At 42.5% G+C, this 127,009-nt stretch overlaps 2 protein-coding genes across 4 annotated transcripts; both read left to right on the forward strand.

The window, feature by feature from the left end:
* Positions 1 to 13,395: 13,395 nt before the first annotated feature.
* LOC115471652 (medium-chain specific acyl-CoA dehydrogenase, mitochondrial-like) lies at positions 13,396 to 69,626 on the forward strand. Its single transcript, XM_030205401.1, has 12 exons — positions 13,396 to 13,552; positions 20,340 to 20,442; positions 22,474 to 22,571; positions 22,670 to 22,739; positions 25,583 to 25,683; positions 25,913 to 25,993; positions 26,389 to 26,519; positions 43,353 to 43,461; positions 49,754 to 49,894; positions 49,981 to 50,076; positions 54,390 to 54,638; positions 69,061 to 69,626. Exons 1-12 carry the CDS (start codon positions 13,529 to 13,531, stop codon positions 69,130 to 69,132), a joined length of 1,275 nt encoding a protein of 424 aa, XP_030061261.1. The 5' UTR covers positions 13,396 to 13,528; the 3' UTR covers positions 69,133 to 69,626.
* Positions 69,627 to 86,799: 17,173 nt separating this feature from the next.
* RABGGTB (Rab geranylgeranyltransferase subunit beta) lies at positions 86,800 to 114,413 on the forward strand. 3 transcript variants are annotated; one of them, XM_030207347.1, is made up of 9 exons: positions 86,810 to 86,877; positions 87,209 to 87,316; positions 101,627 to 101,824; positions 106,814 to 106,919; positions 107,678 to 107,730; positions 108,454 to 108,564; positions 110,945 to 111,070; positions 112,964 to 113,113; positions 113,980 to 114,413. In XM_030207347.1, the coding sequence occupies exons 1-9, from the start codon at positions 86,866 to 86,868 to the stop codon at positions 114,118 to 114,120; spliced, it is 1,005 nt and encodes a 334-aa protein (XP_030063207.1). In that variant the 5' UTR covers positions 86,810 to 86,865; the 3' UTR covers positions 114,121 to 114,413. The 3 variants fall into 3 exon arrangements, with proteins under 3 accessions (XP_030063209.1, XP_030063207.1, XP_030063208.1); XM_030207348.1 differs by having other exon boundaries at positions 86,823 to 86,877; positions 87,181 to 87,316; XM_030207349.1 differs by lacking the exon at positions 87,209 to 87,316 and having other exon boundaries at positions 86,800 to 86,877.
* The last annotated feature ends 12,596 nt before the right edge of the window (positions 114,414 to 127,009 follow it).

Raw genomic sequence — 127,009 nt, forward strand, 5'->3', positions numbered from 1 at the left:
AAACAAATCTGACCTTGGTCTTTTTAGCATCCAGTGGTGACCATCCTTTCACAGCAAGTAAAGAGGACCCTTATTAATTTAAATGTATTATTAGGTACTAAGAAATTATGAATAAATGACAGGCAAAATAACTGCATGTATAAATGTAAAATAATAAACTGTCCAAACTACAAGTGGCATAATTTGAAGGGTTTTGTTTCTTTAAATGAGTGTGCTGTAGCATCACAATGCCAGAAATATATGAGCTTTTTTACCAAGAAGCAGAAGCTAGGATGTAATGTGCAAAAGTTGACAGAGTGCACATTTTTAAAATTACTTTATTATAACAGGAAATGAAATTGTGATAGCTAATTTCTTCAGTTTTGTAATTAGTTAAAACTCATTTAATAGGCAAATTTGTAAGTTATACTTCAGTACAGAACTAGTGCAAGATTATTAGGCTCCCTAGTCAAACCTTTTAGATTTGAACCAAGAGCCCTATGTGGTATACAATTACTTCCAAAAAGAAAGCCTCAAACTGTACCTCCCAATTTCTTCCCTACCTAAAACATACTCCCCAAATATCAGGCTTCATCACAGAAGTACCATGCAAATAATAGCCCGGCTTACCCTCCCCACTCTGTCCTACAACTAAACAAATGAATCCTCATCCTTTCTTAAAACACATCTACCCTATGTAACTCACAGGACAGACCCAAGTTGCACTGTAAAGCAGCAATGCAAACAATGCTGCTCATTTTCAAAGTACATAGACTTACAAACTTACATGGAAGTATATTGTCAGACACTTAGACTTACAAAATTCCGTGGCGGGGCATTTTTGATATGACGTCTAAGTCCAACTTTGGACGTTTTGCTAAAAATGTCCAAAATTCAAGTGGGGAATAAAGCTATTTTCAACACAGAAAAACATCTTTTTTTTTTATTTTTTTCAAAAATGGCTGTTTGTTAGATGTTTTTGTCCTCTGTGTGTTTATCTTTTGGTCCATTTTCGGAAAAACAAATCCAAGTGAAAAACGCACAAAATCAAGCCATTGGGATGGTGGAGGAGCCAGCATTCTTAGTAGACTGGCCACACAGACATCCCTGGAGAGCAATGGGACACCCTAGGGGGCACTGCAGTGGACTTCAAATAAATGCTCCCAGGAACATATCTCATCGTTGGTCTCTTATCTTGCTTGCTGAGCCCCCCAAACCCACTAACTCCAACTATACACCACTACAATAGCCCTGAGGGTGAAGAGGCACCTATATGTGGATACAGTGAGTTTCTGGTGAGTTTTGGAAGGCTCACAGTTTCCACCACAAATGTAACCGTTAGGGGGAGATATGGACCTGAGTCCACCTGTCTGCAGTGCACTGCACCTACAACTAGACTACTCCAGGGACCTGCGTGCTGCTCTAATAGATCTGAGTATAACAGCTGAGGCTGGCATACAGGCTGGTAAGTAATGTTTCTAATCACATTTTTTATAGGAGGGGGTCAGTTACCACTGTAAGGGGAGGTCATCCTTGATTCTCTCCAGTGGTCATCTGGTCATATAGGGCACCGTTTTTTGCCTGATTCATTATAAAAACAAGTATAGCTCAAAACGTCTTAGTTTTAGTCCTGGACAGTTTAGTTTTGTTCCATTATGGCTGAAAAATGGCCAAATGTTAGGACCCTGACATGCCCTCTTGTGATTTGAATGCACTTCTGATGGACTTCATAGAAAAATGTCTAAAAATTGGTTTCTATGTCAAGAAGTTTGGGGACATTTTCAGAGGTTTGAGAAAAAGATGGGATGATCTTTGAAAATGTGTATAAATGTAAGAACACTGAAGTGTTGGTATAGTAGTGCTACATTAACATGATAATTTGGGTGAGATTTTGTGTATATTTTCTTACAAAAATATGTAAAACTGTTCTTTTCCCATTATTTCATATGGGAAAACTTTAAATAAAAATGGAGATTTGGTCAATTTAAAAAAGGTTCCATAAAAAGTAGGAAAAAACTAAAGGTTCTGAGCATGTGACCTGATTCACTGGAACAAGTCAAGTGCCCAACTGAGTCAATGTTTCCTTAGTAACAGTTCTCCTGGCAGAGCAGAGGTAGCCAAAGAGTCAGACTGTTGCAGTGGTGTTCCTTGGTTGGCTGCTACCCGGGGTGGATCGCCGCTGCGCATCCCCCCCCCCCTCCTGGGTGCAGTGGTGATCTGCCCCAGGTGGCAGCATGACCCCCCCGGTCATGTTCCCCTCGGTGCATCACTTCCAAACCTCCTCCCCCTGGGTGCATTCTTCCTACCTGCTGGGGTGCTGGGAGCAGCCATGCGACTGTCGGCTCCCGCTGGTTCCCTATTCCCTCTGCCCCAGAACAGGAAGTAACAGCAGAGAGAGCAGGGAACCAGCAGAACTGACAGCTCCTGCTATGTACACCTGGGGCGGACCACCCCCACTTCCCCACCCTTGGTAAGCCACTGGACTGTTTTGCTGAGCTGATTACCCAAGTGTGAAAGATAACCTAAATTATCTAGTTGAATGTGAGAGAAATTATCTCAGTTTTAGTCAGTGAGAAGATAAGTGTCCTGAGTATGATACTGAGAATTTAGTAAAGTATCTAATTTTATTTGTGGTAGGTGATTTTAGATGAAAGCAATGAAGTGTGTGTTTAAACGGAACATATGTTTCCTTTATAGAAGGGATTGTCTGGATGTTCACTAAACTAGTTATAGGTGTGTGATTGGTATGTACTCAGCAGTACAGGAATAAATAGGTTTAGGGTTTAAATTGACTGTATGAACGTCGTTGTTTGAGTGAATCTGCTATAGAGAATCACCAAGCTCTTCAGTGTGATAGGGAAACTATAATAAGTATAGATCCTGGAAGGTAAGGTATAAAATTATTTTGTTTTATTTATTCTAGAAAGTGTGGCCACAGTATTTGGCAAATAATCCTGCTAAATTTGGTTAGGGAGGAAAGGGTTTTGCTTCCTTTTATTTGGGTTAAGTGAGGTTTATGTGACTGAAGGAGAACACCAGAAACCATCCCTGGAGATCACCTAAGGGCCCCCATGCAAGAGAAACCAAACTGTTCATGGCACAAGAGTTTCTACAGCTACTTACACCTGCACCTTCATGGGGCATCAAAAGGGGACATTTCAGAAGGGAATTGAATAGAAAAAACTTACCTGAGTTAGGTTCAGGGTGGGTTAAAACCATAGGCGTAGACTGGGGGGGCGAGGGGGGGGCAATGCCCCCCCAAACGACGATGAGGCGCCGCCGCGCCATTAGTTAAAAAAAAAAAACACATACACGCACGCGCTCCTCTCCTTCCGCTTGGCTTTTCTGCTCTCTGTCTGCGTCCCGCCTTCCTCTGACGTCAGAGGAAGGCGGGACGCAGACAGAGAGGGCAGGAAAGCCAAGCGGAGTAGCAGACGGAGAGGAGCGTGTCCGTCTACCCCTCTCTCTTCCTTCCTCCCTCCCTCCGCCGCAGGCAGCAGTCTTTTCCAGCGTTCCTGGCAGTGGTAGCATTGTACACGCTGCCTTTGGCTCTGCCCCGAAGCCTTCTCTTCAAGTTCCTGTTCCCGCATAGGTGGGAACAGGAACTTGAAGAGAAGGCTTCCGGGGCAGACCGAAGGCAGCGTGTACATCGCTACCGCTGCCAGGATCGCTGAAAAAGCTGAAGACTGTTGCCTGCGGCAGAGGGAGGGAGGAAGAGAGGGGGTAAACGGAGTCACCATCTTGGACCTCGCGGGGGGGGCAGAGGGAAGATGGATGGGACTGGGAGGGGTGGGAAGCAGAGGGAAGGAGCAAGAGATGGATGGGACTGGGAGGGGTGGGAAGCAGAGGGAAGGAGCAGGAGATGAATGGGACTGGGAGGGGTGGGAAGCAGAGGGAAGGAGCAAGAGATGGATGGGACTGGGAGGGGTGGGAAGCAGAGGGAAGGAGCAGGAGGTGAATGGGACTGGGAGGGGTGGGAAGCAGAGGGAAGGAGCAAGAGATGGATGGGACTGGGAGGGGTGGGAAGCAGAGGGAAGGAGCAGGAGATGAATGGGACTGGGAGGGGTGGGAAGCAGAGGGAAGGAGCAGGAGATGGATGGGACTGGGAGGGGTGGGAAGCAGAGGGAAGGAGCAGGAGATGGATGGGACTGGGAGGGGTGGGAAGCAGAGGGAAGGAGCAGGAGATGAATGGGACTGGGAGGGGTGGGAAGCAGAGGGAAGGAGCAAGAGATGGATGGGACTGGGAGGGGTGGGAAGCAGAGGGAAGGAGCAGGAGATGAATGGGACTGGGAGGGGTGGGAAGCAGAGGGAAGGAGCAGGAGATGAATGGGACTGGGAGGGGTGGGAAGCAGAGGGAAGGAGCAAGAGATGGATGGGACTGGGAGGGGTGGGAAGCAGAGGGAAGGAGCAAGAGATGGACGGGACTGGGAGGGGTGGGAAGCAGAGGGAAGGAGCAGGAGATGGATGGGACTGGGAGGGGTGGGAAGCAGAGGGAAGGAGCAAGAGATGGATGGGACTGGGAGGGGTGGGAAGCAGAGGGAAGGAGCAGGAGATGGATGGGACTGGGAGGGGTGGGAAGCAGAGGGAAGGAGCAAGAGATGGATGGGACTGGGAGGGGTGGGAAGCAGAGGGAAGGAGCAGGAGATGAATGGGACTGGGAGGGGTGGGAAGCAGAGGGAAGGAGCAAGAGATGGATGGGACTGGGAGGGGTGGGAAGCAGAGGGAAGGAGCAGGAGATGAATGGGACTGGGAGGGATGGGAAGCAGAGGGAAGGAGCAGGAGATGAATGGGACTGTGAGGGGTGGGGAGCAGAGGGAAGGAGCAAGAGATGGATGGGACTGCGAGGGGTGGGGAGCAGAGGGAAGGAGCAAGAGATGGATGGGACTGGGAGGGGTGGGAAGCAGAGGGAAGGAGCAGGAGATGAATGGGACTGGGAGGGGTGGGAAGCAGAGGGAAGGAGCAAGAGATGGATGGGACTGCGAGGGGTGGGGAGCAGAGGGAAGCCTACTGGAAAGAAGACACTGAATAAAACAGAAGACACTGGGACCAAAGCGAATAGAAAAACTAAATGATCAGACAACAAAGGTAGATAAAAGTATTTTATTCATAATTTATTAATTGAAATGTGTCAGCTTTTTGAAATGTGCATCTGTGATATTTTGCCTGTAAATTCAATTCCTTCCTCCACATTAGCATATTCATTTGCATATGTATATATGCAAATGATATGCTAATATGCTCCGCCCATTCTTTGCCCCCCCAAATGAAACAGTCAAACTACGCCTATGGTTAAAACATCCCTGAAAAAGAAAAACAACAGCAGAAAGAAGCAATTTCTATGTAAGTAGGAGGTGGTTTACGATACTATAAAGAGCTTGTACTTATAGTTTAAAAAAAAAAAAAAAAAAAACAGAAGATTTGTACTTATCAGATTATTCATGTGACTCTTGTTGAAAAAGTCCTGTATGTTTCAAAGTTTGTAAAAATATCCTGTGGGAAAAGTTGGAAAACAAGTTTAGCTAAACTTACACAATTGAAGAAAATAAATCCCTTCAGCTGATATATTATTGTTTAGTTTTGAAAGGAAAAACATATGAATACAATTTAGTTCCAGTTTACAATAAAGTTCAATTTGCTACCAATTGATTCTGGGTCTCTTTATCTGAGAAATATCCTAAAATTAGTTTTCTTTTCCTCCTTTGAACTCTGAGTTTAAAGGACGAAAGGTTAATCTATTTGTCCTCACCTGTTTTAAAAGCGCAGCTTGAGGTATTAGGCATGACTGATTACATCAGGTACAGTAGAGCTGCATGTATTGTGAAACAGAGTGGGGTAACAGGATATTCCACAAAGTGACATTCTAATTGCACATTAGAAAAAGTCTCTGTTTAAATCATGTTGAAGTCGTTTCAACTGACAACTTGACCAAAGTATTCAGTGCCTATCTGGATTTTTTGCTGTCATTTTGATTTACGTGTTTAATAATTTATATAGTTAGACCACTACCGGATAGCGGATAGTGGCAGGCGAACCACCCACACAAGACAGAGCACTAAGGCAGAAACCAGACTAGCAGAACTGGGGCTGGAGGTTTACAAATTTATTTATTTATTTATTTACAAAATTTATAATCCGCCCATCCAAAAACCTGGGCGGAGTATAATAAAACAAACATAATCAAATCAGATAAAACACCATCAACAAACTCAATAAACATAAACAGAACCTTAATCCTGAAGCCCAAACCACCCACCGTCTATGCTTAAAAAAATGCTCTCTGAAACATCAAGCTGGAGCTGGAGGGAGGCAGGCAGGGCTGAGACTAGAGCTGAAGACAAGCAGGGGCTGGAATTGAAGCCAACTGAAGCTGAAGACAAGCAGGGACTGGAACTGGAGCTGAAGACAAGCAGGGCTGGAACTGGAGCTGAAAACAAGCAGGGCTGGATCTGGAGCTGAGGTCAGGAAAAGCAGATCAAATCCAAATAGGAGAAACACAAGACCAGGTACACACAACCAGGGGCATAGCCACAGGTGGACCCAGGTGGACATGGGCCCACCCAGTTTGGGCTTGGGCCCACCCAGCAGCAGGTGTACCTAGACAGCACCAGCGGAACAGGCTGGACTTCCGCTGTCCTAAGCCGCTGTCTTCTAATGGGGCCCGTGCAGCAACTCTTCTTCATTCTTCCCTTCCCTTCACTCACCTCACCCACCCCACAACTCTCCTTGCTTCAGTGGGTCCACAGCAGCGGCAGCGATTCCTATACACTGCCTTCCGCTAACTCAGAAGCCTCTCCTATGCCGCACCTTCCTGTTTCTCTGTCTGAGCGATATGCGACAGCAGAGAGGCTTCTCTCCATTGACAGAAATGACCATTTAACCCTACCCTATGTTTTCTGTCCAATAACCAATTCCTAATCCACAACAGAACATTGCCTCCTATATCCCATGGTGAATATGACATAGAATGAAAGGAGACTCCCCACCACCACTCTCTAAATGTTAGCCCTCAACTGTAATCTAGAATCCACCCAAATCCCAAAATCCCAGCGGGATCCCTTAAAAGCAAATCCGATTTATATCACCAATCTGGGGAGAGGCTCCCTCATCTTATCAGATATCCACAACTCATTCTTAGCAACATTCAATTTCAGTTGCATGACATGGAATAATTAACATAACAAACCCATTTTCGCCTGTAAAACTTGGTCCACCTGATGCCTCATCCTGGGGCACCAGGATCAACACTTGCACATCATCAGCATAAACAAAGAAATGTAACTCCAACCAAGGCCATAGCCATACTCTTCCAAGCACTAACCTGATCCACCCTCCTCAGCTTCTGCCAACCTCTCTATTGCCCACTCTAGGGTGCAAACCTTTGCCTAGTCCCTGGCAACATTATACGCTTAATTGTAACCAAAGCCCCATATTTATGGGCATTCCTTCATTCATCAGGACCTATTGTTTTGCTTTGACTGCAGCTGCTATTTGCCACCATAAGCTGCTGCCCCAAGTGACTGCCAACTCTGTCTACGGTTAAGTTGGTCCTGTTGCTTTATTTCATTTTTGCCAAGGGTTACAGACTGTTACATCTTGTCAGGGTTTTTCCTGTATCCTGCAGAACTCTGCTAAATCTGATTGTATTTTCACTGTTCATTAACCTTGGAGATTGGTTGTAGGGTTTAAAAGCTGTGAACTTGTCAAGATGTTTGCTTGTTTAACCAGTTCTGAGAAATAACTATATGGGCACTGTAAAATTCTGAATTTTTATCTGAGACCAGAGTTTGGCAAATTACATTTGTGACTCCTGGGATTTTCTTGCCTTCGGTGTTCCTATGTAAACAGGAAGTGCATCAGAGAGGGCCGGATGGACGTGGCAAAGGGGAGCGGAGCTGCCTGTGTGAATGGCAGCACTGCCGGTGACGGGCAAAAAAAAGAATGCTGCAGGGACCGAGGTAGCGGCAGGGAGGAGAAGAATTTCAGGCAAGCAGGCAACGCTGAATGCTCCCGGGCGGCCGTACCCGGAGCCGCGGGAGAAAAGGCAGTGACAGCGAGGGATGTTGGGTTGGGGCACGATCAGGAAGGCAGAACTAAGTGCTGGACTTGTGGGGGGAGGACGGGGGGTGGAGGGAAGGGATAGTGCTGCCGGACTTGTGGGACAAGGGGATTGGAGGGAAGGGAGAGAGCTTCTGGATGTGGGAGGAAGAGGAAGAGGGGATCTGAATGAAAGGGAGAGAGTTGCTAGAGGTGGGAGGAAAAGGAGGAGGGAATTTGGATGGAAGGGAGAGAGCTGCTGGACAAGGGAGAAAGAGGAAGAAGGGACTGGAGGGAAGGGAGAGAGCTGCTGGACATGGGAGGAAGAGGAGGAGGAGACTGGATAGAAGGGAGAGAGCTGCTGGAGGAAGAGGGGGAGGGGATCTGGATGGAAGGGAGAGAGCTGCTGGATGTGGGAGCAAGAGGGGAGGAGAACTGGAGGGAAAGGAGAGAACTGCTGGTACAGCACAAGGAGGGAGGGAAGGGAAACAGAGATACCAGACCAAGGAGATGAAGGAAAAGGGAACAAATACTAAACCTACAGCGTGAGGAAGGGAGGGCGGGGTGGGTGGGCAGGCAGGAAATCAAGCAACCAAACCAGATGCTGGAAAGGGGAGGGAGTGAGAGGGAGAGAAGCTGGATGATATAGGGTCAGAGAGGGTAGAGATATATTGGCACTGGGGACGAAGAGAGGGGAGAAGCTGGACAGAGAAATATAGGGACACAGAGAAAGGGAGATACTAAACATGGAGGAAGATAGAGGTACAGAGATGGAAGAAGATGAATAGTGGACATGGAGAGAGAGTAGAAATATCAAATGGACATGAGACCTTGGTGAGTGAGTTGAGAGAAGACAGAAGGATGTAGAAACCAGAGCCTGGGACCAACATGACTTGAAAATTAAATGAGCAGACAACAAAAGGTAGAAAAAAGAATTTTATTTTTCTATTTTGTGACTAGAATATGTCAGATTTGAAATGTACATCCTGCTAGATATGGCTGGGGCCCAAGGCAGAAATTTGGGAGGGGACATAAAGCTTACTAACAGGCTGCATCTTCTTCAGCTTCCAGCTGGCCTGGGGTTCTCTTTGGCTAACACAGTTGCCCTAGTTGTACCTCCCTTAACACTGTCTCTTGCATGTGCTATCATATTTTGCACAATATAAGAGAAAATGCATCTCTTTGTATTTCTCAGTGCTGTGCTAAATGCAAGGTCTGGCCTCTTGGGATTTTGATTTAATTTGTTTATGGTTTGTGGTCACTTATTCTTTATTTGGCATTTGTGTTCTCTGTGTGTGTGTGTGTGTGTGTGTGTGTGTGTGTGTGTGTGGCCAAAGTATTCTGTTAGCATCAATTTTCTATGTAGTATTCTATAGTACTTTGGCTTGTTTATTTATTTATTGCATTTGTATCCCACATTTTCCCACCTATTTGCAGGCTCAATGTGGCTTACAGAGTTTGTTATGACATAGTCATTCCATGATAACAGATACACTTAGTATTGTATAGAGATTAAGTAAGGGAAGAGAGAAGGAAGGTGTTAGGCAGGATAGTATGGAAGGTGGACTTTAATAATTGGAAGGATTGGTGAGGTAGTTTTGTGAGGCTATGGGTTCTCTTTGTAGGCCTTGTTGAAGAGATGTGTCTTCAAAGATTTGCATAAGTTGGTTATTTCGTCAATAGCTTTCAGGGCTGTAGGTAATGCATTCCACAGCTGCGTGATCCAGGGGCAGTGACGTAAGAGAAGGGAGGAGCCTGCAGAGCCAGCAGCCAATGCCTCAAGGCTGCCTGCGGACCTGGTGCCGCGCTTTTTTTTTTTAAACATTTTTCTCGTTAGCGTTGGCGCTCAGCTCAATCAGCTGAGCGCTTCTTCTTTTTGTAGCGCCGGCCCTGCTGCTCAACTGGAAAAGCAGCAGTGGCCGGCAATGGGAGCTGGGGCTGGCGGGCCTGAATCAGGAGAGGGGAAAACAGATAGAAGGACGGGGAGAGAGAGGGAAAACGGATGGAAGGATGGGGAGAGAGAGGGAAAACGGATGGAAGGATGGGGAGAGAGAGGGAAAACAGATGGAAGGATGGGGAGAGAGAGGGAAAATGGATGGAAGGATGGGGAGAGAAAGAGGGAAACGGATGGAAGGATGGGGAGAGAAAGAGGGAAACGGATGGAAGGATGGGGAGAGAAAGAGAGAAAACAGATGGAATGATGGCAGAGAAAGAGGGAAAACAGATGGAAGAATGGGGAGAAAGAGGGGAGATGGATGAAAGGATGCAGAGAGAAAGGGGAGAGACTGGAAGGATGTGGAGAGAGAAGGGATACTGAACAGAAAAGGGTAGAGAGATAGAGAGACACTGGTTAGAAGGAGGGAGAGAGAGACATTAGATGGAAGGATCAGGAGAGAGGGTAGATGGGTGGAAGGATGGAGAGAGAAAGAGGGAAGACGCTGGATGGAAGGGTAGGGAGAAAGAGGTGACAATGGATGGAAGGATGCAGAAAGAAAGAGGGGAGACTATTGGAAGGATGGGGAGAGAGAGGGGAGACACTGGAAGGATGGGGAGAGAAAGAGGAGAGCTGCTGCATGGAAAGGGGGAGTAGTGAAAGATTGGAGAATAAGAGGAAGGGGCATGGGGAGAACAAGGGTGATAAAAGATGAAAAGCCATAAGTAGATGAAGGAAATTAAAGAATGGATAGTAAGAATGAATTAAATCAGGACAGAGAGAGAGAGAGAGGCAGAAAAATATTGAAGAAAGCTAAGAAAAAGGAGAGAAAAATGAGAAATGGCCAGGAAACCGTGGTAGAAGAGTTAAGCGAAAACGAAGGAAAGCAGAATCTAGAGACTGGGAGCAACACAATGAGAAAAAGTAAATGGCCATACAACAAAGGTAAAGAAAATAATTTTATTTTTAATTTAGGATAAAGTAATATGGTACCTGTGTTAATAAAGTTTCAGAGACCAATACTTCCTTCCTTAGGTCAGGAGAGGATACCATAACAGCATTATACTGACCTGAGGCAGGAGGTTTTGGCCTCTGAAAGCTCACTGAAAATGTGACTAAATTTTGCTGGGGGAGGGGGGTAGAGAGAAAATTTTGTGCCCACCCACTTTGGGTTCAGGCCCACCCAAAATCAGCAGTCTGGCTACACCACTGGTGTGCTCATGTAAGAGAAGGTGGTAGCATGTATCAGCTTGTATTTTAGTCCTTTACAGCTGGGGAAGTGCAGATTGATGTAGATTGGGGCGTCTGCGTGAATGATTTTGTGTACAATCGTGCAGATCTTGAACGCAATGCGTTCCTTGAGTGGGAGCCAGTGAAGTTTCTCTCTTAAGGGTTTTGCACTTTCGTATTTGGTTTTTCCAAATATGAGTCTGGCGGCGGTATTCTGGGCTGTTTGGAGTTTTTTGATAGTCTGTTCTTTGCAGCCAGCGTACAGTGCGTTGCAGTAGTCCAGATGACTTATTACCATTGACTGTACTAGGGTACGGAATATGTATCTCGGGAAGAAAGGTTTTACTCTTTTGAGTTTCCACATGGATTGGAACATCTTTTTCGTAGTGTTCTTCACGTGAGCATCGAGTGTGAGGTTTCGGTCAATGGTAACTCCAAGAATTTTCAGATTTTGTGCAACGGGGAGAGAGCAGTATGGTGTGGTTATGGTGGAGTAGTTGTTTTTGTTGTGTTGTGAGGTGAGTACAAGACATTGTGTTTTTTCTGCATTGAGTTTTAGCTGGAATGCATCCGCCCAGGAGTGCCTCATTTGGAGGCTTTGGTTGATCTTGTTGGTGATTTCATTTAGATCGTGTTTGAACGGGATATAAATCGTGACATCGTCTGCTTATATGTAGGGATTAAGATTTTGATTGGCTAGAAGTTTGGCTAAAGGTATCATCATTAGGTTGAAGAGAGTTGGTGATAGGGGGGACCCTTGGGGAACTCCACATTCAGGTATCCATGGGGGTGATATGTCTGTGTTCGTTGTTACTTGGTATGATCTTGTAATCAGGAATCCTTTGAACCATTTGAGAACTGTACCTCCTACTCCAAAGTATTCTAGTATATGTAATAGTATTCCATGATTAACCATGTCGAAGGCGCTGGAGATGTCGAATTGTAGGAGGAGTATGTTGCTACCAGTTGCAATTGCTTGTTTGAATGAGTTCATTGCGGATACTAGTACAGTTTCGGTGCTGTGATTTGACCGAAATCCTGATTGAGATTCATGTAGAATTGAGTGTTTATTTAGGTATTCAGAGAGTTGTTTCGTCACTATGCCCTCCATGAGTTTGGTTATGAGCGGAATAGATGCTCCTGGGCAATAATTGGTTAGGTCCATTGTGCTTTTCTTAGCATCTTTTGGCAGCGGAGTAAGATGTTTCCTTTCTCCGTGGGAAAGAGACAATTTTGAAGCCTGTGGTTTACATGATTCATGAGGTCTTTTTTTAATTGTTTGGGGGCGGATCTTGTTAGGCTATTGGGGCAAATATCTAATTTGCATTGTGACTTGGTGTATTTTCCAAGCCATTGTGAGATTTCATCTGGCGATATCGTGTCAAATTTGGTCCATGATCGATCTGCTGGGCCTTCCTCAGGTTTTGGATCTAGACATTCAAGGATGCTTGTGTACTCAGTTGTGTTGGTGGGTATCATGAGTCGGAGCTTTATAATTTTTTCATTGAAGTAGATTGCAAGATTGGTTGCGGATCAGTTTTCTTGATAGATGTATTGATATTTTAGGGCCCCACTGTAATATTTAGGGCATATCTGGGGGATGCATATGTGTGTTGGAGGACCGCAGCTCTCAATGTGGCTTGCAGCCACTGAGGCCAGCATTGCTACTCCCACTGAAGTTATTGGGAGTGGGGTAGGTGTGCAGTAGGAGTAGGGGCGTGGGCAGAGCATATCAGGTGGCAGGTGTTTCTGTAGTGCCCATCCAACCTGTTGGCCCACCCAAAAATTGCCTTCTGGCTTCACCAGTGCTGTACCTATGAAAAGTTATCCCGTTTTTATGCTTCCTCTTTATACATCCATATGCTGCACAAGCTGGCATATTTGAAAATATAAGTGAGATTAAATAAAAATGCTACCAAAAATAAAGAACGACAAGGTAGATGCAGCAGCTCATAGGTTTGCTTGCTTTGGTTTGAGTATACGGTGATGACGGCTGCGCGTGGAAGGGAACACTCAGACTGACCTAATTGGTTTCAGCGTTTTGACGTCACTTCATCTCCTGTCTAAACCTCCTTGGCTGACCTGCTTTTTTTTTTTACCGTCTTCTCTCATTGGCTGGCTGCCTTCCTACGGTCATCCACTAGAGTTTGTGCGAGACGTGTGCTAATTTGTTTTTTTTTTTTTGTTTTGTTCTGGAGTGACGTCAGTGGCTGGACCAACTGCTGCCTTCGCTTGTCCTGACTGACGGCTACTGCCCTGGGGCGGTACTGAGAGACTGGTCTGGCAGCTGCAGTAGTGGCGGCGGAGGATTAGCGTGAGCTATCGGCCTGCGGTGTGCTGCGTAGATATCATATGATGGCCCTTAGAGCGAGACGGGTGAGAGGTTCTACTACGAGTACAGTAATGAGCTTGACCGGTAGTTTTTGTCCACTTCTTCTGGGGGTGTGGGGAGCGGGCTCTAGGCCCGATAATTCCGCTGCCCATTTCTGGTAGGTCTGGTCAGGGTTGAGTTTTAGGAGTTTGAGGAGGACGAGGTACATTACGGCGGGTATTATTCTTGGTCTTGGAGGGTTTACTTTGTACTTCGCATTTTGTTCTTCGTTTTCCATATGTTTAATTATGTAGGTTTTTTTTTTTCATCGCATGTCCGTGTTAGAAACTTTACTAGGTGGAAGGTGAGTGGAGGACGTCGGCAGGGTCCAAAGTTGAGCGTTTTGTTTCATTGGTCACCCTGGGCTCTTTCCGGCAGATGTCCGACAGTACGTTGAATTGTATGGTAAGGGAGCGGTGGCACAGAGTCCTTCATCGACACCTTTACCGGGAGACACTATACAGACATATAGATCGCCTTTCCTCGGAAGGTTACGGATAAGTCCACAAGAAAGGAAATAAGAGACCTGGTATGGCTTAGCCTTCGTAATGTTTCATACGGTTCACTTTCATTTCGATTTACCGCTTATCATAAAATACAACTAAATGTTTCGAGTAGCCTAGTGGTTAGTGGCGGCGGACCTTGATCCTGTGGAACGGGGTTCGATTCCCACTGTTGCTCCTTGTTACCCTGGGCAAAAGTCACTTAACCCTCCATTGCCACAGGTAAAAATAAGTACCTGTATATAATATGTAACCCGCTTTGAATGTAGTTGCAAGGCCCATTCCCATAAAAATAGGAATTTAGTGAAGTGAGGGATAGACAAAAGGATACTATACGCTTGCGTCAAAGTTCACATAGGAGAATTTATGGAATGCAAGGGAACTGGCGCTGCAGTTAGTATTGAGATAAGAGTATGGGGAGAGGTAAGATAATATACGACATTCATTTTTACTTGGTATCTCTAACAGACAGACGATCAAAACCTCGCGCTGTTCGGAACAGCGCGGGGCATTATTAGACCTATGATCTGAGATAATTGCATGCAAATTTAAGCACTCAATTATCTCTGACCATGGGGTAAAGTGTGGGGAGAGTTGTGCCTGAGCATGCGCTCAGCACAGTCGTCCTGCACTTGTTTGACAAGGTTCCACGTTAGGAGTTACGGATCAAGAAAGGGATCTGGGTGTCGTCGTCGATGATACGCTGAAACCTTCTGCTCAGTGTGCTGCTGCGGCTAGGAAAGCGAATAGAATGTTGGGTGTTATTAGGAAGGGTATGGAGTCCAGGTGTGCGGATGTTATAATGCCATGGTGCGACCGCACCTGGAGTATTGTGTTCAGTACTGGTCTCCGTATCTCAAAAAAGATATAGTAGAATTGGAAAAGGTACAGCGAAGGGCGACGAAAATGATAGTGGGGATGGGACGACTTTCCTATGAAGAGAGGCTGAGAAGGCTAGGGCTTTTCAGCTTGGAGAAGAGACGGCTGAGGGGAGATATGATAGAAGTGTATAAAATAATGAGTGGAATGGATCGGGTGGATGTGAAGCGACTGTTCACGCTATCCAAAAATACTAGGACTAGAGGGCATGAGTTGAAGCTACAGTGTGGTAAATTTAAAACGAATCGGAGAAAATTTTTCTTCACCCAACGTGTAATTAGACTCTGGAATTCGTTGCCGGAGAACGTGGTACGGGCGGTTAGCTTGACGGAGTTTAAAAAGGGGTTAGATAGATTCCTAAAGGACAAGTCCATAGACCGCTATTAAATGGACTTGGAAAAATTCCGCATTTTTAGGTATAACTTGTCTGGAATGTTTTTACGTTTAGGGAGCGTGCCAGGTGCCCTTGACCTGGATTGGCCACTGTCGGTGACAGGATGCTGGGCTAGATGGACCTTTGGTCTTTCCCAGTATGGCACTACTTATGTACTTATGTACTTATGTACTTATGTCTGGGTTGTCAAAAGTCCAAACCTGTCAAACACAGGGGTTAGAGGTCCATGGGACCACCAGGCCCCAACTACCCCTGCCCTGAGCAATGGGGGCTGGAGGTCCGGTGGACCTCCAGTCTCCCCGACGATTCCCCCCCCCCCCCCCAGGTTCAGGGAGGACTGGAGATCTGGTGGGTCTCCAGCCCCCCTAACTCCCCCAGCAAAGGGTCCCTAGTGGGCGACCAACCAACCCCCCTCCCCCAGCGACAGGGGGGCTGGAGGTCCGCTGGATCTCCGGTCCCCCCACCCCCGATGATCGCCCCCCCCCCCATGTTCAGGGAGGGCTGGAGATGTGGTGGGTCTCCAGTCCCCCAGCAAGGGGTCCACCAGTCCCCCCACCTTGTGTGTTGGAGGAGGGAGGGTAGCCTGCCTCCCTCCTCTTCCTGCGATGCCGCAAGATGGCGGCGCCCAGCCCTGCCCAGTGTATCCTGGGATGCGCTGGGCGGGGCTATACACCATATAAAGGAGTTTCCCCCCCCCCGCATCCCAGGATACACTGGGCAGGGCTGGGCGCCGCCATTTTGCGGAGTCGCAGGAAGAGGAGGGAGGGAGGCTACCCTCCTTCCTCCAATACACAAGGTAGGGGGGTAGGGGGGACTGGTGGACCCCTTGCTGGGCAACTGGGGGGGGGGGGCTGGAGACCCACCGCACCTCCAGCCCTCCCTGAACCTGGGGGGGGGGGGGGGTTGGTTGGTCGCCCACTAGGCCAGCAGGGACCCTTTGCTGGGGGAGTTGGGGGTGCTGGAGACCCACCGGATCTCCAGTCCCCTGTCGCTGGGGGGGGGGGGGGTTGATTGGTTGGCCACTAGGGACCTTTTGCTGGGGGAGTTAGGGGAGCTGGAGACCCACCGGATCTCCAGCCCTCCCTGAACCTGGGGGGGAGGGGACCTCCAGCCCCCTGTCGCTGGCAGGTTTGCTGTTGGGGGGAATGGGGGCCTGCCAGCATGCAAATGCATGCTGGACAGGGCTCACCATTCCTCCCCAATGATCTGCAAACCCTAATGCCAGCTCGGAGCTGGCGTAGGGTTTACCGTGGCCAGTGACCCAATCTTTGGCGCACTGGCCGCTGATCATTGGGGATGAATATATTTAGCCCTGTTTAGCATGCATTTGCATTCAGAGCCCTCGAGCGCGTTGTTTCACATGCGTGAGGGCTCTGATCATGGGGCGGTAGCAGACACCGGCGCTAGTATGGCGCTAACAGCCTCTAGCACTGGCGTTTGCTTCTGATCATCCCCCTATAAGGATTTGAAAGACCGAAGGATCACCCAAAGAATAAAAGCAATTACATTCCATAATAACAATATTATTGAGCTGGCCAAATTGTAGAAGACCATTCTAAAAAGCAAACCATCAAAACAAAACAAGGTGGATGTGGCTTAAGGAGGCAGAGGGAAATCTTACCTATCAATTTGTTGAATATACGTATGTACGTGTGTGTGTGTGTGTGTGTGTGTAAGTGTGTATATATATATATATATATATATATATATATATATAGTGCACTCCATTTAAGTGCATGTCGGCTAAGCGCATGCTCTGTTTAACTGCATGCCGTACTTCGGTCCCGTTTTTGGCGCCATCAATTTCTATGGGGACAAACTTTGGTTTAGCACACCACTGATAAGTGCAAGATTCACTTATATGCATGGTTTAAGACCACTCCTCTGTAGGAAAGACTCCGTATAAGCACACGCACGGAATATGGAAGCCGATTGGCACGTGACAAAGGGGCAGTAAATTTGAAATCTCAGTTAACTGCCACAGGCAGAATAAGCGAAAGAATGTTGTTAGAGTGTACACTGGAGTAGTCGCACAACTGTAAGACACTGGCTGAACGAATAGAAGTTCTTAAAAAATTAGAAAACAAACAGTCAAGCATCTATTGCTAAAGAATGTGATGTCAATCCCAGTCAGATTTCACGTACCTTGAAGCAGAAAGATCAGCTTCTGGAAGACTAGCAAAACAATACGAATCCAAATACGAAACGAAAGTGGGCGGGAAAAGCTGAGGATGTAGAAGATGCTCTTCTTCGGTGGTTTTCTCAAGTCGGGGAGCAGACAGTTTCCTGTTGGTGATCCACTGCTTATGGAGAAAGCTAATCAGCTAGCTGAAAGTCTTGGACTAACTGATTTCAAAGCCACTGTTGGATGGTTGGAAAGATGGAAGGAGAGGAACAACATAAAATTCAAGAAACAGCATGGTGAAAAACAAGACGCTGATGACTTTGGTGCTGAAAATTGGGTTGTTTCAGTTCTTAGTTTGCACCTCGTGATATTTTCAATGCTGACGAAAACGGTCTCTACTGGTGAGCGATTCCTGATGGAACACTTGCATTCAAACAAGCCGAAGTTACAGGAAGTAAAACGTCAAAGGACCGACTGATGATCCTCCTTTGCTGCAATATGGATGAGAGTGAGAAGTTGGAACCACTCGTCATTGGAAAGAGCAAACAGCCCCGTTGCTTCAAGAATGTTAAGCGACTTCCTGTGTCATACGAGGCTAACGCAAATTCATGGATGACTGGGGAAATTTGGAAGCAGTGGCTAAAGAAGTTAGACACTAGAATGCGGGCACAAAAGCGTCAAGATTTTTTTGCTTAGTGATAATTGTGCTGCATACAGTGATGATGTCAGGCTGTCTAACGTCAAGGTGGTCTTCCTGCCACCAAACACTACCTCTCTGATCCAACCTATGGACCAGGGCATAATAGCCAATTTCAAACGTTATCGGGCTCTTGTGCTACGTCGTCTGATGAGCGTTATGGATGACCAGACTGGCAAGGGTAAACGTGCTGTTGAACTGGCTCGTAATCTACCACTGTTGGATTCCCTACATATGCAGAAAGAAGCCTGGAATCATGTTACACAGGCAACCATTGTGAACTGCTACAAGTGGGCAAGCTTTGTTAAGGATGTGGAGAGGGATGAAACAGATGTAGCTGTTGCAAACACGTCAGATGAACAGGCTATTGACATCCCAGCCGGTGTTACTGAAGAGGAGTTTCATCACTACGTAGCTGTTGATTACGATCTACAAACAGCTGACGACAGCACTGATGTCGAGATATGCGCCTACACGCAGGCAACGGCTGATGATGAAACAGATGATGAAATGAGCAGCGAGGCACATGCTGACGAAATTCAACAACCTCCTGTCACTTTTGCAAGAGAACTGGAGAGTCTCAACACCGTGCGGGCCTATCTGGAGGCCACTGGATGTCAGTGCTATGACAGTTTTTACAATCTGGCAGACGTAGTCTATGGAACTCACAGACACACGAGTGTATAGAGAACTATGACTGATTACTTCAAGTAAGCCTAACGTCAGTTAATGGAGACTGTATACTGTACATATAATAAACAGTACTGTACATATGTTTATCAGATGTCAAGCTTCTTTGGGTCACAACGGTTAAGTTCACGCTCCGGTTAACTGCATGTATTTCTTTGGTCCCAGACCCGTGCACTTAAGCGGATTTCACTGTGTGTGTGTATATTTATTTATTTGTTGCATTTGTATCCCACATTTTCCCACCTATTTGCAGGCTCAATGTAGTTTACATTATGCCGTAGTGGTGATCGCCATTATCAAAATGAGAAATACAGAGTGGTATAAATATATATATATATATATTTTTTGGATTATATACTCTTATCAAAGTGATTATCTGGATTTTCAGAAAGCATTTAGTAGTCCTTCCTGAGATACAACTATAAAAATTGTGGAATAAGAGCTATTATGGATTGGAGACTGGCTAAAAGATGTTAAATAGTGGAGTGCCTCAAGGAACTGTTTTCTTCTGAAGTATTTATAAATGTGGAAAGAATAAATTAGTAATGTAATGTGATTAAACTTTTATGATTTAATTTTAAACAACGTTCAAAATTAAATCATAAGTAGGTTTTAGAATTGTCACCTCTTATTCCAGGGAGTGAGCAACGGGGAAGGGGGTCTTCCATGTACTCAACACATGGAGGCTTCAAATACCCTTCACCCATCGCAATCAGGTTTTCGGGCGGGCCACTTCATAGAGACTACAGTTGTGCCTTTTCTAAATAATGCTCACTCAGCCATTGACTAGGGTGATACACTGTTGATTATATGAATAGCAAACCGTGAGTGGGACTATAAGTCCCAGTGATTCTACCAAGTCTCCTATCAAAAAATGTTCTCTAGGAGGAGCAAGCAATGACATAGTTTGATACAACAATCAAATTCTGCTAAATCTAATTTTTCTCCTTTAAATCCAAATATTCCCAATAAATGTAGCTGTTTCTTCAATGTGACTTAAAATTAAACCAGCTGTAAGACCTAAAGCTACTTTCTTACCTAGGACTAGCAATGCAAAATCAACTTTGCAGAGCTTGTCCACAATTCAGTAGCCAAAGTTAGGATACTACAGCAAGAGTTAGCAATGCGAAAGACAAACAATAGTTTGAAAAGCCTATCAGAGGGCAAAGGGAGAGAGAGCTTTTTGGGGGGAAGGGGGAGTGGGAGGGGACTAGGATAGAAGACAGAGCAGTACACCACAATATAGATACAGTCTGCACAATTTAACTAAGCAATAAGTCTCAGCACAATTTAACTAAGCAATATGTCTAGAGAATAGATATATCAGATAATCTCAACTATCTGGCTATAGGTTTAGCTAACTTCAATACGTTATTACCTACAACTTGTCCTTAACTCCACTTGGATATAACAATTGACATGGCAACCGTGCTTAATTTTATTCTGGCAAAAATGTTTGTGTAGAATCCTAAAAGCCTCTCTTTGGAAATGTTATTTTGGTTAGGTTCTGCAAGGCATTGCACAGTTTGGTTGGCGATCATATTCTGTGTCAGCTCATGCTCCAGCAACTTCACAGAAAGCACAATCTGGACTTGGTTTTAATTTTGGTGAGTATGGGATATATGAACAATTTGAAACTTTTACAGTTAAATACAAACTTACCATGTTCTGCATCTTATCTATTCATAATAGATACTTAAAAAAAAATCTCTCCCTCTCAGGATAGTAGAAGTAAATTTATTTTCTTTACATGGATTAGCGATATGTTGACAATCACTTTAAAGGTTGCAGATTTCCAGATATCAGTCACTCTTTATTTAGACTGCTTAAAATTCAGTGCAGTATTTCCTGCTTGCGCTTGTTAAGGCTGCAAGAGAAAGCATCCCGAACTAGTAACATTGGTCATATCAGTATTTCATCATGAGTGGTAGTATTTCCATGACATTGTTTAAAAATTGTTACCATATTTCCTTTTTTTAATGTTGTCTGCTTAAAAATGTCTTGGCAGGCTACTAATTAAAAGCTCTTAAACCTCTAACATATGAATTCCATTAGAGATATGAAGGAGGACACTTACTTGGCTTGCTCTTTATTTTGACACTCATACACTCTTCCTGTTGTTTGCTTTCATTTTTGCATCTTTTGTTTTAAGGTATTTAAAAAATTTGACTGGGTACACAGATTTATCTCAATCCATGTCTCTTGTGAAACTTTTTTAAAAATGTAGAATATTGAGAAGCATAAATGAAATTGCCAGTCAGCTCTTATTCCACATGAAGCAAAATTATGTACTTCTGAACTTGTCTGCTCTCTACTACTACTACTATTTAGCATTTTTATAGCGCTACAAGGCGTACGCAGCGCTGCACAAACATAGAAGAAAGACAGTCCCTGCTCAAAGAACTTACAATCTCTGGGTTCAAGGTTTAGAAATAAGTTTTCATGGTTATATTGTTAGCTGTGTATATTTTCAAAATTGTGCAGAATGCAGAGTATAGCTTTTTAATGTTTGCATAGTAGTAGTCAAATTTTTGGCCTAATTTTTTGGGGGGATTCCTTCTAATGTCAAGCGCTATGTTACTTTGCTCTATACTTTTTTAATATATTAGTGATGGTGCCATTGTTCTCGTAATCACTAAGGGTCCCTTTTACTAAGGTGTGCCGAAAAATGGGCTGCGCTAGTGTAGGTGCGTACAGATCCATTTTTCAACGCACCTGTAAAAAAGCCATTTTTAAAATTTTTGCTGAAAATGGACGTGCAGCAAAATAAAAATTGTCACGCATCCATTTTGGCTCTGAGACCTTACCGCTAGCCATTGACTTAGCAGTAAGGTCTCACACATGTGGAATGATGATTACCGCCTGGTTTTTCCCACACGCCAGAAAATAAAAATTATTTTCTGACGCATATAGTGGACACACGTCAAAAATGAAATTACCATAAAGGCCACACAGTAGCCAGGCGGTAACTCAAAATTGACATGCGTTGGATGCACATAGGTGCCTACGTGGCTTAGTAAAAGGGCCTGTAATTTTTCAATCTTTTTTTTTTTTTGTGGGGAGAGTGTAGAAAGATTCCTCGTTTTCAGTATGGAGAGTCAGGGGGAAGATGTGATAGGACTTTTGCTATATTTTAACTTTTTTAACTATTAATCCCAATCAACGGACTCTACTTAATGCTTTCTGGGATCCTTTTACTAAGCTGTGGTAAAAAGGGCCCTGCTGTAGCTGCGGCCCTTTTTATCGCAGCGGGTAATGGCTGAAAATGGCTATGGCCATGCAGTAAGATTGCTCTTAGTGCATGGCCATGCAAGGGGGAGCACTTACCGCCACCCATTGAGGTGGCAGTAAGGGCTCCCGCGCTAACCCAGTGGTAACCAGATAGCATGCAGTGCTGCCCAGTTACCACTGTGCCAAAATGTGAGTCTTATTTTCCCCAGCACGGGAAATGGCACGCCGGGCTGAAACTACCGCTGGTGTCCACGTTTGGCCAGCAGTAGCTCCAAATTGGCATGCAGTAAGCCCGTGTTGGGCTTACCGCAGCTTTGTAAAAGGGCCCGCTTTGTTTGCTACAGAATATCTGTTTTTGTAAGCAGTATAAGCGTTTTGAATATTCTTGTCACACATCTTATTTTTAGAGTTAACTGATCAACAAAAAGAGTTTCAAGCAACTGCACGTAAATTTGCCAGAGAAGAAATTATTCCTGTTGCTGCACAATATGACAAAACTGGCGAGGTAATTTATGAACATTGTATATTACTGTATATTTATTACACAGTTGTTGCTTCCAACTAGTTAATAAAATTGATGATTTTCATCTTCCCTTGTTTTAGTATCCTGTTCCTCTCATAAAAAGGGCCTGGGAACTTGGAATGATGAATGGGCACATACCAGAAAATTGTGGTAATATTTCTGTACCTCTCTCTTGCATACAGAGAAAATGAATGAGAAAAGATATAGAATCTAGGTAGTTAAGAGGATTTGGGTCATACATTTCTGTTGACAGATTCCTAGTGCTCTGTGAAAGATGTTATATCCATTATTTCCTTATATTTGATAATGATAGACAAATCACTGTATGCAGTTCTGAACAAATAGGTTGAAGCAGTGTGTATTTATTAGGATTTTATTTACTGCATTTTCGAAGGAATTCACTCAAGGCGATTTCACTCAAGGCGATGTACAGCAAGAATAAGTCGAACATAAGCAATAGACAATCACAGTAGTAAAAATATTCAAACAATACAAAGTATGGCATAGTATGCTGCATTACAATAAAACAGTTACTATTCCTGTGTCCTAGAGCTATCAACTTTTGAATTATTTAGAGTCGTATTAAAGCAGTTGCATAGCCACTGGGGGGGAGGGGGGGGCTGGGCCTGGGCCTCCTCCACAACTCGAGTATCCTTTGACTGGTTGGTGGGGATGCCCAATCCCTGCCAGCCGATGAGATCCGTTGCTGGAACTGTCCCAGTGCTGCCTGATTTTTCTGATATGTGGTTCTTGTATGAATAAAATATTCATGTTGAGCCTCTTTACTTAAGTTGTCCCTTCACTCATATAGTGAGACTCTTTACATTAACAGCCGTGATATTCATCAACCTCTCCATATCAACTCCAGAGATTTAATGCCTTGCTTTTCCTTCTTCATCCCCTCACCCCCAGCACCTCTATCCTCACTTCCTCCTCCTGCCTCTCTACTGGAAAGAGTAACCCCATCCTCTCTCAACTTGCACCTTCTGCCTAGAATGCGTTCTTACAGTCACACCTCTTGTCAGCACCATACACATACCTATTCAGTCACCCACCCAAACACCCTCCCCCCACCCCCCCTAAAAGGAGGAAAACATGGAGGACCTTGAGCATACCAATAGGAACTTCTGGACAAGGTAGTACCTTGATAATGGGTCCCCCCCACCATTATCTGCTCCACCAAATCCCCAGTAATCCTCTCTCTAGACATGAGATTATTTAGCAGGGCAATTTTCCTTTATTCCTTTCTTCTTTCCCTTCTTCAACAACGGGATTCTGTTGGTCATCTCTTGCTTGTTCTGGCAGGCTCTGTAATCTACAGCCATTCTTAGACACCCTCCTTCACCTTGCTGACTGAGGTAGTTGTGCTTCTTCCATTGTTGCAATTTCAGTTTCTCCAAATCCTGTCTCCTTCAAAGTTTGTGCTGCTCCCCCTAAAGACTTGAGTTTGATGGGTTTTATCTTCAAACGAAAAAGGAGTCCTAGATGGAAAGAACCATTTGTGTTTAATCTTCTCTCTCAAATGTTGAGTAATAGGCTTAAACTCTCTAAGAGTAATGTGAACAAGGTCTGCATATACTGAGATGCAGTTCACTTCCCATTCAAGGGTTGAGAGTACCCTCATTTTATTAGCACTCTGTTCCTTTATTTGGAAATTGGGTATACAAGTTATCCTGCAGAACATTAATCTTTAGTGCAGACTGTATCCAAACCAGCCATACCCACGCTTCACTTGCTGATTACTATCAAGGACCAGTATACCTTCACAGATATTCTGTGCTGTAAGCATTCAGTTGTTTAGCCTTTCGTTCTGGAACCCATCATATAGATAATTTATGGGGGGGAGGACCCATTATCAAGGTACTCTACCTTGTCCAGAAGTTCCTGTTGGTACACTCAAGGTCCTTCATATTTTTCTGAACATCGCAGAGCTCATCGACCTATTCATCAGCGATCTTTCATCTTCAAAGCGGTGTCCTAGCTTTAAGTTCTCTTGGTTCACCAGATTAAATTCTGCTTTTTCATTTCTTGAATCCAACTATGAGATTGCTAGCACAACCCCCACCTTTATGTCCTGTGGTGTCAATGCTTTTCCTTTTCTCTCTTGAATCTTTTTCTCCTCATGAATCCCCAGCTTCCCTGGAGTAAGAAAATGTATGCTGATCTATTGATTGCCTTTTTAGAGGAAATGAATTCAGCTTTACCATTTCACCACACTAACCAGAGAGAAATTACTATGTTACACTGAAAGAGTTCAGATTATGGCTTTTTCCCTGGTCTGTGACATTTCCTCCTATTTCATACTTCCTTAGTATCAATATATATAAATGGCGAGTGTCGTACTCACTCGCAAATGCGCAGTAGAGACCCTCTCTGCCCCGCCCCGCGTCAATACGTGATGACGAGGGTGGAACAGAGGGTCTCTACTGCGCATTTGCGAGGGACACCACCATCGCTAACGCTCCCCCGACCCGGTGTCGCCGCTGACAGCCACCCACCTTCCACCCGGTCGGGCCCTCGCTCCGCTATTGAAACAGCGAGGGCACGCAGCTCACAGCTCTACTGCTGAGCTGCCGTCGGCCTTCCTTCTTCTCTGCCTGTGTCCCGCCCTCGACGACGTTACGTCACACGAGGGCGGGACACAGGCAGAGAAGAAGGAAGGCCACGGCAGCTCAGCAGTAGAGCTGTGTGCTGCGTGCCCTCGCTGTTTCAATAGCGGAGCGAGAGCCCGACCGGGTGGAAGGTGGGTGGCGACGGCTCTGGGGGGGGGGGGGGACGAACACGGAGGGGGAGCAGCAGCGGCGGACTCGAAGGCAGGGTGGGGGGCCTTTCAACCCCCTCCCCTCCTATACTAGCCCATTTTTACGAGCTGAACGGCTAGTACTTTAATAAAAGTGTTTCTTGTGGAATTGTGTTTGTTTTATAGAGTTTTCTATCATTGTTAGTGCTGCATATTTCTGTTAACACTGATTTTGTTTCTTCTGATATTTTAGGTGGTATTGGACTTGGAATATTTGATACCTGCCTTATTACAGAAGAAATAGCATATGGATGCACAGGGGTGCAAACTGCTATTGAAGCAAATTCTCTTGGTGTAAGTGTGTTGTAGGCCTCACTAAAGTATTAATAAGTTAATGCAAATAAGTGTTAAATAACACAAGCCCCATTATTCTTAGTGGAATCTCTTTATTAAGTACTAGCTATATGCTTAGATTGAATTAATGCGTGTTAAAACATCTGCTAAATTAGTACCTGTGTGGTAATATTTAGGTATTGAAAATATAGACCAACTTTTATTTAGATATTGAAAAATCTTTTCATAGCAAATGCCAGTTATTATTGCGGGAAATGAGCAACAACAGAAGAAGTACCTGGGAAGAATGACTGAGGAACCATTGATGTGTGTAAGTATTGCTTTTATCAGAACATGTAAGTATTGGGCTATAATATTTTCTGGCTTTCAAGAAGTAATATTGAGAGCATTCTGCAATTGTAGAGGTGAGGTTTGTCTGACCAGCATTGATTTAAAAAAAAAGAATAAAAATGCACCTTATGCCTTCCTACCCAAGAATTGAAGCGTGTTAGTTTTAACATCAAAAAATCACTGGTAATTAGCCAGCAAGAGGCACTAAAAGCATGCAAGAACCATCTTCCACCAGGCATTATTTGCTTTTACAGTGAGACTTGAACATAAACTTATGAGAAAAATGGCTTGTGTTTCCATAATCAGCTTCAAACATCAGTTAAAAATTAATTTCCTATTAAGCTGATTTGTGAATTTCTACTTTTCTCCTTTCAGGCTTATTGTGTAACAGAACCTGGAGCAGGATCTGATGTGGCTGGTTTACAGACCAGAGCTGAGAAGAAAGGCAATGAGTATATCATTAATGGACAAAAAATGTGGATCACCAATGGAGGCAAAGCTAACTGGTATTTTCATTATTTAATAGCTGCCTGAGTTGTATTTCATCTTATTAGTCCGTTCTGTGAGGATAATGAAAACACTCCATCTCATAGGCTAACCTGTTGTAGGTGTGGATATTGGACTGTGGTCAGTGGTGGTGTGATTAATGTGTAGTTTTGTTGTTCATTATATTTATGATAACTTTGTAAAAGTATAATAATGGAACAATACAATTTATCTATGAATAATTGTGATCATAGAAAACAGAAGGTATAAACTAACAAAAGTTACAAATCACTGCAAATAGCAGACGATGATTTGCTTTGAAGGTCCAATTGTTGACAGGTAAATATAACTTAACATTTTAAAGATTTTGGCAAAAGGAGTCCAAATTTTGGAGATACAGGATGAGGTGCTATGCAACTTCCTCATACTTACAAATAAGGCAGTGTTGGCCCCACCATTCAAACATAGTAGGATTCATGTTATCTTTCAATGTGATTCAATTAAATGAACAACTAAGACCATCATAGTGTTGAAAAGCCTATCTGAGGACTCATTAGATCAGGTGTTGTGGCGCATAGGATTATGTTTTTATAAAAGGGCTTAACTTGTATAGGTATAATGCAGAATACTTTGTCCCATTCTGAGTTGCAGAAGGATTGAAGATTAGAGGAATAGAAAATCATGTGGGATAATGAACCAACGTTTATTGGTTGTATTACTTGGTAACTTATTTTTTCTGGTGTTCAGTAGGCCTCGTGTAGGATGAAGTATGATTGTTGTGTAGTTTTGAACCCATTTCCTGTAAATTATTCTAAAGGGATGTACAGAAATGCTTTTAGGTGTGGTTTTTTCCCCTTAAAGGAGCTGTTCAGTGGTGAGACTATTGGTCTGTGAAATTATTTCGATTTTTACTTTGTCTTTTTCATTTGTAGTTCAAAGTGAGTTATGTTCAGGTATTGTAGATACTTTCCTTCCCCAGAGGGTTTAAAATGTATACCTGCGGTAATGGAGAGTGAAGTGACTTGCCCAAGGTCCCAAGGAGCCTTGGTGGGATTTGGACCCTGGCTTCCATGGCTCTAACAAGGTTCTACTCAGCTTGTTTACATATCTGTACAGCATTGTGTGTGTGTCTAGTATTACTACATAGTAATTAGTGGTAGTAGCAGGTGAATATGTTTATTGAATTGCAAATTGTGTCTGCTTTTCGTATGCCATATATCTTGTTACCATTCCATAAAAACGGAATAGAAACTTTGGAATCCTTTCTTCTTGGAGCAGGTGACTGGATACTCTTAGTTGATAAAGAGCTTGGGAATGCAGTTGGGTTTGACCTTATCAACAAAATTGCATGGGACCTAATCAGCTAGCTGGGCAAGTGTTCGTCAAGCTACAGGTTATTTGACAATCCAAATGAATAAATTCAATCATGTTTTGGTTGGGAGTCTGTAAAAATATGGATGTGATATCGTATGTTATTTGGACTGTGGGAATACCCTTTATATGTGTACCTCAAATTATTGTGTTGAGAAACATAGACCGCACCTTCAGAAAGTTATAAACAGTATGGAGTTGGTCCAGAGGACGGCTTCTAAAGTGGTCAGTGATCTTGGTCATAAAGCATATGGGGACAGACTTTAAAGATCTCAATATGGATTCTATTAAAAGAAAAGCAGGCGATAAGATAAAGATGTTTAACCCTTTAGTGTCCAATTTTCCCATCAATCTGTTCCCATATGGCTTATGGGAACATTGGACACTGTTAAACACTTCCGTGGTGTAAATGCACGGAGGTGAGTCTGCCTTTCAGTTAAAAAGAAGCTCTGGAATGAGAGAGTCATAGGATGAAGGCGAAAGGGGTTAGACTCAGGAGTAACCTGAGGAAATACTTTTTTACAGAAAAGGTGGTGAATTCGTAGAACTGCTCCTGGTGGAGACGAAGACTATCTGAATTCAAGTAAACTTGGGGACAAGTACATAGGAGAATCTTTAAGGAAGAGGAAGGTGATAGTAGGTTTCATGGATGTGCAAACTGAGTAGGCCATATGGTCTTTATCTGCTTTCATTTTTCTGTGTTTCAGTTCTGTTATAATGTGGCCACTAGACTTATTCTGGGGAGATAAAGAGCATTCACCTCCCTTGTTAATGAGAGCTACATCAGGTTCTTATGGCAGCTAGAATTAAGTCAAGTTCTTAACACTAGAATTAGGTCTGTGGTGTTGAGAACTAAAGAAGAGGAGATTCAAGACGTTTTACTAGGTTGTGTGCCCACAACGCTCTCAATTTCCACACTGATTTTCTTCTTATTCTTTTTCTTGGAAGGAGCATGCCAAAAGGAAGGGTAAACTGAAGGGAATTTTTCCTCTGCAGACTTGCTTCTCAGCCGGACCAGTTGCTTCCATGTTGCTCGGGGCTAGGAAGGGCCCCGAGCCAGAGAGTGAAACTTCACTCAGCGCACAAAGTCCTGTGAATCCTCTGAATTTGCAGGTAAAACCTGGAACTGTATAGACTCCATAATCTGGTAATCCTGAAGTAAAGCCTGCGATGGAGAGGCAGCTCCTGAATACTCCTGCGAGGGAAGAGATTCTGGCACTGGGACTCATTCAACTGCTAGCACCAGAGACAATCGAGCCTGCCCATATTGGAGTAGAAGCGCCTTTACCTCAGTCCGCAGAGGTGATTTCAGAGGAAGAAATTTTATGTGGTTCTGCTTTACAAACTTTAACTCATCGGAGGTAACTGGATTCTGTTTGAACAGCCCTGTAGGCCCTCCATGAGATTTGTGCTTCCTTTTACTAAGTTGATTTCTCCGAAGGAAATGTTTTTAGATTATTGAAAAAAGTCTTCAAATATCCAGAAAATGGTTCGCCACCGACATCCTAACGGCTTGATTTTGTATGTTTTGCACTTTGAATTATTTTTTTTGAAAATGGACCAAAAAGATAAACGCATAGAGCACAAAATTGTCTAGCCTGTGGCCATTTTTGAAAAAAAAAAACAAACGATAGATGTTTTGCTGTTTCAAAAGTGGCTATAATTTCCTATTTGGATTTGGGACCTTTAGTACAAAACGTCCAAAGTCCGACTTAGATGTCATATCAAAAATGCCCCTCCACGAAGTCTGTGCTTTGAAAATGAGTCCCTATATTTTTAATCTTGTCAAGCTAAATTTCTGATAGGATTCAAATTTTTCCTGATGTTTCAAAAACTACACAGGAAAGGAGGAAGAAGTTCTTGGAAATGCATGCAGAAATTTTGTTTCTGGGCATTCATTTTCAATTGTGCTTTCCCTGCAAGTGTGTTGCCTTTTTTAAGGGCAAAATGTATCATTTCTTTGAACCATTTTAATTGCACAGTTTTCTAAACTCTTGGGGAGCTCTGGAACCTATTCCAGTATAGATCATAGGTTAAGAATTAGTTTATAAAAATCAGGGGAAGATGAATACTAAGTCTTAGAACTGTGGACTTGGTGTCTAAAATGTATTTATTTGTTTTATTATATGTTGTGTATTGGCTAGATGTGTGTGTTGTTTTTATTTTATTTTTTAATTATTTATTTTTGTACAAAGGTGTTCTCTGTTGTATTTCTAAAACATATATAAAAAATTAAATATCTATAAGAAGTAATAGACCTCTTTATATGAAAATCAACTAAACTGGTATCGCCCAGTAAGGGAACTCAGATCAAGCCAAAAAGCCTTCCTTATCCCCACCAGACCAGTCCAGAACCAATAGTTTGTAACTTTGTTCTCTCCTTTTGCTAAGCATTACTGGCTAGATATTTTTCCAGGATGGAGATAGCCTTTGGTGCCAGCATGCTTAGACCAGGGGTGTCAGAATCCTGCCCACTTAAAGGGATGCCCATTGGTTTCTGGACTAGTCTGGTAGGCATAATAATGAAGAAAAATTAGCGGGTAGGATCAGACTTTTCCTTAGTGACTAGTTCTTCTTTGATGTACTTCTGAAGTTTTGCATGGGCAGCAGAGTTATTTCATAAAGAAGTAAAGACCTTGTAGTATTTAGATGTTAAGGCAGTATGGTGTCTGAATTGGAGAAACAGCATATGAGCCATTTTTATCCAAATATGGATATTGAAGATGAGTGTGCTTCAGACAAAGCAGCGGTAGATCTCAACAGTCAAAAGCCTAGTATGGACTGTATTATTTTGAATTGTTTTGTATGTTAACATTTGTCCTCAGGGACCCATGAATATTAGATCAAAATAGTTTTGGGCATTGCTCTTTGTACTTTTGAGTTGTTTTTTTTAATTGAAAATTTTCATCCCAAATCTTCAAAATAAAGTAGCAGTAGGTAAACAAAGATGACAGCCCTATCCATGGAAAGAATATTCATAATAAAAGAACAATAACCAAATGTAGAGCCCACTTTAAGAAGAATTACCAGTGTAAACATCAAAAATATAAAGAAACGTCAGAGTAAAACTTCACCCAGTTCTGAAGGTCACTAAACACAGAGGAAACAGAGATTTAAAAAAACAAAACAAAACCCTAATGTTACAACCCTGGGCTTAGCTGCAAAAAGGCACACCTGTGTAAGTTCATCCAAGCAACATCTGGTGAAATCTGGATTTTTTTTTTTCCACAAAGTGTCTCCTTTTAAAGAATGTTTTTTCAAAATACGCATAAATAAGCATTTTATCAAATTCAGAAAAAAATGAAACAAGGAGGGTAGAGTGGTTAGTGAAGTCATCCCAGAAGGTCTTGAGAAACCTCAGATGAGGAGAGGATGAACCAGCTGGTGTCTCCAATCTTGAGAGGAAATAGGAATTTCCAAATATTATATCCCTAAAAATGTTATTTCATTGCAATTGGAGAGATCTAGAATTGTTTTGTGTTTTTGACTAGATGGACTAATGATGATGATGAAGCTATGACTAGTTGGATTGAGCTTAAAGTATGATGGTCTATACAGTGATGTGAATAAATTCCCTCCACCTTCCTGGTTTTTCCCCTAGTATTCCATATATATCTCACTGAATGGTTTCTGATCATTAAACAAAATGTAATATTGGCTAAAGGGAACTTGAATAAACACATAACACATGTGGGAGTGTCGGTTGCTGATGACCTTAAAGTGCTGCGTGATCTTATGAAGCAAAACCTCGCCTCCACCGTCGAAATCAAGGCGGAGCTTACTGAAATCAACACCCGGCTTACACAGTTTAGTGCCTGCCTCGATTTTCTGGAGGACAGGATGTCTGCCCATGACGATTTTCAACAGGAGACATCCCGAAAGTTGAATAAGATCTGATGCAGTGGAAGCTCGAGGATCTTTCAAATCGCTTGCGGCGGAACAATATTCGAATTTTGGGAATTCCTGAGCAGTCTGAGGGTAAAGATATTATCCCCTTTTTAACAACACTTTTTAAGAGCTTTAAGGCACTTCCTCCTAACTTTGTTGCTGACATAGATCAGATATATCGTGTTTCAATGCGCCTTGTGCCCGGGAAAAATTATCCTCGCCCAGTAGTTGTCAAATTTGTGCGCCATGATCAAATGATGGCGGTTTTGGGCACTGCAAGGGCCACCTCTCCTGTGTTATACAGCACAGCAAAACTCTTGCTAGTCCCCGACCTTTCTAAAGCTACTGCTAAGAGGAGAAATCTATTCCTGCAACTGCGCCCTAAGTTGAAGGTTTTGGGTGCTCAGTATGATCTGCTGTACCCGGCTGTCATGCGTGTAACCATACAGAACAACACTAAGCACTACACTGACCCTGCAGACCTGCAAAGAGTGCTTGACAGTAAAGCCTGTGCTACAATTTGATATTGTTCAGTAGAGATTTACTTTTCTGGCTGCTATGTGATTAATTTTGTAGCCCACAGTTGTTGTTTGCTGGCATAGGACCTCCTTGCAACCCGTGCAGGACTCTTGTGCCCCTTTATGGATTCTTCCTCTCTTCCATTCTCTCTCCAATGGAACCTATTTGGTTTTTTGTTTATGTTCTGTTTTTGGGAACCTCAAACTTTTCCTTTTTTGTTTTGTTCTGCCTTTTTGAGGAGTTTCACCCTAATTTGTCGTTTTTGTTCTTGTTTCAATGCATGCCTGTTTTGGATCAGCACAGCCTCGTTTGTAATACCCGCCAATAGCCTTCACGATGCTTCTGCAAGTACTCTCCCTTAATATCAAAGGGCTCTCAAGTCCCATTAAAGGGAAAAACTTATACTATACCTCAGGAAAAAGAAGGCGGACATTTGTTTCCTACAAGAAACCCATCTGGATGCATAAGAAAGTTATAAGTTTATGGGTAAATGGTTTGATCAGTGTTATCCCAGCCCAGCAAATGGCAGGAAAAATGGTGTACTTATTCTTTTGCGTAAATTCATGCCCTTCCAGCTAGTCTCTCACACTCATGACGGTGAAGGAAGATGGTCCCGGCTAGAAGGAACCCTTGAAGGCAACCCCATTACCTTGCACAACGTATACGCCCCTAACTCTGATGATCCTGCTTTTTTCCACAAAGTCAATCTGTCTGGCTCGCAGGCTCTCATCTGTAATACCATCATTGGAGGTGATTTCAACTTCCCTATTGATCCCTACCTGGACAGATCTTCAAACTGTCGGCCTGTTAAGATCAAAGTTAGAGCTGTGCTTCATGACCTCATGCGCTCCAACGGTTGGACTGATCTTTGGAGGCTGCTTCACCCAACATCCAGAGTTTATTCTTTCGTCTCACCCCTCATTGCACATACTCCAGATTAGACTATCTTTTGGGAACCAAGGATTTGATCCCCCTGTTGTCCTCTGCTCAGATTCATGAAATATCAATATCTGATCATGCGGCTGTATCCTGCGATCTTCACTGGTCCCCTGCCCGGTCTAAAGCAGCCCATTGGAGACTTAATACCACTCTACTTTCGGATGCTTCATTCCTCCAGCGCATTTCTCAAAAATCCACTGAATTTTTTGATGCTAATAAAGACTCTGTGTCCTCCTTTGCAACGGTCTGGGAAGCGTATAAATCCTGGCTGCGAGGTGAAATCATCAGCTGCTCGTCGCATCTACGCAAGACTATTAGTGCTAGCATCTTGAAGCTAAAGCAGGAAATTCGGCAGTTGGAAATTACTTTATACACATCCTCATCCTCACCTACACTCCACAAACTCAGGGCGCTGAAAATGCAACATAACTCGCTGCTGTCCAGCATCTGTGAGGCAGTTACCTTTAGGCAGACTGTTATATATTATTCGCAAGCTAACAAAGCTGGTAAACTGCTTGCATCATTCCTTAAAGGTAGAAGGACAAAGCAGTGTATAGCGGCTATCCAGTTGCCTTCTGGCTCTACACTTACCTCTTCTCCCCTAATATTGGAGGCTTTTGAATCCTTCTATCAATCATTATACTCTTCAGAGGTTGCGCCTCAGGACGAAGTGATCTCCTCTTTCCTGGCTTCGTTGCATCTGCCTCGCCTCTCAGAGCTCCACATTAGCCAGCTGCATAAACCCATCTCTCATGATGAGATAGTTTCAGCAATCAAAACTACCCTCTGCTAAGGCACCAGGTCCCGATGGTTTACCTGCAGAGTTTTACAAATCTTTTGCATCCTGTCCATATCCACTCAACTGCTATCCTATTATCAGGTTCTCCTTGAGATACACTCTCCAGGCTGATTTCTGGACGCTAATATTGCAGTGTTACCTAAGCCTGGTAGGGACTGCACTCTTGTTGAGAACTACAGACCAATCTCGCTTCTGAACACAGACTATAAAATTTATGCTAAACTTCTATGTTGTAGGCTTGAAAAGGTCATGCATTCGCTTGTACACAGAGACCAGGCTGGTTTCATCAAATGTAGATATGGGGCTGACAACTCTAGGTTACTGTGCCATATTATCCATTTTGCCCGGTCCCAGGGTTACCCTATACTTTCTGTCTCTCTGGACGCTGAGAAAGCCTTTGACCGGGTAGAGTGGAAGTACTTATTTTTGGTCCTTCGTTATTTTGGTTTCCCGGAAACTTTCATCCGTATGTTGCAGTTACTGTATTCATCGCCTTCAGCTCGTATTGTTGCTAATGGTGAATTTTCAGGCCTGTTTACTTTGCGTAGGGGCACCCAGCAAGGTTGCCCTGTCTCTCCATTGTTGTTCAACCTGGCCCTAGAGCCTCTGCTAGCAGCTATCTGCCAATCTGAAGATATTACTGGTATTGTTCTTTGTAAGGAAGCGTTTAAGCTTTCAGCTTATGCTGATGATGGTTTGCTATGTCTCACCAATCCATACTCATCACTGAAGGCTCTTATTAGTCTAATCTCCCGGTTCTCAAGTATTTCTGGCTATAAAGTAAATTGGGACAAAACAGAATTGATGCCCTTGAATGATATTTGTGTTCCCTTTTCAATTCAAGGTATTCCTCTCAAATGGTTGGCTACCTTTCTTAAATACCTTGGTGTTTATTTTGACAGGGACCTTTCCATCACCATTAAGCTTAATTCTGACAAAATATTTGAAAAAATTGATTCTGCTACGTCGCAGTGGTCTCCCTTAAACCTTAGCTGGTGGGGGCGGCTGGACACTATTAAAATGATGCTAGTGCCCAAGATTACTTATGTCCTGAGCATGATCCCTCTCCTCTTTCCTTCCTCCTTTTATAGGAGGCTTGAAAGGTTACTATCCAATTTTCTCTGGAACTCTAAAGTGCCCAGAATTGCCTTATGTAAATTGAAGATGTCCAAATTGCAAGGTGGCGTTAAATTTCCTGACCTTTTGCTGTATCACAAAGCTTTCATCCTGTGCCAGGGTTTAGAGTGGATTGCTCCCTTGAATGCGGCCTCTTTTCCCAGATGGCTTATCTTTGAGCGCTCTACTCTAGACCCCTTATCGCACGTTTATCTTCATTGGAGGTGATTTCAACTTCCCTATTGATCCCTACCTGGACAGATCTTCAAACTGTCGGCCTGTTAAGATCAAAGTTAGAGCTGTGCTTCATGACCTCATGCGCTCCAACGGTTGGACTGATCTTTGGAGGCTGCTTCACCCAACATCCAGAGTTTATTCTTTCGTCTCACCCCTCATTGCACATACTCCAGATTAGACTATCTTTTGGGAACCAAGGATTTGATCCCCCTGTTGTCCTCTGCTCAGATTCATGAAATATCAATATCTGATCATGCGGCTGTATCCTGCGATCTTCACTGGTCCCCTGCCCGGTCTAAAGCAGCCCATTGGAGACTTAATACCACTCTACTTTCGGATGCTTCATTCCTCCAGCGCATTTCTCAAAAATCCACTGAATTTTTTGATGCTAATAAAGACTCTGTGTCCTCCTTTGCAACGGTCTGGGAAGCGTATAAATCCTGGCTGCGAGGTGAAATCATCAGCTGCTCGTCGCATCTACGCAAGACTATTAGTGCTAGCATCTTGAAGCTAAAGCAGGAAATTCGGCAGTTGGAAATTACTTTATACACATCCTCATCCTCACCTACACTCCACAAACTCAGGGCGCTGAAAATGCAACATAACTCGCTGCTGTCCAGCATCTGTGAGGCAGTTACCTTTAGGCAGACTGTTATATATTATTCGCAAGCTAACAAAGCTGGTAAACTGCTTGCATCATTCCTTAAAGGTAGAAGGACAAAGCAGTGTATAGCGGCTATCCAGTTGCCTTCTGGCTCTACACTTACCTCTTCTCCCCTAATATTGGAGGCTTTTGAATCCTTCTATCAATCATTATACTCTTCAGAGGTTGCGCCTCAGGACGAAGTGATCTCCTCTTTCCTGGCTTCGTTGCATCTGCCTCGCCTCTCAGAGCTCCACATTAGCCAGCTGCATAAACCCATCTCTCATGATGAGATAGTTTCAGCAATCAAAACTACCCTCTGCTAAGGCACCAGGTCCCGATGGTTTACCTGCAGAGTTTTACAAATCTTTTGCATCCTGTCCATATCCACTCAACTGCTATCCTATTATCAGGTTCTCCTTGAGATACACTCTCCAGGCTGATTTCTGGACGCTAATATTGCAGTGTTACCTAAGCCTGGTAGGGACTGCACTCTTGTTGAGAACTACAGACCAATCTCGCTTCTGAACACAGACTATAAAATTTATGCTAAACTTCTATGTTGTAGGCTTGAAAAGGTCATGCATTCGCTTGTACACAGAGACCAGGCTGGTTTCATCAAATGTAGATATGGGGCTGACAACTCTAGGTTACTGTGCCATATTATCCATTTTGCCCGGTCCCAGGGTTACCCTATACTTTCTGTCTCTCTGGACGCTGAGAAAGCCTTTGACCGGGTAGAGTGGAAGTACTTATTTTTGGTCCTTCGTTATTTTGGTTTCCCGGAAACTTTCATCCGTATGTTGCAGTTACTGTATTCATCGCCTTCAGCTCGTATTGTTGCTAATGGTGAATTTTCAGGCCTGTTTACTTTGCGTAGGGGCACCCAGCAAGGTTGCCCTGTCTCTCCATTGTTGTTCAACCTGGCCCTAGAGCCTCTGCTAGCAGCTATCTGCCAATCTGAAGATATTACTGGTATTGTTCTTTGTAAGGAAGCGTTTAAGCTTTCAGCTTATGCTGATGATGGTTTGCTATGTCTCACCAATCCATACTCATCACTGAAGGCTCTTATTAGTCTAATCTCCCGGTTCTCAAGTATTTCTGGCTATAAAGTAAATTGGGACAAAACAGAATTGATGCCCTTGAATGATATTTGTGTTCCCTTTTCAATTCAAGGTATTCCTCTCAAATGGTTGGCTACCTTTCTTAAATACCTTGGTGTTTATTTTGACAGGGACCTTTCCATCACCATTAAGCTTAATTCTGACAAAATATTTGAAAAAATTGATTCTGCTACGTCGCAGTGGTCTCCCTTAAACCTTAGCTGGTGGGGGCGGCTGGACACTATTAAAATGATGCTAGTGCCCAAGATTACTTATGTCCTGAGCATGATCCCTCTCCTCTTTCCTTCCTCCTTTTATAGGAGGCTTGAAAGGTTACTATCCAATTTTCTCTGGAACTCTAAAGTGCCCAGAATTGCCTTATGTAAATTGAAGATGTCCAAATTGCAAGGTGGCGTTAAATTTCCTGACCTTTTGCTGTATCACAAAGCTTTCATCCTGTGCCAGGGTTTAGAGTGGATTGCTCCCTTGAATGCGGCCTCTTTTCCCAGATGGCTTATCTTTGAGCGCTCTACTCTAGACCCCTTATCGCACGTTTATCTTCTTGGTATGCGTCTCCCTAATGCTGTTACCTCCAACCCCATTATTAGAACTACTCATTGGCTGCTGTCCTCCTTTGACGGCTCTTTGGATACTCCGTGGGCCGAAACGTCACTTATGACCATCTGGAATAATCCTAGACTTAAAATCGCTAATAAGTAGGTTTCTTGGGCCCACTGGCAACATATAGGCATATGGGTCCTTAAAGATTTTATTGATGTTAGCAGCCAAATGTGGAAATCTTTTTCAGATATGTGTGTGGAGTTTCCATTAACAAGCTCTCAGTTCTATCAATAGTTGCAGCTTAGTTCTATGCTTAGAAAGAGTAAACTCCGCATTCAGCGCATGCCGCACACTCCCGACATTGTCACCATTGCTCATCGGGTTCGTCATACCGGACATGTCGCTTCTCATATCTACACACTGATGCTAGGGCGCTTCCCCTCTAGATGCGCAGGATTGTGTAAATGCTGGGAAGATGATATTCAAGAGCCTATCTCAGATATTATGTGGGAGCGGACTTGGAGATCCTTGTTTAAATACTCCAAATCATCTTCAATGTGCAGTCTATGTATTTCTTCTTGTATAGGGCACTGTGGACGCCTCTTAAACTCCATATACTCGACTCCTCAAAGTCTAGTCTTTGTTGGACTTGTCGGTCTCAGCAAGGCACTCTTAAACACTTCATATTTGATTGTTCTTCCATTCAAGGTTTCTGGGCAGATATTTGGTCACTGATGGTGGAAGTTTTCCACCTTCCGGGTTTACTACAATATAAATATGTGATACTTAAAGACCGTTGCTTTCAGAGCAGCTTATCGCCTACTGAGTGTGCAATTGTTAATACCATGTTTTCATTAGCTCTGAAGGTCATTTTCATACATTGGAAATCCCTGAACCTGGTCACATATCAGGAATGGTGGAATTTGCTGTTTCAGGCTTATAACTATGAAACTTACCTTGCAAAAAAATCATTTACATTTGCCTTCCATGAGGAGAAATGGTCTCCACTTGTGTCTTACTTTCAAACTGTACCACGCCGTGCCTGATGTCAGTAGCTGCTTCTCTTTAGTTACCGTATTTTTCGGACTATAAGACGCACTTTTTTCCCCCAAAATTTGGGAGGAAAATGGGGGGTGCGTCTTATAGTCCGAAGGTAGCGTTTTTGGACCTCCGTCCCGTACTTACACGATTCCATGTGCCCTGGTGGTCTAGTGACGTCGGGGCAGGAAAGAGCCCCTTCTTTCCTGCCCATCGCGCTGCTCTCCGTGCTCCTCAATGCTTCTCGGCGGCCATTTTGAATCTCGCCGAGACCGTCAGAAAGCATTGAGGAGCACGGAGAGCAGCGCGATGGGCAGGAAAGAAGGAGCTCTTTCCTGCCCCGACGTCACTAGACCACCAGGGCACATGGAATCGTGTAAGTACGGGACGGAGGTCCAAAACTCGGACAAGACGCACCGGAGCACCTAGGTTTTAGAGGAGGGAAAAAGGAAAATTTTTTTTTTCCTATTTCCCTCCTCTAAAACCTAGGTGCGTCTTATGGTCCGGTGCGTCTTATAGTCCGAAAAATACGGTATAAATGGTCTTTGCATGCATTTTTTTTCTCTTTCCTTCTCTTTCTCACCTTCTTACTAAGTAACCTTGTACATTGTTTATAACTCCTGATGTATCGTTGTTTTGAAAGTCAATAAAAATATTTTTAAAAAATGAAGTAAAAAAACTTATCTTACAACTATGTCTCTCATGTGAAAAGGTTTTTGCCCCCTAAACTTAACTGGTTACACCACCTTTAGCAGTAAAAGTGCAACCAAATGCTTCCTATAATTTTGAAATGTCTTTCACATTGCTGTTAAAGAATACTAGCCCCTTGTTCTTGGCAGAACTGCTTGAATTCGGACACATTTGTAGATTTTCAGGCATGAACTGCTCGTTTCAGGTCCTGCCACAGCATCTCTAGTTGGGTTCAAGTTAGAACTTTGACAAGGCCAACCATTCAGATGTAAACTTTTTTTTTTTCTTTTCTTTTTTGGATCATTTTCTTGCTGCATAATTCAATTAGGCTTCTGCTCATGGGCGAATGACTGGACATGCTCTTCAAGAATTTTCTACTTATTATAGCTGAAGTAGATCTAGAAGCAGGGTATATCAACAAGCATTATATCCCAATGCTATATGAATATCTAAAGCAACCACATTGAACCATCGGTGGCAACTGGTTTCACACAAAACTTCAACTTGTGGTTTGTCTAAATTGTCACTGGTTCAAGTAACTGTGGTGCAAACGAATTTAAACTTTAATACATTCCTCCCCGGGAACTCCGTTCACTGGGTAAATCTCTCTTATCTGCACCCTTCTCCTCCTCCACCACTAACTCCAGACTCTGTTCCTTTTATCTTGCTGCACCATATGCCTGGAATAGACTTCCTGAGCTGGTACGTCAAACTCCATCTCTGGTCGTCTTCAAATCTAAGCTAAAAGCCCACCTTTTGATGCTGCTTTTAACTCCTAACCCTTATTCACTTGTTCGGAACCCTTATTTTATCATCCTCACTTTAATATTCCCTTATCTCTTGTTTGTCCTGTTTGTCTGTCCTAATTAGATTGTAAGCTCTGTCGAGCAGGGACTATCTCTTCATGTTCAAGTGTACAGCGCTGCGTATGTCTAGTAGTGCTTTAGAAATGATAAGTAGTAGTAATATAGTAGCTTTGTAATTCAAATATTAAAATCTTGAACACTTCTCTGTAAACATTGGACTGACCGACATGGGCCATGTTTCGAACCTGCGTCAAGGAGGTCCTAAAAATATCATAATATGAAGTGGCCTAGTGGTTAGAGTACAGGTCGTCACATCCAGAGGTGCCCGGTTCAAAATCCCACTGCTACTCCTTGTGATCTTGGGCAAGTCTCCATTACCTCAGGTACAAACTTTAGGGGCCCTTTTTCTAAGGTGCCTAGGCACCTACACGCATCCAACACACGTCAAATTGGCAGTACCGCCTGGCTACCATGTGACCTGGGTGGTAATTCCATTTTTGGCACGTGCCCAAAACATATGGTAGAAAATATATTCTACCGCAGGGCCCTTACCCAGTGGTAATCAACAGTTGGTGCGCTGCATGCTTACTGCCCGGTTAGCGCACGAGACCTTACTGCTAAGTCAGTGGATGGCATTAAGGTCTCGTGCTGAAAATGGATGCGCGCTGGTTTTCATTTTGCCACTCGTCCATTTCCCGGCACATTAAAAAAATCACCTTTTTTCCTGGCATGCTCGGTAAATGAACCAGCGCGCATCCAAAACACGCGCCTACACTAGCACAGGCCATTTGTGGCCGTGCCTTAGTAAAAGGGCCCCTTAGATTGTGAGCCCTCCAGGGACAGCAAAATACCCCGTATATTTGAATGCAACTCAACCTTGAGCTACTATTGAAAAAGGTGTGAGCAAAATCCAAATAAATGTGTGAAACAAGTTGTCACTGCTGGTTCAGTGTGGTTGATTTAGATATTCAAATAGCGTTGGGATATAATGCTTGCTTTAAGAATTTGCTGTGACAGTGCAAAATTCATGGTTCGTTCAATAATGGCAAATTTTCTAGGTCTTGAGGCAGCAAAGCATCCCCACACCAACACATTACTACCCCTGTGTTTGACAGTTGGTATGATGTTCTTACTGTATTTGCTTTACGCCAGACAAAATGAGAAATGTGTTCATAGAACATCTCTAAAGGCTTGGGGATCATCCAGGTGTGTTTTTGAAAATGTGAGTTGAGCATTAATGATCTTGGATAGCAGCTGTTTCCACCTTGCTGCTCTCCCATGAATCCCATTTTGGCCCAGTCTTTCCTATTGTGAAGTTAATATGAACGTTGACCTTAGCTGATGCCTGCAGTTCCTTGGATGTTCTTCTAGGAAGTTTTATGACCACCTGGATCAGTTGTCTTTACACCCTTGGAGTAATTTTAGCAGGCTGGCCACTCTTGGGACGATTTACCACTGTTCCAAGTCTTCTCCGTTTGGAGATGATCACTCTCACCGTGGTTTGGTGAAATCCCAGAACTTTACAAATGGCTTTATAACCCATTCCAGACTATGTATCTAACTGTATATGTATGTATGGATTATTACAATATATATTGCCTGGTTGCATTCAGTCAACTAAATCAGTTTGGGTCAGTTGGTTGATTAGCTAAAGGAGCAGTTACTTTTTTACACTGCTGATGTGTTGGACAACTTTGTTCCTTAAAGTAATTTAAAAATTATGATATGTGTTTACTCAGGTTCCCTTTGTCACTGTTACATTTTGTTTAAAGATAAAGAACTATTCAGTGTGACATACGCAATAATAGGGGAAAGGGAGGAGGGGCGTTTCACATCACTGTGGAGTCCTTTTACAAAGGCATGCTAGTGTTTTTAGCGTGCGCTAAACGCTAGAGATGCCCATATAGTCCCATGGACATCTCTAGTGTTTAGCACATGCTAAAAACGCTACCGCACAGATCCACTGTATGTCCTAAAATGTTTTCTCATAAGTGTGGCTTTTATGCAAAAAAAAAAAAAAGTGTGAGGGATATACTGGTGGTGCTGTAGTGTGTGACCTCATTCTCTGAATACTTTTTACATATTGATTTAAAATGCCTTTTAAGCAAAATCGTAGGAGATAGCAATGTAAGACATAGAAAATGTTAAGAAATACAGATTTTTAGCCCTGAATGATTGCTTCATTGTTTCCAACCTATGATACAAGTGAGACTATCCTTGAATAGCAGAGTCCTGTTGCTTGTAGAGTCTGTACCTTAGTCTCTCGCAAGACTGAACATGGGTTTCAGAAGATTTTGACCTATTTATTGTCAACTTCTTCACAGTTTCTTTTGAAAAGTGACAAAGTTGCTCTGATTCCTTGAGGACTGTCTCAGTCCTGACTACCATTTTCCATATATCCAATAAAGAAACAGATTCAGTAACAGCAGGAAAATTCTGGAAATAAAAAGGGAGATAGGCTTTGGCAAAGCCACAAATGGAACTTCCCCACCCAAGAAACCTCAATGCTAACTATTGGTCTCTATTGAAGATGTCTCCAGATTGAGACCTCGCAAGGAAGGTTATCATCAAGGGTGAGGGGCCTGGGGCATTCTCTATTGAAAGACTGCTCCCACTTTAAGCATGACATAGCTGCTCTATTGGACCCACTGTTGGTGGAACTTGCATACTGACTTAGTTTTATGCGCCCATATTCAACCAACAGAATTTCTGGCTTCAAATGGCTCACAAAGAGCATGCCTCCTTCAGCTGCATGCCTGTGGCTACTGCCATAGTACAGCTCTTCAGATAACTCTTCCTTTGGCACCTCTTGATGTTGTCAGCAGTCGGGCCTACCCTCAAGAGTCCAGGGTCAAAATTAGGCAGTAGTCCAAGCGGTAAGGGAGATAGCCAATTCACACCAGTAGGCAGATGGCCCACAAATGCTCAGAAACCCTTCACATACATTTAGATCTGTTATCTTTTGTATAAATGTTATTTTTAAAAAGCAAAAATCATGCTTTCAGGGTTTTCTGCACTGACTTACACTATGAATATTATACAGTAGGCCCTAACTTGTATTTGAGGACATGGTTAACTTTTTTGTTTTGTTTCTAGGATGTACTGCAAAATGTTAATCTTAATTGTGTTATTTCTTTTATAAGGTATTTTCTGTTGGCTCGTACTGATCCTAATCCCAAATGTCCTACTGGAAAAGCCTTTACTGGTTTTATAATTGAAGCAGATTCCCCTGGTATCCAGATTGGAAGAAAGGTGTATATATATATATATTTTTTTTTTAATTATAAAATTGCATCATTACCCTTCTACCTAGTAAATGTCAATATTACTTATTAAACAAGTTTTTATTAAGTCTCACATACATTTGATAGCTTAAAAAAATATACGGTAAGCTGAAGATGGGTAGCGAGTTATGATTTCCCTGGTTCTGTCTGGTATGGACTATTGTAAAGCTATGTTAATGGTGCTTCTAGAGGGTGTCTCTAGAGCGCAGCTTTTCAAAATGCTGCAGGAAGAAGAAGAATAGCAAAGCCAAGTAATGAATGGGCTTCCTTTAAGTTGCAGGAGCTAACACTGGCTATCAATTTTAGTGCTGACCTTTCAGGCACCAGGAATATTCAGCCTGGGTATTTAGTGAATAAATTAAGATAGCCTAGGCCTGGTGATCAGTTAAGGTCAAGTCAAGAATACCTGTCGGTTAGAGGTTAAGGGGGAAGGATGTGATGCAGGATATTCTCCATGATGTCCCTGGTGGAATGGATTGCCTAGGAATTTATGGGTAGAATTGGATAAAACTACTTAAATCTTGGCTATTCGAGGTTTAAGGCATGGGGTTGCAGAAATTAGTGTTGATTTAGACAGGTCTACTGCAATCATCAATTTAATGTGATGGTGAGGTATATGTCAGCACATATAAAACATCAAGGATTAATTGATGTTTTATGTCAGCTGTTAACTTTTGCACATTATGGCCAATTTAGAATCCACAGTAAAACGTTATTTCTTCAATGGCTTTAAGACTAATCTCTCGTAATGTCAGATTGTAAAGATCAAGAATGGAACAACTGAGACCGGTGATAAAATATTCACTATTCCTGGAGCTTTGTCTGCTGTTGTGTTCCATTCTCCACAGACAAGGACAAAGATGCTCCACTTAGCTGATCAAATGATCCTCCAGGAGAAACACTAGAAACTACCTGGTAGGGTTACACAGTAGCTGCTCTTCATACATGTCTCAAAGCTGGCCCTTAAGCCTGCCCGGATGTCCCCTTCAGTAGCCCATCTCTTCTACGGAAGGTTCCTTCTGTGTGTCCAGCCATGTTTATGTAGCCACCATTGTTGAAACGCAGAGAAGCTATCTCCAAAATGAGAAGTGGCCAGGAGGAAAACCTTGGGAAAGCGTGCTCATCCAGTCTAGACAAATGGTTATGTCCCCCCTACCAGAACAACTTGTATCAAAGTTCAAAGCCCTGGTATAACAAAGTGAATCCAAACTGAATAACCAATATTTTCTGCATCCAGCAGGTGGAGAACATGTTGAAAACTGCTGCAACAAGATTAGAAGGCAGTCCTAGGACAGCAGCTGTTTAGTTTTATTCCCCTTTGGGAATTAGGCAGTAGCAAAGATGCTTCAAGAGTGGATTTTAGTGGCACTAAGCTGCAGGGTGAGTCAACCATGTCTGTATGGGAACCAGAGGCCATGCCCCTCCTGGGCTACCCGCCCCTTCTCCCAGTCCCTTGCAATGGAAAGAGATTCTCACGGCAGTGGTCCATTGCTGAAGCAGAAACTGCAGTTGGAGAGTACAATTAAATAAAAAAAGGGGGTGGGGGCGGCAACAAAAGCAGAGCACTTGATGCAATAGCTTAGAAGGAACTGTTCATGGTTAAGAGACTTGGTACAACCTGATGTCAGCCTGCTGGAGGAGTCGGGGAGAATGTAGGGGCTAACACACCATTAGTGCAACTAACTTGTTTGCTCATGGTGTAAGAGGAGTGTGCAGCAATAGGTGCAAGTGGGCAGAGATGTAATCAGCCTCACTGCTATTTTAAGTGCTCAAGCTACAGCACAAGTAATCCAGGGAGCCATAGGAGGTACTGTGCCGTGTGAGCAGTCTGTTTATCCCTGGAGTAGAAGAGGAGACGACAAGGCTGTCTGCGTCTTTGGGAGAAGAGAAAGACCATACACTCCTCTTAAGATTTACAGGGGAGGCATTGGGCCTCCCTAGTCGTGTATATACCCTGGGGCCTTATGTCACTAACAGGGACCCACTGCTGGGTTTCTTTTATAGGAGAAGGTGGCAGGAAAAAAAAAGGCCCAGGTAAGGGGATAGGTTTTGATATACTGCCTTTCTGTGTTTACAATCAAAGAGGTTTACATATTATATACAGGTTCTTATTTTATACTTGGGGCAATGGAGGTTAAGTGACTTGCAGAAAATCACAAGGAGCTGGAGTGGGAATCAAATCCGGTTCTCCTGATTTGCAGGCCACTGCACTAACCACTAGGCTACTTCTCCACTGTGGCAATCTAACTCAGTTGGGGATCCAGTATCCCCAGGACTTCCAAAGCAAAAGAAGATACAGAGGATCCCTGTAGAGTAGGAACCCATGGAAGAGGGTACCTCTGGAACAGCTAGCCTACCCTCTCCCATGGGTTCCTACTCTATAGAGATCCTCTGTAAGTTGGTTTGCTGGTCAGCAAGTGACCCCAGAAGTAGATATTGGCTCACCAAATGAGTAGGTACACTGACAAGCAGGAAGGGTACTCTATTCTGGTGTACATGTGAAAGCCCTTCAAGGCTTTCACCCTCACAAAGCCATCCAGTACCTGATTATGTTGGAATGGGAGGGGCCCAACAGGTTGGTCAAGGTTTGGAAAATTGGCTAGGCTTAACCCTCCCCATGGAAGACAGGGGGGCACTTCTTGCCAGGCCTAAGGATGGATGTTCTGTCTCTGCAGGCCTCAGATACATGGCTTTCCCTAAAGAAAGGGCTATGACCAGGTTTCCTAGGTCAAGAATATGGAGGTTCAGTTACAGCAGTCTTCAGTGCAGCAGCCCTGGATCTTGAAGTATCGGTGGATATGTTGCAAGGGCAGGCCTGCGTGGGATACAGCAGCTCCCAGTGATTGTGCATGGACTGTCTCTTCATGTTCAAGTGTACAGCGCTGCATACGTCTAGTAGCGCTTTAGAAATAAGTAGTAGTAGTAGTAGAGCAGTGTTTTTTCTGAACTTTGTCCATCATAATTGGCAGAAGGTGTTTCTGTCTCCAGTATGGAGGGGGAGAGGGCTGTACAATTCTACCCCCTGCCCCCTCCAAAGTTCAGCTCAGTGGGCTTCAGTTTTAAGAGTAGACTCCTATTTGGAGAGGATTGAGAAGCTGATTAAAGAGCTGAAGGAGGCTGGATCAGGGAATCTGTCTGAGGATCAGTACAGTTGAGCGGGCAGACCAGAATCCAAGGATTAGAGGAGGTTCAGGTCATCCAGGCAGTCTCCCCATTTGTCTCTCAGGCATCAGAATCTTGTAGAAAGATTGCAAGTCTATGCTCATAAGCGATTATTACATTCATGAGAGGCATTTTCTTTTGCCTTCTGCTAGGTCTTTCCATCTTGAGTGTGCTTGTTCTCGAGCATACTCATATGCTATGACCTTGCTGTGGAATAAGGTTCCTCTCTCTGAGATCCATTAATGATCTCTTGGGATTTCTTAAGGCTGTTAAAACTTGTTTTGTATTTTGATGAGTTGTAATGGAATATATTGGGCTTGAATTATTATTTCGTTTTATAGTAATTGTTTTGTTTTTCCATAGCGTCCCTCTAGACCGACACAGATGGGTTATGCACTCCTACCAACAGATGGAGACTGAGAAAAAAATCTGAACTTCAAATACGCCTATAAGTGGGCTGTGCAGTTCCAAGGAAGGCAGTCTACGCCTAGCAATGCAGCTGACCCCCATCCCCCCCAATAAAAACAATGAAAAGACAATGCTCACTCCCCCAAAGAAAAAAAAAATCTCTTCAACCACTTCCTCCACCTTAATCCCCTGACCAAGGATGCCTGAACTGCTGATGCCTACCAACAGGAATATATCATGCTAGCCCCGACCACCTTCAAGAATGCTGGTACAGAAACTAGAACCACGAAGGAGGTGTAATTTCACATCCCGATATGGGGCCCCCACCAGCAGTTCCTGCGCTTTGCGGTCCTGGACAGGCATTTTCAGTTGTGGGCCTTGCTGTTTTTGCCTTGCCACAGCTCCCAGGACCTTCACTGTCATGGTGGTCATGGCAGTGTTTCTTCGCCGGCAGGGCATCAGGGTGTATCTCTACCTTGAAAGTTGGTTGATCTAGGTTTCGTTGCAGCAGGACAGCTTGGATACAGCCTCAAAGATGGTGTCACTTCTTTAGTCCTTGGACTGGGTGATCAGTTTTTCCAAGAGTCATTTGGTCCCCTCACAGTCCCTTGAATACTTGAGAGTACATTTCAACACGCGGGGAAGGTTCTGCTTCAGGGTCAGGTTCGGTGGCTGCTGTACCTTCTCTCCCCTTGAACGTGGGATTACATGCAGGTACTAGGCTCCATGGCAGCTGTGTTGGACTGGTTCCTTGGGCCAGGGTTCATATGTGGCTGCTTCAGGCTTCGCTTCTCAGTCGTTGGTCCCGCGCTCCATTAGGATCTTTTGGTCCATGTCCACTGAGCTCAGCAGGCCAGGAGGAGCATGTCATGGTGGTTGACTGTAGGCAGTGTGTTGAAAGTCAAGCCTCTGGTGCAGGGTGAGTGGTCAACATTGGAGGCAACATGGCCGATCAACTGGCTGGAGCTCAGGGCAATTTGGAGGACCCTGGTGGCTTTTGCTCCATTTCTCCATCTGTGAGCTGTCTGGGTGCTGTTGGATAGTGTGACGGCAGTGTCTATGTCAGCATCAACAGATGGGGCACTTGGAGGCTCATCTTCTCTTTGCCTGGGCAGAGAAGTATCTTGAGATCTCGGCAGCGCATATTGCAGGTGGATTTTCTCAGCCCTCATCACCTTCCAGATAGGGTGTTGTCCCTCTGGACCTCATGGCCAGGAAGTGCAATGCCAAGGTTCCCATGGTTCTACAGGTGTTGGTGGGAGTCGGGGACGCTGGGGGGTGGATGCTTTACTCCAGCAGTGGCCAGCTGACTCTCTTTTCTGTGTTGACCTCCATCCCCTTCTGGCGGTTCTCCATCTGGGCAGGGTGGCCCCAAATATGCCCAGGCAGCCATTGTCTTCCCACCAAACTCCCTAATGCTCAACACTATGAGTGCACCTATATTTGCATCTCAGCATTAAGGAGTTGTTCTGCACTGATCCAGCGGTATTTCTCCGGCCATGTTAAACATGCAAAGTGTCATGCAGGGCTGTACTGTGGGGATGTTGGCTGCAATGAAGGGTACTTTGCAGTAGGAAAATCCAGGCAGCAGGGTGAAATTCTGGATGCCATGGCAATCTGTAACCAGGGATTTGTCAAGCCTTGTATTAGAGGTATTTTACAGTTATTGCATGTTTGCTTAGTCTTCAATTCGTAGCTGAATTTAGTTCCTCTGTCATCTCTGTTTTTTCATGGGGGAAGGAGAAGAGGGTGGAGGCTGATAATTTCCTTCTCATCTTCCTCTTTTGGACTTCCAACTTGTTTAGAATAAGTGTCATAAACTTGCATTCATAACAATTGTCAAGGAGGGTGGTTTTTCAAATTTCCCTCTCCCATCTTCACACAACTATCTCAGCAGCAGTCTTCGGCCAGGGACAACAAACCACAGCCTCTTCTAGAATCAAGCTAATGCTGACCCCCTACTTGTTGCTGTTGAACAATGGCTGAAATTTCTTCCATAAGAACTTAAGAAAAGCCATGCCAAATCAGACCAGGATCCATTGAGCCCAGCCTCCGGTCTCCAAAAATGGCTTGTCTGGGTCATAAGTACACAAAAGGTCCCCAAAATAGATCTGTTCCCCATAGTTGATTTCTAGGGTTGCATGAAGCTCTCAAATCTACCTGGCATAATAATTTTTCATACACTTCCTCCAGGATCTTGGCCACATCTTCCAGCAACAGATTCCAAACTTTAATTATGCGCTATGTACAAAAAGGAAAAAAAAACACTTTCTATAATTTTTCAATCTAGTGGTCATTAGGAGTTCCTTCTAGTTTTTTATGGTGTTTGAGAAGTTAAACAACTGTTCCCCTTTTAAACATAGTAACATACATAGTAACATAGTAGATGACAGCAGAAAAAAAGACCTGCATGGTCCATCCAGTCTGCCCAACAATTCCACTTACAATTTTATAAATTTCTGTCATAACCCCTCTCCAAAGTAGTCCTATGTTTAGTCTGGAGAGCAGAAGTCTGATCCAGGAATCAAACCTAGGTCTTGTGTAATACTAGTGTGCAGCAGTACCATCAAATCACTGAGCCTAGCCCCAGGTTATTTTCAAGAAATGCTGGTTGTGTGTGTTCTGTAGCATTTTTTTTTTGTTTCATTTTAAAAGCACGTTTGTTAACATATCTTTGTGTTCTTTTTCAGGAGATGAACATGGGTCAGCGGTGCTCAGATACTAGAGGAATAGTCTTTGAAGATGTGCGGGTACCTGCAGAGAATGTCCTAATTGCTGAGGGAGCTGGGTTTAAAGTTGCTATGGGAGCATTTGATAAAACCAGGCCTCCAGTAAGTACCGCAGGCTACCACTGTTTTAAGTGTCTTTTAAAGAATGAAACTTGTATCTTCACAAAAATATATATCTAAAATTACAGGTGGCAGCTGGTGCTGTTGGACTCGCCCAGAGAGCTCTAGATGAGGCTACCAAGTATGCTTTAGAAAGAAAAACTTTTGGAAAATTACTTGCAGAGGTAAGAAAATTATAAATTCTATATTAAGGTATAAAATACAGGAGACTAAAATGTGTGATTTCTCTGATTTGTAAATGCATATAAAAATCCTCTAATACATGATTTCAGGCTTCATCTCATTGAAAGGCAGTCAGTTTTGAAGATGGTCATTTGCCACTTTACAGTTTTCTCGTTCCTAACAAGTCAATTTCCTTTGACAAGCAAGACAGAGGCACACAAATAGATGACCCTTAATGGATGGTGCCAGAATGGAACAAATTTTTACACTGTCAGTTGTCATGTAAGGAATCTCAAAGATAGCATTGCTATGAGCCAGTACAAGACTTAAAAGATATTTCACATGAAAGGAGAAATTTAGGTCTTAATTTTCTTTCAGTTCTAACAGACCAGCCCAGAATCTGTAGGTTATACCCATTGACAAGCAGACGGAGACAGAGACTAGACTTGTGAGCTCTGCCATATAAGAGCACCATGAAGCTTTTTTTTTTTATTATTATTATTTTTATTAACATTTTGAAGTCAAACAAGAGTCATATCTCATACGTTTATAGCACCAGCTAGTAATCAACAATTACAATAACATCCCAACCCCCTCCCCCCTCCCTCCCTTTATTCCGCCAATGATCTCTATAACTTGTAAATCGGGCAAGCTAACAAATCCCATATCTCAATCTAGAACAACGGTGAAATTATCAGTCTAGGGACATCCAAGTCCACCCCTTTCTCTAGTCTCCAGGTAACGTATTTGTCCCATTGTTTGTAAAAAGGTATTATTTGTCCATTCCTTATTGCAGTCATTTTAGACATTTGGTATAGATAGTCCATTTTGTGTATCACCTTGACCAATGGGGGTGTGAGAGGATTCTTCCATGCCGATGCTAGCACAATTTTTCCTGCCACCAACCACACCGAGGCCAATCGGTGTATTAACGGCTGCACCCCCACCGGTCGAAAATGCAATAAACAGTTCTCTGCTTTCAGGGGGTAGCGCACCCCGGTGATACTTAGCAAGGCATTCAATAGCTCCGACCAATAGGCCTGCGCCCTGGGGCAGGTCCACCAAATGTGAAACATGTCTCCTTTCTCTATACACCCCCTCTAACAATGCCCCCTCCCCTCATGACCGTACATTTTTTCTATCTTATCCGGTGTAAGGTACCAACGATATAGCATTTTGTACCCATTTTCCACCATAGCACTTGATATAGAAACCTTTAACATATAATTTATAGCTCTTTCCCATTGTTTGTTCTCGAAACTTCTCTGTAGATCTTTTTCCCATCTCAAGGTATATCGTTCTATAGGTGTATGTTTGGATAGTAATGCAGCGTAGAGCCGAGATACACATCCCCGATGGCAACCTCCCCCCCCCCCCCCACAGCCTTTTCTATGTCTGTTTCTTCTAGAAGCAATTCCTCCTTGGCTCTCCGATTTGTATAGTCACGGACTCTGTTATAGTGAAACATGTGGGAAGAAGGAAGGCCAAACTCTTCTACCAGTTAGCACCATGAAGCTTTAAGTGTTCAGAATTTCAAATGACAAAGCAGTGGAAATTAGGGGTTTCCCTTTCATCTGGATTGTAGAATTAATTATATTTTTATCTCTTAACCTTTTCATAAAATAAGGAAAGAAATAAAATGCAGAACTATGACTGTGAAAACACAAGAAGAATCCTTGGCAAGAATAAACAGGACATAGGCAATACATAGAAGTGAACTTTTCTTTAGTTTTTCACCAGCCAAGCTTAACTGATAGACATTATATTTTCTGTCATGTCTGTTAGTGTTACCAAGGACTGTAAGCATTTTCCTCTGGCAACTTTAGGAAAGGAAACTTCATCCCCATATCAAAGCATGTCCTGTGTTTATGACTAATTGCATCAACTATGCAAATTTATATAAAAACCAACTGGATTTGGAGGTCTTTGCTTCATATGAAGTAACGCTTTTTTTTTTTTTTTTTAACATTCCAGAGGTATCCGGTGAACACTAAGAGTAAAATCAGGTGTGGTGGGCTTCCAGGCCTTAGACAATATTGTCAGGCAGGAAATGAAGTGAGATTCCCTGCAAGGCCTTTGCTTCAGCACAACTGTTGCCTCATCTTTCACTCTTAACATTTAAAACCAAATTAAAGTCACTGACATTTTTTTCAATGAGAGTAATGACGACAACTTTCTTTGTTTTCTCTTTATAGCAAAAGTCATTCCCCTCGATATTCAAAAGCATTTAACTGGCCAGGATCAACATTTGGCCGGTTAAATGCCCCATAACCAGCTATCTGGCTAGCCGCTGAATATCACCAGTTATCTGCCGACATAACCGGCTATCCGCTAATTTTCAGCCCCACTTTAGCAGCTATATTTGGCCGCGTGAATTGGGTTATCTTTGGCTGGTTAGAAAATAACTATGTCGATATTCAGACTTAGTCGGTTATTTTCTAAGTGGCCAAAAATAAACAGGATATTCAGTGCTAGTCACCGGAAACAGCCCGGCATTGAATATCCAGGTTTAGTGATGACCAAGGGAGTTAGCTGAGCTAACTCCCTTGGTCTGAATATTGGCCCCATAATTCCTATTTTATTATGGTGTACTCTATTTAATTAGTATTTAAATCAGTTAACATTATAATACAGCCTTAGTAAGCTGAATGCAGTAGCTTACTATGGGCTCACTTCGGTCACTTGTATGCTTCAAAAATTATAATAAATACAAGCAAAATCGCCCCTTTTGGAACAAATGAAACGGGCCCTAGGAAGGCTGTTGTCTAAGCGTTTTCTCATCTCTCTCCCCTCCATGTCGAGCTATTCTCCCCTCCTCTGCCCTCCCATCCCAGTATTTAACCCTCATGTTGTAGAAATTTTTCAGTTTAATATAAAAGACCAAGAAGGGGCTATGGGGTCCTTTTACTAAGGTGCGCCGAAAAATGGGCTGCGCTAGTGTAGGCATGTGTTTTGGGCGCGCACAGATCCATTTTTCAGTGCACCTGTAAAAAAAAGGCCTTTTTAAAATTTTTGCTGAAAATGGACATGCAGCAGAATAAAAATTGGCGCGCATCCATTTTGGGCCTGAGACCTTACCGCCACCCATTGACTTAGTGGTAAGGTCTCGCGTGGTAACCGTGTGGTAATCATCTATGCACGTAGAACGACAATTACTGTCTGGTTTCTGCCCTGCGCGGGGAAAATAAAAATTATTTTCTGGTGTGCGTAGCGAACATGCGTAAAAAACGGAATTACCGCCTGGGGCCACGTGGTAGCCAGGCAGTAACTTCAAATAGACGCACGTAAGACACATGTACTCGCTTACACAGCTTAGTAAAAGGGCCCCTACATCCTTAGGTGAAGGTTCAGAACTACATAAGGATTAATGTGCTAAGCCAATTTAACACATTTAACAACTGATGAATTAGAAGTCCCAATGCTTTTGGTGTATCAAGGTTAAGTGCAGGTTTATATATTTTAGCTAACACATCTGATTATTGGTGGCACTAGTTAATGCCACCGATGATGCAAAAAAACATATTTTCCCCTTTCACCCCCTCTTTCATCCAATCAACAAAACACCTTATGCCAGACTCCCTGGAGGATGAAACCCTTCTCATAGCAGATTCTCCCCTCCCCCCCTCCCCCCAGGGTTCGGGCCCCAAACTAGCAGAGGCCTTGATATTTAACTGAATATTGGTAGTTGCACAGCTTCCATTTTGCTCTTATAGCTATGTTCAGAATCTGCACTTTGGTCCACAAAATTATCTACAGCGTAGTCTCAGGATACATGACAGACCTAATAGATCTACCAACCAGAAACAGAATCAGATATCACGATCATACCTAAACCTACATTATCCAAACTGTAAAGGACTAAGATACAAAACAACTTACACATCCAGCTTCTCCTACATAAGCACACAACTATGGAACGGACTCCCAAATGCTGTGAGAACAATCCGTGACCACTTAAACTTCAGGAAATCACTCAGAACTCACCTCTTCAAAAAGGCCTATCCCACCGATCCAACATAAATCCCCACACCCAGCAACACAGCATAACTAATGATCAAACTGGGCAATATATAATCTTCACTTCCTTCGACCCCCATGATGCCTGATCTTACACCTACCTCATCTGACCACAATATAACCTTGTATCTGCTATCAACCGAATTGGCAAATGCCTCTACGGTACAATGATAGCCACATTGAGCCTGAAAATTGGTGGGAAAATGTGGAGTACAAATGTAACAAATAAATGTATAAGGAAAGCATTACCTCAATATCTTAATACCAGATTTCTCTGATTTTGTTTTTTAATACTTAGCATCAAGCAGTGTCCTTCATGCTGGCAGAAATGGCCATAAAAGTGGAACTGGCAAGAATGAGCTATCAAAGAGCAGCATGGGAAGTTGATGCTGGGCGAAGAAATACATATTATGCATCTGTTGCCAAAGCATTTGCTGGTGATATTGCAAACCAGGTGGCTGCTGATGCTGTCCAGATATTTGGAGGGAATGGATTCAACAGTGAATATCCAGTTGAAAAGTTAATGAGAGATGCCAAGATCTATCAGGTGAGTAGGTTGGACTATTAAACTACTGGGAAAATCAGATAAATTTTTTCTAAGAGTTGGTTATTTCAAGATGCATTTTTTACTTAATTGACTAGTTTAAATGCTATCTGTAGATATATAGGGGTCTATTCAAAAGATCTGCCTGGTAGCTTCAGGAGTTACGTGGATAATACTTTTTTTTTAATTACTTTTCACATTCAGTATTTAAATTTAACATTTATCTAGTATTTCAAAGCAGAGTTAGATGTGGGTGTGGGTTGACTTACCAAAATAGGGCTAGATTCTATATATGGCACCTGAAAAACCATGCGGAATAAATTTCCAACTAAGCGTATTCTTTAATTGGCGCCTAGATTTAGGCGTGGTATATAGAATACGCTTAGTTGATATCGCAGCACCTAGAACTATTCACATGCATTTACACCAAGGAAAATGTGGCGTAAATACTGGTTTATACATTTAGGAGCAAAAGGCCATGTTGTATAACCGTGTGCATAAATTTTGGAATGCCCATGAAATGTGTCGACGCCCCTTTTTGGCTCTGCGCATTAGAATTTAGACACCATGCTTTACAGAATACGCTTAGCGAGTTCATGTAAATTCTAATTATTGCCAATCAGTGCTCATTATTGCTAACTAGGAAAAAAGGCCCATTTCTTAAACCAATGAAACGGGCGCTAGCAAGGTTTTCCTCGGAGTGTGTATGTTTGAGAGTATGTTTGAGAGAGTATGTGTGAGAGTGACTGTGTGAGAGAGAGAGAGATTGAATGTGCGAGTGTGTGTGTGTGACAGAGAGAGAGAGTGAGACTGGGTACGAGTATGTCTGTGAGAGAGAGAGAGTGTGTTTGTGAGAATGAGAGTGTGTGCCATGGGCCCCCCGCCCTCCCTCCGAGCTTCAGGGTCACCCCCTCCCTCCCTCCGAGTTCCAGGGTCATCCTCCCTCCCTCCGAGTTCCAGGGTCGTCGCCTCCCTCCCTCTGAGTTTCAGGTTCCCCCCTCTCTCCCTCCTTCCGTCCGAGTTTCAGGTTCCCCTCCCTCAGAACGCGACGTCACAAGCATGAGGGTGTCGTCGTCCCTCCCTCCCTCCCTTCCACTTCCAGGCCCCCTACCTCCAAATTTTAAAAGTTATCTTCACTTATGAAGTCGGGTTTACGGCGGCCGGCAGCAGCAGGAAAAGGTGTGCAGGCTCGGCCCTTCTCTCTCTCTTAGCTCTGGTCCTGCCTGCACGCCTATTACTGCTGCTGCTGTCAGCCGCCGTAAACCCGACTTCGTAAGTGAAGTTGATTTTTAAAATTTGGAGGTGGGGGCCTGGAACTGGAAGGGAGGGAGGAAGGGAGGGAGGGACGATGACACCCTAATGCATGTGACGTCGCGTTCCGTTGCCTGACAACTCTGCAGCGTTCCCTTCCAGTGATTGGTCTTTACTTACACGGAAGTACATGACGTCATTTCAGGAGTTGGATACAGCAGGAGAACGAATGCTTCAAGGCTTCACTTTCTTAGCTTCAGAACGTTGGAGGTGCTTTTTATTATACAGGAAGTGCTGTTAAAAAAACGTGGATTGGCTTAAGCCAATTAAGTTACGCATGTTGTTCTAGAATACACTTGGATTTTGGTGCCAAACACTAGGTGTGATATATAGAATCCAGCGGATAGCACTGACTTTCAGCATTGTCTTGTTAAACTTAATAGAGTAAGCCTGGATAAGTTTAATTAGTGATATTCTGAGGTAGGGCTTGCCCATTTTAAGTTTGCTGAATGGTTAGTTATCCAAATACTTTTAACCAGAGTCTTGCTGAAAATTTACCCTAAAATGTATAAAATACAGTGTACATTCTTTGTCCTTCCTCCAGTCATATTTCTTTCTGCCAGCAAGCACACTTCAGTATATTTGAGGTGGCAGCTACATTCCATATCACATAGGGAGCTATCCTCGATAAGGGGAAAGGGAAATGGGACTTGATATACCGCCTTTCTGAGGTTTTTGCAACTATATTCAAAGCGGTTTACATATATTCAGGAACTTATTTTGTACCAGGGGCAATGGAGGGTTAAGTGACTTGCCCAGAGTCACAAGGAGCTGGTGTGAATCAAACTTAGTTCCCCAGGATCAAAGTCCACTGCACTAACCACTAGGCTACTCCTCCACTCTTTTTCCACACTCAGAGGTCTCTGATTTGATAACTTTATCTCCTTTTTATTTTGCTGGCTGTTGATCTGCATCCTGGGTACAGAGACAGTTCAGATCCTTCTGCTTGCAGGAATCTGCTCAGGTGCTGTGATGCCCATTCTAGTGTCAAAATTTTAGACTTAACTGTCACATCTCTTCATGGCTGATAACAGGTGTGGTGGTACCTCTGTTGTAGGTTACTGTGTGACTTCAGGTTGTTGTGACTATACAGAGAGTATCTAGTGCCATGTGAGAAAATAACTTGTTTTATGCTATCCTCTGCATGCTACAGCACAAAGCTGCTCTCTACACCCCTATGAGGTGCAGCTTGCTGATGTGGCTTTGTACTGGTGCTGGGAGATACAGATTTTCTCACATTCCAAGCACTAAAATAGGGCAAACAGATTAGAAATTATCTGCCCGCGTAGGTCTGGGGTGGTATATCTTAGTTGTACAGTGGTGGAAATAAGTATTTGATCCCTTGCTGATTTTGTAAGTGTGCCCACTGACAAAGACATGAGCAGCCCATAATTGAAGGGTAGGTTATTGGTAACAGTGAGAGATAGCACATCACAAATTAAATCCGGAAAATCACATTGTGGAAAGTATATGAATTTATTTGCATTCTGCAGAGGGAAATAAGTATTTAATCCCTCTGGCAAACAAGACCTAATACTTGGTGGCAAAACCCTTGTTGGCAAGCACAGCGGTCAGACGTCTTCTGTAGTTGATGATGAGGTTTGCACACATGTCAGGAGGAATTTTGGTCCACTCCTCTTTGCAGATCATCTCTAAATCATTAAGAGTTCTGGGCTGTCGCTTGGCAACTCGCAGCTTCAGCTCCCTCCATAAGTTTTCAATGGGATTAAGGTCTGGTGACTGGCTAGGCCACTCCATGACCCTAATGTGCTTCTTCCTGAGCCACTCCTTTGTTGCCTTGGCTGTATGTTTTGGGTCATTGTCGTGCTGGAAGACCCAGCCACGACCCATTTTTAAGGCCCTGGCGGAGGGATGGAGGTTGTCACTCAGAATTGTACGGTACATGGCCCCATCCATTCTCCCATTGATGCGGTGAAGTAGTCCTGTGCCCTTAGCAGAGAAACACCCCCAAAACATAACATTTCCACCTCCATGCTTGACAGTGGGGACGGTGTTCTTTGGGTCATAGGCAGCATTTCTCTTCCTCCAAACACGGCGAGTTGAGTTCATGCCAAAGAGCTCAATTTTTGTCTCATCTGACCACAGCACCTTCTCCCAATCACTCTCGGCATCATCCAGGTGTTCACTGGCAAACTTCAGACGGGCCGTCACATGTGCCTTCCGGAGCAGGGGGACCTTGCGGGCACTGCAGGATTGCAATCCGTTATGTCGTAATGTGTTACCAATGGTTTTCGTGGTGACAGTGGTCCCAGCTGCCTTGAGATCATTGACAAGTTCCCCCCTTGTAGTTGTAGGCTGATTTCTAACCTTCCTCATGATCAAGGATACCCCACGAGGTGAGATTTTGCGTGGAGCCCCAGATCTTTGTCGATTGACAGTCATTTTGTACTTCTTCCATTTTCTTACTATGGCACCAACAGTTGTCTCCTTCTCGCCCAGCGTCTTACTGATGGTTTTGTAGCCCATTCCAGCCTTGTGCAGGTGTATGATCTTGTCCCTGACATCCTTAGACAGCTCCTTGCTCTTGGCCATTTTGTAGAGGTTAGAGTCTGACTGATTCACTGAGTCTGTGGACAGGTGTCTTTCATACAGGTGACCATTGCCGACAGCTGTCTGTCATGCAGGTAACGAGTTGATTTGGAGCATCTACCTGGTCTGTAGGGGCCAGATCTCTTACTGGTTGGTGGGGGATCAAATACTTATTTCCCTCTGCAGAATGCAAATAAATTCATATACTTTCCACAATGTGATTTTCCGGATTTAATTTGTGATGTGCTATCTCTCACTGTTACCAATAACCTACCCTTCAATTATGGGCTGCTCATGTCTTTGTCAGTGGGCAAACTTACAAAATCAGCAAGGGATCAAATACTTATTTCCACCACTGTATATATCCAAAGATATCATTTTCATATAGCCTTAGGCTTGATTCAGTTAGGATGAAAAGCAAGAAAGCATTTTAATCAATTAGACCAATCCAGACCAAAGGGTTATATCACCCTATCAGTAGCAGGGAAGTTAAACTCTTCCAGTGGGTCAGCCTGGAACTAGTAAGTCTGCCTCCAGCAGATGGTGTTGGTTGGATTGTTGCAGCAAGATTGTCCTTCAGGTCAGTCTACAGCTTGCACTCCTAGTGGTAGAGTTCTTTGGTCAGTGTGGTCATTTTCTTGCTAGACTGCCAAAATTCCATGCATTCAGATTTCAAATACCCCAATATTTACCGGATTCATGTAATATCAAGGCATGCTAGGGAGGTAAAGTTGTGTTTTTTTAGATGAAACAAGGACTGCTCTGTGGAGTAGCTGGTTCAGGAATCAAGAGGGAGCAATTCTAGATCTAGTCCTTGGTGGACCGCATGATCTGGTGCAAGCGGTAACGGTACTAGGACCACTTGACAAGTGTTCATAACATGATCGGATTTGCTTTAATAACTAGAGAAGTACACATAGGAAATACAATACATTAGTATTTAACTTTCAAAAAGGAGACTGATTTAAAAAAAAAAAAAAAAGTGGATGTTGTTTAAAAATACCATCCTAGAAGCCCAGACCAGATACATTCCACATATTAAAAAAAAAAAAAGGTGGAAGGAAGGCCAAATGATAGCTTGATTTAATAATTGGAAAAGAACACATAGGAAATCCAATATGTTAGCATTTCACTTTCAAAAAGGAGACTATGATAAAAAAAAAAAAAAGAAAACCAACGTGGATGTTGTTCAAAATACTATCCTGGAAGCCCAGACCAGATGCATTCCACATATTTAAAAAAAAAAAAAAAAAAAAGTGGAAGGAAGGCCAAATGGCAACTGTCATGGTTAAAGTGAGGTGAAGGAGGCTATTAAAGCTAAAAGAACATCCTTTAGAAAATGGAAGAAGGATCCAGCTGAAGAAACAGTATAAGGAATGGCAAATCGAATATGAAGCACTGATGAAGACTAAGAGACTTGGAAAAGAAGCTTGCCTTAGAGGCAAAATAGAGCCCGACAGAATCCAGGACCTTCAGTTTGGCAGCCGAAACTGGGCACTCTGTTTCATCAGTGTGTTTGGGGGGGGGGGGGGGGGGGGGTCAATTTTGTTTATGGCTTTGGTTTCAATAGAAGCCTAAGCCAAACTAGAAAACTAGCTAGGCCCCCCCCACACACACACACACTACCAGTGCACACAGCCAGCCAGCCTCCTCCACTACACCCACCCCCACCCCCACCCCGAGCCTACCTCATGTACTCTTGATAGTTGATTAAACTGCTTCTCAACCCAGCCCTTTGAGGCACACCTCAGGTTTTCAGGATATCCACAATGAATTTACATGAGGTTTGCATGCACTGCCTCCTTGGTATGCAAATCTATCTCATGCATATTCATTGTGGATATCCTGAAAACCTGATGGGACTAGGTGTGCCTCTAGGACTGGGTTGAGAAGCACTGGTTTAGTGGCCTAACTAAGGGCAAGAGCGATTCACAGTTGCTTTTACCCCGTCCATCTCTGATGCTAAAATGGCTGTTGAGACCTTCAGCAGCAGACTTGCGAGACTGCCACTAAAGCCATCTTGGCAGCAGAGATGAGGCGAGAGTGACTGAATTATTCTTGCCCTGGTTAGGCCACTAGATCACCAGGCACCTGAGGTAGGCCGGGGGGGCAGCTGGCTGACGGTTGGGGAAGGAAGGGGGGTGAGTAAGTGCAAGGGGAGGATGTGTGCAGCAGTGGGGGTGGAGGAGTTTTGGTTTCAGCTGAAAATGCCCTGGCATTTTCAGCCAAAAGTTGAACCTGGATTTTGGGCCGGTTTTGGTGCCAAAACCAAAATTTGTTGGCCTCTAAGGCAAAAACATATATAACAATTTTTTTAGTACATTTGAAGCAAAGAGGCTAGTAAAAGAATCAGTTGGACCCACTAGATGTTCAAGGGGTAAAAGGGGCACTCAGGGAGGACAAGGCCATAATGGATAGATTAATAAACTCTTTGCTTTGGTCTTCACTGAGGAAGATGTAGGGAGATGTTCATGCCAGAAAAGTCAGAGGAACCAAAACAAATCTCTGTAAACCTGGATGATGTGATGGGGCAATTTGACAAACTAAAGAGTACCAATCACCTGAACCAGATGGTATACTCATAGGCGGTCGGTGACTCAGCTGTTTGGGGAGGCTAAAGTGGGTGGGGCTAGATTAAGTTGTAGAGCGGGGCCAAGATCAGGGTATGGGACAGATGGAACAGAACAGAGTACGTTAAAATTCTTGCAGTGGGGGGGGAACAGCTATGTCAGCAGTAAAAGGATAGTGTAGAACTTTTGAACACTGCTAAGAATGAATCCTTCACTGTGTAGATCTGGTGCAGCTCTATCAGCTGTCTCCCCAGTACCTCTGTAATATGCACACTGAATACATTCCAGGAATTATGTGCCAAAAAAATTAATATTGTGAACCAAAATAATACAACATATTAAACAGGACAATATTTGCAGTATTCTGGAAATATATACAATTATTTAGCACTGATTTGTAAGTCCTCCAGAGATAGGAAAATACCTACTGTATCTTAATATAACTCTCACTGAGCTACAATTGAAAAAGGCATGAACTAAATCCAAATCCAAAATCCAGTACCAGGCATACTGTGAAGTAATACAAAACCCAACAAAAATCACTTAGGACCTATAAAGCAATTCTACCATAACACTAACCTTCAGGAGTCACCATAAATTACAGTGGGCAGAATATCATCAATATACCTATTGGAAAACTAAGCAAGCTGGATTAGTACAGATCAGTCCTAAACAGACACTCAATGCTAGCAGAATACCGAGCCTTTTTCATACATGAACACAAGTAGACCCTCATCAAGTATAGAATAAGTAACCACAAACTAAAAATAGAAATATGTAGACAAAAATTAAACTGAACCCCAAGAAGCCATGCTCTGCATACAATGCAAATCCAAGAAAAAAAATAGCGACACATCCCTTTGTACCGTGGAAAATCTAGAGAGCAGATGTAAATTTCAAAAAACTAACATATTTCAATTGCTACATGAAAAATTAGCAAATAAAACAAAACCGAGGGGGGTCACGTGATGGTCTGAGAGAGGAAGTCGCATCTGTCTTCTCTCCGGGGCTTCCCCTTCTACATTCCCCGTAAAACGAGCAAAAAACCGAATGAAAAACTGCAAAACTTAAGCTTACCTAGCGCACATACATGGATCTCTTTGTAACAAAAGAAACTCGGGCTTCAACGGCGAAATCGGCGAAAAAAAACAGCCGAGAAACATCGAGGGACGGAAGAATCCAAGATGGCGCCTAGCCCGATCCCTGAGCGCCCTCCACAATTTCACCCGCTACAGCTCCAACAGATTACAGAAGCGGTGAGAGAGGCTTTGAAACCGGAGCTGGCAAAGTTATTCGACCAGATAGCGGGAATAGAATCGCTACTGGGGGACACAACGAGGAGGACGGGGGAGCTTGAATTACGGGTGTCAGAGCTGGAGGATTCAAGCACGGGCAGAGGAACACAGCTGCAGGACTTACAAAACTTGCTGCGAGCCCAGGCAAAGCATTTAGATGACTTAGAAAACAGGTCTCGCAGGTCTAACCTGCGCCTGATTGGAATCCCCGAATCAATATCAGATCGAGCTCTGCCCATGCAATTGGAGAGTTGGCTTAAATCTGAGTTTGCCCTGTCTGATAGCAATGGGCTGTGTTTGGAGAGAGCACACCGTTTGGGCAGGAGAATTGAAGGGGGAAACAGACCGAGAGTAGTCATCATAAAAGTCCATAATTTTCTACACAAAGAAGAAATCCTGAGAGGTGCTAGATCCAAATGGGACTCACTTACATTTGATGGATCAGCAGTAAAAATCTTCCAGGATTACTCAGCCGCCCTACAGGAGCGCAGGAAAGCATTTGGACCTCTGTGCCGCCACTTGGCAGCGAAAAACCAAAGATTCATGCTATTGTACCCAGCTCAGCTTAAAGTATTGGAACAGGGGGGCTGGAAGATGTATCACTCTCCAGAAGAGGCCCAGACCCTCCTACGGGACAATTCTACATCCTCCCCGGGCCATAATGGCTGAAAGGGGCATGTATGAACAGGTAGCAGGTTGTGCTGGTATCAAGATGCAGGTGCGCTGCAACTGCAACGCAGCTAGAGCAAATCTTGCACAAAGTTATAACATGGTTAAATGTTATGGAGTTAATTTGGATCTGTATGTTTGCAGATGTGTTGATTTGAAATATATTAATGTAATTCTAACTCAGCTAGGCTGAAAAGATTGTAAAGAGGAAAGGGGATGGGGGAGGGGGGCCCCTACCATTAACTGACCGGAGCTCTCCTAGTAGATGTTGCGAAAGGAGAGGTCAAAGGTGGAAAGGGGGGGAGGAATAAAGGGTAGGGAGGAAGTTTGGGAGGAGGGAGGGTGGAGGAGAAAGGGGAAGGGGAAGTTATAGAAAGAAGGGGATTGGATGCACGGGGAAAGTCCTTGAGATATTTGGGGTTAGAGCGGGGAGGCTCGGGTGGAGCTGGGCACTGGAGTCTCCCAATCTTTCAATGCAGTTTGATAACACTAGAAATAACTCTACTCAAGAAAGGGGGGTGCCCGGACTAGATTTATAACATGGAATGTAGGGGGCATTACATCTCCAGTTAAGAGGGCAAAGATTTTACAAGCCTTAAAGAGACACCACGCAGACGTGGCTTGTATTCAGGAGACAAGACTATCTCAAGAGGAGTTACAAAAGTTGAAGAGAACCTGGGTAGGTGAAGTACACGGTGCTGCGGCTGAGGGAAGGAAAGGAGGGGTTGCAATCTTAATCCGAAAGGGGGTAGTGGCGAGAACTCATTTAGTGGGTAGTGACCCAGGGGGGAGATATGTGGTGGTGCGTCTTTGGTTACAACATGTGGAGTATTTAGTAGTGGCGCTATATGGTCCAAATTTGCATGACAGATCCTTTTATGATCATTTAATTCAAGTATGCCTACCGCATGGGTCTCTGCCACTGCTTGTGATGGGAGATTTCAATTTAGTGGCTGACCCTAGTCTAGATTGCAAATAAAACAAAACCAAAACATAAGGTGATATCTTCTTATTCAACTAACATAACATTTTTGGCTAGTTTTCAGAGGCCAAAAACTCCTTTAAGTGAGAACGAGCATACTGTCCTTACCTGGAGAATTAGGTTTTGGTCTCCGAAAGCTAGTCACAACAATGTATTTAATCCAATATAAAGGTGTCACTTTATTTATTTTATAACTATTTATTAACTTTTAAAGTGGACTAACATGGCTGCCACATTATTTCATCCTAAATTAAAAATAAAATTCTTTTTCCTACCTTTGCTGTCTGCCCATTTAATTTTTCTAATTGTGTTGGTCCTGGTCTCTGGTTACTGCTTCCCTGTTTTCTTTTAACTCTCTTTCCATGGGTCTCCTGTCAAAGTGCCATTTTTTCTCCTCTTCTGTCTTCTTCACCTCTTCCATAACAACTAACATCAACACTAATCTGTTCCTTTCAGCTTTCTTCCATTTTTTGTTACCTAGCCATTCAGATTTCATTCATATTATCCTGTCTTCCATCTCCCTCTTTTTACTGCACCTACCTACAGCTGTTCATCTCTTTTCCTCACTCTGGCTCTCCCATTCTCCTTTCACTTATTCCTCTGTCTTTCACTAGCTTTTTCCTCTCTACCTCGGCCATCCAGCATCTCCTCCTTTTCTGTTTCTATCACCTGCCATCTAGCATCTTCTTTGTCTCTCTCTCTCCCACCACCATCCAGCATTGCATCTCCCCTCTCTACCCCTGCCATCCAGCATCTCCTCCATTTCTGTTTCTATCACCTGCAATCCAGTATCTTCTATATCCCACCACCATCCAGCATTACCTCTCATCTTTCTCTCCCACCTGCCATCCTGCATCCCCTTTCGTCTCTCTCTTTCTCACTCCCCCCCCCCCACCAGCTAGCATCCCTTCTTGTCTCTCTGCCCCTACCACCATAAAGTATCTCGTCTGTCTCTTTTTCTTACCCCTACCATCCAGCATTGCCCCTTCTCTCCCCCCATGCAGTATTGCTTCTGCCTCTCTCACCTCCTGTTTCTCCCTGCAGCCAATATCTCCTCTGTTTCTCCACATACTCCATACCCCTATCATCCAGCAGTGCCTGTCTGTCTCTCTCCCCCAGCATGCAGCAATGCCCATTGTCTCTCTCTCTCCTCTCCACACTAGTCATCATTGTCCCTGCCTATCTCTCTTCCCATCATCCAGCATTGCCCCTATTTCTATCTCACTCCCTCCTATGCAGAATTTCCTCTATCCACTGTCTGATACTCTCCAGCCCATAGACTCTTTCTCCCCCTCCCCCACTTTTATCCTGTATTGCACCACACTTTCTCTATCTCCCCCACCCTCACCCATCCAGTCATGCTTCTTTTCTTTTTCCCTCCCTACCTATTCACTGCCACCCTGCAGCACAGTTTCATTCTTCCTTCTTCTTGTACCTCTGCCACCGGTCCCGCGCTAATAAGCAATGATAGAAGAGCGCAGTACCCGACTCTACAGCATCGCTAGTGCTTCCTGTGACGGTTCTGCCTCTTCTGATGTAAACTTCCTGGACCGGCATAAGAAGCGCTAGCAGCACTTCAGAGAGCCGGATCCTGCGCTATTCTATCATTGTTTATGAGCGCAGGTCCAATAGCAGCAGTGCAACGGGAGGGAGGCAAACTGTTGAAGAACCAGGGGTGCATGGGAGGAGAGAGGACGTGGGTCTGGCAGGCAGGGAAGGTCATGGTTCAGGTTAAGCTTCTTATACGGGGCGCCTATGGGTATACTTCTCAGAATACTGATAGAACTAAAAAATGAAATTGCAGATTTATTTTTATGTTTAGAAATAATATATGAAATTGCAGATTTGTTATTAGTAATTTGTAATTTATGTTTGAAGGATGGCCAATGTAACCCCAATTTTTAAAGGGGTTCCAGAGATGACCCGGAAAATTATATACCTGTGAGCCTGATGTTTGTGCTGGGCAAAATGATAGAGGCAAAAGAGGCTATTATGGAGGGGAAAATTTACCAAAATTATACATAGGTGTAGATAGATTAATGGGACAAAGCCAACATGGATTTAGTCAAGGGAAATCTTGCCTCACCAATCGCATTTCTTTGAAGGGGTGAATAAACATGTGGGTAAAGGTGAGCCAGTTGATATTGTGTATCTGGATTTTCAGAAGGCATTTGGCAAAGTACCACATAAACAACTGCTGAGGAAATTAGAGAGCAGAGATAATGTCCTGTTGTGGATTAAGAACGGATTAAAAGAAAATAGTTGTAGGGAGGAAATGATGCACGCTTCATATGTCTGGGTTATTGTCTGCCTGCTATGTTGCAGCATGATCGTTCTCTTTTGTTGAATAGTATTGTTGCACAACCTGTAGATTCTACCAAACTATTGAATATAGGGGATTCAAATTTACCTTTGGGGCTGACTAATGTATATGATCATGTTCTGTAAGGCAGGCTACCCATTCTGCTGGGCATATTTTAGACTTATATCACATTGGTTGTCAAATGTCCAACTGAAGGTGGAACCTGTTCTTTGGATTAACCATTGTTTTCTCCAGTTGGCTTTGCAGTTTCTCTTTGTTGTGATGCAGGCTTCTGATAGGAAAGTGTTAAGGCTAGTTCGGCCTCTGTTTGAACTGCATGTTCTGAATTGCAAGAACTATCAGTTCAGCATTAGAATTCTGCACTGCATGATATATTAACTGCCCCAGCCAGATTGGTCCTTCTAGGGCATAGTACTTCTGTAAAGACATGGTTTTCATCTGGCTTTCAGCAGTTCGTCAGTGACACAACAGTAGGGACGATGAATTGAGGGATTCTTACATAAATTAGAGGAGTATAAAGTGGTGATTTTGAAGGAAAGGGGGATAGTTTACCAAAAAGTTAAGATTCAAGCTGCAGTGAATAAACCTAACAACTTTTATAGACTGTAAGGTCTTTGACTCAGAAGCATAGTCTTCTTGAACTGCTCACACCATAATCAGCAGACAACTTTTGTTGTTGTTTTTTGTTTGTTTGGGTTTTTTTTAGGCCAGTATTGAACAAATTGGTTGGTACATTTCAGGCTACACCTTTTTGTTGCAGGTCAGCTGCTGGTTTATCAGCCAGTGTGAACAGGGTTTGAGTCAGTGGGAGAGGGATGTCTGTTCTGTCTTGAAGTCTTTTAGATCAGCAGGTTCCTCTTTAGATAGCTATTTACCTAAACTTCTTGACTTAATTTCTGATGTAGCACCTCCTCCTTCAGCCATCATAAATTAGTTAAGCTATTCCATACCTTAACCGATTGGTGGGTAAAAGTTAACACAGTATTCAAGGTGCAGTCACACCATGGAGCGATACAAAAGCATTATAATAGTCTCATTTTTGTTTTCCAATCTTTCCTAATAATTCCTAACATTCCATTTGCTTTCTTAGCCACTGCTGCACACTGAGCAGAAGGTTTCAACATATCATTAACAGTGACACCTGAATCCTTTTCCTGAGCAGTGACTCCTGATGTGGACTCCTCTTTCCCGCATGCATCACTTTGCACTTGCTCACATTAAATGTCATCTGCCACTTAGATGCCCAATCTTGTAAGGTCCTCTTGCAAGTTTTAGGAATTTTTCACAATCCTCTTGCGATTTAACAACTTTGAATAACTGGCAGCTCCTTCATGACCTGTGCTAACAGACTTTCCCAACGTGCTGGGCAAGATCCCATTGATTATTGACCCCATATGCTTGTGGCTATTTGCTCAGCACAGCAGTTCTGAGTTGTGCACCCTTTCTTTTAGGGATCCTTACTTTATCCTTTGCTTCCAGCTCTCTACTTGCGTAATACCTAACATGGATTCTCCCTTCCACATAGAAATTGCTAGCTTTTTTTGAAGTATGGCCAGCACTGCACATCAGCTTATGGAGTGCTGAGTGCTCGAACACTTATCTGGAGGTGATGAACTTCTTTCAGACATATGAACAGCTCTGTCATTTTTATTGGATCATGTAAGAGAGATGTGACCGCCCCCTCTTTTTTAGCATGCTGGATTAAGGCAGTGATTAGAAGCAGTATATATACTAAATAGGAAGCCAGTACCTGAAGGGCTCCAGGTTCATTCAACAAGCAATCTCTTGACTGGAGGCCCGGGTGGTGGCTCCAGAGGATGTTTGCACTCCGTACACAGTAAATGAATGAAATGAGGACAGGAAAAGACCCACACAGTCCATCCAGTCTGCCAACTCCTTTGTGAAACACTACTAGTATCTGGGCCAAGAGTGATAGGGCCTTTGGTAGAGAAGTGTTGCAAGAGTCTTGGCTTACTCCTTAAGGGTAGAGCTTTTTGTGTATCCCATTGGTCTGGAATAATCTTAACAAGATGAAAAAGAAGGTTCTTTATAACTTTTTGTTTCTTTAATTCCTGCTAGACTAATCCAGGGCCCACCCAGGAAGACTGCAGTATTTGGGGAGTTGCTTGAAGTATTTGCCTACTTTCTTTTCTCTTACTGCTTTGACTATCGCTTGTTCATAATTACTAAATTTACAGAGATTTCCCTTGGAGGGTTCTTTTATCATTTTTTTAGTTTTTGTTTGTTAAATAGTTGCTTTGGCATTAGCTTACTAGTTTGGTCTGTACTACTCCTTATGCTGGTGATGTCACTGAAAGCATTCAGGTTCTCTGTCTCCATCTGTTGGTAAGGCAACATACATAACCCATTGGTCTGGACTGGTCTAGCAGAAATCAAGGAAGTAAATTTACCAGGTAAGACCAAATTTCACCTTAAAACACTTTGTAAAATATGTGAATTAACTTGGAGCTGTATTTACTTATGGACTTCTGTATTAACTGACTTCAGAGCCCTGTTCATTTAATGTAAAGTGGAAATCTATCCTGTAAGCAAAAATGCCAAGATACTCTATATAGACTGTGTGGAAAACTGAACTAAAGCTGCAGTTAAGTAGAAAAACACAGATATGTACTTTGAAGGAGAAATTATAGTTTCTAAAACATTTCACACTTCTTTCCAGCAATCAGTTTTTGGTTTCTGAGTGTTTTTTATTCTTCTTTTTCAGATCTATGAAGGTACTGCCCAGATTCAAAGGATGATCGTAGCTCGTGAACACCTTTCCAGGTTTAAAGATTAGGGGCTTTTAAATCCTTATTTTTGCATTTATCAGAGTATAATTAAATATTGTAAGCCACCCTGCATGAGTGAGCAATGTTTTTTTCTAATAAAATCTTATACAGTAGTGGGGTTTGTTTTTTTAATTTTGATATATGCAGTGCGGTATTTCTTAAAGCACCATTTTGATAAGTAGGTTATATCTACTTTGCTGCTATTAAACTTTGATACAGTTATGTTCCAGGGTTTTTTTTAATGTCTAATATCAATGAAATCTAAGATGAGGTCTGTAGGAGGATTAGGTAGTTATTTGAATCTTCCTGAGGTTTCTGAATGTTGAAATGTCAACAATAAACTGACCTTGGCCTTAGTGTCTTGAGGCAGTCACCCTCTTACAGCAAGTAGAGAAGATCCTATCAATATAAATGTAGTATTAGGCAACAGAAAAATTATGAATGAGGTAAATTGTATTTTTGTAAATATAAAATAATAAACTGTCTAAACCCCTGAAGGGTTTTTTCGTTGTTGATTTTTTTGTAAACGTACCATAAGAATAACATAAATTCCAAAAACCTGTATAACAGAACCCCTGTTTCCAAAAGCCCTCAATTCCCCCTCAACAAACCCCAGTTTGCAAGGGTATACTGCGCTGCTTCATCATACCCTCTATAGCCTATTATCCCCCCTCACTTCTTAACACTTTTGGCCACAGATAGGCACATCTTTCTTAAGCACTTTTGCCACTTTAATCCCCTTTTATTTCCCAAACCCAATAAACAGTACTTGGGATCGCTCAAGAAAGAGACCCCCCCCCCCCCCCCAATCTGACTGACAGTTATTATGTAACATCAGTTCAAATTCTCAAATAAGACTACAAAATGCAGTAAAAAGTACCTCTTTCAATAACATACCTCTAACATATATCAGAAGCAGTCACAAAATGCCTAGCACCCATCACTGCTCAGACCCACTTGCACCTGGCCACGTGCAAATAAATAAATGTGTAGTAGGGCTCCAATGAACTCAATTGCTGAACCAGGACCAGATGGGACTTGGGAGTAGTTTAAAACAAACCCTAGTAGCTCTAGTGCCTGCAGTTCTCTGCGTGGACTTTTGAGCACCGCCCATTGACATGCTCTCTTAAACAGCCAATTGTCCAGGTACAGAAACACATTGACTCTCAATCTGCGTAGCGACCCTGCAACTATCGCTAGACACTTGGAGGCAGATGCACTAAAGCTTAATGAGCCTTTAATGACCCTCCAAGGAGGAAATTTTGATCCGTTGCATGCATCAAAGGGCTTTTACCGAGGAAGCTAGCAGCTAACGAAAACGGAATGGAGATGAGCAATTAGTGTAAAAACCCCATTGAAACGAGATGCACTAACTTTTTCCGATTGCCTTTACGCAGGAAAAAGGCAGGAAATCTAACAAGAGGTCTGTACCTCTCGTTAGGGCTATCAGCTACAAGTTTAAAAGTGAAATGCATTTAAAAAAATAACTAGGGGGGCAAAAAAGCGCGTCAGGGGCGTCCTTTATTGACGCCCCAGGTCGCTGCTGCTTTCCTCTCCCTCAGCACCAAAAGAAAAAAAAAAAATCAGGAGGGGGCAAAGGTGCTCGTGAGGAGCGTCCTGTATGGCCGTCCTTGTCCCCCCCGCACGAGAAAACTCAAATTTTAGCAGCCCCGGGCCGGCCCTCCTCCCTTCCTGTGTCTTCTCCCACACTAGCTCTGCCTCCCGCCATGCTCCAGTCCCGTGCCCTGCCCCGCTGCCCCCCCCCCCTTTGGTCGTGGCTGCCGCTCCCCCCCTCCATTTCAATACCGATCCGAGCATGTGTGACTTGTTGTTTTGGTGCATTCTTCGTTTTTTAAAAATCGTTAGGGACTTTAACGATTTAGATTTTTTAACGTTTGCTTGATGCATCTGCCTCTTGGTGAAAAACCTGGTAGCTGATGTGAGACCAAATGGCAACATGTGGAAGTGATGTGTTCCTACCTGAAATGCGAGATACTTCCTATGGCCTGGAAATATCAGGATGTGAGTGTAGGCATCCTTTTTAAGTCTAGAGAATATAGCTAATCTTTTTCCTGAATCATTGGGAGAAGGGTGCCCAAGGAAACCATCCTGAACTTTTCCTTGACCAGGAATTTGTTCAGGGCCCTCAGGTCTAGGATGGGATGCATTGCCCCTGTTTTATAACAAGGAAGTACCTGGAATAGAATCACTCCCTTCTTCCCTTGGTAACAATCTCAGCCGCGTGGGCCCTTAGAAGGGTGGACAGTTCCTTTGCAAGTACCTCCTTATGCTGAGGACTGAAACAAGATGCTCTTGGAGGGCAGTCCTCAGCTGATGACAGCTGCTTTCTGCCTGGGTTGGGGAGCTCACTTGGATGGGCTTCACACTCAGGGTGCTTGGTCAGCTCGGGAGTAGAGAATGACATGGAGATAAAATCTATCCTCATCCTGTCCCCGTGGGTTCTGTCTCCTCCCCACAGGCCCTGTCTCTGTCCCCACTCCATCCCTGTGGACTCTGTTCTCATCTGCAGAAGCCTTGAACACTTATGAATTTATATTTAAATCTTTTTATTAAAGTACAAAAAGGAACAATATGCTATGCAACTGTTGTGTATAAATTACAAGTAGAAAACAACAATGAACAGCTATAATAAACCCTCCCACCACCACCACCTGCTACCCTTCCAACCCGAACAATAGCTGACTTCTACTACCCCAAGGAATCCTAATCCACCTTGTTAAAATATCCAGGGGTGCAAAATACAACCCATTCTGTATACCCTAGAGGGGAGAAATATGCCCTATGAAGCACTGTTATGATTTTTTTTAATCTGTAGATGAATAAGGAGTCATCAACAATCTTAGGATTCAGTCTAGCTCTCCTGTCTTCCACAGTCCCTCCTGCAATAGAAGATGTCTTAGAAGATGTGCTGGTAGCAAGATGTACAGGATCCTACATGCAAATTTTACTAGCTGTGGCCAGCATGTTTGCTTGTTTTTCCAAAAAAAATAAATCAATCAAACAAACATAAATAACACTCCAGTTCATTAAAAGGCTTCAAAGTAGAAAGTGACACTGGGACAAAGTTTGTCCCCATCCCGTGTCCACAGGCTCTGTCCCCATCCCCATGTCATTCTTTATGCAGGAGACTCGTCTTCAGATCAACCTTCTGGAGCTGTGAGCAATCTGGAATGCTGTAAAGGCTTTCAGAGATTGTTCAACCAAATTGTACTCATTCAAATAGACAATCAGGTTGCACTGTATTACACCAACAGGCAGGAAAACAAAAAAAGCAGATCGTGTAAAAGTAAAATGTAATTTATTTAAACAGTATATCAATACTCATGTAAATACAAACAGCCCGACACAGGCCGTGTTTCGCCCAACTGGGCTGCTTCAGGGGCTATGAAAAGATAAAATATATATATAGTCTGTTATAATATTACACATGTAGATAACATATATACTATATATATATATATACATATACATGTATATACACACACAACAATTATATCGTACATATATAAATTAGAAATGAATTAAAAATAATACATCATCTAAAATTATATTAAATGTTAATCAATCAGAGATCAAAAAGAATAAAAGGAACAGCTGACGCTTAAAATTAAAAATTGTGAATTAAAATATCTCATATACATATATAATGATGATGGACAAACATAGACTAAGACACCCACCTATACAAGGGTCCTTTATTGCCAAATACTAGGCAGACGGAGCAAGTCCTGTCAATAGCTATAAAAATAAAGAAGTTCCTATGAATTAAAAGAGCTTATCCACTACTGAAATAAGGCAAACTGAAATCAAAAAATTGATCTGAACTCACATATATGAAGAATTGGTTTGGAAAAAAACAGCTCGATCAGAGATTCCAATGTATAATAATCCGCTGACCTAATAGAAAAAGGAATGATAGTGTGATATATAATGGGTACTGCTTATTGGAGAATCAATGGTGGCATCTTATCGTGCTTATCATCAAGAAAATGCTAGAGCGGAAGTGCCAATATCACGGTTATATTTCTTTTACTTGGTTCTGCTCGCCATTGAAGAAAGACTGCTTTCAAAAAGCCAGTACTATGTTTGTGTATCGTGTTTGCCGTTGAAAAACGCGCGAAAATAAAAATGCTACTTGTATACAGAAAACTAGAACAGAAGTGCAGCTTATATAAAGCCAGTGCTGTCGTCACGTTTCTGAAGAAAGACTGCTTCCAAAAAGCCAGTACTATGTTTATATATCGTGTTTGTCATTGAAAAACGCGCGAAAATAAAAATGTTACTTGTATACAAATAACTAGAACAGAAGTGCAGTTTATATAAAGCCAGTGCTGTCGTCACGTTTCTCTAAATTTATATCTGTCATGCTAGCCATTAAAAAGGGTGAGAACAAAATACTGTTTGTATTAAGCCAGAACTACGGACACTTTCCTTTAAACTTGTATTCGTCAAGCGTCCTATATATTTTTTGCTCACCATTGAAACCGCTAGAGTAAAAAAGTGTTTACTTACATAGAGCCAGTATCACAGTCACGTATCTCTGTCTTTAAATGTGAGTTCAGATCAATTTTTTGATTTCAGTTTGCCTTATTTCAGTAGTGGATAAGCTCTTTTAATTCATAGGAACTTCTTTATTTTTATAGCTATTGACAGGACTTGCTCCGTCTGCCTAGTATTTGGCAATAAAGGACCCTTGTATAGGTGGGTGTCTTAGTCTATGTTTGTCCATCATCATTATATATGTATATGAGATATTTTAATTCACAATTTTTAATTTTAAGCGTCAGCTGTTCCTTTTATTCTTTTTGATCTCTGATTGATTAACATTTAATATAATTTTAGATGATGTATTATTTTTAATTCATTTCTAATTTATATATGTACGATATAATTGTTGTGTGTGTATATACATGTATATGTATATGTATATATATATATATATATATATAGTATATAGTATATATGTTATCTACATGTGTAATATTATAACAGACTATATATATTTTATCTTTTCATAGCCCCTGAAGCAGCCCAGTTGGGCGAAACACGGCCTGTGTCGGGCTGTTTGTATTTACATGAGTATTGATATACTGTTTAAATAAATTACATTTTACTTTTACACGATCTGCTTTATTTGTTTTCCATCTTGGAGTTTGCAGACCGTCTGCCTTTGTGCTTTCTTACACCAACAGGCAGGGAAGTACCAGATCATACCCTATGTGACAGGAGATCATCCATTGTCCAGAACAGGATGGTTCTCAGGGCCATATACCTGGTGGGGAAAATCCAACACCCTGGTTGACGAACTAAGCAGGGTCATGCAACCACACAAGTGGTTACTCAGCATGGGTGTTACCCTGAGATGATCTGAGTTAAGTTCCAAGGGGTTAACTTAAGGGGTTTAAGTTCCAAAGTGTGGATGGGGATGGGAGATAAAGAAAAGAGAACTGGTTTAAAACAAGAGTTGGAGATTTATGTCTGAGAATTTGATGTGAGGACAGGTCTGATGGACTGTATCCATTTCAAGAGAGGCTGGTGGCTGGGACGTTACCCCTCTGATATTTATTGGGAATTTTCGAGTGTGTGTAGTCTGTGATTTAATTTGTCACAATGGTCAGATTGATTTCTTGGAATGTGGAGGGCATATCCTCCCCAGTAGAGCACTCAAAAAATGTTACAAACTTTACAAAGGCATTGGGCAGATGTATCTTTACTATAGGAGACACCTAAATACTGTGGAACATAAGAAGTTGCAGACATGGTGAATGTGGGATTGTATTGCTACTAAAGCCAGAGCAAAAAAAGATGTGTTGCCATACTGTTGGGTAAGGATCAGGTAACTCAGATAGATAGAAAAGATCCAGGAAAATACAAAGGGCCATTTTGTTATGTGACAAATTATTCTTGAGAGGCAGTTGCTGGTATTGTGTAAGGTTTATGCCCCCAATCAATATAACAACAAAATGTTATCATGCTTGAGTAACAGCTTGTTGCACTTTGGGAATACACCTATTATTCTGGGTGGATACTTTAATGGAGTATGGGACCCTACTATTGATAAATCCCATAATCCCTGCCAAGACAAATTGAATCTCAATAGGGGGCTTCCTCAGATATGTCATCTCCTGGATCTTCTAGATATTTGGAGGATTTTGCATCCATCTGACAAGGATTATACCCATCTTTCCGGGGCCCTTGCATAATCACATACAGACTACCTACTGCTTTCTAATAGTTTAATGATCCCTTTCCAGAGAGCAGAGATCGACTCCTGCAAGATATAAGAGCATGAACGTTTTCATGCCTATATCATAAAAACGTTAGCAGAATTATAGCACCACTAACTCGGACCATAAAAATTACCCCGTTCTTTTTTTGGGAAACAGCAAAAACAGTCCTATGAGGGGATATTTTAAGCTATTCTTGTTTAAAAAAAAATCTAGAGACAAAAGAAATTATACTATTAGAAAAACAGATATGCTAGGCATGCCAAACTTAAGGATCTAATGCCACTGAACTTAACAAACTGTATGGACTTTACAGACCACATTAACAAACTGCTACACCAGTGAGCCAAGAAGTCCCTTTCTTCTTATAAATAACAAACTCTATAAACATGGCAACAAAGGGGGCAAGTTGCTGTCTAAGTTGATCCGATCCCATAAAGGCCCTAGGAGAATCGTAGGACTCGAGAATACAGCGAGAAGGAATACTATGCAGATATATGTCTAGCCTATAGAAGATGGACTTCATGGTGCCATGTACTTGGATGATTTAGAGCTTCCTCTATTGACCCCAGCAGATAAGACATTTTTTAACTCTCCAGTGAAAGGGAAATGGGACTTGATATACCACTTTTCTGTGGTATTTTGCAACTACATTCAAAGCTGTTTACATATATACAGGTACATATTTTGTACCTGGGGCAATGGAGGGTTAAGTGACTTGCCCGCAGTCACAAGGAGCTGCAGTGGGAATCAAACCCAATTCTCCAGGATCAAAGGATCAAAGTCTACTGCACTAACCACTAGGCTACTCCAGGAAGAGGTAGCTTGGGTGATTAAAGCAGAGTCCCCTTCTGAAGGCCCCAGGTTCTGATGGTTCAGAGCCGAATTCTATAAATTATCGGGGGACACAACAGTCTTCTGTTTCTGACTGCTATGAAAAATGATTGATTGTATCTCAGGGGTTACTGGACGATTTAAACCTTGCTCAGATACTAGTCTTGCCCAAACCAGGAAAAGATCCCGTACTCCCAGCGTCCAATCGACTAATCTCATTGATTTTTGAAACTAAATTACTGACAAAAGTACTGACTAATAGACTAGCTCAAGTTCTCCCTTCTTTGGTCCATGAGGCTCAAGTCATAAGTACATAAGTATTGCCATTCTGGGACAGACCGAAGGTCCATCAAGTCCAGCATCCTGTTTCCAACAGTGGCCAATCCAGGTCACAAGTACCTGGCAAGATCCCCAAAGTGTACAATTTTTTTTAACTTTAAATTTTTATTGACAAGAATTTAAAGTGATAACAAATCGCATCAAGAGGGAGACATATCACCACATTGCATCATATTATCAAAACAATAACTACCTCCTGATATCAAGGTGAACTTTCCACATCTCATGCCAATGTTGGATTAATTTTAAGGTTTGTTGCCATGCCAGTGTTTTATACTGTGTATGTGTTTTGCATTATTTACGGACTCCTGAGGCAGGCTGAAACACGACTCGTGTCGAGTCCAGGTTTTAGCAATAAACTTTTGATGTGAACTCTTTGAGTCCATTAGAGTTGTTTTGTCATCATCCTCTTTGTCTCCTTTGCTGTACCTTTTTGCTTTCCTTGACCTTTGCAGAGATTGTGAAGTTAGCCACCCTGATCCACTATAATAGGGGACATGGATCTGAGAAGGGGTAATGCAAAAAACACTGAAATGGTAATGCTTTTGATGTCCCCTGCTGTAGAGGTTTTAATGTGAGTTTTTGGTGGCTGTTGGATTGTAAACAAGGGGTTCCTCCTTCCCTCATCATAGGTGGGGAGTTTGGGACAACACGTGGGGTTTGCAAACACACTCGAGGGAGGGTAGTTGCAACCTCAGGCTTTGAGCTAGGACAGAGATGTTATAAGGGTGCTGGATCATGCTGGATCATGTCTGGGTTCTCACACCGGATGCGCCAGTACCAGTGCCTGAGAGATTCTGTCTCCTGCATTATGCCAAAATACCTACAAAATACAAGTTTGGACACCAGGGGTCAGGGAATTGCCCTTCTTGCCTTCATAGACATGATTCCTTTGGAAGCCAAATTGTGCAGTGGTGGTGGTGGTGGTGGTGGTGGTGGTGGGGGCATTACATAAGCATAGGTAGTAGGTGAGGTGGACATGGGGACCGAGAGTGCACTTTCTGTGTAGCATGTGCACAGGGATGTGGGAATGGGCAGTGAGTGACAGCCGGTGTTCATTTACATGTCCTTTAGGGAGGTGTGAGCAGGTCAGGATGTATGTGCAGTTCGTCATGGCTACTGTACATCGGTGGTTCAAGGGTTGGTACCTATATTTTCTGGGACATTGATTATATTTATGGGTGTGGACACACACACACACACACACACTTTACACTTGAATGAAGGAATTCAATAAGAGCTGGGATTGGTGAGGGAGCTCTTACATGTGCTGCAACAGGAGGGGGACCCCAGTGCTCATGTCCAGTGCTGGTAGGGAGGCTGCCATTGCTGAACACTTACCTTTCCAGGGTGTCTCTTACAAGGGTCCAGGTCTTTATGCATACACTCCTGGGGGGCAGGTGGTGCAGCACTTTGAAGAAGCATCTTTTATGCCTTAGGCAGAGGCGGACTAGCAGTTCACTGTCAGCCAAGTTATAATTTGGCTCCCTCCTAACAGCCATTTCGCTCTGGGAATGAATGTTCTTCCACGTGCAGAGCCTTACATGGACACCTTAACACGTGGAGAAGACTTTCTGCTGTGACTGTGTACATCTTAGAATGCATGTGGGACCACAGTCTTTGTTTACTGTTAAATTATTTTTCTCTATTTTCTGTCCTGTTTATCATCCTATTATTGACTTGATATAGGCTAATGAGGTATTTCTTTTTCTTATATGTAATTTCATTGATAGTAGTTTGTATCCTTATTTTTCTGTACAAGCATATATTGTAATATGTAAATTACATAAATTTAAAATGTAAAAAAAAAAAAACTGCCCATCTCTGACTGTTTTTTTGTTTTTTTTTTTGCCTCTCTGGCAGGTATTCATACCTATTTATCTCTTCTACAAGTTTCTCTGCCAACTTTTCCTGGCATATTTGCTGCTCTTGCTTATCAGCCAAATTCACATTGACCTTGACTGCATCCCTTGGATGGTGTGGACCATCATTTGAGAAAAGCCAATATGATTTATTTTTTGGTAAAATTTCAGGGACATCTGCCCTGAACCTTCCACACTCAACGGGGCATCCTAGAAAAAGACAGGAGAATTAATATTAAATTCAGACAGCACAAATACCATACAAATATGTCCTAGTTGGATTCTGCATAAATAACTATTAAATACTCAATTCATCTTTCTTCTATATATGTTTGGCTTAGGAATTTAAGCCAGTCATTTATAGCTTTTCTATATGAAAGCTGAAAAGCACTTTTGTTACATTTTTATTCTATTTTGATAAATATTTAAAACAATATGTTGCATGGGAAGACTTCACCTGTAAATTAAGTACTTCAATGGCCCTTTCCAATTTCTATGAGTTTACTTTTTGTTTTGGGTTTACTTCATGAGCATGTTTGCAGATGAAGTGTTATAGTGGGTTCACACAACCTGTTTGCACAGATGGGGAAATTCTATTTACCTCAAAATCTCCCCAGACCTCCTTTAAAGTGCTGTCAAGTTCAGCAGATGACACTCTCACATAAGTAAACTCAAGTCACAATCCAGCTCTTGTGTTTGTACTGTTCCAACTGGGTAAGTCCCTTCCTCCTTGTAATGGAATTTTCCAGTGCTCCAGTGGAAGAGGATTGGGGTGAACCAAAGTCAGCATTGTTTCTTCAGTCTGGTGACACTCCACCAACACCTCCAGCACTTCTCACTGTCAGTTCATCTTGATATTAGGTACAGTAGGAAACCACTCACACTCGGGGAATTAAAAATTGAATTGTTGGGGTTTTTTTACGACCTATGATTGAAGCCAGCACTGTGACGTAATCGCTGTACCACAAAGTATACAGCGTAATGAGAGGCACAGGCATCTGAGGTCTTTCCCCCCCCCCCCCCCCCCCCCAATTTTTACACAATTGACACAAGTGCATTTGTAGCTATAGTTAACACTTTTCCTCACTTTTAGGAATTCTTATGTTTTTAAGAGCTAAACCATGCTGTTGAAAGGCCAAAATAACAGGCATGGCACCTTCCACAGTATAAAGCATGTCTCTCAGAGCACCAGCTCTCAGTCTCCAAATGTGTATGTAACCTATAGAGGTGAAGTGTCTCAGGGACTGTAATAAAGTCTCAACAACCAATGATGAGCAACCTTTTTTCTTCACTCGATGCCTCTCAAGGACCAAGCTATAACTGAGAAAGGAGCTAGAACCCAGTCAGAGGATCTCTGAGGTCCTTGGTAAAGCAAGAAGGGGGCCATAGGCATCACAACCAATCCAGTGCCACTAAAATCCCCAGCATGGGATGCCTTGCCAAGGGGGAGCACAATAAATGTGCTGGTGGAAGTGACCCCCACAGGGAGCCCCTCAATTCCCACAAGTACTTCATCCCTTCTGTGGTTGAAAAACAACTCACATTTCTCTTTCCATCCCAATACCATCAGATCACAACAAGAAACCCCCCAACAATCCACAATGAGACTGAACCCTTCCGCAGCCAGCTCCCATTCCTCTGGATCTGGCCTGCACATTCTCTGAACCATGTGTACTGCTGAGTGAGCTAACAACTTGTTTGACACCCAATGACACAGCGACACACCCCCTAGTCACCATTGTACTCCTTGTCCCCTCCTGCTTTTTGATATAAGCTACTGTGATGGCATAGTCCAACATCACCCGGAAAGTGTTCCTCACCAGGCTTGTGAAGAAAAACCTGAGAGTCGTGGATGGCTCAGGTCTCTAGATGACTGATAGGCCAAAGTGCCTTGTTCAAAGACCAATTGCCCTACACTATCTTGCCCTTGCAGCGCACACTCAAGCCCACCAGGCTGGCATCTGTTGTGAAGGGGTCCAACTGAACCCCTCCCCCCAGCCATCTATGCAGAATTTTTCCACTAGGGCGACACCTCCAGTAAGGTTGGAGAGAGTGGCAAGGGGACTCTGAAATCCTGGGATGAGAGCCCACTTGGAGACCAAGGCTTTTTGCAATAGTCTCATGTGCTCCCTTGCCCTAGCCACCACTTATATGATCCCTGCCATCGACCCTGGAAGCTGCAGGTGATACTATATTATTCTATAAAGGATTTGTATTCCACCTATATCATCATGGATTCAAGGCAGATTAACAGCTAACGGAAACCCCAAACAGAAAAAGGGGATCTGCCAAATAATATTATTGTACACATTTATAATACCTTTTTTTTTTATTTATACTTTATTATAATTTCAAATATATACAACTTACCCAAGAAGTATGCAAAAACAATAAACAGCAAAACCCAAATCATTATTTTGAGACAAATAAAAAAAACTTTGTCTCACTTAAGGTAATAAATCATACATTTTCGACCCCCATATGGGAAATACATAAATGGAACCAAGATATATATTTAACATAGTTACCAATTAAAGTAATTAACAATCAGAACATTACAAACTCGAGTGATATTCTCAGCCTATCTTACAGCGACCGTGTGAGCACCTAAACTTTCACAATTACATTCTGAACTTCCTTGGAACAGACAAATTCCTCAAATTGTTTTGAATCAAAGAACTGGTAGTTATTCTGTTGGTAAACAAACCGATATACACAAGGAAATTTAAGAGTAAAAGTTACCCCAATATTTAAAGCTCTTTACCGCAATGCCAAAAAGGCCTTGCGTCTACTTTGGGTCTCTCTTGCGAGATCCGGAAAAAATTCTAACTTTAGATCCAAAAAACAATGAGTCTAAATGTTTGAAAAATAATTTTAAGACCACTTCTCTGTCCATCTCAAGTGCAAATGTTACCACTGCTGTTGTCCTTTGGGTAACCACCTCTAAGGAAGACTCTAAAAAGGACGTCAAGTTCATTCCTTCATCCACAACAGCCTGATTACTTCCAGATTTAGGTGTTAACGTCTGAAGGTAAATTACCCTTGTTATGGGTGGCAGAGACTCACCCGGCATCCCTAGGACTTCCATCAAATACTTTTTAACCATATCAATAGCCGAAATAATAGGAGATCTGGGGAAGTTGATAAGCCGCAAATTAAGCCGTCGCTGTTGATTCTCTAGATATTCCATTTTCCGTTTAGTAAAATTACTATCCTTAATTTTAGCTTTATTCAGTTTCTCCAGTCTCTGAAATTTTTCTTCAAATTCTTGAGTCATAGACAACTGGTGGGCATTAATCTGCTCTTGGACTGATAGAGCTTCAGCTAATAGCTTAATTTCTCCTACATTTTTAACCAAAACAGCTTGTAGTGAAGAATGCATTGAAAAAGTTAGGTCCCATAGTGACTCCATTGTCACAACGGCTGGTTTTGCAACTACTACACTCAAATCAGGAAGGGGGGCATTGGTTATCTGTTTCAGGCCATCGCTCAACGCAGAAGAAAAATTTTTAAGTCTCTGTCCTACCAGATAACCCTTGCTTCCATCGCGTTCGGTTGGGCTCCCTTCCTTGTGGGTCCTCTACACTTCGGGCATGGGAACCGCCAAGGCACAACCCTCTCGCTCACTTCCTGGTTGAGGAGGTGCCGTACGTACGTTGGGGCTGAGAGAAGCTCCGTCTGCGCTGCTGACCGAGTCGATTGAAGCCGGTCTGATAGCAGGAGATGAAGTCATTCGAGGTCCCAGCGTTACTCCGAAATTTTCCAGCTTCGTCTGCCTCGAGAGGGGGATTTCGGCGGGGGTAACAGGAGCCTCCCTCACCTTTCCTCTCCGCTTCCCCATATCTTGGGTATTCGGACACCTCTCGGGATTCTCTGCTGGAGCGTTTCCTGGTAAGTCTGGGGTAACGTCTCACGTCAGCGCCATCTTGGTTCGAGAATCATTTATAATACCTTTAACTACAATCCAAAACTCTTCAGTCCAAATATCAGTCTAGCAGCTGTGTTCTGCAATAACTGCAATTTTCTTTATAATTTAACTGAAATTGCAGTAATCCACCTGTGGTAATAGTGTTAATTGAGCTATGCTTCTACAACTATCTGAACTCAGATTAGACCTGATTGATCTTTGTCATGACTTGAAAAAGAATGCTCTGGTAGCCAGTTGTGCACAGAAATTCATGTTGTGGGCCTGAAGCTTGCAGATCCTCTTTGGGAAGAAGATCATGCCTTTGTATGTCTCAATGTGAATCCACAAGTATTCTATGACCTGGGAAGGGTTTAACTGGCTCCTGGAATAATTCACTACCCATCTGAGATGTTCTAGCAGTGCAATGACCAAAGTTGTCGTCTACTTGGACTCCTGAACTTGCTCGGCTGAGCCAGTTGTCCAGACAAGGTGGGACTTGATCCCACTGTGCAAAGAAAGGTCGCTGTCACCACCGTGACCCTGTAAAAGGTCTGAAGCACTATAGCCAACCCAAAGGGCATTGCTCTGAATTGAAAAGTGGTTGCCCAACATGCACAACTAGAGGAAACGCTTGTGCGATTTCAGAATGGGAATATGCAGACAAGTCTCTGCAAGGTCTAAGGTGAGAAGTTTGTCTTGCTTAACCGCAGTAATGTCAGACTGCTGGGTTTCTATATGAAAAGGGACCTGTGGGGCCATGTTGACACCCTTTAGATCTAAAATGAAGAAGGAGTAACCCTGAGACCATAAAATAAATGAAGTTTAAGCCCATTCCCTTTTCCAGGAGGGGAACCGGCTCCTCAGCTCCTAGGTCCAACAAGCATGAGAGTGTGACCTGGATCCACAAGGGGAAACCATGAAGGCATCGGGAAGTCTTGCAAATTCCAAGACATAACTCTGACTTAACATCTCTAGAATCCACTGATAAGGGCCACTCATGCTGGGGTTGGGCAGGCTGCACTTCTTCCCAGCAGTGTTCAGGCCATCCCCTCAATGGTGGAACTCCTGGAGGGTGTGGCCCCAGGGGGACTTCTCATACCTTCTACCCTGACAAAATCTCCCCCAGTCTTGAGGTCATGATAAGCCAACTACTTTGGCTGGTGCTCTGGCAGATGCTGAGGCTTCACCTTGCCTAGATCCTTCACCAGCTTCTCCCAGTCGTCCTCAAAGAGAAGGCATCCCGAAAGAGAAATTTGCTGAGCTACACCTCAGAGGCCGCATCCCCTGCCCAGTTACAGAGCCATAGCTACCTCTGGGTTACTAGCACTAATGTGACGGGCCTGATGGATCCCTCTCCCACACTGGCTGAGGTATTGCATGAACCCTTGCCAGCTAGCCTAGCGAGCTAGAACTTATAGGGGGCAGGAGACCGAGCAGTACTCCTGGCTCCATTGAGGTAAGGACTTTGATCTGAATCCCCAGGAGCAAAAGACCCACAGACCATCCACAGAGACACAGGCCGTGGTGTGGACTTCCTCCTAGGGGATCAGGCCTACCTCACAATCTACAGCACCAATCCAACTTTACCATCTGCTGGAGGTACAGAAAAAGTAAAGGATTCCAACAAGCACCAGTCCTCCTACTGGCAATGTCAGTGGAAAAGATCAGATTCTCTACCTCCGTCTGCTGATCAGGAAGGGACATGATCCATTGTTAGAGACTGGTCTAATGGGATAAGGAATACAGGGGCCCTTTTACAAAGGTGCGGTGAAAAATGGCCTACGGTAGTGTAGACGTATGTTTTGGGCGGGCGCAAAATCATTTTTCAGCGCACCTGTAAAAAACGCCTTTTTTAATTTTTTGCTGAAAATGGGCGTGCAGTAAAATGAAAATTGCCTTACGTCCATTTTGGGTCTGAGACCTTACCACCAGCTATTGATCTAGTGGTAAAGTCTCACGCGGTAAATGGGCGGTAATGACCTGCGCGCATCAAATGCTACCTGGCGCGCATTCAATAAGCGCATACGAAAATACAAATTATTTTTTGGATGCGCATATCAGGTGTGTGCCAAAAATGAAATTAACACAAGAGCCACCCAGTAGCCGGACGGTAACTCCATTTTGGAGCGCGTAGACGCTTACATAGCTTAGTAAAAGGGCCCCACACTTCTCTTTTACAAAATTTATTTCTGTGTTCAATTATTTAAGGCTCAGAGACATTTCATCTAGTTTTATTAAATAAATGTACAACTTCTTCATTTCAGGGACTTTGCCTAGTTCACCACAGCACATTACCCACTAGACTGGGGCAGCAGTTAATATGTGTATGGAGTTCCTCTCTCATCTAGAAGGGAGAAACATCCTTTGCAGATACCAATAGCTTATATTGGCCTAATGTGTGTGTTGCCAAATTAATATACTTGGGAAGTAATTTTACAACAGAGGGCTAATTAAAAAAAAATCAACCCATGCTTCTGTTTTATAAAGACAAGATATGCGTTTAGATGCTTTTATATAAGAGGCTCCTATAATAATCCCCAGCAATACACAAATACTCTCACACTAAGTTACACCTGATTCAAGGAAAAGTGCAATTATGGACCCTGTTTACAAAGGCACGCTAGCATTTTTAGCACGCGCTAACCATGTAGATGCCCATAATATTCTTTTAGGCATCTACACAGTTAGCGCATACTAGTTTTAGCATGCACTAAAAATGCTAGTACGCCTTTGTAAACAGGGCCCTATGTGCATAAACTCTAATGAGGGTAATATGCCTATCTTATAAAATAAAATACACAAGTATACAATAATTCCACCCAAATGCAGACCTTAGGAACACCTATCGGGCAAGGTTGGGGGTGGGGTGGGGAATGTATAATAGTTTATTTGCTTATGACCTAAAGCTCTGATCACTTGCTGTTTAACATTTACAGTGGGTTCTGTGGGGGATCTAGCTTTTATCTTTTCTCCTTACAGTAGTGTATGTTATTTGAATACTCAAAAATAATTTATACATAAAAGTACAGATGTTCCTATTGGCTTGTTTACATATGCATATACATCCACACATTTTTATAAAATCTATTTCCACACGCAGAACATGACTCACATTCAGAAAATGCTTTAGGAAACTATATTCAAGGTGGTTAAACCTTATCAATAGAAATCAAACAAAATAAAACATGGAAAAGAAAATAAGATGATACCTTTTTTATTGGACATAACTTAATACATTTCTTGATTAGCTTTCGAAGGTTGCCCTTCTTCATCAGATCAGAAATAAGCAAATGTGGTAGCAGATAGTATATATAAGTGAAACATCCAAGCATTACTTTGACAGTCTGACAGGGTGGGAGGGTGGGGGTGGGTAGGAGGTATGCATGGGGACATCAAAGCATTTCATTGATATTCTAACAGGATGGGTGTGGGTAGGTGGGAGGAGGGTGATAAACAGAGAAATACAATTTTATAGTTTATAAATGTTTAAATAAACATAACTAAATGGGCTATAAGCCCCCAATGCAGTCCACTGTTTCTCTTACATTTTGTCCTAGTGATGACTTATACTGTGCCAAAACTGGAAATATAGTGAGACAGAATAATAGAATTCAGTAACATCCAAAACTTTAACATTATAATTGTGTTCACATTTGGGTAATAACTGAGGAAATGTTATTGAAAAATGACTTGAAGAAGAAATATATATATTTATTTCATCACTGAACTGGGAAATGTTGGTATCTTTAGACTGACTCTGGACTTCTGCATGAAGGGAGCTCTGTCCTCATTACTCAATATCTCTCTTCTAAATAGTAGTAATAAACATTATTAAGTTCATTTTTATAATATACCATTGCATTCCACAAAACAAAAGGAGCAAGCTCTCACAAACCATCTTTTTTTTTATCATGACACAGGAAAGGTTTCAACCTAATTCATGTTTAATGTGCGGTATAAATGTAATAAATAAGTACAGAGAAATAAATAGATAAAAACTCTGAATGTTGAGCATCGAATTCTCATAAGATGATGTCTGTTTCAGACAGTGGCCCTTTACCAGGATAAAAAAAAAATTTCTGCATGAATATAGCAGTACTAGGGTGTCTCTATAACCAGCCCTTCCAAATGACACACTGATTATGTTTTCTAACAAATTATTACTGTACCTATGAAAAGTTATTCCGTTATTATACTTCCTCTGTGTACATCCGTATGCTGCACAAGCTGGCATATCTGAAAATATAAGTGAAATTAAATAAAAATGCTATCAACAACAATAAAGAACGACAACGTACATGCAGTAATGCAGTAGCTCATAGGTTTGTTTTGAGTGTACACAGAACGACGGCTGCGCGAGGAAGGGGAAATCAGTGATTAAACGAAGTGGCTTCAACGTTTTGACGTCATGCCGCCCCTTGTTCTCCGTCTAACCTTCTTGATCTAACTTCCTTGTTGCTTCCCTCCCGGAAGTAGGAAGGTGCGTCAGGGGGGCGGGACGCTGGCATTGACGGGGCTCAGGCTGGCCGCGGTCTGCGGACGACTTCAGGCATGAGTTTGAAGGTAAGAGTGGGGGAGGGTTGCGGTGTTTGAGTTTGAGAGAGAGGTACAGGACTGCTAAATTGAAGAGAGGGAAAGATTGCAGACCGTTGGGGAGAGAAGGGATTCCTGATGGAGTGTGACGGTAGTAAAATACGTGTGACTCGGCACTTCTAGACATTCACTCACTCCATCGGGAACAGTTTAGCAGTTTGATTTAATAATCTTATATAGTCCCAAATACATTTAAAAAATAATGTTGGATGAAACAGTGTGAAACCTGTGTTTGTAATAATGCTTTACTTTCAAAGTGTTATGTCTGCACAGTGCTGAGTATTCTATCATGTTTTTGAAGGGGACACCCCAGAAGGATGTTGTAATAAAATCCGATGCCCCCAGCACACTATTCCTGGAAAAACATGCTGACTACATTGCATCCTATGGCGCAAAGAAGGATGATTATGTATGTATCAGTTTTTTTGATCTGACTTTGGTACACAACACTTAGACTTACTACTACTTCTATAATGCTACTAGATGTATGCGGTGCTGTGCACTTGACATGAAGAGACTGTTCCTGCTCGACAGAGCTTAGAATCAAATTAGGATAGACAAACAGGATAAATAAGGGATAAAGGAATTACTAAGGTGGGAACAGTGCCGTAGCGAGGGCAGCTGACACCCGGGGTGGGTCGCCGCTGCGCCCCCCCCCCCCCCCGGGTGCAGCACGGCGCACACCCCCGGAGCGCGTACTTACATCGCAAAGCGACGAGGGACGGGTGGTAGGGCCGATCCGCCCCGACTGCACGTTGCTGGGAGCTGCATCGGCTCCGCTGGTTCCCTGCTCTCTGTGCCCCGGAACAGGAAGTAACCTGTTCCGGGGCAAAGCAAGCAGGGAACCAGCTGAGCCGACACCACCCCAGCAGCATGCACCCGGGGCAGACCGCCCCACCGGCCCCCCTCCTATGCCACTGGGTGGGAATGATAAAACATGGGTATGGAATAAGTGAGTAAGGGTTAGGAGTTAAAAGCAGCATCAAAAAGGTGAGCTTTTAACCTAGATGTTAGGACGGCCAGAGCAGAGAGGGAGCTTGACATACTGACTCAGGAAGTCTATTCCCAGCATATGGTGCAGCAAGATAAAAGGAACAGAGTCTGGAGTTAACAGTGGAGGAGAAAGGTTCAGATAAGAGAGATTTACCCAGTGAACTGAGTTCCCGGGGTTGGAGTGTAGGGAGAGATAAGAGTGGAGAGGGACTGAGGAGCTGCAGAGTGAATGAACTTGTAAGTCAATAAGAGGAGTTCGAACTGTATGTGGAAACGGATAGGGAGCCAATGAAGCGACTTGAGGAGAGGGCTAATGTGAGCATAGCAACACTGGTAGAATATTTATGTATTTATTTATTTATTTTGGTACATTTCTACCCGACATTTTCCCACAAGTGCAGGTGCAATGTGGCTTACATGAATTAAAGAGGAAACAATACGATGCAAAGATGACACAGTTACAGATGGTGATAGGCAGGGAATGGAACAGGGGGGAAAGTTAGGGGCAAAGCAACCGGCAGATAACCATGCACAGTCAGCAAGAGAGGGAGGTTAAACATAGGAGATCTAGAAAACAAGGAAATTTTATTGGGACCCTACACGAAGCAAAAAGGGTCTTGTATTTTACATTCCTACAGTTGGGATAATGTAGATTGAGGTAGGTCCTTGCAGTTATTAGCGCATTTCTTGAAGGTAGATCGATGAGATTGAGCTTATAGTCAGGGGCCTCTCCATAAATGATCTTGTGCATTAGGGAGCAGATTTTAAATGTAATTCGATCTTTAACAGGCAGCCAGTGTAGTTTAAAACGCAGTGGCTGAGCATGATGAAAACACGATTTGCCCAATATTAGCCTTGCTGCCGTGTTCTGAGCAGTCTGTAGCCTTTTCAGAATGTAGTCCCAACAACCAGCATAAATTCCACTACAGTAGTCTATATGGGAGAGGACCAGCCAATGAACAAGGGTGCGGAATAGTTCTCTTGTAATGAAATGCCTGATGCGCTTCAGCCTCCACATTGCGAGGAACATTCTTTTAGTGATGATTTTCACCTGGTTGTCCAGGTGTAAGTGGCTATCCAATTCTACTCCCAGGATTCTCAGGCTGTTTGAAATCGAAAGCTTGCAGCCCTTAATGTCGAGTGAGCTCTGAACTACTTTATTGTGTTGGGTCGAAAGGATTAGACATTGGGTTTTGTCCTGATTAATCTTGAACAGAAACGCCTTTGCCCAGGAATCCATGATGGAAAAACTGGCGTCTATTTTATCGGAGATTTCGGTCAGAATAGACTTGAAAGGGATGTAAATGGTCACATCATCCACATAAATGAATGGGTTTAGACCAAGCTCAGATAAGGCTTTTGATAGTGGAATCAGCATAATATTGAAAAGGGTCGGAGAAAGAGGTGAGTCTTGAGGTACCCCACAGTAGGCTTTCCACAGTGCAGAAATGCATGAATTAGTTTTGACTTGGTATGTACGATAGGCTAGGAAACCCTGGATCCAGTGTAGCACAGCTCCTCTGATTCCGAAGGTGTCTAGGAGGTAGATTAAAATCTCATGATCCACCATGTTGAACGTGCTGGACATGTCAAATTGGAGTAATAATATTTTATTCCCAGTGGATATTTCTTTTTTAAAATTTGACAGTAAGGTAACCAGTACTGTATCGGTGCTGTACTGTGGATGGAAACCCAATTGAGAGCAATGAAGAATATCTAAATTATTCAAGTAGTCAGCTAGCTGAGCATGGACCATACTTTCCATAGTTTTAACAAATAATGGGATGGATGCTACTGGTCGATAATTAGAAATGACATCAGCTTTCAGTTTTGGGTTCTTTGGAATTGGGGTGAGAAGAATGCTCCCATGCTCATGTGGAAAGAGACCTGTGTCGAGCATGTAGTTCAAGTAGTTTGTAAAATCAATGATGAAGCATTCTGGAGCTGATTTCAACAGATGACTTGGACATACGTCAAGACCACAATGTTTCTTAGAGAACTTGGATAGTGATCTTGCCATATTATCTGAAGTTAAACTGCTGAACGTGGACCAGCTTCGGTCAGCTGGGCACTGATTTGGAGATGAGTCCAGTGTTTTGAGGAAGTCCTCGACAACTGTAATGCTGCTGAAGAGTGGTTTCCTTAACAATTGGATTTTCTCTTTAAAATATGTAGCAAGTTTGTCAGCAGAGGGACTGTCAGCTTGCGTGGACGCTGCCTTACTTGTGTCAAGAAAAGAATTTAGGAGTTGCTGGAGTTTTTTTGCGTCAGTGCCAATAAACGCTAGTTTAGTTGTAAAGTATGATTGCTTTGCTTTTTTAATAGCATAGTTGTACTTACGACGACTTCCACTCAGTTAGGGCACATTCAGATTTTAATTTACGCCATGCTCTTTCAAGTTTTCTAGTTTGCATCTTCAGTGTTTTCAGCTCCTTAGTAAATCAAAGTGTGGAGTGATGATTGTATGAGGTTTTACGTTTTAAGGGCGCTATATCATCTAGGACACACCTGCATCTTTTCTCCCAGGCAGTGAAATAGTGAATTGAGGCTGATTGTGCTATCCAATTATCACTATATAAAGACTTCCAAAATAACTGCGGTTCGATTATTCCTCTAGAGAAATATGCGGTGGGTTCGCTTGGCTGAGATATACCCGATTTTAACCAGTGCAAGGTGAACTGCAGCTTGAGATGATCAGACCACGTTGTTGCAAGCCACCTGATGCCGTTGAGCTGGAAATCCGCATCGGCGAGGAATTTGTAGGAGATGAGATCTAGCGAGTGACCCTTTGAGTGCGATGGACAAATGCTGGGACAATTGAGGTCCCAAAGACGAAGGAAATCCAGGAAATGGTTGGCATCCCGCTATTGTGGGTTATCCAGGTGGAGATTTAGATCACTTAAAATTAGGATATTTGAATGAGCAATGCATGAGTTGGAGATTAAATCCATAAGCTCTGTCTGGCAATAATTCCAGTTAGTAGGTGGCCTGTAAAACAGGACGCAAGCTAAATGGTCACGAAGAGTAGAATGATGAATTTTGATTGCAGCAATTTCAAGGTAAGGGGATATATGATCTGCGCAAGTTACTACTTTGAGGTAGGATCGATGAATTAAAGCTATACCTCCACCTCTCTTACCTATTCTGTCTCAATGCACCAACTTGTAGCCTGGCGGGCAAAGGTCTAACACTTCCGGGTCTTTTGGCGCCTGGATCCATGTTTCTAAAATAAAGAGGAGATCAAGGTCCTTGGATAAGATCCAGTCCGATATAAGTTCAGGCTTGTTCACTACGGACCTGGCATTTATGTATCCCACTTGAAATTGATGGAAATGATCAGCCATCTTCATGTCACACAGGATAGGTATAAGGCACCTAGATCTTGCTGGAAAGGGATCAGGCGAATTATGAAAGCGTATTTGCTCCAAATGACTGGCAGCGGGAGTGCGACAGCGGGTCAATGGTCTTCTGCTGTTCACAATAGTAGGAATGATGCTAAACTTTGGTTCTGACGCGGTGAGCGTGGTGCGGATTAGGATAGATGAGTAGAGAATTAGGAGGAGGCCGGAGGAAAACATAGTAGCCGAACACTTGGGACGAATGAGCTAGTCTCGAACTAAGTTGAGCTTAGATAGGCTTAATTTGTTTTTCTAATAAGTTATTATCTGCAGACTGGTGCTGGACCACTCTATGAGTGTGCCGCTGAATTTGGCTCCACTTGTCTTCTTGTAACTCCACCTGCCAGAGGACCAAACTTCTCAACAGGCTCCGCCTCTGCTCCAGCTGCTGTACCTGTGGTAGAGTCGTCCTCACTTCAGAAAGCGATATGCACCAGACCTATTCTGCTCTCCTGCTATTAGAGTCATGCATATAAGTCATGCAGCAGAATTTTGAACAGATTGAACAGGAGAGAGATGGCATAGTGGGAGACCTGTGAGAAGCAAGTTGCAATAGTTGATGCAAGAGGTGATAAGAGTGTGGCTAAGGGTTTTGCTAGTGTTCTCAGAAAGGAAAAGACAAATTTTGGTGATATTATAGAGAAAGAAACGACAGGTTTTAGAGGTAGATCTGGGAGTCATCAGCGTAAAGATGATACTGAAAACCATGGGATGAGATCAGAGTACCAAGAGAAGAAGTATAGATGGAGAAAAGAAGAGGTCCCAGGACAGATCCCTGAGGTACACCAACAGATAGTAAGATAGAAGTGGAGGAGGATCTACCAGAGTACACTAAAAGTACAATGGGAGAGATAAGAAAACCAGGAAAGAATAGAGGCCTGAAATTCAAGTGAGGACAGCGTATCAAGGAGTAGATGGTGATAAACAGTGTCAAAAGCAGCAGATAGATCGAGAAGGATGAGGATAGAATAGAGACCTTTGGATCTGGCCAGGACGACAGGTCATTGTAGACTTTAGCAAGGGCTGTTTCAGTTGAATGAAGAAGGCGAAAGCCAGATTGAAGTGGATCAAGACTAGCTTGAGATGAAAGAAAGTGAAGACAATGGCGGTGAACAGCATGTTCAAGTATCTTGGATAGGAAAGGGAGGGTGGAGATGGGGTTACTATGTAACTTTGTAAGTCTAAGTGCTTTGAAAATATGGGACTCATTTTCAAAGCACCTAGGGCACAGCAGTTGAGGTCTGTTCTGAAATGACTACCACGTCTTCTGCCACCCACCAAGTCCAACTCTTGCTGCAAGTCTCAGCCATGCATAGTTGACTTGCAGCAAGAGCTGGTGGCCCAACATGAACTTCTGGCCCAGATTGTGGCCGAGATGAGGTTGCTCCATGAGGAGTGGCGGCATCCTCAATGAGGCCAGTGGACAATTACTAGTGTGTATACAGTTTTGAGTGTTTAATGTTAGAATTACAGTGTTTACAGTTTTTGGCATACAAAGGTCATCTACTTTGTAAAAATCTGTTGATTTCTTGTTATACAAGGCTGGCAGGTGCTGTGGTGCCAACATTACTAGGCAAGCCCTGGGAAAGGGAGACTGCAGAAACAATGGGGGAGAAGGTGACAGATAGGGAGAGACGTGTCCAAAGAGCTCACGGTGTCCACAATCAGAGCAGCTCCCCTTGAATGTCAAGTGCTCGACCGGAGGACTGTGGTAATAGAGAGGAATGTAATGGGTCCTGCAGCAGAAGGCCCTGTGGGACTCGAACCTGCTCCCCCCCCCCCCCCCCCCCCCCCGCCAGGATACCAGGCCACACTCTAAACCATCATGAGTTAACTTTGTTCTGTTATTTTTTAGGTTGATATATTACATCAGTTAAGGCAGTATAGTAAGTATGAATAAAGCATATTCCAGCTAATCTTAGCAGTGATGTTGAGTGCTCCATTGCATAGGAGCCGACTCTGGGTGCTGTGGGTGCTTGAGCACCCCCAATATTGAGAAAATTGCTTGTATGTGTCCAGGGAGGGGTTATTTCCATTGGGCTTAGCACCCCCAATAATTTTGAAAAGTTGGCTCCTATGCTGTGTTGTATTGTTGTTTTTCTTTGGTGGTGGTATGTATGCACTATTGTGCTCTGCCCTGGATAAGGGCGAATTATAAATCATAAACTACAATGTACCTCCAGTAGCAAAAATTAGGTGGTGGCAAATATCTTAGAGTCTGCCAGCCAGCGATAAAGGTGTAACTAAGGTTGTCCACCACGGCATTTGACACAGGTGTAAGGTGTATGGAGCTGCTATCTAGTTCCCTGAGGAGATGGAGCACACAGGACTGTAGTCTCCCTTTCCACTCCTTTCTCCCAGATAATGGCTGTAGGGCTTTTGGGAGTGGGGCCGTCCCCAAGCTGACTCAAGAGGCCAGATATTGCCCTACCAGATACTGAGGCCAGGCTGGCCCCTCAGTTAGTGAGGAGATGGCCAAGCAAATGTCTGAGAGACATGTGCAGGGAATGTGGCCGGTGCAAGCATGTCTGTCTGACAGATTCCTGGGCCAGCGCCTCACCAGCCCTACGAGGTCCTGCTTAGCCTCTGAATTCAGGCCCCACTTTGAGATGCCCTACAGCCATGAGCTCTGCCACTGTCCTTCCGGGGATTAGGGGAAGGTTTTGAAGATGAAATGAACAAAGAAGATTATTCCCTAATTTAGCTGCAGTTACCTTGACATGAGAATATAAAGCAGGACACAAACAGCATTGACCGTTTAACCTACTTCACAGCTCACAGTCTGGTGTTCATAGATGTTATAGCACAAGCAGTACTCAGTGTGTTAATAGCTGAGGGAAGAATGATATTAGGTAAAGGTCATAAAGCTGTTATCCTATAATTTGATCGTTTGAGTGATTTTGACCTAGTGGATCATCACCTAATAATGAATATTTTTGATAATGTTGATATAAGTGGCAATGTACTTTCCTGGTTGGAGTGTTTCCTCACCTCTAGGATGTATGGAGTGAAATTCAGTGGGTCCTTTCTGAGCCATGGTCTTCTAGTTGTGGGGTTCTCCAGGGCTCCCCTTTATCACATACAGTATTTAATATACTGATGTCTTCTTTAGGCCAGGTATTAAGTACCGCTGGATTTAATGTCATTAGTTATGCTGGTGACATAACAATTTTACTTCCTATTGCTCAATAAGAACAAAGCTAAGTTTCTTTACTTAGGACAAAGAGACGATATTTGGAATGATGATATATTGAAACCTAGTGGCCAATATTTTCACTTAGAAGATACTGTTAAGGTCTTGGCTGTCATATTGTCTGGTTCCCTTACACTTGAAGCACAGGTGAATGCCCTTGTTAAATCTTTTATGCTTTTACCTTAGGGGAATCCACAATTTGCGTTAGCCTCATATGACAGAGGAAGTCACTTAACATTCTTGAAGCAACGGGACTGTTTGCTCTTTCCAATGGTTCCAACTTCTCATTCCCATCCATATTGCAGCAAAGGAGGATCGTCAGTCGGTCCTTCGACGTTTTACCTCCTGTAGTTTCGGCTTGTTTGAATGCAAGTGTTCCATCAGGAATCGCTCGCCAGTAGAGACCGTTTTTGTCAGCATTGAAAATGTCACGAGGTGCAAACTCATTCAAGATGGTAGGAAGAACTGAAACAACCCAATTTTCAGCACCAAAGTCATCAGCGTCTTGTTTTTCACCATGCTGTTTCTTGAATTTTATGTTCCTCTCCTTCCATCTTTCCAAAGATCCAACAGTGGCTTTGAATTCTGTTAGTCCAAGACTTTCCGCTAGCTGATTAGCTTTCTCCATAAACAGTGGACCACTGACAGGAAACTGCTCCTGATTTGAGAAAACCACCGAAGAAGAGCATCTTCTACATCCTCAGCTTTTCCTGCCCGTTTTCATTTCCTACGTGGATTTGTATTGTTTTGCCAGTCTTCCAGAAGCTGATCTTTCTGTTTCAAGATACGTGAAATTTGACTGGGTTTGACACCATATTCTTTAGCAATAGATGCTTGACTTTGTTTGTTTTCTAATTTTTTAAGAGCTTCTATTCGTTCAGCCAGTGTTAAAGTCTTACAGTTGTGCGACGATGATGACGACTCCAGTGTACACTCTAACAACATTCTTTCGCTTATTCTGCCTGTGGCAGTTAAACCAATGAGATTTCAAATTTACCGTCCCTTTGTCACGTGCCAATCGACTTCCATATTCCGTGCGTGTGCTTATTCGGAGTCTTTTCTATAGAGGAGCGGTTTTAAACCATGCATATAAGTGAATCTTGCACTTATCAGTGGTGCGCTAAACCGAAGTTTGTCCCCATAGAAATTGATGGCGCCAAAAACGGGACCGAAGGTTTGGCATGCAGTTAAACAGAGCATGCGCTTATCCGACATGCACTTAAATGGAGTGCACTGTGTGTGACTCTGTGTGTGTGTGTGTGTGTATATATATATATATATATATATAAAATACATTTTTTTCTTGACTCCTGATGCAGGCTTAGTAGCTGGATATCAGTAAAAGATTTTAATCCATAGAGCATCATCCTGTGCCTTTTTTTGTTTCCTTCGCTATGTCTTCTGTGCTGCAGGGTCCGTGACACAAACATTGGTGCCACCCTACATGCTGGTCTCCCAATCCAGCTCCATGCTAGAACCAAATTCCCATCACGGTTATCTGTTGTCAAAGATTCCAGGTAGACATTTGCTGACTCCAGCTAGGGAGCCACATGTACTGATGTTGGCCACAATTCCCTTTATCTGAGCATTTTCCTGTCTGATTCTGACAGCTTGCAGCAGGAGACCAGCCCCATAACTCCCTTTCATTCTACAGTACCACACCTTTTTCGCAGACTGCAAAGAGCTCCTCAAAGTAAAGGTGTGTTGTCTTGCACTAAGCACCCATCTGGTACTAACCAGCAGGTATGCATAGGCAGTGTCTAGACTATACTTTACTCTCTGTTCTGCATGCTTCCTTGCTCCCAGCCAGCATTTCTACTGACTTCATTTCTACATATTAACAGCCGCGGTAGATATTGGAGGGGAGGGAAGAGAAGCAAACTAGATAAAAGTATGGAGGGATATATACATGAGGAGAGAAAGAAACTGTCTGTTCTCTCACACTAGCAACTGGTGAGGTAGTAAGCAACAGGTATCCTTGGCCATTGCAGAAACTAGTTTACTCTGTTCAGCAGGCCAGAAGGCAGGGGAATAGTGTAGGCACCAGCCAGAATTCGCCTTCAGGGAGGAAGAGAAGGAACGTTACTGGAGGAACCCACATCCCTCCCCGCCCCGGTAGATTTTGCAGATGGCCTTGTAGAGGATGAGAGTCTCCACCTTAGGGCCTCCTGAACATGAGGTGTGGGGCAGGACAGGGATAACGTTAAGATGCTGGAATTCTGATGCTTGTGGGGTGAGTTAACCTTTTTTTTTAGGGAATTACAATACATAAATAAAATGGTCTACCTTAACCCTGGGAATGGGTGGGCACATGAGCAAAGTTGATTGGGGTTTACCACACAAATGGAGATGTGGAGGACTGGTACTAAAGAATAGGAGCCAGCTGAAGAGAGACATGAAGTTCAAGGCTGGAGAGAAGCCACCAGATGTAGACCTTGTGTACCTCAGGCCTGTGGATAATATGGTACATAGACTCATTCCTAGGAGTTTGTATCACAGTCCACTGCTGTCTCTTATATTTCTGCTGACCAGTGCCTATTCTTTATCTTGTCCATCAGCCAAGTCCTGCAAAAAGCAAGGAGTCCTTTGTTAGCAGAGACATAAGGCAGACCAGGTCTCAGGTCAGCTCCCTAGCAGATGGGGAAGGGTAGGATGGATCAGAGGTATTTGCTTACCTGAAGACACTGGCAAATGAATCCAGCTGGCTCATGGCTTCCAGGGTTCAGCTGCCTGATGCTGCAGAGACAGAGTGGAGAGCAAATGAGTTAGTTTCCCAAGTATGGAAGATTCCAGGCAGATGAGAAGCCACCTCCCCCTTAGGAAAGATAAGGCAACGTTGAGGGTTGAAAATGGCATCTAAATCACAGGATTTAGATGCTATTCTCCCCAAAACATTTTCATGTGTGTGTCATAATTGAACCCCCCCCCCCCAAAAAAAAAAAAAAAGATCCATTTCCCAAATGCCTAAGTGCCTGCAGCTGAAACGCCTTCAGTGCCCTATAAAAACGTGCAACTCAGTATTTTTAACCCTCTACATCCCACAATTGTTATGGCACCCAAAAAGAAGGACATGAGCAGGAAGTGCAATTTCAGAGATGGCAAGATTGAGCTCCTTGTCAAGGAGATCATGGCATGCCATGACAATCTCTTTACTCCCAAGGGGCAAACTGTATGCACCTGTACCAATGGCAAAGAATGGTTTTACATGGTTTGTTAAGGATATTATTTAATTTTTTACACGTCTATTTTATTTTTGATAAAGTATTGCAGGGTATTAGCACTTTTGTTAGGAGTGTATATGAATCACACTCCTTCCAGTGGTATGTATTCAATTACATGTGGTTACTTGTTTATAAAAGTCTTTTGATCACACTCACTCTTTCATAATGATTAAGCCACTCGCAATGTGTCATGACTTGGAGTGAGCCCTTGGGCTGCAGCGGAGTATACGCTACCTAGCCAACTCAAGTGCTGGCTAGGCCCCAACTGGCAGCAGGCGAGACACCTGGACAAGGCTGGACTAAAGACAGGGTTGGAGCTTGAGGTCGGGGCTGGAACTGGCAGACAAGGCAGGAAGAAGGGCAAGAACAAGGCGGGAACACAGAGCAAGAACAGGAGCCGGACTAGAACAAGACACGGGCAGGAACAGGGAACAAACTGGACCAAGGCAGCAACACACGCTAGAACACTCTAGAAGACTTGTTGCAAAGGCACTGGCTGGGAGTCAAGTACTTCCTTATATACTTCCAGACAGGGAGTGATGACATCAGCCACTGCCCTCTTGCAGGGCTATAAAGGAAGTGCTGGGTTTCCAAGAAGTAAACGGGTCCTTCTCTGTGATCTCTAGCAGCATTCTCTCTTGTTTGTTCTGGTCTTATAGGGGCCCTTTTACTAAGCCACGGTAGGCTGTATGCACACCCCTTGGCAGTAATTCAGATTTGGCGCACGCCCATAATGCCTGGATGAATTATTTATTTCCTCCTATGTGTGCCTTTTGTGGCGGTAATCGGCAGATAGTGTGCACTGACCGGCTGCATGTGTAGCGCTTGAGCCCTTACCACTAGATCAGTGGGTGGCGTTAAGGGCTCAGGCCAGTTTTAGACGCGTGCTGGTTTCAGTTTTTCCCGCATGCCCTTTTCCCGTCACATTAAAAAAAACCCCAACCTTTTTTTGTACATGCAGTAAAAACTGGCCCGGTGTGCGCCTAATACATGTGTCTTACCTGCTGCAGGCCACTTCTTACTTTTACTATTTATTTGCAATTTCACAACAGTTTTGTATCACAACTCCTTAGCATTTTAAGTTGTACTGCTTGAATGCACCAGATCAACTATATGGTATTATATGAATTTTTGTTTGTTCTTGTGCACATACGATATTTATAGGGTTCCTTGTTTATGATGTTTGTTATATTTAACCTGTGTTTTATGTTGATTCCAAGCATATTACCCCTCATGCGGCCCATGTCAGGTATTTAAGGACTTTGGATTTTTAATAGAGTTGTAATAAAGAGTACTCAACAAATAGAGTGCTTGCTACCCTGAACTATGTTGGATTTGACTGGTAAATTTGTGAAATAAAAATACAATTTTAAAACAAAGGGGTCCTTTTACTAAGCTGCAGCAAAAAGTGGTCTTAGTGTACCTTTACATGGGTTTTTCCTGTGCACTAAGGCCATTTTTACTATAGCCATAAAATGGCTTTTGTGTGTGTGTTTTTTTTTGTAAGACTGAATTTCAATTCAAATTTTTAATCACAATTGAAAAATTTAATTTTGTGATTAATGCTGGGGCATAGCCAGCAGGCCATGGGTGGGGGGCATAGGGATAGACTTGGCGGCGCACACATTTCCTCTCCCTCCCCACCCCTTCCACATTAGATATCATAACTTTGCTGGTGACTACAATCAACAAACCTGGATATTATAAAATTCCACTATGGTTACTACTAATTAACTATTATCCAATCAGTAACCATGAGTTCTTAAATATAACATAAAATCAACTTTATTGATATCGTTATAAAATTTTCAATGAAATCATCAATAATATATTACCATACCATTTACTCCATAGTACTTTCATCCACACCCATACCAAAACTCGCACCATACACGTTCATGAACCCTACTGCACACTTTCATGTACTAAATATACAATTTTAATAATACTAATTGAGTGAATATTGTAACTAGAGAACTCCTACATATCAGTTCCAATGTTGATAATATAGGTTATCACTCTATTAAATCCATTGATGTAAAACTGCAACGACAGACATTGCAAACTGCAGCTTTAAATATTTCAAAGGCTCCACATTATCTTGTCTTTACCTGTGTTAGATGAATTAGTTGTCTCATGGAACAAGTCCCCTTGTATATATTTAGATCCTATGGCGCTCTTGCTCTTCAGTTCCACATAGATCTAAATTCTCTCTTGGCTGTCAAAATATTGGCCCTGCAGTAGATTTTCTGGAGCCCCTTAATCTTCTGGGGAGGTTGCGGGACGTTTTACAGAGTCTGCTATTGTTGTGCATGAGAAGCCAGGCAAAGACCCTAATTATGTACAGAACTATAGATGCATTTCCCTAATAAATGTTGATGCCAGAATATATGCAAAGGTTCTTGCAAATAGGCAGTGCATCGGAGTGACTTGAAGTAGACCTTGTCTATAGGAGGCCTTCATCCATTCACTCTCTTTCTCTCTCTCATATGTGCCCCCCCCCGTGCCTTCATACATTCTCTCTCTTATATGTGGCCCCTTCCCCCGTGCCTTCACCCATTCTCTCTCTCTCAAATGTGCCTCCCCTCCCCTTCTGTGATTCTCCCTCCTAGCCCTGTCTGCACACTCAGTTGATCCAGCATTTCTTCCTCCCCTCCTTTACAGGAAGTTTCGTCAGAAAGGGGTGGGATGAGTCGGAGGGAAAGGCCCGGTGCAGGCAGAGGCAGCATTTCAGTACGGCTGTTGCTGCAGGGTGAAGGCTTACTGAAAATAAAAAGGTAAAGTGGAAGGAGAGGGAAGGTTGAGGGAGAAATGCTGGACCGACCATGCATGCGGGCAGGGGAGGGAGAGCGGTTAATTTTTAATCAATAATGCGTTAACATTGGTGTTAATTGCAATTAACGTACAGCCCTGATTTTTTATATTAATGGCCATGTGCTAATGTTGCCATTAAGCAAAATTTTACCGCGTGAGCACTTAATGCCACCCATTTAGTAGGCGGTAAGGGCTCGTGAAGTATTCCTGTGCTGACCAGTCAGTATTGGTGTAGGAATGTCCACTCTCCGCCCCTTGTCGTTCCCCTCAAAAAAAAAACAAAAAAAAATTAGTACATGATTAGTGCGCACTAACTTGGCAGTTACTGCAGGATGCCTGAGCGTGTCCCGCTTGTTAGTCTCACACACACAAGGAGTGACACGGGTTACACATACTGCAGCAGGACATGTTTTTCCACTCCTATGCTAGCTGAGATAATAAACCATCTCTGACCTCATGTGCAACTTTCTTTAAATTAGTCACCTTACTTTCTAACTCCTCTTACTCTTTTACCTATCTATATGTTCCATCTTTGCTTAACCCCTACATTGTCAGTTAAAATGTTCTATTGTTTATTGTGTTGACATTGTAAGTAGTTTACTATGCCATACTTTGTATTGTTATTTGAATATTCTTACTGCTGTAATTGCCTATTACTCATGTTTGATTTATTCTTACTGTACACCGCCTTGAGTGAATTCCTTCAACAAGGTGGTAAATAAATCCAAATAAATAAATAAATTTTAAGTTAGGCATGCGTTAACACCTAACATGTAAAAGGGCCTCATAGAAAATACTTTCTTTTAAGACATTTTAGAGCGAGGGAGCGGGTATGCAGAAATTGTAGGTAGCAGACCTCTAAGTCTAGCTCAGGCACATAGAGGAAATACGATGCTTATGTTTCCCTTTGAGAAGGTGATACCTTCCCTTAATATTCTCAATAACCGATTTCTTCCAGTGCTTAACAGTTGAACATGAGCCAGTTATGTGTTTCAAGAAGAGTTCACTTTAAATTCTGGATATTTCTAATTCTATGAAGATGACAATAAAAAATGAATTACTGAATGAGATGTAAAGATAATAATACCCTGTATTTGTAGGATTACTGCATGTCTGAGTATCTGAGGATGAGTGGTGTCTACTGGGGCCTGACCGTAATGGATCTGATGGGGCAACTGCATCGTATGAACAAGGAAGAAATACTAGCATTTATCAAGCCATGTCAGCATGAGTGTGGTGGACTGAGTGCCAGTATAGGTCATGATCCCCACCTTTTATATACTCTTAGTGCTGTTCAGGTAAATATATTCTTGACTTAATTATGTTGTCGCATGCTGTGAGTGAGGGTGCTGTGCAGCTCAGGGGGAGGGGAAGACATCTTGACTATAAATTGAATACTGTAATACTTGGGGATCAAATGTGGGTTTAACCAAGACTACTACATGTTTGGCTGCCTATATAGTTGGCATGGTAAAGACTGGACAACCAGGGTTTAAGTATCAGTGACCGGGGGCCGCACAGAGTGGTGGGTGCGGCTCTAACCACCTTGTTGAGCAGACTTGATGGACCATGCGAGTCTTTATCTGCTGTGATTTAAACTGCATAACTTAGTGAAAAGATTGCCTGTCTTGATTTGTTGAACAGGTTTAGCCAAGCCAATCACTATCTACAGCGTAATCCTGAATTTTAGTTGGAGCAACTTGTATATTTTGTAGATTTTGTTTAGGACACTGAAGCAGTGATCCACACATGAGCGTGCACTGGGAAAAAGCAGCAGACTACCTCCCTCAGACACGTGACTGAAGTATTATGGCTATGCAGGAAGAAAACTTAAGTGACCACAATCGGTGATGCCCACTGATTTGTTTTTCTTGCATTAGCATGTTTCCAAAATTTGAAAAGCAAATAAAACATTATCATCTGTCTCTCACAGGCACTGTCCAGACCATATAATGCACTTCAAGAAATCCCCTAGATTTATTGGTCATTCTCATTTTTCTAGATTTGTAAACATTTTAGAGTAAAAACTGCCAGCTTACAAAGGCGGCCATTTTACTAAAGCTTAGTTTGTGTTACTAGGAATTAGCATGCGCTGTGTGGCCCATAGGTATAAATTGAACACGCAGCATTTAGTGCACGCTAAGCTTTGTAAAAAGGCCCCCGAGTTCTTCCAGAGTAATTACAGAACATCAACCATAAGTGCGATAAGAGTGAATTTCAAGGTTTTTCTTAAGTAGAGAGGTGTGGTAGCCATGTTAGTCCACTCTTAAAGGTTATCAATAGAAATCAAACAAAATAAAACATGGAAAAGAAAATAAGATGATACCTTTTTTATTGGACATAACTTAATACATTTCTTGATTAGCTTTGATGTTTCTCTTATATATACTATCTACTATCACATTTGCTTATTTCCGATCTGACGAAGAAGGGCAACCTTCGAAAGCTAATCAAGAAATATATTAAGTTATGTCCAATAAAAAAGGTATCATCTTATTTTCTTTTCCATGTTTTATTTTGTTTGATTTCTATTGATAAGGTTTTTCATTAAACTGTGGATTTCATAGAATATACTGTTTTTCACCTTTTGATACTTGTTTATAATATGAAGGCTTAGTGTGTGGCGGTGGCCAAAAAAGCAAACAGGTTGCTAGGAATTATTAGGAAAGGGATGGTGAATAAGACTGAAAATACTATAATGCCTCTGTATCACTCCATGGTGCGACCGCACCTTGAGTATTGTGTTCATTTCTGGTCACCGTATCTCAAAAAAGATATAGCGGAATTAAAAAAGGTTCAAAGAAGAGCAGCCAAAATGATAAAGGGGATGGAACTCCTCTCGTATGAGGAAATGGTAAATACGTTAGGACTATTCAGCTTGGAAAAGAGATGGATGAGGGGAGATATGATTGAAGTCTAAAAAATCCTGAGTGGTGTAGAATGAGTAGAAGTAAATCGATTTTGTACTAAAAGTACAAAGACTAGAGGACACTCGAGGAACTTACATGGAAATACTTTAAAAACAAATAGGAAATATTTTTCACTCAACAAATAATTAAGCTCTGGAACTCTCTGCCAGAGGATGTGGTAACTGCAGTTAGCATATCTGGGTTTAAAAAAGGTTTGGACAAGTTCCTGGAGTCCATAGTCTGCTATTGAGAAAGACATGGGAAGCAACTGCTTGCCTTAGGATTTGTAGTATGGAAAGTTGCCATGATTTGGGTTTCTGCCAGGCACTTGTGACCTGGCTTGGCCACTGGTGGAAACAGGATACTGGGCTAGATGGACCATTGGTCTCACCCAGTATGGCTACTCTTATGTTCTTGTGTGTGCTATTTTAGTGATGCGGATCCTACACGTTAACAGAAGATGGCCGTGCTTTGCTGCCATATGGAATTCCTGGTTTGATTCCTGAATCCAGCTTCTGCTGTTTAGGTGAAATTGAAGACAACTTTCACACCCCTTTGGGGTTTAAAAAAGGTTTGGACGACTTCCTAAAGGAAAAGTCCATAGACTATTATTAAAATGACTTGGGGAAATTCCACTGCTTTTTTCTGGGCTAAGCAGCATTAAATGTATTGAACTTTTATGGGATCTTGCCAGGTATTTGTGACCTGGATTGGCCACTGTTGGAAACAGGACATTGGGCTTGATGGACCTTTGGTCTGTCTCAGTGTGGCAATACTTATGTACTTAAGTCCAGCCATCACACAACAGCAGTGCCAAGTGGCTGGCTAATGTGTGTACTTGTGTTTAGCGCTGGGCAGCACTGTAATTTCTGCTTCTCAATAGGAAGATTATTTTTGTGATGGCCAGGATAGATGGAAGGGATGTGTAAAACATGGGGGGGGGGGGGGGGGGGGGCAGCTGTAGTTTATCTTGTTGGGCAGACTGGATGGACCGTACAGGTCTTTTTCTGCCATCAACTACTATGTTACTATGTAAATCTGGAAATGCAGATGAACTTGAGGGAGCTGCTGGGTCAAATGATATAATAAACAATGTATAACTCACTGTTTAACTCAGTGTTCAAAATGTTTTGCAAACTGAAACCTAGAACCTCCACTTGACTCCCGAGTCTTTTTTTTTTTTTAATGTTGAATCTTTGCTCTCCACTGCTAGTGCAGCATGCATACACTCAAGTTTGCTGACCTCAGTCATTCTGGAAGAATGTGGCTTCCCCTTTTCCCGTTATGCGTACTTGTTTGCTTTGCCTTCATTGGTGGTGGAAGAGCTGCTGTCTCCTTTAAGGATGGACTGGCAGAACGCCCTTTTCAATGCAAATATTGTTCCTCTTTGCTCTTATGGTGGCAGCCAGTAAAGAGACCGTTGCAAACTCACTGATTTTTAGGTTTGCCTAATCACTTTTAAAGGCAATTTTGTAAACCGGGTGCCCACATTTACGCGTGCAAACGTTTAGTATTTTAGCACGTACGCACCTATGTGCACACATACCTTGCGTAAGTACTAGCAGCTATGCTACCATTACCTGCTTAACTTATTTGCAAGGGGTGGGTGGAGCACGGGCAGGACATAGGCTGGGGCTTACAAATACTGCAAGTTATGCATATCTCTGTCCTGGGTGTGCCAGCAAAGGGTTACACTAGTACTCTATAATGGAATCAATGTGCCTAGGTTCCATTGTAGAATAGGCCCCTACCAGGCACTCCCAGGGTGCCTAAATGGAGATGCCCACTTAGGTGTCCTTTCAGCCCACAAAGTCATGTGACATGTAGATCTTGTTTTATAAAATAGACTTTTTTTAATGATTATTTTTAGGTGCTTTGACCATACGAATTAGGATCGAAACTGTGATCTTTTCAAATCTAACGTTATCATTTGTATTCACCAACTCCCAATAAGGTCAAAAGCAGATTACATACATCTTTTAAAAAAAAACCCCAAAAACCCAGAAACAAATGTCACAGAAACTTCAAAGAGAAAACATTAAGGGTCCTTTTACTAAGCCGTGGTAAAATGTGGACTGCGGCAGTGCGAGCGTGTCTTGTGGGCGCTCACCGGGCTATTTTTTACCATGTCTAAAAAAAAGGACCTTTTTTTAAAAGAGGCCGGAAAATGGATGTGCGCCACAATTTGAAACCAGCGCGCGTCCATTTTCAGCCTGAGACCTTACTGCCACCCATTGACCTAGTGGTAAGGTCTCCCGCGGCCTGGCTCATGTGCAAGCCAGCTGGTAGTGCCTTTTTGGTGCACGCTGTACATGCATAGGCCCTCCTACGCCTTTGTACAAGGGCCCCTAAATTAGGAACTTTTTGAACAAGTATATAAAGGATTTCTGAAAGGAGGAGTAAAGAATTCATGGTTCTCGACTCCGTAGGTAAAGAACACCAAGCCTATACTGCCCAATAAAAAAATCGACCTATCCACTGAAGGAAAGGAAATCGGACATGAATCTCTAGCTCTTGACCTAGTATTTGGAAGCGAAAAAATCTAGTTAAATAGTGCTCTTATAAATCATACAGGCTATTTTAAAAAACACACGGGTCTGCATAGGCAATCAATGCAGATGAGTCAAAGATGGAGTAACTCTATCAAACTTCTTCAAAAGAAAAATCATTCTGGCAGCAATATTTGTTCTAAGCTCCAGGTGCTTCAAAACTTTTACAGAAATAATAGAACACAAACTATTACAATAATCCAAGGGAGATAAAACAAGTGCCTGAACCAATAATGAAATATATTGTTCTGAAAATGAGTTTATAGCATGAAGCTAGTTAAAAAAAAACCCAGATTGTACAATATGATTAAGTACTGAAAGTAATGTATGGGATATAGAAAATATTTCCTGCTACAGAAACATTCCCAAAATAAAGCAACATTCTGCATTTTAACAATATTTGTAGCTCGTGCAAAGAAGTTTGTGCTAATGAGCTGTGTTAACCAATGTCTCTTGCAATGGCTGCTGGAATGATAGGTAAACAAGTGTCTCAGTTCAGAGAAAGGCAGAGCCACCTATACACACACAAATTCACATTTATGGAACAAATCTGAATTAAGTAAAATAAACATAGAAAGGTAGTTCAGTGACATGTAGGGTCCCTTTTAATAATTCACACCCATAGGAATATAATGGGCTGTGGTGGCAAAGAGCAAGTGGCCAGTATTAGGAAAAGGAGATCCTTAGGGCCGCCTTCAATTTCCATAGGCACAGAATGGAAAAGTGGAGTTTTTTTTTCTTTGTTAATAAGGTTTTTAATGTTTAAAGCTCTATAAATGACTATATAAGCTTTCATTGCAATCATCTCTTTCGCCTTTTTTCCCCACAGATTCTTACCCTTTACGATAGTCTCTGCGTTGTTGATGTAAATAAAATTGTTGAATATGTACAAAGTCTGCAACAAGAAGATGGGTCATTTGCTGGAGACAAATGGGGTAACATTTTAACTTGTAAAGTGTATTTTATAGGTAACATACTGTTTTTACATTTAGGCATAGACTGGAGCTATAGAACTGATTTCTCTTTAATAATTTGATTAGCGAATCAGATTTGCTATATCCATAAGATGGGTGTTGCTCTAGAAGTCTGGCATCTTGTAAATTTCTCCAGTGTTTATCTTTAGAATGTAAATTGTACAGCGTAAAGCCTTTGAAAACTATATTATTTAAGAAACATGTAATGTCATAAAGGGATGGGACTTGATATACCGCCTTTCTGTGGTTACAATCAAAGCGGTTTACATATTTTATACAGGTACTTATTTTGTACCTGAAGCGATGGAGGGTTAAGTGACTTGCACAGAGTCACAAGGAGCTGCAGTAGGAATTAAGCTCACTTCCCCAGCTTCTTAGGCCATTGCAGTAACCACTAGACTACTCCTCCACTCCTCTTCTCTAGAACCGGTCTACATATATGACCAGTTAAACATGTTATATTAGGGAGCTGACTCTTGTAATACATATCAGACCACTTTGTTAACGCGATTTTATCATGTAACAGTGTTTTGTTTTTCTATGTAAACAATGTTTCAGTGTATTGTTACTGGCTTCTTTGTATTGTAATCTGCTTCAAACCTTTTGAGGTATGAGTGGAATATAAGTACCTAGTAAAGTGTAGCTCTTTGTGTAACAGTTTCACAGCAGACACATTTTCTGATGAACTTGGCAAGGTACTAATTCATTTATCTTTACAGGAGAAATAGATACAAGGTTTTCTTTTTGTGCAGTAGCAACCCTGGCTCTTTTGGTAAGATTTCAGCTACCTATTGCTTTCAAGACAGTTGACTCAGCATATTTAGCATATTATACTTGGGTTGGGGCCCAGGTTCATGCTTCGCAGAAAGTTATTAACTGTAATATCCAAACTTGAAGGGATAGATGGGTTCGCTTAAGAATGGTGCCAGGTTCCTTTGTTTGTTGAACTAGGTTACTGTTAACTTCTAAGAAATATGACCAATATCATCGGCCTAAAAGGGGGGTTTGGTAAGGTGAGGAGGGGAAATAAACGATAAAAACTTAATGACAGACTTTATCTTTTTGACTTTCTTGTATAAGATCTGTTAATTTGACTTTTGTATATCAAGATTTACAGTTATATATATTTTGTATACAGTCATCAATAAAAATGTTGAAAATAACTGTAATATCCATTCAGACGTCTGTGTACAGTGAATTAATATATTGTTCACATCGCTAACATGGCCATGAAAATGGGAAGTCTCCTTCAAAAAACTGGAAACTGAGTGGGTGTAGAAATAGAACTACATATAGAACTGATCCCTCCGCAACAGGGTAAAAGATAAAGAAGTGCAGAAACTTGAACAGAATTGTGGTTTTCAATTTGTATTACAGTCAACCAGTCAGCCTTCCATAAACAGCTTCTTCTGTGTCTCTTCATCTGGTCTGTTATGCAAAATTATTAATCATAATTTTTCTTTCTGTTATTTAAAAATGGTTCTCTGTCTTTCAGGGGAAACTGGATGCCATTAATTTAGAAAGAGCAATAGAATTTGTTTTGTCATGCATGAACTTTGATGGAGGTTTTGGTTGCAGACCAGGATCTGAATCCCATGCTGGGCAGGTAAGAGTTGTTCTGTAAAATCACATTAAAGAGAGAATTTTAGAAGCCCTGTTCACAATTTGGACGTTGCAGAAACCAGCATTGTCTATTGCATACTTGTCTAAATCATGAATAGGTGCATATAGCAAGGTGTGTAGGATCTGGATGTGTTTTGGGTGGGGCTCAAAAATACACATGCATTCTCCATTACAGATGGGAAATGTATGTTTGTTTGTTTGCCAAGATCAGCCTTGCTTCTGGTGATGTCTAGATTATAGAAGACGCACGAGGGAATCCAAAGCACACCCAAGCAGGACTAAAGTCAAAAAAGCACAAGGAGCCTTCAGGAATAGGAGGCGTCAAATCAGGTTCAATAAAGTGCTGGTTTGATGCCCCCTGTTCTTAAAGACTCCTTGTGCCTTTTTGACTTTGTCTAGGTTATAGAAAGGTACTTCTTTTGTGAAGCAAAACTGGAGATATCGGGAGTGGTCACCCCTTAATTTCCCAGTGTTTTGTGCCCCTTCCCTACAAAGCATTACTGGCAAAAGATACCTGGTGCTGTGACAGATTCAGAACACATAAACATTTATGTTTCTGAAATGGCAGACATGCATATACATATATACTTGTTTTTGTTGACAGGTTAATCCCATTGATGCCTGTAAAATGGATGCTCCCACCGCATATAACCGGTGCATACATGCTTTTACCTGAATGTCTCAGTTCTGATTTGTATGTTCTATCTAAACTGTGCCTCTTTAGCTCTTTTAATCTGAATTTTTCTCTTGAAAATCTGAAATATAGTGGAAGTGACAAGTTCTAAAATATGTTTGCATGAAACGCTAGAATTGCATCCCAGCAATATGTGGAAGCAGGAAAAATCCCATCTAAAGAGAAAATGAGAGATTCTCTAGATAATGTGTAGTTGTTTTCCAGATGTTGAGAAACTGTTTTTGAAAACAGAGGAACCCTTAACAGGTATTCAGACTGTCAAACATATTGGAAAAATGGTTGAAGTTCTATTTTCCAAAATCTCTTCCACTTTGTTGCTATATTTATTTATTAAAACCTTTTTTTGTGGTGTCTCCCCCCAAACTCAAGGCCTTCTGAAGCGTAGCAAAAAAAAAAAAAATGGTAATCAAGATTAAGAGAAATAATATAGAATCTTGTTCCTATGTTTTTTTTTTTGGGGGGGGGGGGGGGGGAGGGGCAGTGTCTCCAAATAGGTTAGTTTTTGTATATATCATGGCAGGAATGAACCTCATTTCTAAGCCAGAGTAAAATCTTGATCCCTCAGACTCACTCTATCAAATAAGGTGGTGCAAGCTCATATATAATTTTTAAATGTCATCATACAAAGTTATTATTATTGTTACATTTGTACCCCGCGCTTTCCCACTCATGGCAGGCTCTATGCTGGGAGATAAGTGTATGCTATTGATCATTGGTTTCAACATCTCTGAGAGAGCCGTTTTTTCAAGATATCAACTGTATATGTGGCAATAAAAATTATAGATAAGACACAACTGAACCCAACCAGCCTACAAAAGTTATACCATATCCTTTTTGAATGGAGTAACCAGAACGCCACACAAAACTCAAGACCCCTGAAGCAGGCGCCTTTGTTAGCGCCGAAACACGGCCCGTGTCGGGTCATTGATCAATAAAGTACTCCTGTTGTCCTAGTTCTGAAGGCCCAGTGTTGCTTTTTTCTTTGGATTAGCTCAAGGGGGTCCAGGAGGTTATCGGGTGGGGGGGGGGGGGTTGCCTGATGCCTAGTTACTCCTGGCCAGTTCTGCACTAAAGTCAAAATGGCACCCCTAGCAGTAAGCTCGCATGACTACCGTTAGAGGTCATATTCCCATATAAGGAATATGACCCCTAGCATTAGTCACGTCATTTGGAATGTAGCACAGGACTGGCCAGGAGTGACTGGGCATCACTCCTGGCCCAACACCCCTGAGGACCTCCCTCCGAATCCCCCCAGACCACCAATGAGATAGGTATCCCTTTGGGTTGTGGGGAGTACACTTTGTACTTGAATATTATTCCTATTATGTATCTATCAAAAAAAGAAAAAAAACCGAGAATGCAAGATGTGCCAATCTCTGTTGCCTATGGGAAAATCAGCAGTTAATAATTTATTTTGGTAGGACCCTGCCTCAGAGGGTTTACAGTGTGAACTTGTACCTAGGGCAATGGAAGTTGACGTGATTTGCGCATGGTCTCAAGGTGTATCAATGGAAGAAGTAGAACTTGAATCCTGGCTATTCTTTTTTATTTTAGATGTTAAAATTAGAAGAGATTTAAATGTAAAAAGATACAAGCTTTGGTATTTTTAGAATTGACCCATCTAAAATTATTTTAAAAATACACATGAAATTTATGTCTGTAATTCTAGATCTATTGTTGCACAGGATTCTTGGCCATAACTGGTCAGTTGCACCAAGTTAATGCTGATTTGCTGGGCTGGTGGCTTTGTGAGCGGCAGTTGCCCTCTGGTGGGCTCAATGGACGACCAGAGAAGGTATTTGGTTGTAGTATACTAAATTATCACTTCACATGCAGACAGTGGTGTGCCATTAACACATCTGATTACAACATGTATGCTAGTGTTACCCTTTTAGCGAGATTCTGTGAATGCAGCTGAATATTTTGTATCATTAAACTGATATCTGGGAAGTTGGAGAGATATGTAGGTTTTGCTGCTTCAAAAATTACTAAGATATCTTAAAAACTGATTCATTTTAAGTAAAAATGCTACACTGCGTCCTATTTACTGAATTGTGGTAGCATTTTGCATTTAGTATCCAAAAAGTGAGAAAGTTAACTGAAGCTCTAAAAAACCAAAATTGAACACAATATCGAAGAGTCCAGTACTAATGCACAAACATATATATTTTACTACTTTTTCTAAAATGAGGAAAAGACCTCAATACACCCAAACACTTACTTAGATTTTAGCGTCTTTCACTGGGGTTATAGTGTGTTCATCATCGGTCTAAAAATCTCGTGTTGTTTTTCTTATTTTTTTTTTTAAATAGTTTTATTTATTAAATTCTTGATCCTTAATTAAAAATATTCAACTTTCTCTTTTGTTTTCTTCTCAGTTTTTCTCAGAAGACAACATTCCACTATTTGCTCAATCAATCAAAACTTTTGCGTTAAAACTTATTTAATAATAGCAAAAAGGTCAAGCACGTAGTTAACACCCACGGCTTCCTCAGGGGCTTATTTTTAAATTAAGGATCAAGAATTAATAAATAAAACTATTTTTAAAAATAAGAAAAACAACACAAGGTTTTTAGACCGATGATGAACACTACAACCCCAGTGAAAGACGCTAAAATCTAAGTGAAGCGTTTAGGTATTTTGAGGTCTTTTCCTCGTTTTAGAAAAAGTAGTAAAATATATCTGTTTGTGCAATAGTAGTGGACTCTTCGATATTGTGCAGCATTTTGCATTTGACATCCACTAATTGCAAAACTTGTGTTAACAGTTTGAGCTGTTCCCAGCAGCTTCCCATTCTGTTAACACAGAAGAACATAAGAAACGTCATTGCCATAAACTAATTGTATTATAGGTCATGAATTACAGGTAGATACATCTGTTCAGGTGGTGTTAACGATTCCATTTTACTTGGAAGAGTGGGGATTGTGCTTTACACTTAATGTATTCCTCACCTGTTCTCCATACCAAAGTGAGCTTTCCATAGGTATATCATTATTCTGTATGTCCGGGGGTAGGGGGGGTGTCATAATTTTATTTGGCCGCAGTCAAGGGGTCAAAAAGATTGGGAAGCACTGCTTTACATGTTTCTTCCGCATTGACTTAACACAGCAGTTAGCATATGCTAACTCATCTTAGTAAATAGGCCCCTCTATTGTTAACTAAAATGAAAATCATTTAAATGTCCCATTGTGAATTCCTTAAAACTTAAAACAAAAGGCGAAAATGTTAGGGAAGGGGATAAAAAGTGTAGCTGTAAGTATGTAATTTAGAGAAATGTGATTTCCCCTCCTGGACCATAGTGCTTCCCTTATATTACTTTAGGCCTTCTTGTAATCAGAATGAACTCTCTGTATGGCTTGCCAAATTTGACACACAAAAATATGTTTATTTCTGAACTAAACCCCTGCTTCATTTATTTTGTGTTTACTGGTCAGCTTAGATACAAGAGACCACAGATCACCTACAGACTGCCTAAGACCTGTGCCAGCAAAAATTAGCAGACTAATAGGCATATTTTCAAAGTACTTAGCCTTACAAAGTTACATGGAGGCGTATTACAAAGCACTTGGACTTACAAAGTTCCATAGTAACTTTGCAAGGCTAAGTGCTTTGAAAATGAGCCCCTAGGTGAATCAAGAGAGATTTTTAAGTAACATTGTTTGACTGTCCTGATGATATCTTTCGGTAGTTACCGGATGTATGCTATTCATGGTGGGTGCTGGCATCCCTAAAAATAATTGGGAGACTTCACTGGATTGACAGAGAGAAGTTGCGTTGTTTTATCCTGGCTTGTCAAGATGAGGAGACTGGAGGGTTTGCCGACAGGCCTGGTGACATGGTAAGCATCACAGCAGTAAAACGTGCATTTACTTTATAGTAGCCGTTCAAAGCACATCATCTAAGCATGGTTTCTTATTTAGTAGCTGCATCCCCATTCAAACATCGATGAACTGCTTCTCTTCTGAAAACAGTATGATTTAATACCGTGTTTTGTGGTAAAACTGGAGAACTGCCTTTGAACTGAATGGACAGACACGGTATTTGTATTTTGGAGCAGAAACAAACAGGAGACAGTCTACTGCAGAAGCAGAACAGACAACCAAACAGCAGCAACGATCCCAGAGTTTATAGCAATGTCAGCTTTAATGGAAACGACCCAACCTGGCCAAGTTTTGGAAAAACCTTTGTGAGGTGTCACACAGGTTTCCGCAATACATTCACAGATTCAGTGCATGTACTGCAATACCTGCATAGAAAAAGCTTTGGTCCAATTCCAAAAGTCAGTAACCACCAAGTTGGTTTTTTTTTTTTGGAATTGGATCAGAGCTTTTTCTATACGGGTATTGCAGTACATGCATTGAATCTGTAAATGTATTGTGGAAATCTGCGTGACCCCTGAGGAAGTTTCTTCTGAAACTTGGTTAGACATTTGATATATTCTTGCTGTGTTTGTCCTTCCTTGGATCACATTTGTATGTTGGAAGCATGCACCCATGTAGGTCAAGCTAGGGAGTGGCATGTAGACAGTTAAAGGGCACTTTGAGGCATATTTTCAAAGCACTTAGCCTTCCAAAGTTCCATAGAAACCTATGGAACTTTGGAAGGCTAAGTGCTTTGAAAATATGCCTCAAAGTTTGTGTTCTAATAATTTAGTAGAAAAATCATAATACTTTCATGTAAAGATTAATCTCTCTTTTTTTCTAGGTGGACCCTTTTCACACTTTATTTGGAATTGCTGGATTATCACTGTTGGGGGAAGACCGAGTAAAATCTGTTAATCCTGTGTTCTGTATGCCCGAAGAGGTCCTGAGAAGAATTGGTGTTCAGCCTGAACTTGTTAGCTAGTTCAGGAGTCCCATTCTATGATGCTCTAAATAGGAAACATTCAAATAGGAAAGACTTGCAAACCAATCCAGATCTTTTAGGCAGCCATACAGAAGGGTTTACAATGTAAAAAAAAAAAAAAGCAGTACTGGGTGGTCTGAACACTTTTGAAGAGCCCAAAGCTCTCTTGAACGCCCTGAATTAGGACTTCGTTGTCTACAGTAGTACAGTGAAAAATCATACTGTAAATCTGATGTCAACATTTTCACAATATATTTTGTGTCAGAATTCATTAAATAAATTATTTGGTTATTTATGTTAGCCTCCTTATAAGACTTAGCATATTTGCATATGCTTTAGATTTATTTTACTTTTTCAGTATCTTACATTTCTCTTTGTTCTGTAAAATTAAATGAACAATATTTTTTTTGTTCGTGCTGTCAAATCACCACAGTAGTTTGATTTGTCTGGGTGTTACTATAATATTCTCTGGAACCCTTATGTAGTAGCTCACTTGCCCAGATAATGATGGGGCAGTGGTTCCCTAATTTAAAACTAAAGAAGTATGCTACAAACCAGCATGTTGTGTACCTTACCTGTTGCAGCTTATGTCATTTTATTGTACGTGCAATTCTAAACTTATTCAGTTGTACATTTGTTCTGAAATACCTTCAGGGCCTCCAAGATTTCTCTAAAATACTTGACAACCTTTTACTAAACTGCGTTAAGTAGTTAATATGTGAATTAGAGGCATATTTTCAAAGCACTTTGGGAGGCTAAGTTCCATAGGTTTCTATGGAACTTTGGGAGGCTAAGTGCTTTGAAAATGAGCCTCTTAGTGTACGCTGTTATTGCAGTGGTATGACAGCGCATGCTGATTTGTGCTTTAATCTCATGCTCTGATAGGGGGTGGGGTGTGGGTGGAGAATGGCTATGAACTGCACACTCTGGTTAAGTGCACTCGTGCCCACTGTACACCCCCTCCCCAGCTTTTCTCCCTCCTCAAGTAATATCATTCTCCAGATTCCACCCTCCCTAGTTCTTCCCTACTGTCCCTTCCCAATCTCTTTCTCCATCTGAAACCACTATATACCTCAGGAACACAGCTTGCAGTAAGTACTGTGCACCAATGCCGCCTCAGGAGAAGACATTAAATGCATCTGTACCAATTGCAAAGTCTAAATGTACGATAAAGGATTTTGCAGTGTGCTAACTGCAGAGTACATGCTCCCAACTGTTACCACAGCTTTTCTACTCAGCGCACATTAATATTTGCTGTTAAAGTGTGGTAAGTGCAAAAACTTGCTGCACTTTTGTACAGCAGTCTTAGTATTGCCTTTCAGTAGGTATAACACTCCTGGGGGAATTCTGTGCAACAAAACTTTAAAATTCTGCAGGTGTGAAATCCCCCCCCCCCCCCCCCCCAGCTTTTCTCCCTCCTCAGCTCAGCCCCCCCTCAAGTAATGCCATTCTCCAGGTTCCATCATCCCTAGCTCTTCCCTACTGTCCCTTCCCAATCGCTTTCTCCATCTGAAACCACTATATACCTCAGGAACACATTGTCCATCTTCTGCTGTCATCATCTCAGCATCCCTTTTGTCTTCTCTCTTCTTCTCAGATCTCAAGCTTCAACATTTTTCCTTTCATTCAACCATCTCCATTCTGAGTACATCTCACTGTAGTCATGCCTGTCCTCTTCTCCGTACTCTCTTGCTCCTTCTGCTGCTGTCTGCTGGGGATAGCAATCCCAATCCTGGTCCTTCACATCAACTCTCATCCTATTCATGTAGGTCACACTGCAGTGACTCCAGTCTAATTTCTGTTCCTCTCCTCTCCCCTTCTTCTGTGCCTTTCATGTGCTCTGTGGAATGCCGGCTCTGTCTCTAACAAACTTTCCTACATCCATGACCTGTTTATCTCTCGTACTCTCCATCTGCTTGCCCTAACTGAAACTTGGCTTTTCCCTGAAGACTCTGCTTCAGCTGCAGAACTTTGTTACGGAGGTTACCTTTTCTCCCATACTTCTCACCTGGATGGCTGTGGAGGTGGTGTCTGGCTACTACTCTCACTCTCTTGTAGATTTCAACCTCTTCTTCCACCTCAGTCTCGCTGGTTTTCTTCCGTTGAAGCCCACTCCATCTGTCTATTCACTCCTCTACCGCTCTAAGTAGTAGTCATTTATCGACCCCCTGATAAGTCCCTTTCTTACTGACTGACTCCTTCTTGAATCTTCATCTTCTTCCCTCATTTTGGGGGATTTTAACATTTATGCTAATGATCCCACAACTCTTATGCTTCTCAGTTTCTTGCTTTAACATCTCTCAGTCTTCAAATGTGCTCCACTACCCCTAACTCACCAGAATGGCCACTGTCTTGATCTTAAACACCATCTCTCCCCCAGTCCTGTCCAATCTCCACCAAAACATCTAGGAATCTTCAAGACTGTTGATGCTTGCACTCTCTCCACCAGTGTTTTAATCTTCTCAACCACTATGTTATCCAAGTCTGTCAATGAGGTTGTCTTTTCCTATAATACTATTTTCTCCTCTGCTCTATAGTTTTGCTTCTTCCATTCCCTGTTCTCTAAGGCGTCCCAAACTCCAGCCTTGGCTGACCTCTAGAATCTGCTGCCTGTGTTCCTGTGCCCGATCTGCTGAACGCTTTTGGCTGAAATCCTGTGACCATGCTAACTTCATACATTTCAAAATCTTGCTGACCTTCTTCCAGTCTGTTTCTTCACTTGCCAAACAGGACTACTGTAGCACTTGACAAACTCTCTTTGCTCAAACCCTGGATGTCTCTGTGCTACACTGAACTCTTTCCTCAAAGTGCCTTCATCTCCAACTCCCTCTTCACTTTCTCCCCAGACTCTGGCTTACATGAAAAGATTCACAAGATCAACCTTGAGTTCTCAACAAAGTCACCTCCACCTCTCCTTCCCCCAGTCCATTCTGTCAATCCTCCTTCAACCCCTGCCTTCTTTTCTTCCTTTTCTGAAATCACTGAAGAGGAAATTGCACATTTTCTTTTCTCCTCCAAACCGACTATCTGTTCCTCTGATCCTATTCCTACCCATCTACTCAACACCATCTGTCATATCCTCAATCTCTCACTTTCCACTGCAACTGTTCCTGATGCCTTCAAACATGTCGTAGTTACAACACTCCTCAAAAGACCTTCATTGGACCCTGTCCTTCTATCGCCCCATCTCCCTCCTCCCTAGCCAAGCTACATGAACATGCTATTCTCCACAGTTTCTCAAGCTATTCTTGATCCACTTCAGTGTGGCTTTCGCCCTCTTCACCCAACTAAAACAGCACATGCTAAAGTCTCCAATGACCTTTTCCTGACCAGATCCAAAGATCTCTATTCTATCCTCATCCTTCTTGATCTATCTGTTGTGTTTGACACAGTTGATCACCACCTGCTGCTTGATATGCTGTCCTTACTTGGATTTCAGGGCTCTGTTCTTTCCTGGTTTTCTTCTTATCTCTTCCATCACACTTTTAGTGTATGTTCCAGTGGATCCCTCATCCACTTCTATCCCACTATCAGTTGGTGTACCTCAGGGCTCTGTCTTACGACCTCTTCTTTTCTCCATCTATATTTCTTTTCTTGGTGCTCTGATCTCGTCCCATGGTTTTCAGTATCAACTTTATGCTGAAGACTCCCCAGATCTACATCTCCACACCAGAAATTTCAGCAGGAATCTAGGCCCAAATATCAGCCTGCCAGTCTGACATTGCTGCTGGATATCTCACTGCCATCTGAAACTAAACATGACCAAGATTGAGCTTATCTTTACCCCTAAACCTACCTCTTCTCTTCCCCCATTCTCTATTTCTCTATCTCTGTGGATAACACACACATCCTCCCTGTCTCATCAGCTGTTAACCTTGGGGTCATCTTTGACTCCTCTCTTATTGTCTGCATATATCCGATTGCTAAAACCTGTTGTTTCTTTCTCTATAATATCATCAAAATTCATCCTTCCCTTTCTGAGCACACTACCAAAACCCTTATCCCCACTCTTATCACCTTTCGCTTAGACTACTGCAACTTGCTTCTCACAGGTCTCCCACTAAGCAATCTCTCTCCTTCAATCTGTTCAAAATTCTGCTGCACAACTTATATTCCGCCAGTGTTACATAATTCAACTCCTCCATAACAACAGGTAAACTCGAACTTGCTGTACTCATATTAACCCTATCCTCAAGTCACTTCATTGGCTCCCTATCTGTTTCCAAATACAGTTCAAACTCCTCTTATTGACTTACATGTATTCACACTGCAATTGCTCAGTACCTTTCACTCTTATCTCTCCCGGAACTCTGTTCATCGGGTAAATCTCTCTTATCTGTACCCTTCTCATCCTCGCTGCCAGCTCCAACATCTGTTCTTTTTATCTTGGTGCACAATACACCCGGAATAGACTTCCTGAGTCAGTATGTCAAGCTCCATCTCTGGCTGTGTTCAAGTCTAGGCTAAAAGCCTACCTTTTTGAAGCTGCTTTTAACTCCTAATCCCTATTCACTTGTTCAGTACCCGTGTGTGTTTTATCATTCCCACCGTAAGAATTCCCTTATCCCTTATTTGTCTATCCTGATTGTAAGCTCTGTCAAGCTGGGACTGTCTCTTACTTGTTCAAGTATACAGCACTGTGTATGTCTAGTAGCGCTATAGAAATGATAACTAGTAATAGTACAAACCCTTTTCCTCTTTTGGCAGGTTCAATCCCCAGCTTTCTGTGCCCCTTCTCCAGTGGACACCTTCCATCTCTCTCTCTACCCCTTGGAAAGAGCCCTACACTCCCACCACTCTGTTCTTTCCCCCCAAATATCCATCACTAGCTTTCCTCTGCAGTATTCTCCCCACACTGCAGCCTTTTCTGCCTCCCACACCTGCATCTCATTGTTTCACCCCTACCGATCACACTGCTTATCCTGTTGTTCTTCTCTCCCTCTTCCCACCCCACCATCATGTAGCAAGAGGAGGCAGTGCTGGTGGTCATTACTGCCATCTGTCTTGCTGAGGCTTACTGTTAATTTTGAACCATGTGGGACTCTATATAGCCATTCAGTTCAAATAAGCAATTGGACCCAGAGTAGTGGTGGAGGAGGATGTGCAGCTGTTGGTCACTACCTCATGTTGTGTTATTGCTGTGAGGGAAGGAGGGGACCTAGGAGAGCTGGTGCTTCTTGCATAGAAGTCTTATTGCGCAATTACAGAAAATTCCCCTAGGGGTCATAAAAGTGCAGAGAAAATCTCTTAAGGCAGTGTTTGCCTGGCTAATTCCCTTGAATAGTTATTGTGCATTTATTAAAGCTGAATCATCTTTCTCTTCTGTCTTATGGTTCTAGTAGACTTACTGGAAATGAGGAAAGACATACAAGATGTACCTGTCCGATGCTACATGTACCTTTCCAGAGGTGTCCTCTATAATTACATTCCCCATTGTTGCATTAAAAACTAGCTTTTGCTGACCTGTTCTGACACAAAATTTGATAGCTGTTCAATCCTGAAGATCATATACTTTAAAGTAGGGCTGTTCATCAATTAAAAGTTTCAATTGCACGATTAATCGCAATTAAAACTTTTGAACGCCCGTAGTGTCCCCCTCACATTTTCACCTGTATAGTGCAAAAAATATAGACTGCAGCTGTCAATTCTCAAAACTGACATCTTGTACTTCCGTTACTAAACTGAAAATAAAATCATTTTTCTTACGCTTGTGGTCCAGTGATTTTATTTTTCTAATATTCTTATTCCGTCTCTGGTTCTGTACCTCTGTCTGTGCTCTGAACTCTATTTTCAGGGCCTCCTCTCTCCTCACTATTTCTTTTCTCTCCTCCTCTCTTCACCTATAACATCTTTCACATTCAACTTTCTGCCATTTTTCTTCCTCCTTATAGGAGAGAGCAGCATGATGCGATTAATCGAGTTAAAATTATCGGTGCATGTGAAATATTTTTATGCGATTATGAACAGCCCTTCTTTAGGGAGATAACACCCGTGAGCACATTTATATTTGAGTGCAGTATCTTAAAATTCATAACTTCTACTATTTCAGTAACAAATATAACTTTGATTACAATATTTATATCAAATCAGTATATTAGCAAAGTGCATTGAATCCAGGGGTTTTATATCTTCTAAAACCAACTTCAAAATCTTGTGTAAAATATTAATAAAGACTTTTCTTTAAGCAACAAATGAAAGTTGGATAATTTAATGTTTGAGTATAATTCAGTTATTTTAAGTACTGTCTTTCATTTGAGTGGGTCCTAAGTACAGTAAAACTACACAGTAAATTGTATATTATATGACGAGGCTGATGAGCAAGGAGCGTATGGCCAATGTCCTGAGGAGTAGGAACAGTAACGATTCCAGTGAGAATGCGAGAAAGAAGTGTGAAGGAGGGAGAGTGCCACCAAGGAAAAATGGTCAGAGAGGAATGAAGGTCAGGCTTACTTGGGCAAATCACTTAACCCTCCATTGCCCAGGGGCGTAGCCAGACTTCAACGGTAGGGGGGGTCCAGAGCCGAGGTGGGGGTGGGGCACATTTTAGCCCCCCCCCCCCCGCCGACCCCCCCCCTTGCTGACACCAACAACTTTGACCCCCCCCCGCCCGATGACCCTCTCAATCCCCCGCCCGCCTACCACCTTTGCTGGCAGGGGACCCCAACCCCCGCCAGCCGAAGTCTTCTTCCTTCGTTTGGTTTCTGACTCAGAGACAGAACGAAGCCTTGCGATCTGCAGGCGTTCGTTCTGTTTCTGTGAGTCTGACGTCCTGCATGTTCTACATGCAGGACGTCAGACTCAGAAACCAAACGAAGAAAGAAGACTTTGGCTGGCGGGGGTTGGGGTCCCCGCCAGCAAAGGTAGCAGGCGGGGGGGGGGGGGGGGGGGTTGAGAGGGTCACCGGCAGGGGGGGTCCAGGGCGTGGCCCCATAGCAGCTACGCCCCTGCCTCAGGTACAAACTTAGATTGTGAGCCCTCCTGGGACACAGAAATATCCAGAGTACCTGAATGTAACTCACCTTGAGCTACTACTGAAGAAGGTGTGAGCAAAATCTAAATAAATAATTGAATACATGATGAAAGATGATGCTGGACAGATTCTGTCTTGCTGCACCCTACGCCTGGAATAAACTTCCTGAGCCCCTACGTCTTGCCCCATCCTTGGCCACCTTTAAATCTAGACTGAAAGCCCACCTCTTTAACATTGCTTTTGACTCGTAACCACTTGTAACCACTCGCCTCCACCTACCCTCCTCTCTTCCTTCCCGTTCACATTAATTGATTTGATTTGCTTACTTTATTTATTTTTGTCTATTAGATTGTAAGCTCTTTGAGCAGGGACTGTCTGTCTTCTATGTTTGTGCAGCGCTGCGTATGCCTTGTAGCGCTATAGAAATGCTAAATAGTAGTAGTAGTAGTAATTTTGCTAGTGCTGCTTGCTTAACATGCTTTTGCTCAGTGTTCTAAAATTGTGTTTCAAAAGCTAGAGTGAAAATAAAACTTTGAGCAAAAACAGGTTAAATCCACCAAAACATGGTGGTTTGATTGATAGTAACAATCTTTATACGTGCAACTTTTATCCTTTTTTTCAGATTAAATATTGATGTTTCTTTCAGTTACCTTCCGTATGACTACTTCCATTTCCCTGAGGTACATAAAATGTGCTGCTGTTGTTTTTGTACAATATGTGTAGCCATCACTACTGAATTGATGCACATAAAGCATAAATAAATAGAGAATGAACAGCCTAGTTGTATTGAAGATCATTTAAACAAGTTGAAAAGTGTGTGCCAGACACTGTATGGAGGCATATTTGACCTGACTTCCCAAGGCTTTGCACCTGTTACCACAAAATCTCTCTAGCCTCTACATTAATTTGTAAGAACAACAAAACTTTTGCTGCTCTTTGTGTTCTGTGGACATTGAGGAGAGTAATGTCACTCTCGCTATCCAAAAGCGGGAGCAACTGTACAGATTACATATCATTCTAGTTTCTCCTTTTACAAATTTGCAATGAACTTCACTGAGGGTTGTGAGAAAAATGTTTTTGAAGAACAGTGATATGTATTTGATATGCTTTAAGATGCAGTTGCTGGGAAAATTTCTCTACATTCATATCTTACAACGAGCATTTTTTTTTTTTACAGGTAGGCATACACATGGGTGGGGCGCACACTATGTGTGTAAGTTATAGAAAGCTATGCACTAGAGGCTGCCTGAATTTCTGTTTCAGCCCAAAATCCATTTTGGCTGAAAATCGAAACGTTCAGCTTCATCCTGTAGCTTCCCCAACCTCCTTCCTCTCCAAACAAGAGCTGACCCCCACCACCGCTCTGAACAGGAATAGCACCCCAAGTGCCTACCCCCATAAACCACGCATACCCCCCCCCCCCCCCCCCCCCCCCCCCCCCCCGCTTACTTTACAAGCCCTGGTGGTCTACTAATATAGTCGGGGCACCAGTCGTTTCTGTTCATGCCGGTTCTGCGCTCAAAGTAGTTGCTGTAACCTCTAGTATCAATCTTGAAAACGGGGCCAGTTTTAGCAATTGCAGGGCCGTGTACAGACTGATTTGGTGGACTGCCTGGCCCTTGCTCCTGCCCACCGTTGACAATACACAATAAAAAATTTTAATAGACAGCATAGGGTGTAAGCAAAGATGGAACATGTAAACAGATAAAACAGAGTAACAGGAGTTAGAAAATAAGTTTGCATGTGAGGTTATAGGGACTAAGCTACATACTTACCAAACCGGGAATTGGTAAATAAGTGAGAGAAATAATTTATCATATAGCACTCTGGAAAACAAAACCTTAGAAATGATCTTCACTGTAGATACAATCCGAATTCACAATCAGAAATTATTATGCACACAGTACTTATACTTTATACTAAGAGTAAGACACAAGGCTGATGTTATTTATGAAAAGGTAAGCTGTTTATTATGACATAGGCAGGAAATAATAATAGATGCACTCAGAGACAATGAATCATACTAACCCAAAATGATGGCAAAAGGGTCTAGGTTAGCTAAGAAAGCGCACACTCCCTAACCCTAAAATTAGGATTCCTAATAAAGCCCAGGCACTAAGGGGATAGCAGTTCAGACCTGACAGATGGTATCACTCACGAACACTGGATCAGGAAAACAGCACAGGCACTCGATTGATGGTAGATCAGGAAGTCTAAGGCAGCAATACTACAGATTAATGAGCCTTCACTGGGTGGCAGGGCGCAGAGCCAGCTGAGGGCTATAGATCGAGGTTCCATGAGATAACAGTGCACGTGCCAGCTGAGCTGATAACACCTTCAAGGAAGGGGTCTTTATACCTACAGCCTACATGGGAAGAAAAACTACTTGGTTAAAACTTTTTTTTTTATCAAGATGGTATGTCTCATCAAGGAATACTTTTGAAGTGGTTCAATCTAACATAAGCAGAGGATATCTCATGCTTTAAATTCAGTGAGGAATGGAAATCAAATAGATTGGTATATAGCATATTTAGACAATTGGCTGTTCTATGCCTTATGCTGGAATATGAGATAAACTTCATGTATATATAACTTTGGTGACATTACTGCTCTAGATATTTCCCTAGAAAAGCTCGCTCTTATGGTGTTTTTAAGAATAGAGATGTCTTAATGGATTTACAGGATTCTTAAGTAAACATTTTAAGATTGGAAAATAGAAATAACTTAGATATACGGCCGTAATTAATTACTAGATTATTTGAAAGTTGTCCTCGGAGGACTCTGCTTACTTTTAGAGATTAAAAGCAAAACTGGCTAGTATATCTAAATAAAGAAAGACTCAAACACCATAAAAGCTTGGTGCAAAAGGAAATGAAACACGAGCGAGCATTTAATTTCTTTTAATAACAATTTAGAATGTTATTAACTATACAACTGAGAGGCCCTCACCCTCTTCTCCGGAAACCCGGATGTTAATACAGCCACCAAAAGACAGGGCAACATTTGCTAACTCTTAACAAAGACAGCAAATTATCATATCGGATTCCATCACCCAAAAATCCAAACTATTCTTCTGCCACAAGGAATGGCAGACACCAAGCAAAACTCTTATCACATAAGAATTACTAATTCACAGCAGAAATGTCCTACTATCTTAACCTAGGATCTTAAGATATCAAACCATAGGTGTAACTACATTCTTTCCAGATATTTTAGGCAGTATTATGTTATGTAAAACCAAAATCTTTATAATTTGTTTCATAATAATTCAGCATAAATGGTTAAACCTGAAAAACTGTACTTTGCTGCACTCTAATGGGCTTTAGAGGCAACTACCTAAGCAATTTCTCTTATACGAAAGGTTATCAATAGAAATCAAACGAAATAAAACATGGAAAAGAAAATAAGATGATACCTTTTTTATTGGACATACCTTAATACATTTCTTGATTAGCTTTCGAAGGTTGCCCTTCTTCGTCAGATCGGAAATAAGCAAATGTGGTAGCAGATAGTATATATAAGTGAAACATCCAAGCATTACTTTGACAGTCTGACAGGGTGGGGGTGGGTAGGAGGTATGCATGGGGACATCAAAGCATTTCATTGATATTCTAACAGGATGGGTGTTGGTAGGTGAGAGGAGGGTAATAAACAGAGAAATACAGCTTTATGGTTTATAATGGGTTAGAAAACCCAGATCCTTATTAAGTCCTGTTTGTTGGGTGTCAAAATTTTCAGTCATTCTTACAGGAACGTAAGACCTTTGAAATAAGAATGATTGAATATTTTCCATGTTTTATTTTGTTTGATATCTATTGATAACTTTAAGAGGGTCTAGGCTTAGCTAAGAAAGCGCACACTCCCTAATCCTAAAATAGGATTCCTAACAAAGCCCAGGCACTAAGGGGATAGCAGTTCAGACCTGACAGATGGTATCACTCAGGAAACAGCACAGGCACTCGATTGATGGGAGATCAGTATCAGGAACACCGGTAACATAGTAAATGACAGCAGATAAAGACCTGTACGGTCCATCCAGTCTGCCCAAGATAAACTCATTTACATGGTATGTGATACTTTATTTGTATACCTGAGTTTGATTTGTCCTTGCCTTTCTCAGGGCACAGACCATAAAAGTCTGCCCAGAACTGTTCTTGAACTTTCCATATCTATAAGTTACGATCAGGGCGTAGACCGTAGAAGTCTGCCCAGCACTGGTTTTGCTTCCCAATTACCGGCGTTGTCACCCAATCTCCGCTAAGATTCCATAGATCCATTCCTTCTAAACAGGATTCCTTTGTGTTTATCCCACACGTTTGAATTCCATTAACATTTTCATCTCCACCACCTCCCGCGGGAGGGTATTCCAAGTAATCACCACCCTCTCCGTGAAAAAATACTTCCTGATATTACTCCTGAGTCTGCCCCCTTCAACCTCAATTCAAGTCCTCTAGTTCTACCACCTTCTCGTCTCCGGAAAAGGTACGTTATGGATTAATACCTTTCAAATATTTGAACATCTGTATCATGTCACCCCTGTTTCTCCTTTCCTCCAAGGTATACATGTTCAGGTTGGCAAGTCCTCCTTGTATGGTTTGCCATGCAAATCCCATACCATTTTTGTAGCTTTCTTTGCACTGCTTCCAGTCTTTTTACATCTTTAGCAAGATACGGTCTCCAAAACAGAACACAATACTCCAAGTGGGGCCTCATCAACGACTTGTAGAGGGGCATCAACATTTCCTTTCTTCTTGTTATACCCCTCTCTATGCAGTCTAGCATCCTTCTGGCCATGGCTGTCGCCTTGTCACATTGTTTCTTCTTCACTTTCATATCCTCCGACACCAACACCCCCAAGTCCTCTCGTCCTGAGTCGAGTTTACTAATCTCTCCTCTCCTATTTGGTATCTCTCTTTGGGTTTCTGCACTTCTTGGGATTAAATTTTAAACTGCTTCAATGTCAAAGAAACCCTTGCAAACATAAAACTAAGTCACCAGTGAAAATTTTTTTAAATATGCGAATAGTGCTCAGTGCATTACTTTTGACTGCAGTCAGTATGTAGGTAATAACACCGTCCAGACATCATAGCACGTAAGTCCACCTACCTCCCGCTAATGTCAGATAGCCTTTCTGACCAGCAGTTTTAATTACAGTGTTGGTTTTTCACGGACTTGATGGCATTACTTTGATCCAGTCATCGGCATAGAACATCTCTGCCAACTGTTTCACCTCAGTCCCTGCTGGAACCAGCTTACCTATCCTGTTCACCATTTTCGGTCCCAAGTTCAGCCCTTTCAGTTACATGATGGTACATGATGGATCAGGAACACAAGCAGCAGGTGGACTCCCTAGCCGGAAGTCTCAGGCAGTGATGCTGCACATTAACAAGGCCTTCATCGGGTGGCAGAGCTCGGAGTCAGCTGTTGATCGAGGTTCCAAGAGATAACAGCGAGCGTGCCAGCTAATACCTTCAAAGAAGGGGTCTTTATACCTTTCTTAGTGCCAGTTGGTCTGGAACATGATGACCTGAAGCCCCTGGGGTGATGTTCATAGCTGATTACAATATAACAACGATAAGCTGTTACTGTCCAGTTTTGCCTTTTATCAGACTGGATGGTTCCATATATACCTCGAGGCCTTCACACAGTACCAAGCCTTTGCATGAAGTCTGAAAATGGTCAGGTCTGTAAAAGTCAGGTCTATATTGCAGGCTAGTGCTGAAGAGTGTGAGTCAGACTAGCAGTTGTTTTTTTCTGAATCACTGAGTTCCTGCTATCCCCTCTCCAAGCATCCATTTCTCCCTATGCTATTTCCCAGGCCCTACTAAGTCGCCAGACCCCACCCTCAAATCCAAATTATTTCTTTGCCACTCCAAAGTTTCCATTAATTCCCACCCAGTCCTTAAATGTATGCTTTTG

This window comes from Microcaecilia unicolor, chromosome 6, assembly GCF_901765095.1.
Source record: "Microcaecilia unicolor chromosome 6, aMicUni1.1, whole genome shotgun sequence".
Lineage (NCBI taxonomy): Eukaryota > Metazoa > Chordata > Amphibia > Gymnophiona > Siphonopidae > Microcaecilia > Microcaecilia unicolor.

What these genes read in the sequence shown, in the direction of transcription:
- LOC115471652 (XM_030205401.1), top strand. Translation starts at nt 13,529, where the DNA reads ATGATGGCCCTTAGAGCGAGACGG. An exon ending in AATATGACAAAACTGGCGAG is followed by an intron (nt 22,572 to 22,669) that starts GTAATTTATGAA and finishes CCCTTGTTTTAG; the next exon opens with TATCCTGTTCCTCTCATAAA. An exon ending in TTGGAAAATTACTTGCAGAG is followed by an intron (nt 50,077 to 54,389) that starts GTAAGAAAATTA and finishes TTTAATACTTAG; the next exon opens with CATCAAGCAGTGTCCTTCAT.
- RABGGTB (XM_030207347.1), top strand. An exon ending in ATTTGCTGGAGACAAATGGG is followed by an intron (nt 106,920 to 107,677) that starts GTAACATTTTAA and finishes TTATCTTTACAG; the next exon opens with GAGAAATAGATACAAGGTTT. An exon ending in CTGAATCCCATGCTGGGCAG is followed by an intron (nt 108,565 to 110,944) that starts GTAAGAGTTGTT and finishes CTGTAATTCTAG; the next exon opens with ATCTATTGTTGCACAGGATT.